The following is a 144,179-nucleotide window of genomic DNA, read 5'->3' as shown; positions in this document are numbered from 1 at the left end:
CCAGGAGCTTTTCCTGGTAAGGTCATGTAGTCAGGAAACGTGGCCATAATCCTAGTCATACAATATGCAGATTCAGTCTTTCACAGAACATGATTTAAAATGTCACCCATAAAACTTGAATTAATGGAGGTGGATGCGGGAGCGTGCTTATTGAACGAGGTATGTTTCACTCCACTCCTAACTGAGGGCCAGTGAACGTATTTGATTTTATCCGGTCACATCCTATCTAGGGTAACAGGGGTGCAATTAGATGCTTTGGCCACTGCAGTGAAGAAGCTCCAAATCGCCAACGTCCTTAACTTAGGCTTTTTGACAGCCTCTATCTGATCATCTGCAAATGGGACATCAGGCTTGCAGTGTTCTGTGAGTTCCAACTTCTGCTGTTGTCCTTTCTCCAGGGGTATCTGCAGGCTTATCGTCTTTAAAAGGACATTTCAAAATTGTTCATCTTCATATTCATTATCTCCAGCACCACCCCAACATCAACATATGTGAAAATTGCACGTTTTCTGGTAAAAGGGGAAGATAAGTGTTTCCAATGACAACATCAACAAATTAGTAGGCAATTAGTAGGCAATACCTACTCATAATTGGTTAAAATCACACGATGCAGACCGAAGAGGTAATTGGAAATCTTCCTCTTATCTTTTTTACCACAAAACATAGAAACGTGCCATTTTCACATATGTTGATGTTGGGGTGGTGCTGGTGATGATGAAAATTAAGTTCTTCTTTAAAGGAAAGTCATTGAGTACACTTCCTTCTGATCTCTTCCCTCACTACTTTTACAAAACTGAGCCAGCGTTCCGTGCCAAACTACCATGTTGGAATCTGAACAAGAAGACCCTGCTCCTCTGATAGGCATCTACATCATTCCTTAATGGAGCTGACGATTTATCTATATCTGTGAGATGGAGCCAACCATGCCGTCGTGTAGATCTGTGAGATGGTTCATCCCCGCTGCAAAATGCCACATGTCCCTGAACACCTTTTTCAGGGTCAGCTGGATGATGCAGGCTGATGATGATTTCTCAGGCTGGACTTCGATCTTATTGAAGGATGCCACTTCTCTCTTGTGTGGAACTGTGAATACCGGCCAATCCATGTTGGTGTTTGGGAACCCCATGTTGGTGTTTGGGAACTCTGGGGCCTTGGTTGGCTTCTGAAATTGGCTCTGTTATGAAGAGTTCAGGATTTTGTTTTTATTGGCTAGAAATAGCACTTGGGTTGTCTGTCAGTAAAGGATGAAGATAGATACAGTGGCTTGCAAAAGTATTCACCCCCTTGGCATTTTTTCTATTTTGTTGCCTTACAACCTGGAATTAAAATTGATTTTTTTGGGGGGGTTTGTATCATTTCATTTACACAACATGCCTACCACTTTGAAGATGCTAAATATTTTGTCTTGTGAAACAAACAAGAAATAAGACCAAAAAAAACTGAAAACTTGAGCGTGCATAACTATTCACCCCCCCAAAGTCAATACTTTGTAAAGGCACCTTTTGCGGCAATTACAGCTGCAAGTATCTTGGGGTATGTCTCTATAAGCTTGGAACATCTAGCCACTGGGATTTGTGCCCATTCTTCAAGGCAAAATTGCTCCAGCTCCTTCAAGTTGGATGGGTTCTGCTGGTGTACAGCAATATTTAAATCATGTTTGGATTGAGGTCTGGGCTTTGACTAGGCCATTCCAAGACATTTAAATGTTTCCTCTTAAACCACTCGAGTGTTGCTTTAGCAGTATGCTTAGGGTCATTGTCCTGCTGGAAGGTGAACCTCTGTCCCAGTCTCAAATCTCTGGAAGACTGAAACAGGTTTCCCTCAAGAATTTCCCTGTATTTAACACCATCTATCATTCCCTCAATTCTGACCAGTTTCCCAGTCCCTGCCGATGAAAAACATGGTGTTCTCGGGGTGATGAGAGGTGTTGGGTTTGCGCCAGACATTACGTTTTCCTTGACGGTCAAAAAGCTAAATATTAGTCTTATCTGACCAGAGTATCTTCTTCCATATGTTTTGGGAGTCTCCCACATGCCTTTTGGCAAACACCAAAAACAATTCTTGAACAATGGCTTTTTTTCTGGCCACGCTCTGTGGAGTGTATGGCTTAAAGTGGTCCTATGGACAGATACTCCCATCTTTGCTGTGGAGCTTTGCAGCTCCTTAATGGGTATCTTTGGTCTCTTTGTTGCCTTTCTGATTAGTTTTGGTGGGCGGCCCTCTCTTGGCAGGTTTCTTGTGGTGCCATATTCTTTCCATTTTTTAATAATGGATTTAATGGTGCTTCGTGGGATGTTCAAAGTTTCAGATATTTTTTTATAACCCAACCCTGATCTGTACTTCTCCACAACTTTGTCCCTAACCTGTTTGGAGAGCTCCTTGGTCTTCATGGTGCCCCTTGCTTGGTGGTGTTGCAGACTCTGGGGCCATTCAGAACAGGCGTATATATACTGAGATCATGTGACAGATCATGTGACACTTAGATTGCACACAGATGGACTTTATTTAACTAATTATGTGACTTCTGAAGGTAATTGGTTGCACCAGATCTTATTTAGGGGCTTCATAGCAAAGGGGGTGAAAACATATGCATACACCACTATTCCGTTGTTTGTTTGTTTCATTTCACTTCACTTCACCAATTTGGACTGTTTTGTTTAGGTCCATTTCATGAAATCCAAATAAAAATCAATTTAAATGACAGGTTGTAATGCAACAAAATAGGAAAAACGCATGAACACCTTTGCAGGCACTGTACTAAAGGCATTGCTCTATTTATCTGTTCCTGAACACGTTCCACTATTTCTATGGCTACACATTGTGAACATTTATTGTAACCATAGAAAAATTATAATTGTAATTATATGATTGTTACAAGTGGGTTATGACCCTTCTTTGTGAGGTGTACATTAGGCCACACATTTTTTGCTGTTAAATCATGCCAGTATGTAAACTTGCCTTTGTGGTGCAAAAATCGTTGTAAGATCATTCTTATGGTTTAGGTTATTTTGTTGTTTCCATAAGTAAGAAAAACTAAAATCAAGGTCCATAAAGTTTATTTCCACTGTGTCTATCTGTACAATAACCCTATAAAAAAGTGTTACATCCAGCCTAGCTAGTTCTTCCTCTTTTCCACTCAAGGATTTTCGGGTTCCTCCATTTCTCCTACCCCCCCCCCCCCCCCCTTCTGTCTCTCTGGATGCTGTCACTGTTCTCTGACTGGCTGTTGTGACAGAGCCGTCTCTTGATTTGGCAGCCTCTGCTAAAGCTGAGTTTAATTACTCCTTTTCAGCTGCACGACACACACACACACACACACACAGCATGCCACATTGTTCTCACAGTAATTGTCAAAAAATGCACAGTGATTGAAGTCTCCATCAACCGTGCTACCTGACAAACGGCGAAGCATCTTACGTCTCGTAGACAAAGAAGACCCACAGATTTGTCATGGTTTTTCACAAGTTTTTTTTCATCAATCCTTTGAAAACATTAGGGGATATGTAGATGTGTGTGTTGGCCTGCCAGTGTTTGACAGGCAGCACGGATCGAATAGCCAATTAAAGAGGAGGAGTTACAGTACACGATTATTGACTGAGTTTGGATGAAGGGTCCATTCTATGACAAAGATGCTCAAGCAATGGCTCATGTAGAAAATAGTTATTCAGATAGAATATGTTTGTTATTTACTATAGACCTAAAATAATTTTATTTATAATATTCCTAAAATCAAAACAATGACTATATTCCTAAAATCAAAACAATGACTATATTCCTAAAATGCTAAATAATGAAATAACTGAATTGAAAGTTCCGTGAAATATTTCCTTTCCTATTCCTTTGTTACCTGTGATTAATGGAACTGTGACTGTCAGATAAGAGATGTCTTTGTGAGAACGAACAAAGCAAATTTGATTGTTGACACTATTGCAACTAAGATGGATCGGAGCTAGTAAGACCTATGACCTATGACAGATGAGACAAAAAGAAAGAAATTCTGTTTCAACTAAATTCTCTTTTTCCATTGGAGTTTGGTACTCTGTTGCACCTGTAGAAGTTTGTTGAATGGGTGTGGACTACTTTTGAACTGATGCTCCATTTCCTCCTTTCTCTCCTCTCCCTCCCAGGCACCTTGCCCTATGACATAAAGATAGTGATTGCGGGGAACCATGAGTTGACCTTTGACCAGGAGTTCATGGCTGACCTGATCAAGCAGGACTTCTACTACTTCCCGTCGGCCTCCAAGCTGAAACCAGAGAACTACGAGAACGTCCAGTCCCTGCTCACCAACTGTATCTACCTGCAGGACTCAGAGGTCACCGTACGAGGCTTCCGTATCTACGGCTCCCCCTGGTGGGTGACTCTGTAACTGCAGTATACCTGATAGTTGACAACACTCCTACTACTTGATCTATTTCTATCTATCAATCTTCTCTCACAACCATTTTGTCCTTCCTCTCCACTTACTTTCCTGTCAGTCATTCACTCACCCTCCCCTCCACACACTTCCTCCCATGCTCTTTTTTTCATTGGCTACCTCTAGCTATGGTTCCTTCTTCTCTTTCTCACTGCCTCCCTCCCTCTCTCCCTCTCTCCTCTCCTGTTCTCTCTCTCCCTGGTCAGCTCCTGTGTGTGTGTGGTGCTGGATTACCAATGCCCCATAATGCAGTATGTGTTTTTGGTGAGGGGCACCAGAGGCAGTGTGCAGGCACTGGGATGGGTGTGGGGACCCCTGTGCTAGGTAATTGGTTTGCTGAGATAGTGGGGTCCCTTGAGTTAGAGGAATAGCCGCTATGGAGAGATGCCTCAAGTGTGTTGAGAGGCCGAGAAGGCGGAGAGAGAGGAAGGAGGGATGGGGGGAGAGAGGGAGAGAACTGAAGACAGAGGAGGTGAGAGTAAGAATGGTGCACACAGCTTCAATTCAGTAACACCGGCCGGGCTTGGCTGGTGCAGTAGGCTTGCTACAGAAGGCAGATTAAATAATATGTGTGTGTGTGTGTGTGTGTGTGTGTGTGTGTGTGTGTGTGTGTGTGTGTGTGTGTGTGTGTGTGTGTGTGTTGCAGCAGCCCGAGGCTCTGTTCCTCCAGCACAGAGGGACTCCAGCTGGAGGCGCCGTGTGTTCCCCTCTCCACACTGTCTGCTCCCTCTATCTCTCTACCTCTCCTCATCCCTCTCTCTCTCCCTCAATCCACCTGTCTGTCTGTGCGCTCCACATGTCGCTGGCTCGGCAGTGGGAGCACGGGGGAACACGGGGGAACGAGGATGTCTCTGTCTCTCTCTAATCTCTGTCAGGAGCAGTGGGACAGCGCCTGCTTTACCCGCTCCAGTCCCGTCTCCATGGCGATGCCAGACTGGGACTGCTTTATGGCCCTTGATCGACCTGTACTGTAGCCTCGGTGTGGTGGGAGGAAAGAAGCCTCTCTGCCTGTCTGCCTGTGTCTCCTGCCCTGATGAGTCATCTGCCCTGAATGAACTGTAACCGCACAGTCGTTCTCCCCTCTGCTCCAGTCGTTCTACCCTCTGCTCCAGTCGTTCTCCCCTCTGCTCCAGTCGTTCTCCCCTCTGCTCCAGTCGTTCTCCCCTCTGCTCCTGTCGTTCTCTGCTCCTGTCGTTCTCCCCTCTGCTCCTGTCGTTCTCCTCTCTGTTCCAGTCGTTCTCCCCTCTGCTCCAGTCGTTCTCCCCTCTGCTCCAGTCGTTCTCCCCTCTGCTCCTGTCGTTCTCTGCTCCTGTCGTTCTCCCCTCTGTTCCTGTCGTTCTCCTCTCTGCTCCTGTCGTTCTCCCCTCTGCTCCTGTCGTTCTCCCCTCTGCTCCTGTCGTTCTCTGCTCCTGTCGTTCTCCCCTCTGCTCCAGTCGTTCTCCCCTCTGCTCCTGTCGTTCTCTGCTCCTGTCGTTCTCCCCTCTGCTCCTGTCGTTCTCCCCTCTGCTCCAGTCGTTCTCCCCTCTGCTCCTGTCGTTCTCTGCTCCTGTCGTTCTCCCCTCTGCTCCTGTCGTTCTCCTCTCTGTTCCAGTCGTTCTCCCCTCTGCTCCAGTCGTTCTCCCCTCTGCTCCTGTCGTTCTCTGCTCCTGTCATTCTCCCCTCTGCTCCTGTCGTTCTCTGCTCCTGTCGTTCTCCCCTCTGCTCCAGTCGTTCTCCCCTCTGCTCCTGTCGTTCTCTGCTCCTGTCGTTCTCCCCTCTGCTCCTGTCGTTCTCCTCTCTGTTCCAGTCGTTCTCCCCTCTGCTCCAGTCATTCTCCCCTCTGCTCCAGTCATTCTCCCCTCTGCTCCCCTCACCCTCCCTCCATCTCCCTTCTTCCCCTTATCTTTCCCTGTCTCATTTCCTCCATTCTTCTCCCTCAATCCCCTCAGCAATCACTATTCCACAAAGCCCTGCTCCAAGCCCATATCTCTCCTTCTTCCCATCCCTCCATCCATATTTACTTCTGTTCTGTCATTCTTCAATCACTCGTTCTTTCTTCTATCGCTCCATCCATCCCTCTCTCCTCATGGGGGTCTGATTGCATGTGGCTCGCAGCATGGGGCTTTTTTGTCCGTCCCATGTCTCTGTCACAGACACACACACACACACACACACACAGCTCCACAATCCCTATCCCTACCCCCCAGTCTCCAGCCAAAATTAGATCCGAACATAGCATGCTGCATCCTACCCAAATCCTAACAATTTGTCATTCTCTGAAATGTGGAATCAAAAGGACAGCATGGGGGAGCAGTTGTGTGTGTGTGTGTGTGTGTGTGTGTGTGTGTGTGTCCTGTTCTGACGGTAATGCAAGTTTATAAGTCATTTGTCATGGGCGTATCGCAAAGCCACCCCGCGTCTCGGAGCTAAAGGGACATGGAGGCAGAATGGAAGGTGTGTGTGTGTGTCTATGATGGAGGTAGAACAGAAGAGCCCCGAACCACAGTCTAACAGTAGTGTGGGAGGCATGGGAATTAGCCACAGTGGTCGTCTTTTCAAAGCCCAAACGAGGCAGAGCCGCTACATACAGCACAAGCACAGAAACACAGCGGAACGATGGAGAAGGAGGAGAAAGTGGAACGAGTGAGGGGAGTTTTAATGTAGACCTGCTCAACTGTGTTTGGGATTTTATTCATTTCTTTTTTTGAGTGTGTCTGAGAGGGCAGAGGTGGCAGCATTAGTGTAGTCTACAGCTGTGTGTGCGTGTGTGTGTCAGAATGTATGAGGTCTCGGGAACACATGTTTTGCTTTACACGGGGGAGAGAGAGCTCCTCGCTTCACTGCAGACTTCCAATGTAGCTAATCACATGGCTAATTAAGGAGATCACAACACTGTGGTGCGTGTGTGCATGTGTGTGTGTTCGTGTGTGTGTGTGTGTGTGTTCGTGTGTGCATGTGTGTGTGTTCGTGTGTGCATGTGTGTGTGTTCGTGTGTGTGTGCCCTGCTGGTATAGCCAAGAAGTGAACTATAAATGATGTAGCCTATTTAAATGATTAGCAGAGACTGCGTGGGCCTGATTAATTTCATCGTAAACCAGTCCCTTAAACGATGAATTGAATTGTGATTCAGTGGTAATCTCCACACAGCAATGATTCAATTCATCGTAAACCAGTCCCTTAAACAATGAATTGATTTGGGATTCAGTGGTAATCTCCACACCGATGATTAAATTCAACACAACTGTGTCGCCCTCACCTTGATCATGGACTGACCAATGAATGATCGGCCTTGTAGCTAAACATGTCATTTTAAACATGTTCTTTCTACAGCTTTAGTTCCACGTAGATCCTCCGAGTATTTCACTCTCTCTTCACTGGTTTTCTCAAAGGAGCTTTGCGCTTCTTTTGGACTCGGCAGGGAGGTTGGAACACCAATGAGAGAGAGATATAGCAGGGAGATAGGAATGTTATTACAGAGAGGAGATAGTAAACGGGAGAGGGTGTAGAAAGAAGGTAAGAGAATGGTGTAAAGAAAGAGATGTAGAGATTGAGAGGCAGGAATGGCGAAAGGAGCGCGGGAAAGGGGGAGAGGTGGAGAAGAGGGGGGTGGAGAGAGTAACAGAGGCCTTATAGCGGCCCTCTCTGTGGAGTTAACTCTAAGTGTTCATAATGACCGTCTCTGAGGACGGCAGACACAGACACACACACACACATCTGAAGAGCGACGGGAGAGAGAGAGGGGGAGGACAGAGGAGAGAAATCAGGAGCTGTTTCTTGATGGGGGAGTGGTGGGATGAGGAGAGGAGAGACTTAAAAAAATAAATAAAAAATAAACAGGAGAAATATATCTGCTCCCCACTGCTCTCCGAACGGAATAATTAAGCATGGAGATGCAAAAGACTCCTTAATTAGATTTTTTAATTATTTAGGATTTCACTTCTTTCTATAGTGGCCCAATTAAGAAAGCTCATCAGAAAAACTAAAGAGATGAAGAGAGTCTTCTCCTCTTCCTCCCCCTCTTCCTCCCCCTCTGCTGTCTTTGATTCATGGTGAGGGACAGAATACCTGCTCCCACTGTTTTGAAAACTTCTCTGATGAAGGAGGGATGGCAAGAAGGAGAGATCTCTTTGCGCTCTGTTTTTAATGAACAGGTGTTGTGATGTAGACTGAGAGGAGGGGTGGAGAGTGGCGGGGGAGAAAGAGGGAGAGAGGGACAGAATACTCCGAGGGGTTGTTAATAGCAGGACTCTAATGATCATGTAGAAATGATGAAGGTAATTTGACCTCTTTGGAAATAGTATATGAGTTCTAGCTGTTACTGTTGAACAGCTCTTACAGGATATAACGAGAGAGAGCGGGGGAGAGAGAGCAGGGGAGACTTGTCGTCCTGCCCTGTGGGAAACAGCTATCTAGCTACAGTAGTGTCTTGTGGTGGGTGTTCATTTTCTAGGACTGCTCACCAGAGGCCTTGCTAAATGAACATCTGATGTGCTCAGAGACTGTCCCAAAAACCCTGGAGCCCTGTGCTCTACCCATCCTTCTCTCTCCCCTCCTCTTTTCTTCTTTCTCTCTTGTTCGTCCACATCGCCTGTTTCCAGTGGTTGAGGTGTATTCCCCAAGTGGGACAGTGCGGTAGCCTGTGATGAACACTGAGTAGCAATAAACGGCCACTTAAGGTTTGGAGGGGAAAAGGGAGAGAAAAACTACCTTCTTCAGCACTTGTAGATTCTCTTTGTTATTTAATCTCTTTCCTCTATTCTCGTTCTCTTTCTCTAAGTGCTGTCAGTCTCTGTCCCTGCCGGTGAGTAAACACACTTATGGTGAGGCGTTAAGAAGGGAGGGAGAGAGAGAATGAACGAGGGAGGAGAGGAGGAGAAGGCGTTTAGTGTGTCTTTTTCCTGTAGGGATTTCTCTTTAAATTACCTGTTAAATGGCCTCAAGAGGAAGGCATGTGTTTGTGTGTGTGTGTGTGTGTGTGTGTGTATGTGTGTGTGTCTGTGTGTGTGGTGCTGTAGGCCATCCTCTTTGGTTACACACAAATGCTTCCCCTCCAAGGCATGTGAGCTTCATAATACATTTGAATTAAAGTGATTATGTCTGTATGTTCTCCCTCTTCTCCTCACTGTTTCTTGCACACACACACAGATATAGTGTTGTTCTCAGCGTATAGTTTCTCCCTTGCGGTCTCAGTCGGGTCAGGCAGTGAGCAGTCACTGGTCAGTGTCCTTGTTGACCACAATTCGACCACATAGTCAGAACCAGTCTGGAGGAACAGGAATGCTTGTCCAAAAAGGCATCAGGGGTGTGAGTGGGGTTGTATGATGCTGTGAGTGTTTGTGTGTGTGGGGTGATTTCTTCCCCCTTAGGGTGTCTCTGTCCTCTATATCAGACCCTTCTGCTGTGCTGGCACGCGTGCTGCCATGATGCCCAGCACTGGTTCAGAACAGGGGTCCCTCTTCACCCCCACCTGCCATATTTTCACCCCACCCTCCACCATCCCATCAACCTCCATCTTTGGCGAATCAGTGTGTTTCCCTATGCACAGGAGACTGGTGGATGGGAGGGAGGGAGGGAGCAACAGTAGAAGGCCCTCCTTTTTATTTTCCTTTCTTTCCTGTTCTTCTCCCTCCCTCTGTCCAACGGAGAACTTTAAAATAATTTGTGTCTCGTGGGTTTTTACACATTCTAATTTCCAACTAAATGGGACATCTGTTTGAGAAAGGGAAGATTTGCCACGGTTGCCAAGGCAACTATCACTCTGAAGGAGTTGGAAAAAAGAAGTCCAACAGCTTTTCTGGACAGAATTAGACTGTAGTGGATGTAGCTAACGCACATTATCCCTCCAAGACAAACACAGCTTAGACACATGCTAGTTCCTCTGTCTTTCTCTCTCTGTCACTCGCCCTCTTTCTCTCTCGCTCTTTCCCTCCTCCCCTCACTTTTTGCCTCATCCCCCTTTTTCTCTCCCCCTCTCTCCCTATCTCTTCTCCCCGCTCCCTCCCTATCCCCCCCCCCCTCTCTGCAGAATCATAAGAAGAAAAAGATACGCGTCACATTGAGATCTGCCACCAATTAAAAAGGAAAGCCCCTCCCCCATCTCTCCACTCTTTCCCCCGTCTCCCCCACTGCCGTCTCAACTGTCTCTCCTCCTCTGTGATGCCACCTCTTCCTCCATGGTAATTGGTCATTATTTAGAACAGGAAGGGACAAATGTGCTTCCCTAGCACTTCTAAATGCTATTTAAATGGGAATTTATTATGTTCTACGCTAACAGGGTTAGCGCCTAGTGCCACGGCTGTTATTAGGGAAATGTGGAAATGAGACAAGCAGGCAGGCGGCAGTCTAGGCTCAACCATGGGAATCAAAATACGACAAAGACCTGTTGTGACACTCTACAAAGGTGTGTTTGGAATGGAGTCAGACTAGACCGTGGATGATGGGCGTATGGGGAGTTATGGACACAGGAGAACGTCTAGGAGGGCTAGTGTCAGGTATAAGAGGCTAGAGATGTCCGATCTTTTACTCAACCTGCAGCTTACTTCAAAGTGGTTAGTGTGCATTGGACCTTATGACCATGTTGACCCATATCAGTGTTAACCAAATGGGAGGTCAACTCATGGCTTTAACATCATGAGTGCCGGCTTGAAACAAGATCCCTACTTTAAGCATTAGGCGGGTCAACGCACAGACAAATCTTTAAGGGGAACCTTGCTGCCATATTTGGGTGTATTCTGTTCCTCACTCTGCCCCCTCTTTCTTTCTTGCCCCCCCCCCCCCCCCCCAAAGCCTGCAGGGTTTGGACCCCTCTCTCCATTGCCGCTCCAGGCACCTCCATATGACACAGCTCTCACCCACCTGCTCTCATCACACACACACACACAAACACACTGGGCTGCTGCAGCTTTCCTCCACCTTCTGCAACAAGGAAGGTTTACACGATGTTGGAAGCAGGCGCTGCCTACACCCCTACCTCTCCACACACACATTGAACACACACACACACACACGTACTTCCACAGAGAGACTCACTTCCTCATCCCCTTAGTCTTTCTTTGTCTTCCAATCTTCCTGTCTCTGTCTGTTTGTCCGTCGGCCTCTCATTTCTCCCCCCATGCTTCTCTTCTTCTCTCATTCTCTCCTTCCTTTCTCTCTTTCACACTTTTCTGTCAAGTGTATCCACTTTGCGAGAAGACGTAGGTGGCGACATGTGGACGTCCACATGAATCCCCCCCCCCACCCTAGCGGCAACGTTAGTGCAATGTTAGTGTAACGTGTCTCTGTGCATCCTGTGAGATCAGCATCCGACGGGAGCTCATTATCGCTGGGCATGAAGTCGTCTGTCAGGACCCAGCAGATTTGTCATCTCTCAGTACCTCGCACTACCCATCCAGGGATAGGGGGAGGAGAGGGAGAGGGAGAGAGGAGGGGGGTCTTTGATCGGGGTAGTTGGCTACAGAATCTGGAGAAACTCACAGAGCATTTCATGACCGTCGCAGGGTAACTATTCCTGACAGTGCATGTCATAGGGATCCATGACAGATGTGTCATAGTGTGACTACGCGTCTTAATATTGGAACCTTGTGAGGACAAGGTGACATAATTGTGTTTACTGCATATTGCTTGAGATTGTATCGGCAACTGTGTTGTAACTTATAAATTCATGGTAAAATACTTATTTTGAAAAAGGGCAGTAAATTGCTGAAACATTGTCAATAGAAGCGTTCTTTCCTCCTCGTTCTCTCGGGTTAATACGGTAAGAAATGCTTTTAGCCTGATTTAGTTTCAGAGCTTCACTTTCTGTTTTATGGTGCGATGTAAAACACCAGAAATATTAGTGATAATACGATAGTGAACGACCCAGATGTCATATTCTGCCGTGTAGCCCGAAGTTCCTGCAAAGTCCTGTGTATGTTTAACTACTAGTAGTCTTTCCTAAGTCCCACTTTATTGCATGTCACTGATGTAGATTTGACGTGTGGGCAGATGTACAATTATGAAGCGTAAGCTATAGCACAGGTATAGGAGAGACATGTGTGAGAGGCTCAGTCCCTGATCAAACACGGTTTCCTCTGAGATTCGGAGATTCTGACTGGGCTAGTTTCTGCTGATCTGTACTTTTCTGTTTCTAAAAAAAAAAGTTTTTTAGGGGGGGGAGAGGCACGGCGGAGAGGAACGGAGGAGAGGGGGAGAGAGGCATGGCGGAGAGGGGGGGAGCGGCACGGAGGAGAGGGGGGGAGAGGCACGGAGGCGAGGGGGGAGAGGCACGGCGGAGAGGGGGGAGAGGCACGGAGGAGGGGGGGAGAGGCACGGAGGAGAGGGAAGCGAGGATGGACAGGGATGCGTTTGTCTTTTCTGACATCCAACTTGATTACAGAGGAAGAGCAGCAAGCAGGAGGGAGAGGAAGAGTGACAGAGGAAGAGAGGAGAGCAGGAACAAGAGACACATCTATTCATCTGTCACTAACCTTACGCATCAGTCCCTCTGTTGCCCTCTCTCTCTCTCTCTCTGTGTCTGTCTCTCATTTCTCTTTCTTTAGCTATCTGGTGGTATATCTGTATCACTCTTTTTTCCCATTTCTAATTATTCCTTCTTTTTTTTGTCTTTGTCTATCCGTCTCTCCTTCTCCCTACAGTATATCATATATTTCTTTTCCCCCTATTTTTTCCTCTCCTAATTCCCTCCACCCCTCATCGTTCCCCTTTAGAGGAAGTCTGCCTGCGTTTTATTAAATGTGGGAATCATCAGTCTATAGGGAGACTGAGACCTGCCAGGTGTGTGTGTGTGTGTGTGTGTGTGTGTGTGTGTGTGTGTGTGTGTGTGTGTGTGTGTGTGTGTGTGTGTGTGTGTGTGTGTGTGTGTGTGTGTGTGTGTGTGTGTGTGTGTGTGTGCGTGCGTGCGTGCGTGCGTGCGTGCGTGCGTGCGTGCATGTGAGTGAGTGAGTGAGTGGGCGAGAGTGTTTGTGCATGCGAGTGTGTGAAAGCGTGTTTGTGCATGCTAGTGTGTGAGATCGTGTGTGCATGCGAGTGTGTGTGCATGTGAGTATGTGATCGACACGGGGCGGTGGGAACAATGTTTCAGCATTTCACCAAACAAGCAGAATTAATGACAGTGGAGGAGTAGATATGAGAGAGAGAGAGGTGGGAGCTCTGGGATTTATGGGGGGGGGGTAGTGGTTGGTTTAGACAGCAGCTGCGCTTCATTGATGGGGCTCGCTGTGGGAATGGATGAAACCAGCTTGATTTGACAAAGAAATTTAGATTTTTGAGAGGAAATGTACAGGCAGCTTCACATCTGTATAATATTGTTGTGTGCTGCTGCTAGTTTAATAAAGATGAGTTTTTTATTGACAGAATATATGCTCTCCTTTGAGAAAACCCTATAAGAACACATGTCTGGCTTTAAACCTAACATTGAAGGTGGTGAGGGTTCTTGGGTTGTGTGCTGGTGCTGCTGATGAGTGTGAAGCTGTGAATGAGCACAGCTGTGAGGCTGACTGCTACTGGTCCAGAGAACCAGGCCTTTCAGACTTCACACAAGACAAGTGTCTCTGTACCCATCACTGTTTTGTTGATGAGGCTTGGTGTGTGTGTGTGTGTGTGTGTGTGTGTGTGTGGGGGGGGGGGGGGATCTCCCTGCACTCTGTCACAGATGGGCTCTGCGACGCCACGTATGTCTGCTCCAGTTTCACCAGAATGGTTGGACACTCTGAGACTACTGCTGTACAGGGGTGTGTCTGTGTATAACAAAATGTGTATATCAGCTCAGAGGGGGTTGTGCAGGTGTGTGTCAGTGTGTGTGTGTTCGTCAGCCCCGGGGCTAGACATTGACTGGTGTAGCTCAGTGACTGTACTGTGTTTAGTGGATGAGAGCTCTGTGGTAGTCCGTCACCTAATCCTCCACCCACCCAGTGCTTAGACCCCCTACTGCGCTCACCGCTCGCCTGCAATTAAGCCATTACAGAGACACACACACAGGCGCTGAGAGGAGGAAAGATGGGAGGAGAGACAGACTACAAAACAACATTGCTTGATTTCCCGTGTGTCAACATTTACTGATAAAGTTTCCCTGTTTCGGTGTCTTTTGTGTGTTCATATTTCTTTCTAAAATTTTTGCGTGTGTGTGTCAGCGTGTCAGCCCGCTTCCTCCTGACCCTGCTGGGTGTTACATACGTCATGCTGAGGGCCAATATGTCCCCAATCTGCCTCTCCACAGAGAGAGGGGAAGTGGGGATGGGGGCAGGTAGAGGTAAAGAGGTGGAGAGGTGAGATTAGACAGGAAGAGAGGGAGGGAGAGAGTGGGTGCTCACTAGAAGACAGAAATATAGAAGGAGGAATAGATGGGTTGAGTTATGGTACACGGATAGATACAATGAAGATGGAGAATGACAGATTAAGTAAGGACCTGGGGAAATGAAGAAAGATGGTGACGGGAAGAACAGGAGGGTACGGGGGTGTTGAAGTAAGGACTGTTCTGTAGCTCACACAGGGAAAGGGGGATACCTAGTTAGTTGTACAACCGAATGCATTCAACCGAAATGTGTCTTCCGCATTTAACCCAACCCCTCTGAATCAGAGAGGTGCGGGGGTCTGCCTTAATCGACATCATCGGTGCCCGGGGAGCAGTTGTTGGGGGTTAACTGCCTTGCTCAAGGCCAGAACGGCTGATTCGAACCAGCGACCTTTCGGTTACTGCAGGCTGGGCCCTGTCACATTTCTTATCCTCCTGACTGTCAGAGTCAGATATACAGTACTCTGCCTTTCAGCCTTCTCTCTCCCTCCTTCCCCATCTTTTCCCTCTATCCCACTCCCTTTCTTTCCCTCTCTCCCCCTCTCTCTCTGCATCAGTGTCGGTGTCCGTCCCTTTCCCTATCCCTCTCCTTCCCCTTTTCTCTCCCTCCGTCTCAGTAGTCCTGCTGTGAGGATCGATCTTGCCGGGTGGACTGGCTTGTGTGTGTGTGTCGTGATTAAACATCAAAGTCTGTACATTAACCATTGTGTGTGGGAGGGAGAACAGTGTGCGCTGAGAAAGGTTTAGAGTTGGGATTAATAATGGAAAAGAGAAAGAAACGTATTTCTCTGTAACATGAAATAGCGTCTTCTTGGAGTCAAACTCTCTCCTGCTTCTCCCATGTACCAGCGCGGGCTATGTGTCTGCAAATTAACTTATAACTGTCCTATTGAAAGATTTGAATCCTATTGTGTGTGATAGAGAGAATGGGACAGAAGCAGTGTTGATGCTACTTCTTCAACTGACTCATTTTAAAATGGCTCCTCATTGGCTCATGGAGTAGACTTAAACAAAGAGGACAATGGGAGATATCAGACAGTCAGAGGACATAGAGTACCTAGCAGTATTTACTAGTATCTAATACTGACAGAGAGAAGTTCCCTCAGAGTAGAATGTATTGTTTGTGTGTAATTACCCAGTAATAGGAAGCAGTGTTAACAGTCAGTAGCCTGAGTTTGAACTAGCCCACCTAGCCTCCAGGCTAGTGAATGAGTAAATGAGAACAGGAAGGCTGCTAAAAGCATCTCTAAGCAGCTCTGTTGACCTCTATCTGAGCAGTGGCGTCCCAACGGACCTCTCCCACCCCAGAACACTTTTAATTGAAACAGGCTCTTAACGAGGTTACGGGGGGGGGGGTACGGAGACACACGTCAAGTGGTGCGGGGAGGCAGGGGGTTTAATAAGAAAAACTCAGCTCTTAGGAGTGACAAGTGACAGCAACCCCCTTTAGTATTACCCAGATGTGAGCATACATACATGCGTACACATGCACACACATACAGTACACGCACATACACACAGTCTAATATGAGCACACAAGCAGAGAGTGTGTGTGTGTGTGCGTGTGTTTTCCTCCCCTTCCTTCCAGGCTGTTAATAGGGTCGTTAAGTCGACAGTAGCTCTTAATTAACTCAAGCTGAGGTGATGATGGTGGGGTGTGACTGCATCCACTCTGATTCTCTGAGAAATAACAAACTTGAAATGAACACACACACACACACACACTCCTATAGCATACACACATTCATTAGCTGTCTCTCTGGTTGCGCCTCCCTCATCTATTCCGTCTTCCTATTCTGCTTCTCTTCATACTGTCTTGTCAAAAGATATATAGAGAGAACCCAGACTTGTTCTATACTGTATAGATACCACTCTCTTCTGTGTTTTCTCTCTGTTTTTCTTCACCTCCCTTTTTCTACCGCTCTCTTTTCCCATCTCACAACATCACTAAAGCAATCTCTCTCATTCTCTCTTTCGTCTTTTGTCTCTCTTTCTCTATTTCTCACCAAGCCTGTTCCTCTCTAGACCTCAGGATAAGTCTGGAATTGATTTAGATTTAAAATTCCTCTTCTGGCGTGCTGTTTTTCTTCCTAACGACTGTGAAGTTAACCAAAGTGTGTGTGTGTGGTTAACGCCTCGCGCCCCTCAGCACTGCCTGATTCGTTAATCATTCATGGGCTTTCTCCAATGATATCATTAAGCTTCTGAATGGAGAAACACACACACACACACATACACACACTGAAATAGTTACACGCACACATTACTGAGAGTGAGACTGATCCCTTATTTGTTTTCAAACCTTCTATAATATTACCCTGTTAAGTAAAGTGGTGTTTTGGGTTAACCTGACTCAACCTCTCTCTCTCTCTCTCTCTCTCTCTCTCTCTCTCTCTCTCTCTCTGTCTCTCTCTCTCTCTCTGTCAGTCTCTCTCTCTCTGTCAGTCTCTCTCTCTCTCTCTCTCTGTCAGTCTCTCTCTCTCTCTCTCTGTCAGTCTCTCTGTCTCTCTCTCTCTCTCTCTGTCAGTCTCTCTCTCTCTCTCTCTCTCTGTCAGTCTCTCTCTCTCTCTCTCTCTCTCTCTCTGTCAGTCTCTCTCTCTCTCTCTCTGTCAGTCTCTCTCTCTCTCTCTCTCTCTCTCTCTCTCTCTCTCTCTCATTCTCTCTCTCTCTCTCTCTCTCTCTCTCTCTCTCTCTCTCTCTCTGTCAGTCTCTCTCTCTCTCTCTCTCTCTCTCTCTCTCTCTCTGTCTCTCTCTCTCTCTCTCTCTCTCTCTCTCTCTCTCTCTCTCTGTCAGTCTCTCTCTCTGTCAGTCTCTCTCTCTCTCTCTCTCTCTCTCCTTCTCTCTCTCTCTCTCTCTCTCTCTCTCTCTCTCTCTCTCTCTCTCTCTCTCTTCTCTCTCTCTCTCTCTCTCTCTCTCTCTCTCTCTGTCAGTCTCTCTCTCTCTCTCTCTCTCTCGCTTTAGAAAAGGGGGAAAAGAATCACATCAAATGAAAGTGATTTTTACGCCGTTGTTTTTTTCCCAGCGTGCTTTGCTTTGCCCCTAGACGACGCCTAGGGATCCAGCGCTCTAACTCAAACATCTGTTTCCTTCTTTTTCATATCCGTAACAAATAACAAACCTATCTTTAATATGCTGAGCACGTCCCCAATTCTCCTCCCTAACTGCACCAAAAAACGCTAGTTTATTTCTAATCCCTTTCCTGGTCAAATCCTATTCATATCGTGGAGATGTTATCCATAGTATTATGTTCTTTTAGTTTTCGTGTTTAGACTGCAATCAGAAGAATCAGGGTTTTTCCTGGAGTGAAGTTGCACTCTCACAGTTAAATCAGTGTATCTTCCTTTTGCTACTGGGATAAGGATGTGTGACATGTTACACTGCTGAGATGTGACATTTTATATGGTCCATGTGCTTATAAAATAATACAGTCAGGTGCACCTTCAGAGTCAGATGAACTCGTGGATACCATTTTTATGTCTCTGCATCCAGTATGAAGGAAGTTGATGGTAGTATCATGATCCAATGCTAACTAGCGTTAGCGCAACGCCTGGAAGTCTATAGGTATCTGCTAGCCGGCTAGATACTTTATAGCATGTGATTTTGGCCCTAGTGGTAGAAAATCCCAGACTTTTAACTTGAGATGAGCTGGAAGTAGGAACAGAACAAATAAATGCAAGTATTTACATAATGTACAAACTCACTCTTTTCTCTCTCATTCCCTTCATCTCTATCTCATTCCATCTCCATGTCTCTCTCAATAGCCCCTTAATTATTTCTCATCTCCCCTTTTCCCTTTCTACCCCCCTTCTCTATCTCTCTGTCTCTCTCTCTTTCTCTTTTTATCGAACCCTCTTAGGGAAATTACAGTCCAATTGCGATTACCAGAGAAAAGTGTTTTTCCTCTTCATCTCTCCATTCAGATATGAAGAGGGGATAGATGGGTTGTGTCTCAAATGCCACTCTATTCTCAATATAGCTCTGGTCAAAAGTAGTGCACTAGGGAATATGGTGCCATTTGGAACCCAGAGGAGACTGGCAGCTCATCTCATTTTAATTGAGACATCCATGTTAAGACGGACATGAATATTTAACCGGCCCAATTAATATGCTAAGGCCAATTTAAATGTTTTAAAATTCACTGTGTAAATTATTGAAATTGCGTTCACTGGGAACTTCAGATGTTTCATAAAGTGTTTAGGCTCTGATGTCCCGAAGTGATGGAATTTTAATGGAGTAGATTCAAGCTGAAATGGGACACCGTTTCCCATGATGCATCTCTCACTCTGTCTCCTTAACCTCTCAGGCAATGACCCCAGGGTTGGGACCATCACCAAATGTATCCTGCTGTATTATACCACTAGGTCTCTTTAATCAAGTGTGTGTGTACATGTGTGTGTGTGTGCCCCCCCCACACGCACACTCGCTTGCATACGTACACAAACGGGCAGGAAATGATAAAACAGCCTCCATCTGACGTTCCACTGAAGCGCCAAGCGACGGACGGCGTGGCGCCGATAAAAGTTGGCTTTTCCAGTGACTGCCCTCTGCAAATTAACAAAAGCCGGCGGTAAGAGAGCTAATGGCGGCGTCATCGTGGTTACACACGCGTGGCTTGCCTTATGGTACAGAGGAAGATGGATCTGAGAACTCATTGTTAGTGACATGTTAATTTCTCCACCGTCACTCACCCACCAGAGGCGTCCGCTATCAAAGTGAAGGGACACGGACCCAGCCGCCAAGTCCCTCTCTTCCTCTCTCCTCTTTTCCTCTCTTCTCTTTTCCCTTCCCGTCCTGGAAGGCTCCAATGCCGACTGTTGAATCAAGCGGACTTTAATGTTTAATGTTGGGGTTTTATATCCTAGCGCTTTCTGCCTGCTCCTCTACGGTTCTGTCTAATTTATACTATTGCACTTTGTACGTGGCAGCAGTGGTGTTTGATTAAAGTTTGGAGGGAGTTGATTTGATTTGTCAGAGCAGATGATTGAGGTTCAGAGATTAAGTGCCATTTTGGCTATCACACTTAATCTGTCCCCCCGCAGGGTTCTCCCTTATTAGAGATGATGATCTGATGGGTGATTTTGTTGACAGTGATATGATATACTGTATTAATCTCTCTCTCTCTTTCTCTCTCTTTCTCTGAGCCAGGCAGCCATGGTACTATGGCTGGGGGTTCAACCTGCCAAGAGGTCAGGCTCTGCTGGACAAGTGGAACCAGATCCCCGACTCCACCGACATACTGGTCACACACTGCCCCCCACTGGGTGAGGGAGACATTACACCTGGGGGACACAATCATGAGACATCATCGCACACACGTTACAAACACACGCACATTCACACACGCACATGTGCGCACACTCAGTGCTTTGATAGACTGTCAAATCAGTAATACTTTCTGAATAATCTGTCATTTATTCCTGTTATCATCCTCGTGTAAATATCTACCCACACTTACATACACATTTGCATAACACACGCACACTTTCACAGCTCATCTCCCGCTGCAGCTGGGAGATGCTCAGACGAGTGTGTGTGATTGATTTCTGTGGCTGCTGCGTGGCGTCTCGCCTCTAAACACACGGAGTTATTTTCCGTTCAGTTTAGCCAAGTGTCTCCAGCTCCCCTCTCCTCATAAGCCACCGGCATATGGAGCAGCTACAGCAGGCCACTAATGCCTATTAGAGGGAGAGACAAAGAGAAGGATAGAGAGGAGGGGGAGAAAGAGGTGGGGAAGAAGGAGAGACAGGTCGAGAGAGAGGAGGCTGGGGAGGAGAAGGAGAGATAGGGAGGTGGAGAAGAGAGAGATAGAGAGACAGAGGGAAAGAATGGACAGAGAACTACAGAGAGACCGTTGGTCTAGAGAAAGAGGAAGAGAAGGATACAACAGAAAGCGAGGGGCTAGACGTAAAGTGACCGAGTAGAAAGAGTGAGAGGCGCGGTTCGTTCGCACTGCGGCAAAACCCGTCGTCTTTTATGTGGCGCGATAAAGCGATGGAACGGGGATGGAGGAAAGGAGGAATATGGCCTTTTTTTATCTAACGATGAGGAGGAAGATACATAGGAGGAACAAATCTGTATGAAAGCTGTTTACTCACCAGCTGCCTTAAAACAAGCAGAGAATTAGTCGAGTGTCCAGAAATGGAGACAGAGCCATTACTCTTCACATCACAAAAGTCTCCACGGACTTGTAAAGTAGCCCAAAGTGATTTGAGTTTTTTTTGTTGCTGAATTACATTTACTTATTTCGAGCTTTTCACTAGATTTCAAAGCACTTTGTGTCACCCCACTCACCACCAATGTGTGCATGGCACGAGAAAGACCAGTCCTGATAGTGTTTCTATAGACTCAGCGGTATGCTTCCTATAGAAGTGACACTAAATCAGTCTCTCTCTCTCTCTCTCTCTCTCTCTCACCCGTGTCACACTGTGTGTAGGGTTCCTGGACTGGGTTCCTAAGAAGATGCAGCGGGTGGGCTGTATGGAGCTGCTCAACACTGTCCAGAGGAGAGTACAACCCAAGCTGCACGTGTTCGGACACATCCACGAAGGTACATACACACTTTCATTCTGTATGAATGAGGTTTCTCATACTGCTACACAAGCCTACATATTTAAATCAGATTATCGATCTTGTAGCACAAGGTCTTTGGAGTGCGTCATTATGACTTGTTTATGGATTCTTGCCACGAGGCTGTATTTGATTCTATGAAAGGCATACATTATGCCTGGAAGTGGTACTGCAGCGTCTCATCCAGGCCAGGGGGGACTGGGAGGCCTTCTCTCCAGGCTGAGTGATTCTTTTTTTGGGGTTAGCAGGTCAGCGTGGGTCCCCCGGAGCACCATAGCCCCTTCGGAGAGGACCAGATTAGTAACTAGATCAGATTCACACAGGGAGGAACAGGCCGGATTTAGCCCTGCGTGTGGATCTGTGCGACTGAGATAGATTGGGAGCAAGGAAGAAGGGAGAGAAAAGGAATTGTAGCTTTTGTCATTTGTCACACGTTCTTTATATCAGACCGGTTCATTCTGAGTGATTGAAAAAGGCCAAAAAATATCTCACCTGTAAAAAATTTCCTACATGTCAAACGAGATGCAGTTGTCAGTGTTAGATGTGGATAGTTATGTCAATAAAGGGAAATGTAGAGAGTGTAAAGAAGTCAATGAATAAATGAGTGTTACTGTCAGTCTGTCTTTCTCTCCCTCTCTAACAGTCGTCTCCCCTCCTCTCCTCTACTTCCTCCAGGTTATGGTATGATGACAGACGGCACCACCACGTTCGTCAACGCCTCGGCCTGCACCGTCAACTTCCAGCCCATGAACCCGCCCATCGTCTTCGACCTGCCCAATCCCACCAGGACCACATGACTAGAGAAGCCCCGCCCTGCTGAGCCCCCCTCCAATCAGGAGACAAGTGGTGGGAAAGCAGATAGGTGAGGGTGGTGGACAGGTGTGGTGGAGTACTGTATATAGTCAAGGCTCTAACGGATGCTGTGTGTGTGTGCGTGTGGGTGTGTGTGGCACAACACACACAAGCCCAAGTCTCTTACAGACGAGGTGTTGCCTCACTTGGCAAATCCATCAATGTTCTTTTATATACTGTCATTCCTTTATTTCAACAAAAGAAAAGTAAGGCAAAAGACAGACCCCAGATGCCTCATTTCTCATATGGACATGTCAGCATTAGTCTGTGAATCTTCTGTTGCACTTCTACTGCACTGACAATCTGACCTGGCTGTCAGATAGAGAAGAGGACAGGGGGAACAGTGTCTCCTGTGTCACTGTTTGGACTCACAGTCTTTCTCTCAGAAGAAGACACTGGATAACTCTCATTCTTTCTTGTTCCTCATAGAGGACTCTGTTAAGCCACCAGTGGAAGTTGCTCAGTGGCGACATTGTGACAGTGTGGTCCACCCTTCATTTGAGACCTTCCCTGAGGAGTGATTGAACACTTACCAGTAGGGTTTCAGAACATTAACCCAATGTCCATGTTCGACTTTGTGGAGCTGTTTGCCAGCACAGAAAGGATACCCCTGTCAGTGATATCACACTTCCTGCACTGCAGATTACAACACTGCTTTCCCCTCATCCCTTTTTCTCTTGATCCCTCTTTTCCTCTGCCCCTCTAGTTTCACTCTCTCTCTCTCTCTCTCTCTCTCTCTCTCTCTCTCTCTCTCTCTCTCTCTCTCTCTCTCTCTCTCTCAGGCCTTGGGCATGGTGGTTTGTGTGTGTGTGTGTGTGTGTGTGTGTGTGTGTGTGTGTGTGTGTGTATGTGTGTGTGTGTGTGTGTGAGAGAGATCAAAGTGTGTGTGTGAGGGCAGCGGGAGGTCTCTGCCACAGGCTGTGTGTGAGTATAAGTGTCAAACGTGTTGACACCACTCCCCTGGGTCTCATTACAACTCTCAGTAAGCCTCTTAACCAGGGGAGAGGGATCTCTTCTCTTCCTCTTTTCCCTTGTTTTTCCCCCTCTCTCCTTCTTCCCCCCTCCATCCCTCGTTGCATGTGTAATCAGCTCACCCTCTCATCCCTGGCTCATGTGCCGTGATCCTGACAAGTTTATTCCGAGGTCACCGGCTGGGAAGTCTGCACGATTTTGATTCCTGGTACGGATTACTGGAAATACGTAATAGCCAACGGAGCGGATTGGCAAATGTGTTAGCTCCCGACCCTGTACAGAAACAGCGGTGTCTGGAATGTTCTCGCTGCTCCATGGTGCCCTTTCTGGGAGAGATGTATCATGGGAATGAACTTTGAACTCTTAGTGGACCAATGGATGACGATGAGGTGTAGGCCTAATGTACCGTAACTGGTCAAGAAGTCGGAACTGTACATCTACATCACCTGTCATTGTAAAAACATGTTAGCAATCAAGGATTACTTCAAATGTTGTTAAATATGTGTGTGTGTGTTGTTTAAAAAAAGAGCCAGTGCAGAAACAATGTTTACATTTTATTCTAAGTTCAGTTCTTTCTTGAATGGGCTAATAAATGCTTATTAATGTATAATAATAGCTGCACTATGTTACACTCTAAAAAATGCTGGGTTGTTTGGTTGACTCAACTCACGAGTTGTTTTCTTTAAAAACTTCAGGGTTATTGATGCTGGGTTATTGAGTTATGACCCAGCGGGTCAGATCAGAAGACAGGAGGCGTAGTTTAGTAGCGGCGTGGCTTTCAGATAGTTATTTTTAACCACCCATGAAAGTAAATGTCATTCCTATTCATCTGTTCAGTTGCATAGTTATGACATATTAAGGTCAAACATTTAAAAAAATGTAGCTTTAATGACTCTTACAGAAGTGTATATGTTCCCTAAAACCTATATAAATCCCATTGTTGGGATACAATAAGGTGGTATACCTTATAATAAGTAATAAAGAATCTTAATATTACAGACGAATGTGTGAAAAGCATGTTATCGACATTTTAATTTGCAGTATGTAAATTTAAGATGATGAACAGGAGTGACATTTAGTCTCACGGGTGGCCAATAAGATCTTGCTTAAAGCCACTTCCCTAATAAACCACTCCTCCTGAAAATAACCTAAGGATTACGTTAAATAAGACCCAGCTTCTAGTTCAACCCAGCATGAGAGTAAAAAATACCCAACTGATGGTTACATTAACCCATGTTTGGATAATCCCAACTACCCAATATGTTGGGTCATTCATGCAACCCAACTAGCTGGGTCAAAATAACCCAACATGCGTTCTGTCCACTATTTAACCAACGCTAAATTGGGTTGTTTTTAGCCTAGCAATTTTTAGAGTGCACGGGGTTACCCACACCTTGTGTAGCTATTATTAACGCGTTCATGTTGTCAAGCAGTTGTCTGCGTAAAAAAGGGTAATATTTTTATTTCGAAAGCACTTGTGAATGAGCGTCCTTCCTCTGCTCGTCTGGAAGCGTTTGGTTGGCTAGCTGAGCTCAAAGTGTGGTTATCATAACATGACAACATCCCTGTTTGTTCTCTCTCTGCTCTCATTAGACATTATATATGAACATCCCCTCTGGCTACGTTTTATTCCCAGGGTCACTGGGCTTTCACTGCTGTTCTGCACATTGTGCTAGCTGGGCTATGTCTTAATGGGGCAGATTAGTGGGCTGTTGTAGGAATAGGTTAGAGTGTTTACAGATAAGTGCGTGTGAATACTGTATGTGGGTGTGTACCTGTGTGCGATTGTGTGCGTGTGGATAGAGCCAGGGGGTAAGCATCCTGGGAACATGCTTAAGCGGGGGGGGGGGGGGGGGGGGGGGGGAGTCAATGTCTGTATCATCGTACTTTCTTTTAAAGATTTCTGCGGGGGGAAATGTCTGTTTGTTTTTCGCCATTTCTTACTATTCTCTTTCAACCATAACTTTGAAATGTCTCACTTTTTATGCACTGTGCCTCAATAGCTGTATTCTGTATTTCCTGTTTTCTTTGAAAACTCAACATTTTTGCCGTTGTATTTCTCGTTCGTTCCTTGGGGCATGCTGTTCTGAATCTAATAACTTTTGATGACAATCTGCTTGTATTGTATATCATTGTTACCATTGTTTGGGATATACTAACTATTGTTTTTTTTTTAATTGCTTTAATGATGTACAATATTTTTTCATGTGAAAAGAGAAAAAAGTCCAACCATTTTAGAATGGTATTGTATAATGTGTTGCCCCTGGAGACAACTCTGTAAATGTAAAAGACCTTTCTTAAAACTACCTGCTTCTGGTTTTCTGAGAGATTATCTACACACATTGAATTAAACCTTATCTGTGACCAATGGATCATCCCTCCTTTTCTTCCCCAAACTCTTTCTTTATGTAAGTTTTCCTTTTTCCTGGTGATTATTATATATTTTTTTCAACTTGGCTCTTTTGCACCAATCAAACGTATCTGTGTCTCATATCAATTATGTGGGCCGGGACCAGAGGTAATTTCCAGTGTCTCAACCTGGGTTCTTCATGTCTCATTTGATAGCTTGGTTCTTCCACACCTCTGCACATTCTAATGAGAACCCTCGTTCAAATAATTACAGCAGTAATCCCGGAGGAGATGGGGTAATTTATTTGCGGATGGTTTTTCGCTTTACACCATTAATACAGTACCTTTCATATGGACTCCCATCTCCTCTCTCTCTTTATTTTCCTTCTATCCATCCCTCCCTCTCTCTCTTTGTCTATCTTTCCATGGTCTTACACTCCATCTCCATTGCCCCCTTCCGTTTCTCGCTCTCTCTCCATCTTTCTGTAGATTATTTAAATAATGATCTCTCTCTTTCTCTCTCTCTGGGTTCTGTCTTGCAACGGTGATGCCGTCTATCTCATGAATGACAAATGCCCTCTCCTTCTCCTTGTCATCCATTTCGTTTCCCGTTAGATGAGAACAAAGACAGTCCCCTGCGTGTAGCAGCATCCGTACATCATCCAAAAGCACTTTATTTGGTTGGGTTTGGTTTGGAAAGCAATCAGTATCATAAAGTCATACAGCAGAGATAAATCTGTATGCTAGAGGGAGAAAAAGCTGTAGATATGCCAGGGGAAGATTTTGGGAGAAAACCCTCAACAATATATATTTTTGGTAATACATCACTTTATATGTTTTAATTTATATGACATGATTTTGTAATAATTCTGTGTATCCCTCCTTCACTCAGTGGTGCAGTAACATTATAGCGATCAATATGGACGGATTTATCAGTGATCACTAGCTAAATCTTCACAGGAGCTAGAGGGCAGAGGTTTAGGAAGCCCCGTAGGAAGTCATTGTAGGAGAACTTCCCTGTAGTGTTTTTGTCAAAGAAAGAGGTGAGGTGGAAGAATTCCTCCTCGGATAGGTTCATTCTGAACTGCCTAAGCACCTGTAGAAATACACAATCAGGATTATCTGCTGTGTGTGTGTCTGTGATTGTGTGACATGTTATTAGTCAACAGCTTTTTAAATAACAGTAGATTGTTGGACTATACCTTTCTGAATTCCTTCATGGAGATTTTGCCACTGCGGGTGTGGTCAAAGGTAACAAAGTTTTGCCTCATGGAGCGCCAGAACTCCTGGACCGGGTCATAGAGCCTCAGCATGGCTTCCACACACTGTCTACTGAAAACACCCACACTCATCTGGACCGCAAGGGAACCACAACCAGACCGCATCAGGACCAGAGAATACAGAGCAGAGTTAACAAACACCCAAAGACCATTGCATGGAGGTAATCATTCCAATCATCGCTATTTTGTACACATTAAATGATGAGTTTAACTCAGCAAAGTAGCAGTCTTTATGAACTTGTTCTGAAAGACCGTTCCAGCATTAAGAACACAAGGGGTCTCTGGTTGCCTGGCTACCCAGACTCCTTGCTCTGGCCAAACACTACACCACGCCCATGGACGTTAGTTTCCTCTCCGCAATGAGTCTGGATCTGAGTACCTCCCCGACTATTCACCGAATGCAAACACATTCTGGGCTTTCTGATTGGAACGCACATGGGTAGAGTTTGATTGGTTAGAGAAGATCCTCGTCACCACAAACAACTTGAATGATGGCAGTCTCAGAGTAAAGTATGTGGCGGACGACAGAGCAGCAGCAGAATCATTCAGCAGAGTCGTCAGGCTAGGTCTCTGATTTATCACACAGATGGTTGGTTTGGTTAGTAGATAATGAGGGTTATAATTGTGAACCAAAGCCAGTACGAGAGGGGGTTTGGATGGTTTGCAGCTCGCAGGTTGCCAGACAAGCTCTCACCCACTCACTCTGGTGAGGCTTGGGGCCCTGCTTAATGCTAATGTTTAGTAGCCCATTGGGCGGGGATCTTCTCCAACCTGGCCACCCGCGTGTCATTTTTATAAGCTTTTATTAACATACCTCATTGTGCCAAAAGCACACAAATCACCAAACTTGACAAATATGGTTGTCAAGGAGACAGCAGAGAGCCCGAGGGTGGGAGAGGTCCCCACTGAGCGTACACAATCTGGAAACCCACCACCACCGCCCCCTGGTTTTACTTTACATAGCCACTCCCCGGACACCGTCCCCAGAAAAAGTGACAGTTAATGAGCCAACAACGGACCAGAGAGAGAGAAAAGAGTAGTATGACAAAAGAGGTATATAAAATATCTGTTTTCTCTCTCTCCCCAAATACTAATTTACCACAGTTCCTGCAGTAAAACATGTATGTTCATACAGCACCGTGTTGACAGTAAGTTAAACTGGGGTGTACAATACCGGTGTAGTAGGGAGAGGTAGATAAACAGGGGTGTACAGTACCGGTGTAGTAGGGAGAGGTAGTTAAACTGGGGTGTACAATAACGGTGTAGTAGGGAGAGGTAGTTAAACAGGGGTGTACAATACCGGTGTAGTGGGGAGAGGTAGTTAAACAGGGGTGTACAGTACCGGTGTAGTAGGGAGAGGTAGTTAAACAGGGGTGTACAATATCGGTGTAGTGGGGAGAGGTAGTTAAACAGGGGTGTACAGTACCGGTGTAGTAGGGAGAGGTAGTTAAACAGGGGTGTACAATACCGGTGTAGTAGGGATAGGTAGTTAAACTGGGGTGTACAATAACGGTGTAGTAGGGAGAGGTAGTTAAACAGGGATAAACAGTACCGGTGTAGTAGGGAGAGGTAGTTAAACTGGGGTGTACAATAACGGTGTAGTAGGGAGAGGTAGTTAAACAGGGATAAACAGTACCGGTGTAGTAGGGAGAGGTAGTTAAACAGGGGTGTACAGTACCGGTGTAGTGGGGAGAGGTAGTTAAACAGGGGTGTACAATAACGGTGTAGTAGGGAGAGGTAGTTAAACTGGGGTGTACAATACCGGTGTAGTGGGGAGAGGTAGTTAAACAGGGGTGTACAGTACCGGTGTAGTAGGGAGAGGTAGTTAAACAGGGGTGTACAATACCGGTGTAGTAGGGATAGGTAGTTAAACTGGGGTGTACAATAACGGTGTAGTAGGGAGAGGTAGTTAAACAGGGGTGTACAGTACCGGTGTAGTAGGGAGAGGTAGTTAAACAGGGGTGTACAATACCGGTGTAGTAGGGATAGGTAGTTAAACTGGGGTGTACAATAACGGTGTAGTAGGGAGAGGTAGTTAAACAGGGGTGTACAGTACCGGTGTAGTAGGGATAGGTAGTTAAACTGGGGTGTACAATAACGGTGTAGTAGGGAGAGGTAGTTAAACTGGGGGTGTACAATACCGGTGTAGTGGGGAGAGGTAGTTAAACAAGGGTGTACAGTACCGGTGTAGTAGGGAGAGGTAGTTAAACAGGGGTAAACAGTACCGGTGTAGTAGGGAGAGGTAGTTAAACAGGGGTGTACAGTACCGGTGTAGTAGGGATAGGTAGTTAAACAGGGATAAACAGTACCGGTGTAGTAGGGAGAGGTAGTTAAACAGGGGTGTACAGTACCGGTGTAGTAGGGATAGGTAGTTAAACAGGGATAAACAGTACCGGTGTAGTAGGGAGAGGTAGTTAAACAGGGATAAACAGTACCGGTGTAGTAGGGAGAGGTAGTTAAACAGGGATAAACAGTACCGGTGTAGTAGGGAGAGGTAGTTAAACAGGGGTGTACAGTACCGGTGTAGTAGGGATAGGTAGTTAAACAGGGATAAACAGTACCGGTGTAGTAGGGAGAGGTAGTTAAACAGGGGTGTACAGTACCGGTGTAGTAGGGATAGGTAGTTAAACAGGGATAAACAGTACCGGTGTAGTAGGGAGAGGTAGTTAAACAGGGATAAACAGTACCGGTGTAGTAGGGAGAGGTAGTTAAACAGGGATAAACAGTACCGGTGTAGTAGGGAGAGGTAGTTAAACAGGGATAAACAGTACCGGTGTAGTAGGGAGAGGTAGTTAAACTGGGGTGTACAGTACCGGTGTAGTAGGGAGAGGTAGTTAAACTGGGGTGTACAATAACGGTGTAGTAGGGAGAGGTAGTTAAACAGGGATAAACAGTACCGGTGTAGTAGGGAGAGGTAGTTAAACAGGGGTGTACAGTACCGGTGTAGTAGGGAGAGGTAGTTAAACAGGGATAAACAGTACCGGTGTAGTAGGGAGAGGTAGTTAAACAGGGGTGTACAGTACCGGTGTAGTGGGGAGAGGTAGTTAAACAGGGGTGTACAATACCGGTGTAGTAGGGAGAGGTAGTTAAACAGGGATAAACAGTACCGGTGTAGTGGGGAGAGGTAGTTAAACAGGGGTGTACAGTACCGGTGTAGTGGGGAGAGGTAGTTAAACAGGGGTGTACAATACCGGTGTAGTAGGGAGAGGTAGTTTGGGCCGCTCAAAGGGCTGTCTGACCGCTGGCGGTTCGGCTACCTGCCTAGTGGACTATCAAATACAAAGATGGTGATAGGTATGTAAACTGATAAGCATCATGTATAGAGAGATCCTGTACCTTTGAGCGTTGGAGGTTGCGGCCTGTAGTCTTTGGCCTCTGTAGAGCTAGTGGGGAAGATGACATATCTATGGGGCCAGGGGATGGTGGTGATGCGGATTTCAGGGGACAGATGTCCTCTGGGTCTGTGGTCTTGTCCCTTATCGCAACAGCTCCCCTGGCGTGCTTCAGGAACTCCCTGTACTCCAGATCCCCCAGCACATTCACTGGCAGCTTCTCCCACACCCTCTCGAACGTAAGTAGGAGTAGGTGTGGCTGACCAGACGAGAGCATGTCTGAGCTTACGCAAGTAGAAAGGACCTTCCTCAGTCTTAATACATATTAAAAAGCACAGTTAATTTGTTACAATTTAAATAGTTTATTACTGTAAGTAGCTAAAACAAATTGACGTTAACTGTATATGTTGTTGATATTTTACAGTGTAAGAGGCCTTCACAATGAGAGCCAGGGAAGAAGAGGGATAGAGTGTCGGGAGAGGCCTAACCTTGTGGAGTATATCCATCGATGCAGTGACCAGTTCCCATATCCTACCAGCAGCTCTCCCAGGACAGAGCCACTCCAGACTCTCGGCTGGATCTGGGGATCCACAGGGCCTAGGGGGGTGCTCACACCCCTTCCCTGTCCTGTGGTCAAACGCCTTCAGGAAGTTCACATAATGCAACTTCCTGTCCTCACTGTCCATTGGAACCTAGAGGAGGCAGAAGTGTCATCAACATCAGTTCAACATCAATTCAACAGTACTCAACATCAGTTCAACAGTACTCAACATCAGTTCAACAGTACTCAACATCAGTTCAACAGTACTCAACATCAGTTCAACAGTACTCAACATCAGTTCAACATCAGTTCAACAGTACTCAACATCAGTTCAACATCAGTTCAACAGTACTCAACATCAGTTTAGCAGTACTTAACATCAGTTCAACATCAGTTCAACAGTACTCAACATCAGTTTAGCAGTACTTAACATCAGTTCAACATCAGTTCAACAGTACTCAACACCAGTTCAACATCAATTCAACATCAGTTCAACAGTACTCAACATCAGTTCAACATCAGTTCAACAGTACTCAACATCAGTTCAACATCAGTTCAACAGAACTCAACATCAGTTCAACATCAGTTCAACACTACTCAACATCAGTTTAGCAGTACTTAACATCAGTTCAACATCAGTTCAACACTACTCAACATCAGTTCAACAGTACTCAACATCAGTTCAACATCAGTTCAACACTACTCAACATCAGTTCAACAGTACTCAACATCAGTTCAACATCAGTTCAACAGTACTCAACATCAGTTCAACATCAGTTCAACAGAACTCAACATCAGTTCAACATCAGTTTAGCAGTACTTAACATCAGTTCAACATCAGTTCAACAGTACTTAACATCAGTTCAACATCAGTTTAGCAGTACTTAACATCAGTTCAACATCAGTTCAACAGTACTCAACACCAGTTCAACATCAATTCAACATCAGTTCAACAGTACTCAACATCAGTTCAACATCAGTTCAACAGTACTCTGATTGAGAACCATATTTAGGTAGCCTGTTCCCACCTATGTTTGTGGGTAGTTGTTTTCTGTCTTGTATTCTGTACCAGACAGAACTGTTTCGGTTTCGTTCATTCTCTTTTGTTGTTTTTTTTTGTCATTCAGTGTTCAGTTTATTTAATTAAGATGAACACGTACCACGCTGCACCTTGGTCCTCACCTTCTTCCACCAACGGCCGTTACAGAACTACCCACCACCAAAGGACCAAGCAGCGTGGAGAAGAGGACTGGACATGGGAACAGGCGGAGGCAGCAGGAGAAGGGAACCGGAGATACGAGGGAACACGGCTGGCAAGAAGCCCGAGAGGCAACCCCTAAAAAATGTGGGAGGAGCACACGGGGAGGGGAGTATGGCAGAGTCAGGTTGGAGACCTGAGCCCATTCCCCGTGCTTACCGTGGCGATCATGGGACTGGTCAGGCCCCGGGCTATGGGGTGAAATTGGAGGTGAGCAAAGGAAGCGAAGCCGAGACTGTGAAGGAGTTGATGGGGAGATTGGAGGAGAGAGCAATGAGAGAGCAGCTGTGTTGGTGCATGAGGCACGACATCTGCCCGACGGAGCGTGTCGGCGATTTGATGTCACCTGAGTCAGCTCTCCATACTCGTCCTGAAGTACGTGCTAGCCATCTGGTGAAGACTGTGCCAGCCCCACGCACCAGGCCTCCTGTGCACCTCCCTAGCCCTGCACGTCCTGTGCCAGCTCGGTGCTACAGCTCTCCAATACGTGCTCTGGCCCGGTGCGCTACATTCCAGCTCCCCGTATCGGCCGGGCTAGAGTGGGCATCGAGCCAGGAAGGATGATGCCGGCTCAGCGCATCTGGTCTCCAGTGCGTCTCCTCGGCCCGGGTTATACGGCACCAGACCTACGCACGGTGTCCTCGGTTCGCCAGCACAGCCCAGCATTCTATGTTTTCATTCTATGTTTTGTTCCGTGTGTTGTATTTCTATGTGTTTGGCCTGGTATGCTTCCCAATCAGAGGCAGCTGTCAATCGTTGATTGAGAACCATACTTAGGTAGCCTGTTCCCACCTGTGTTTGTGGGTAGTTGTTTTCTGTCTTTGTATTCTGTACCAGACAGAACTGTTTCGTTCATTCTCTTTTGTTGTTTTTTGTCATTCAGTGTTCAGTTTATTTAATTAAGATGAACACGTACCACGCTGCACCTTGGTCATCACCTTCACATAACAATTTGTGTGCTATTATTTTGTTAAAATAACATTGGCAAAAAATGAGATACAAGATTTTTCCAGGACGACGACGAAGATAGATTTATTATAACCCAGTCTGACCATTATTAAGGTGTCTTAGCTATATGAAGGAAGGGAGAGGTTTTTACAATGAGTGAGTTATTTATGTATGTAGGTGGTGGGTGAGCTGGTGTCTGTGTAGGGCACAGTTGTATCTCTGGAGCAGACTCTGTAGGTCCTCCACCCTGACTAGGCCCTCTCTCTTCTTATCCAGATGGTTCAGAGCACTGCTCAACCCCTCACAGTTACCCTGCCCCACACGCCTAGATGGTCAAATAAACAGCACACACAGAGTTATTATTGATCAGTTCTTTGGCCAAAGCTCAGACGAATGCTTAACTCTAGAAGCGTATTCCATTGAATTAAATTAGTAATTGCACTAATTAATTTAGTTAATCACTCTCCACTCACTCAACGTAGCCCCTGCAGGGAGACCATGTATGGGGGTGGTGTCTGCATCCTTCCTCGCATGTCCCACCTCCTTTGGATCCACGCCCAGCTCTCTAGGAACGCAGCGCAGGCGAGGTAGCCACGCCCTTTTCCATCATACCTGTCAGTGGAACAGTGTTTGGACAAATCACAGCTCCACGTTGATATTGTTGAATGATTTACTGGCCCACAGTTCCTCTAACTCATCAGGACTGATGGGGAGGTCGTAGGTAAAGAAGAGACTCCTGAGGTCCTTCTTGAAGACCAAACCCTGACCATCTTCATCAAAGCGACAAATCACCCGGAGGAGGTAAGATTATCCATAATGGGGTTCCTCTCACATGTTGACATACACATTATCCTCTTTGAGACTTGAGCTTCAGGGTAGAGGTACGAGTTAAACCAGATTGACCTTTGACATAGCAGTCCATCTTTGGCGGGGCGTTGGACACCAGGTGGTCATGCAGTTGGTCTGGCCTGTTTGAACCGCATCAAGAACACACACAGAAACATCTCCGCTACATTTACATATGAATCCCGTCTAACCTCACGCACACACTTCCCACAAGACCCTACTCACCCATTGGCTGGCTTGAATTTCTGCCTGCGGATCTTGCCGCTGGATTGAACGAGGGTGAAAAACTCTGGGTAGTTGAGGTTGGATCCAGGCTGCAGGCCCAGCAGCTGCAGCAGGCGCTGGTACTCCCTCTCCTTGGTGACTAGGCCCAGACTGTCATACAGCTCTCTGAAGTCATGCCTGTCCACCACGCTGTCACAGTTCTGATCCATCACACGGAACGCTGACAGGATGTCCTGATTGGACAGAGAAGATGATGATGGCATGGTGATTGGTTGTGTATATTGAGTACACTTAGGTTGGAGTCATTAAAACTAATTTTTCAACCGCTCCACAAATTTCTTGTTAACAAACTATAGTTTTGGCAAGTCGGTTAGGACATCTACTTTGTGCATGACACAAGTAATTTTTCCAACAATTGTTTACAGACAGATTATTTCATGTATAATTCACTGTATCATTCACTCTTTACCTACACTAAGATGACTATGCCTTTAAACAGCTTGGAAAATTCCAGAAAATTATGTCATGGCTTTAGAAGTTTCTGATAGGCTAATTGACATCATCTGAGTCAAATGGAGGTGTACCTGTGGATGTATTTCAAGGCATACCTTCAAACTCAGTGCCTCTTTGCTTGACATCATGGGAATATCAAAATAAATAATCCAAGACCTCTGAAAAACAATTGTAGACCTCCACAAATCTGGTTCATCCTTGGGAGCAATTTCCAAAGGCCTGAAGGTATCACGTTCATCTGTACTAACAATAGTATGCAAGTAGAAACACCATGGGACCACGCAGCCGTCATACCGCTCAGGAAGGAGATGCGTTCTGTCTCCTAGAGAAGAATGTACTTTGGTGCGAAAGGTGCAAATCAATCCCGGAACAACAGAAAAGGACCTTGTGAAGATGCTGGAGGAAACGGGTACAAAAGTATCTATATCCACAGTAAAACGAGTCCTATATCGACATAACCTGAAAGGCTGCTCAGCAAGGAAGAAGCCACTGCTCAAAATCCGCCATAAAAAGCCAGACTACGGTTTGCAACTGCACATGGGGACAAAGATCTTACTTTTTGGAGAAAAGTCCTCTGGTCTGATGAAACAAAAATAGAACTGTTTGGCCATAATGACCATCGTAATGTTTGGAGGAAAAAGGGGGAGGCTTGCAACCTGAAGAACACCATCCCAACCGTGAAGCACGGGGGTGGCAGCATAATGTTGTGGGGGTGCTTTGCTGCAGGAGGGACTGGTGCAAGTCACAAAATAGATGGCATCATGAGGTAGGAAAAGTATCTGGATATATTGAAGCAACATCTCAAGACATCTGTCAGGAAGTTAAAGCTTGGACGCAAATGGGTCTTCCAAATGGACAATGACCCCAAGCATACTTCCAAAGTTGTGGCAAAATGGTTTAAGGACAACAAAGTCAAGGTATTGGAGTGTCCATCACAAAGCCCTGACCTCAATCCTATAGAACATTTGTGGGCAGAACTGAAAAAGCGCATGCGAACAAGGAGGCCTACAAACCTGACTCAGTTACACCTGCTCTGTCAGGAGGAATGGGACAAAATTCACCCAACTTATTGTGGGCAGCTTGTGGAAGGCTACCTGAAAAGTTTGACCCAAGTTAAACAATTTAAAGGCAATGCTACCAAATACTAATTGAGTGTATGTAAATTTCTGACCCACTGGGAATGTGATGAAAGAAATAAAAGCTAAAATAAATAATTCTCTCCACTATTATTCTGACATTTCACATTCTTAAAATAAAGTGGTGACCCTAACTGACCTAAGACAGGTAATTTTTACTAGGTTTAAATGTCAGGAATTGTGAAAAACTGAGTTTAAATGTATTTGGCTGAGGTGTATGTAAACTTCTGACTTCAAATGTATGTATTGAACATGTATATTATTTTGCTAAATATTTTCTTCTTTGGTATTGTATTATGCATTCTTCTTCAACTGACTTTGCAGCGCTGCAGATATAACATAGAAAGGAAAATCATCTGTGAGGGGTTAGTAGCCCAACCCCTCGTCGTCTAGTATCCTGTCAGTACTAGGTGTTTGTGTGTGCAGTATAGAATGTGTATATTGATCAAAACAATTGATCCCAGAGGTAATGGAGTGTGGTGTTGTGCCGTGGGCGTGGGCGGTTCCTCTCCCCCTCCCCCGAGGCTTGGTCCCGCTCTCTGGCCTGGTTCTCTATTAAATAACACAATTAAACTGTGATTTGATTGGATGAAAGGGTTGGTGCAGTCAGACGTGATTTGCCTGTGATTTATATATATATTTACACGCTAGGAAGTTGGAATAATACTGTAATATTGTGAAGATTATGATAATGACCTTTAGTGTAAGGGCCTGTTTTGGTAAGATGGAGTTTTGGCCTGCCTGGTGATGGAGTTTTGGCCTGCCTAGTAAATTAGTTAATAGGCAAATTAAAAGATTGTTTTCAGATTTCCCCTCCCCACTCCCAGAGTTTTTGCTTGAGAAATTGCTATTTGCTAAGAAACTGCACTGAAAAAAGTATAAAGGCAGTTTTACTGAGTTACAGTTTAATACAAGGAAATCTGTCAATTTAAATCAATTCATTAGTGTCACGTGTGCTCACTCTCCGGCCTCGAGTTCACCAGGCTGCTCGTTATTGTCACGTGTGCTCACTCTCCGGCCTCGAGTTCACCAGGCTGCTCATTATAGCGCACACCTGTCACCATCGTTACGCGCACCTGAGTGTCGTCAGACTCACCTGGACTCCATCACTTCCCTGAATACCTTCCCTATATATGTCACTCCCTTTGGTTCCTTCCCCAGGTGTCATTGTTTCTGTTTCAGGTCTGTGCATTGTTAGAGGTTCTTGTTTTGTGTTATGGACTGTTTATTTTATTAAAACACTCACTCCAGGAACTTGCTTCCCGACTCTCAGCGCACATTGTTACATTTAGGCCCTAATCTATGGATTTCAGACACCTTTAAAAAATAAAAAGTAGCAGCGTGAATCAGAAAACCAGTCAGTATCTTGTGTGACCACCATGTGTTTCATGCAGCGCGACATCTCCTTTGCATAGAGTTGATTAGGCTGTTGATTGTGGCCTGTGGAATGCTGTCCCACTCCTCTTCAATGGCTGTGCGACGTTGCTGGATTTTGGTGGGTCCTGGAACATGCTGTCGCGTCGATCCAGAGCATCCCAAACATGATCAATGGGTGATATGTTTGGTGAGCATGCTGGCCAATCCATTTTCAGCTTCCAGGAATTGTGTACAGATCCTTGCGACATAGGTCATTATCATGCGGCTGATGAATGGCACAACAATGGGCCTCATGATCTCCTCACGGTATCTCTGTGCATTCAAATTGCCATTGATAAAATGCATTTCAGTTTGTTGTACGTAACTTATTCCTGTCCATACCATAACCCCACCGCCATCATGGGGCACTCTGTTCACAATGTTGACATTAGCAAACCTCTCGCTCGCATGATGCCATCTGCCCGGTACAGTTTAAACTCTTCATCCATGAAGAGTACACTTCTCCGGCGTGCCAGTGGCCATCAAAGGTGAGCATTTGCCCACTGAATTTGGTTACTGCAGTCAGGTCAAGACCCTGGTGAGGATGACAAGCATGCAGGTGAGCTTCCCTGACATGGTTTGTGCAGTTTGTGCAAAAATCCTTCGGTTGTGAAAACCCACAGTTTCATCAGCTGTCCGGGTGGCTGGTCTCAGACGATCGTGCAGGTGAAGAAGCCGAATGTGGAGGTCCTGGGCTGGCATGGTCACACGTGGTCTGCGGTTGTGAGGCCAGTTGAATATACTGCCAAATTCTCTAAAATCACATTAGTAGCGGCTTATGGTAGATAAATTAAGATCCAATTCTCTGGCAACATTTCTGGTGGACATTCCTCTAGTCAACATGACAAATGCACCCTCCCTCAAAACGTGTGATGTCTGTGGCATTGTGCTGTGTGACAAAACTGCACATTTTAGAGTGGCCTTTTATTGTCCCCAGAACAAGGTTTACCTGTGTAATGCTGTTTAATCAGCTTCTGATGTGCCACCTGTCAGGTGGATGGATTATCTTGGCAAAGGAGAAATTCTCACTAACAGGGACGTAAACAAATTTGTGCACTTTTTAGAGAAATGAGCTTTTTGTGTGTATGGAACATTTCTGGGATCATGGGACCAACACTTTACATGTTGCGTTTTTATATTTTTGTTCAGTATATTTTTGTTTCTTTTTAACAATTTTAACTGAAAACAATCACAGTTAAGTACTTAATTGTTACCCAGAAATGATTTGATATTGAGATAAAAAACAGCTGCATTGGATCTTTACATTTTCCACTTTAAAGGGGCGATCCGGAGTAGAAACAAAAGTTCCCTGCCACTGTTTCGGTCAAAAGCTGAGCGAAGGAGCTGAAGAAATGTAACCACTCTCAAATGTACAGACAAAGCTATGGATGCAAGGACTGACCATAATGTACATGATGTAAAACTTATAATTGTAACCATGTTTTGAAGCTATACAGTTTGTTTACATTTGCTTTGTTTACAAACATTGGAGTAAAACAAGCTTAGATTTTGGGTTGTGATGGGGTGTGGCAGTTGACCTAAGCTCATGAGGCATTCATCGCTAAAAGTCTAAGCTGTTTTGGGGGTTACTCAAAATATGCAATTGTTTTAGGATGGTCATACCATGGATCCTTTTGCTATTTGATTTAGAATTTTAGGACCCCTTCAGGTATGAAAGAAATGATGTACACAATTATTTTATGAAATATTAAGTTTGGCCTTTACTACTATACCCCATTAAAAACACAATCAATAACACATTCATAAATGGAAAAAAGAACAGTCAAACAAGAAATAATAAGAAATAAGGTTTTGAAGTGTCAGTCATATATCCTCGAGATAAGAAGAAAGCTCAGGACATTTTTGGACACATATTTAACCTCTTATTTTTGTTGGCACAAAACTACTTCCATACTTCTATTTGTTTGTATGGGTTACCTTCAGACAAGTCAAAACGGAGAACTCCTTCGTGTTCGTGAGAGTCTTCCCTTTCTGTAAAGTTGTCATAATAGATTTTTGGGATGTCTTATGGTCTGACAAACACCTCTGGAGCTTGGCCACCTTCCACCGTAGATGCGGAAGGCTGACATAGGCGGCTGCGGTGGATTGAGATCCAGCCCAAGCAAAGAACCTGATATCTCTAGCTTAAATTTACGGATATTGATTGGGATTTTTTTATATTGTGTTACTTGAGTGTAATAAGTTATATTCTTCAATAATCAAGGGGTACATATCATTTATTTATAAGTTGGAAAAATGGATGCATCAACAGCAGATTGCCCCTTTAATGTCATCCCTATCGTTAGTTTATTGACTTCCAAGAATTCAACTTGGCATGTCAAATGTTAATGTTCCCAGTTGCAAAAGGAAAAAAGGAAGAATGTCAGGCACAAAATGAATAACGGAGTCTATCCTCTTATATTTATTGATAAGTTTAAAGGATTCATTTCAGTTTTGTTGGCTTTTTGTGTAAAATATGCAATTGCATGTTATTTACTGGTTGTTGTAATGGAATCTCAGGGTCTGAAATTACATCAACAAATTAGAATTTTGTTATAGTTTCCACTCAGATAAGGCATTTGTGTTTTTTTCACACAGAAAAAGAACCCCTCACAACTGCCAATGTCGGTAGTCCTTTAACTGCCTGACCCATTTTACATCTAAATAGGATCTGGGTACTTTTTTCTCTCCAAATCCTTTAAAACACAAATGTTGCACTTTGTAAACATGGCTAAGTTTAGGTCCTGATTCTGTTTAATGTAAAAAAATATATATATATATTAAATCAAATTAGAGTGGTGCCCTGCTGCTTCCATTCTGCTTCCAAAGCTCATAATTACCCCAAACAGTCAGCAATAAGAGGGATTCTGCTTCTCTCTCCTCTCCTCTGTACTAATGAGAGATGGAGAGCTTCTCTAAAACTCTATTTATAATCCCAATGAGCTCTCCAATGATTCATGTGCTAACAGAGACATCATTCTACAGGAGGCAGGGGGGGTAGCCTTTGATCGCCGTGGGTGGGGTGCTGGTTGGGGAGGGGCTGAGGATTTCTGAGGGGTTTTCAAGTGGAATGACCCTCTCTTTAACTCCCCTTGCTAGGACACTAATTTAGAGAACAGTCTGAGTCTCTTGACCATGGCAGGTTAAGAGTCACACTCGACTCGTACCACCATACCTAGCCAGGAAAGCCGAACAGAAATTCTTTCCGTCTTTGAAACCAAGCGATAGGTTGAGCTTGCTTACTGTCACGACTTCTGTTGAAGTCGGTTCCTCTCCATGTTCGGGCGGCGTTCGGCGTCACCGGTCGTCCACCTTTCATTTTCCATTTGTTTTGTCTTGTTTTCCCACACACCTGGTTTACATTCCCTCATTACTTGACGTGTATATAACCCTCTGTTCCCCCCATTTCTGTGTGTGGAATTGTTTGTTGTAAAGTGTATGTGCACTTCAGACTGGTTTGTGACGGGTTATTTCAACCCATATTTTGTTGTTCTGGGTGCCGTTGGTTTTGCCTCATTAAACTGCTCCGGTTGTTACCCAGTTCTCCTTTCCTGCGCCTGACTTCCCTGCAGCCAGTTACACACTTCTTACAACTACATTTGGTCAAGGTGCATGTCTTATACCAAGGTGTCGGAAAATATACTGCACAATGACTGTATGGTGATATAATCTTCATAAAAAGAAACTGTGGATCACATAAAGGACCACTAAGGTCAAGGCCCTGAGATCTTGACAGTTTTCTACTTCTTATTTAGTTCCAAGCAGAGCTCAAGTACAGCAGGGGTCAAGTAGCGGTCCAGTATACATGACTGTCTTGACCTTCTGACCTTCTTTAGATCTCTCAACGACAGCATTCCGTCTGAGCTACTGGCCGTTGCCCGGATATGGTCGTCGAGGGTAACGTGTCTGTGGACCAGCCTCTCTTTGAGCGTCCTGAACATAATGTTCTCCACTGTACGAACCCTTGGACCCCCCACAGTGGTGCTGGGGGAACGCACTGGCCTGTTGTTCACCAAGGCATTCTGGGATTGGGAGTTCAGTCTGTTGGTGGCAGAAATGTAGTACATATTGCAAGGAACAAAAAACACTTCCTCTCTAACGCCTCTATTACTTAACTTTACCATTTGTTATTATGGACCCCTTGTCTCTGTCTGATCACCTTTCTCTCCCTCTCTTTCTCTCCATCTGTCACTTTCTCCCTTCTATCTCTCTCTGCCTCTGTTCTCCGTACCTGTCAGAGCCCTTGTGGGGGTAGTGTATAGTTCCTGTCTGTGTCTCTCCTGTAGGCAGGCCCAGGGCCTTGAGGAACTGTCTGTACCTGACCCTGCATGACCCTGGGTCTAAACCGGCCTCACACAGCCAGGAGTACACAGGACACCAACACAACATATCACCTCTCGAGCCGGCTATGCTCTGAAAGAATAACAAGGTAATGAATTGTGTTAACATTTTTAAAAGGATGTTTCGATTTTTAATATGTCATCTTCAAAATGTATGGAATTTCAATTTTATATATATATTTTTAAATAAACCGATAGAGTTGTGGATCCATCAGTTCAAATTGTAATCAGTATTTTTTTAATGTTTTTATAATTTTTGGAGGACGTAAAGTCCTGTTGAAGTGTGTGTGTGTGAGAGGGGCAGGCCATAACATTGTATGATCCTTCTCAGGTCTTCATGGCGAACAGAGCCTGTCTGTCGAGGATCACAGTCCCCTAAAACCTCCAGCATGGGACCTATCTGTTCACTCAGCTTATCAGGCAGCAAGCCCTTCACCTGCAGACACACACACCTCAATACACACCCCAATACACGCCCCAATACACACCTCAACACCCCCCCCCCAATACACACATCAAAACACACCCCCAATACACACCTCAACACCCCCCCCCCCCCCCCAATACACACCATAATACACACCACACTACACACCATAATACACACCACAATAGACACCTCAATTCACACCATAATATACACCACACTACACACCTCAACACACACCCCAATACACACCATAATACACACCACAATAGAGACCTCAATACACACAACACAACAGAGAGGAACTGTATATGTCTATGTTTCATTACTCTATTTAGTAAAATGGGTGAAAACAGAAGAAAAAAAATTCTGTGCCATGTTGTGTTTTGCAGTTTTCTTTTACGGTAGTCCATGTGTCTGCTGCCGGGGGTGCCTTTTCAATCCACTGTGGATACTGAGTCTCATTCAACTCCCTCTGCTCCTCCTTAGTCAACAGACACACACAAGAACACGTGCCAACACATCAACAAACACACACACACACTGAACGTCCTGTACCTGAGCCACATCCTCCATGATCTCCTCCTTCCATCCTCCAGTAGGGGTGTGTAGTGTCTCCCTCCCCGGGGGGGCAGAGTGCACCTTCCTGGGGTTGAGCAGCTTCAGGCTGGGCCGGGTGATGACCCCAGTGTGCTCTGGGTCCAGCAGGATCAGGAGCTCTCTGACCTGGGCTGGGGACAGACGGGGCCTGTGGGCCCCTCAGGTTATACTGGAGGACTTCCAAAGCCTGACCAAGGTTTGCCGTGGTGATCCTTCCTATCCTACACGGTAGAGACATGAGCCCTTTTTGAGCTCTCTTCCTCATTTAGGATATAGGTGTAGGAGTTGCCTTTACATTTGTGCTTGAAGCCACAGTTTTGAATAGTGTAAAATAGTTAGGTAACATTAGTTGCTATTCGTTGGTGTTGAAAAGTGATCTTCATACATTAGCAGCCAGAGGCTTGTGTAAAAGTGTTGTTTTACCATTAGCCAGCCAGCCGTCTGTTGCCCTTGTGTCATTTTTAACAGTAGTACCTTTATATTGGTTGGTGAATCACACAGACACACTGTGCATCAGCGTACGTCCTCCCAGCCTAACACAACTTCTCCCCAGAGTCTGTCTAAAACACATGCAGGCTGGCTTCCAACCTGCCTGTCTGGAAAAGCAAATCATTGGCGGGCGGTGTGTGTTTGATCTAGTACCCACAGAATTGATTATTAAAACAGTTGATGGGGGAGGGATTTTGTTCTTTCTTTAGTGCCATAAAAGGAGGAGTTTCTGACGGATATGTTTTGATTTCATATCTGGGATAGGCTTCACACACGCTCAAACTTGGACACCAATGATTGTTTCCTGTATAGCTGTAGCCCATCAACATCAAACATCGCTGTGAATTAATCTAAGATATATTCTCCACTAAAGTTTAGTGTCACTATCACGTTTCATACGGCTGATGTGGACTGATTTGAACATCTCGGGATAGAACTTGAGGCATGATGATGTTGATGTCGGACATGGTTGTCAAGGGAACATATGGTGACTGAGTGAGTAACTAGTGGCCATATGTAACTCCGTGTCTGGACATCAATAGCGGCTGCTAATGGTCTGCCTATCTGTAATCTGCTGAAGTAATGTGTTTATCCAAATCTTTTACGCTGTGCTCCTGTCCCTTGTTTCCACTCCTTAGTGAGGACTTGTCTCTTACCCTGTCCAACTGTTTTGAAGGCTCTCTTCAGTATTATTTAGAACTATACTGAAAGCAGTGAAGGATTGGAACAAATGAAGTGGAAGTGCATCCCTGCGAGACTCAGGCACCGCTCCTGGGGGATGGGGAGTGGAGTGGGAATTTCAAATACTCTCTCGTGGACAGACTACGTAAACACAATCGAGCATCTGACCAAATAATGTTCTGGGTTAACCGAGATTCAAATGTGAAAGTCACCAGCAGGTAATTGGTAACAGGCTCTGGAAGGCGCTGAGGCTCATGGGAAACAGGAAGCTGCTGAGCATGGCCCTCCGGTCTTCCTGTGACACCAGTCCAGAGTGGGTGACATCAAACGCTTGCAGTGCTCGTCACACCACCCGTACAGCTCACACACAACAACCACACACACACACACACACACACACTTTACGTTGGGGAGTAAACACACAACACTAATGACAGGAAGTGACTCAACGCTGTGGTTGCCGTGGGGATCACCCCCATATGATGTGCAGTACTACACTGCTGCTGCCTTCCCACAAATTAGTCATGATTAACACACTAACTCAGGAGCAGATTTTTCTGGGCAAACATTTTAATGAGAAGTGTTCCCTCTGTCGCGACGCATACTAGCACGCCACTTAGAGCCAATTTCCCCTCTCTGTCTCATCTAAGAGGATAATGCACGGAACAGGGCCAGATGGTGACATACAAACAGAATCAATAAAACACACACAACTGCGCACACATACACAAGCAGGAGCGTACAAACACATGCATGCATGCACGCACACAAACGCACACACTGTCTTAGCTTAAACCAATCGGGATAGATGGTATCCTCCCAATCATATCATGTGATGCTTTCACTTTTCAACAGTGACCTTGATAAGATCTTTTAGCAGTTGGCCAAATGTTTAGCTAGTGGATAATCTCTGTTTGTTGGACAATTGTCTCCACTGAGTTGGCCACAATACATTATCATGGCGCCATCAAAGTTGACTATTCTACCTTTTTTTCAGCAAGAGCGTCTGCAGCTTGTCTTGGGTCAAGCCTTGGATCTCCTGTGTATCTCCTGTTGCATTCTGGGACGCTGCTCTGTTCCTTTGTTTTGTCATGTTTGGAGGACTAATTCCTTGCCAGCCCAACGCTGTTAAACACACAATGTTGTCAGTCATGTCCAAGACATATTGAAGTGTTCGGCTGTAGCTTAACGGTTGAAACTCTGTGTATATTTGTCTGCGGGTCTGTGTGTCTTAACAGCTATTTAAGTGCCTTATGAACTGATTGTAGTCATTTGAGTTATTATGCCCTCTTATCATACAATAAGACTCCTACGTTACCTAGCTTTGGAGGCTCCGGGACAAACTTCCTGTACTTGATAGATTCCAGGCCCAGCTTCTCCAGGAACACTTTGTAGGACATTGTTGCCATGTCGTTAGGGCTGTGGTGGGTCCACAGTCTGCAGTGGAGAGGAGATGAAATCATAGTCCGTTTTATTGGGAAAGTAAACTGAAGATCAGAATAGGAAATGAGAGATAGAGGGGCAACACTCACGTGAGATATGTGCTGAAAATAAACAGAGCGAGAGAGAGGGTGAGGAAAAGACGGAGATAGAGATAGTGTGTGTGTGTGAGCGAGAGAGAGGGTGAGGAAAAGACGGAGATAGAGATAGTGTGTGTGTGTGTGTGAGCGAGAGAGAGAGAGAGAGGGTGAGGAAAAGACGGAGATAGAGATAGTGTGTGTGAGTGAGTGCGTGAGAGAGAGGGACAGAGAGAGGGTGAGGAAAAGATGGAGATAGAGATAGTGTGTGTGTGAGAGAGAGAGAGGGACAGAAAGAAAGCTGGAGGAATAAAAAAAAATGTAAAGGAGAGAGGGTGAGACAAAGTGAGAGAGAGCTTCCTGAGTACTGAAACCAATTAAAGCCATGTTAAATGAACCTGTCACACAGAATCCTCTAGAGCCACATCACTAAAAGCTGGGTGACGTTTCTGGAGTGGATTTGACTGCAGGGCCCAAAGTTTTAAAAGTCAATTAGCTCTCTCGCAATGAAAAGACAAAGGACTGACCACAAAGTTAGCATTAGTTATCATGTCCTATCTAAAAGATTACTTCTGACCGTAGGGAGTACAGGAAATAGTTGGATCCATCATCCATGATGGGTGTGTGTGCATGCTTGTATGTATTGGACCCTCTCTCCCACCTCTGGTAGTCTCTCTGTGTTAAGGGGAAGCAGTAGTTCTCCAGTATCCTGCGCAGCTCGTGTTGCTGGACATGTCCGTCTTGGGTTGTAGTCGAACAGACGAAAGGCCCGGATTACATTCTTCAGGTTGCTCCCAATCTGTAGAGTTTCAAAATCATAAAAACAACTCAGAAGTGTTTGTGTGAACTCCTAAACTCTGTCAGCGGCTCTCTGACTTTCATCAGCACAAGCAGTGGTATTGACCCCTCTTATTCAGAAGCCTTGATCTGCTGATGCAGAGCGGAGCAGAGTGTGCTCTGTTCCCCAAAGCACTGTGTTGGGGTGAGAGGGGAGGGTGTAAACACAAGTACTGCAGTCTTCTGAGAGACAGTGAGGGAGCAGAGGGGAAGGGGAGGGATGTTAGAGGGATGAGGGCTGAGTCAGAGAGATTACAGAAGGTTTGGGTTTGGAGGCTAGATACAAACTGATTTAAGTCAGACTTATTTTGTGATTGTTAATGGGGGGTAGTTGGAGTGCTATTTTTGGGTAAATGGTTTCATGAGGGGTCATGGCAGATAGCTGGGTTTGAGTTTGGGGTACTTCTAGAGGGGTTGAGGGGGTACATTTCTGTTTGTAGGTAGCTATAGGTTACAGGTGGTAAGTGGTAACATTTGTGGGTTGTTATGCAGGTGATATATACATATATATTTTTTTTCTTTAAATTTAACCTTAACTAGGCAAGACAGTTAGGAACAAATTATTATTTACAATGACGGCCTAGGAACAGTCGGTTAACTGCCTTGTTCAGGGGCAGAACGACAGATTTTTAATAAGTACAGTATGCTGTACATATACTGTGTATATAGGATGACTAGCCATAAAGTATATGATGTCGGGTTAGCTATGGGGAGTGTTCTTTAGAGCCACTGTGTGATCACTCCTTCCTCCATCTTTCCTCGTTCTCCTCCACACCTCAGCCCGTAGCTCGGGGGCACCACGGCAACGATGGAGGAACAGGAACAGATAGATCCTAAATATACCCCCTTGACTCTTGGGTAATCAGAGTTTTTTTCTGTCGCCCAAAGAGTTCTCTGTCTAATTGCACTCTGATTAGCAGCACTGCCAAACGTGTCCCTGAAAGACAAGCAGGGGAGCCTCCCTCTCCCCACTGGGCTATCACACTGACATTGTCTATACGGCAGTGACGGCAGCACATAATACTGTCCCTCCAAATGGAGAAGGTTAGACTGACAGAAAACAAGCTGATAGGACACCCTCAGGGTCGTATTCATTAGGCACCAAATGGAAGAAAATGGACTGAAATAAGGAGGGACTACGTGAGCTTGTCCAATAAAAAACACTTATTTGGTTTTCGTTACGAAACGTTTTTAAATGTTTTCTGTTGGATTCCCTAACAAACCCCAACCACCTTAACTGACCTATAATGATAGAATCATACAGTACTTTAGTGTCTCATCATTTTGTGGATCATAATGAACAATACTGATTCAAAACTCGATTCCAAAGTCGTTTGAGTCCGCCTTTTGATTCTCTATCCTCTGTTGTTAACTTCCGAAACAATCTCCCACTGTTTGTAGAATCTAATAACTTCGACAACTATGAAAGCTTTCAGACAAGCATACCAATTACCCCTTGCATTAGGACCAGCTTTCATTCTCTTCTGCTGGAGTCAGGGGAAAGGAAACGCTAGCTATACCGTCGTGTCGTGTTTAAAAAAAGATCAAATGAAACGGAATTGAATAAAGACAGATATATATATATGATTCCCCCCTCCATCTCTCCATCCCTTCCCCCAAACAAAGTGGATTCTGCGCTAATTAGAAATGTGTTAAAATCACAAAGGAGAAAGAGAGAGGAGAGCTCACACTATTAATGAGCAGGGACACGGGGATATCATCACCCAATCTCCAGCGCTATCTCTCTATCGCTATCTCTCTATCTCCTCTCTCTGCACACATGGGCTACGGCTACTCCCCCTCTCCTCTCTCCTTTTATCTGTCTTTGTTTCTTCCGTTTCTATTCCCTCTCTCGCTTGCCCGCTCTCGCTAACTTTTTGCTTTCTCTTTCTCTGCTTTTCTCGGTCTCTCCTTCTCTTGCTCCGCCTCTGTGTCCCTTCCTCTCTCTTGTCTTTCTCGCCTCCCTCGCTTCCATCCCTTTCTTGCCCTCTCTCTCCCATCCCTCTACCTCCATATCTCTCCTCTGTCTAACTCTCCCTCCATCCCTTCACCCTCTTCCATCCAAACCTCTCCCTCTCTCCCATCCCTTCCTCCCTCTCTCCCTTGTCTCCCATCGCTGTCCCAGCCAGTGCCAGTTCTCCATTAGGCAGCTGTGTTCAGGTTGGCATGGCTCGGGGCCTGGCATGGTGCCACAGCGAGAGTGTCTTAGCGCCCCTCGCCACCCGCCCGCCCGGCCGGCCCTGAGCTCGTTAATTAATGAAAGCTCTGTTGTTTTTGTTTACCGGCCTGTTATATGTTAATCCACCAGGATATCTGTGTGTGTGTGTGTGTGTCCTTGTGAGCTGGTTAGAATGAGATGGATAACACAGCCACAGATCTAGTCACTGAAAGGGGCGTTTGGGGATGGGCTACTGACTGTGACTGGCTACATATCATCTCTCTCTCTCTCTTTCCTTGTCTCTGTTTCTCCCTCTCTTTCTCATTTTCTCACTCTTTTTTTCTCAATTCCCCGTTTCTTACTTTGTCTCACCTCTGGTTATAGTCTATATTTTATACATAAAAAGTGTGAACAAATATTCACACACTACTACTGTGAGTCACTCTGGATAAGAGCGTCTGCTAAAAGACTAAAGTAAATGTATATTTCTCTATCTCAAACTGACAACGCCAGTGAAGCCACTGTAACTTGTCAATAATTACAGTGTCATAGGGTCAATTGTGTGGAGATGTGTGAGTCTAGGTCGGACTCTGAAGATGTCTTGTAAACAGTGTGTAGTGACAGGCCTAAATAGTGTTCCCTCTCCTCTTTCTGTCAACCAGAACTCCTCCACACGCAATCTAACCTTTCCTGTCACTATGAATTATGGGTAGGAGACAAGCAGAGGGATGCGGGTGGCTCTCTGAAGAGAGGGATGAAAGAGGAGACGGAGGGAGAGAGTCAGAAAGAAATGAAGGGAGATGGATCAGAAATAGAAGTTAAGAGGAGAAATCACAGTGACACAGAGGGGGGAAGAGGGAGAGAGGGAGAGAGAGAGAGAGAGGGAGAGAGAGGGGGGGAATAAATAGAAGAAAAGAGAGAGAGTAGATCAGAGAGAAGAGTGCTGCTACCTTTACGTGTGTCTGTCAGTTAAGGGGGTAATTCTTCTCTGGTTAGAGCATGTCAGTAGAGGTGGGGGATAGAGGGGGATTTGGGAAGGTAGAGAAACTAAGACTCAAAGCATACACCTCTGCTCAAGGTGACATAGCTAAACCTCTTTTCGATGCATTTGAAGTTAAGCACAAGGAAAGTTGGACGTACAAAAGTATTATTGATTGAATTAGAGGAAGGGAATGTGTGAGAAGTTCTGGAACAGCGAAGGACAGAGAGAGCCCACTCAGATCGACAGCGAGGTAAGCACAGCGAGAGAACCCGATGACGCCCGAAAGAGAGAGTGTTCCTCATTCAAAGGTCCTTGGATGGTTACTCCAGAGGTGAGCTAATGATCTCCCTCTGCACTTCTCCAAGGAGGTGGAGGTGGGAGATATCAGAGGAGGGAGGTAAGAGGGGGACTGCGGTCTACATGGAATATTGATAAGTTAGGCGCGTGTGCAGGGTAAACAGCTGTGAATGGTACTTCATCATATGTGTGTGTGTATCACTCATTACCAGCCACAGCTGTTCCTCTGAGACTCACCACGCTCTGCAGAGACGACTCATCAGAGAGTGACCAGAGACACACACACACACACACACACACACACACACACACACACACACACACACACACACACACACACACACACACACACAGGTAGAACCCTTTTGATTCAGGTCTCTCCAGAAATCTTTGATCGGGTTCAAGTCCGGGCTCTGGCTGGGCCACTCAAGGACATTCAGAGACTTGTCCCAAAGCCACTCCTGCGTTGTCTTGGCTGTGTGCTTAGGGTCATTGTCCTGTTGGAAGGTGAACCTTCGCCCCGGTCTGAGGTCCTGAGTGCTCTAGAGCAGGTTTTCATCAATCTGTCTGTACTTTGCTACGTTCATCTTTACCTCGATCCTGACTAGTCTCCCTGTACCTGCCGCTGAAAAACATCCCCACGGCATGATGCTACCACCACCATGATTTACCGAAGTGATAGTGCCAGGTTTCCTCCAGAAGTGACGCCTGGCAATCAGGCCAAAGAGTTCAATCTTGGTTTCATCAGACCAGAGAATTTTGTTTCTCATGGTCTGAGAGTCTTTAGATGCCTTTTGGCAAACTCCAAGCGGGCTGTCATGTGCCTTTTACTGAGGAGTGGCTTTCGTCTGGCCGCTCTACCATAAAGGCCTGATTGGTGAAGTTTTGCAGAGATGGTTTTCCTTCTGGAAGGTTCTACCGTCTCCACAGAATAACTTTAGAGCTCTGTCAGAGTGACCATCGGGTTCTTGGTCACCTCCCTGACCAAGGCCCTTCTGCCCCGATTGCTCGGTTTGGCTGGGCGGCCAGCTCTAGGAAGAGTCTTGGTGGTTCCAAACTTCTGTCATTTAATTGTGATGGAGGCCACTGTGTTCTTGGGGATCTTCAATGCTGCAGAGATGTTCTGGTACCCTTCCCCAGATCTGTGAATGGCCAGACAATGGGCCTCAGGATCTCATCACGGTATCTCTGTGCATTAAAATTGCCATTGATAAAATGTGTTTGTTCTTTGTAGCTTATGCCTGCTCATACCATAACCCCACCGCCATCATGGGACACTCTGTTCACAACATTGACATCAGCATGATGCCACGACACGATGCCATACACGTGGTCTGCGGTTGTGAGGCCGGTTGGACGTACTGTCAAAATTGCTAAAACGACGTCACCCTGACATTCAATTTTCTGGCAACAGCTCTGATGGACATTTCTGCAGTCAGCATGCCAATTGCACGCTCACTCAACAGTTGTTGCATTGTGTTGTGTGACAAGACTGCACGTTTTAGAGTGGCCTTTTATTGCCCCCAGCACAAGGTTCACCTGTGTAATGATCATGCTGTTTAATTAGGAAAATTTCGGGGATCTTTTATTTCATCTCATGAAACATGGGACCAACACTTTACATGTTGCGTTTTATATTTTTGTTCAGTGTAGTATGGCTCCTACATGCTGAACATTCTTCTGGATTCATTATTATATTGACATGACTGCCCCACAAAAACATCTAGATCTCAACTTCACAGATGAATCACTTCACCGCCCACATAGACATGTCATTTGGTCATGTTTGTCACCTCCCTTTTATGTAGAACGGTGTCTATCTTCTCCAGGCTTGTGTTGAAACAACGAGAGAGACAGACAGACAGACAGATAGATAGATGCAGGTGACAGTGTAATGTTGATCACGATCACATTCATCATAATCATGATAATAATGCTGACATTTAAATACGAACAGAAAGAAAAAAGTATATATTTTTCTCTAAAACTTTTTCAGACAATTCCAGACTTTAGCCCACAACAACCCAAGTGAAGAGTAATCAAGTCTCCATGGCGTCAGACGGTAAGAGCAGGGTTCTGCCTGTGTAGCGTCAGGTGGGTTGAGCTGTAATTCTGGGGCTGGGTGGTCGGGGAATAGGTGGTGTTCAGAACGGGTCACACCTGGGGAATCAGCACACTGCGTTTATCCTGACCCCAACAGTGGAACAGTATCTCTCTTAAGTAAGCCATAAAGCAGCACACACACACACACACACACACACACACACACACACACACACACACACACACACACACACACACACACACACACACACACACACACACACACACACACACACACACACACACACACACACACAGATAGCAAGGGAGATACGCACGCAAGCACACACACTCACACATACATGGATAGGTAGAGATACACACACACACACACACACACACCTATTTTGGTGGCTCATAATCAAAGTCTAGTCTCTGACGCCCTGCCCTACATCCTACCACGGTGTAATCCAGTGCTTCTGCTCCCTACAGAGCTCTATGGCATTGAGTCTTATTATAGATGCCACACTGTCTAATTATCACTGCTATCAGCAGGCACCGAGCGGAACGCCTAGCTAGAACCACAGGAGAACTGCACCGCTCTGCATGCTCTATATACCTGGGAATGGGGCTGGAAAGACTGCTGTGTAGGTAAAGTGTTCAGTGTGAAGGTCAGACCCAGGTCGTTATGTTGTAGTGAATGTGCGGAGGAGTAGAGATAGGGAGTATAGAGTGGCACTTTCACCTTTCAGACATGACAGACTCACTCTGTTTCTTTCTTTTCTCTCTCTGTCCACCATCCATCCGCCTCTTATCTTCCCCTCCACTCCCCCTCTGTCCATCTCTTGTTTGTCTTTCTGCAAGTCGGTCTTATTTCTCTTTCTCTCCCTCTCTAGATTCTCTCTAGGACTTCCCTGTAGTTATTGGAGTAAGTGTTCTCTAACATGTGAGGCAACCACCGTCTGCTAAATAATTGATCACGATAAAAAATAATAAAATAAAGAGAAGGAAAACGCACCAAGCTCTCAATCTCTTCTCTGAAAGTGTTTGGGAAACAGATGAATGAGACAAAAAGGAAAGGAAAGAGAAAGAGGAGGGAGACAGAGGGAGAAAAAAAAGCCGCTTGTGGCATCTCCCTCCCTCAAGCACAAAGCGACTTCCACATCAAAATGTCACCAGCACAACAGCTGCTGCTGCTGCAATATAGTCCTTTAAAGTAAACTTTCAACAACTCCCCTCGAAAAACACCGTCTTTTTAATGAATAAGGAACAGAAAGACTGAGAGAAGGGGAGGGAGGGAGGGACACAAAGTGCTGATATTATGGGTGGAAATCTGTGTGGGAAAGACAGGCAGTCAAACTGTCAGGCGTGAGCGCTGAGACGGAACAAAGAGGAACAGTGGAGACAATTACATTGGCGCTGTGGAGTGACGAGAGGCATCGCACAGCAACACACCACGGATGGAGGGAGAAGGGATACACCGTATACATGATAAACAACTCTGCTGTAGGTGTATATCACTACCCATAACACCACTCTGGTACTGATCAATGATAAACAGGTGTGAATGAAGAACAAACAGTGGGAGGTATATGAACACAAAACGTAAACGCGCGAACAGCTACACTACGTCACTAAATATTGATCAATGTCCCCACTGCTTTCATAAACAATGCAAGGGAATGATCAATTAGATCAATGAGCAATGTGACCATTGCCATTACTACTATCAGTGATGCATCAAGAGAGTCACATTTCCCTAAGTGGTCCTCATGTACTGGACAAAAATATAAACGCAACATGCAACAATTTCATTGATTTTACTGAGTTACAGTTTATATGAGGAAATCAGTCAATTCAAATGAATTCATTATGGATTTCACATGACTGGGAATACAGATATGCATCTGCTGGTCACAGATACCTTTAAAAAATGGGCCTCACAATGGGCCTCGGGATCTCGTCACTGTGTTTTTGGGTATTCAAATTGACATCGATAAAATGCAGTTGTGTTCGTTGTCCATAGCTTATGCCTGCCCATACCATAACCCCACCGTCACCATGGGGCAATCTGTTCACAACGTTGACATTATCAAACCGCTCGCCCACACAATCCCATACATGTCTGCGGTTCTGAGGCCGGTTGGACGTACTGCCAAATTCTCTAAAATTACGTTGAAGGCGGCTTATGGTAGAGAAATTTACTTTACATTCTCTGGAAACAGCTCTGGTGGACATTCCTGCATTGTGTTGTGTGACAAAACTGCACATTTTAGAGTGCCTTTTATTGTCCCCAGCACAAGGTTCCCCTGTGTAATGATCATGCTGTTTAATCAGCTTCTTGATATGCCACACCTGTCAGGAGGATTGATCATCTTGGCAAAGGAGAAATGCTTACTAACAGGGATTTAAACAAATTTGTGCACAACATTTGAGAAAAATAGTATTTTTATGCGTATGGAAAATTTCTGGGATGTTTTATTTCAGCTCATGAAACATGGGAAACACTTTATATTTTTTTTCAGTGTAGTTCTGAAAACAGAAAAAGGCAGTGACACCCACACCAAACATCTCTGCACACACACTAAAAGTTATAAAGTAAGGCTTAGTAGGAAAAGTTTCAATAATTTCAGATACGGGAACGTGTCCCCTCTCCATGAGCCATAAAACCCTTTTTTTAACAGTACATGATAAGGGAGCACATCGCCTGTCATTATCAAGACTAACCTCATGTCTTATACTGTCATCTAGTGGCCAATATAGTCAATGACAAGGCAGCGGTGGCGATGTGGAGCCCGGAGCTAGACAATCAGCATTACTTTGGCAGACTATGCAAGAGCAGAACATAGGACACCTGTTGGGTGTACTACAAAGCAGGTTCAATGAGTTAGCCTGCTAACTTTGATAAACAACCAGAAATAATTATGGATTTTCTGGTTCTTTAAAAAAGCTAAACTTAGATATGTGTTTTTGGTTGTTGAGTCAATTAGACCATGCCAATTTCAAGCATATATATGTTTTTTAATTACAAGAGTCTATTCTACCTTTATCCAGGGTCCTAACTCTATAGTCTACTAATCTACCTTTTCCCAGAATATTTAGGCAAGTTAGCTGGCTAACTCATTGAACCTGTTTTGTAGTATACCCCACAGGTCACAGATCTGTTTGTGCTGTCTTGCCAAATCCTATTGTCATTGGTGCGGGGTGATGACCAGTCCTCGGGGCATGAGAGTCAGGTCCCCCAGACTGAGGTCGAGGGGCACCACAGGGGCTGTCTGTCTCATACCTTCTGCCTCCGGTGGAGCTGTGGGGACATGGGAGAGAGAAGGGTGGTAAATCAAAGGTGTGATGCATACGTTACTCTTCTGGTGTGTGTGTGTGTGTGTGTGTGTGTGTGTGTGTGTGTGTGTGTGTGTGTGTGTGTGTGTGTGTGTGTGTGTGTGTGTGTGTGTGTGTGTGTGTGTGTGTGTGTGTGTGTGTGTGTGTGTGTGTGTGAGACAGGTGAAATAGTTCATGAGAGCAGGGTGTTTGTTCTGTTCCTGCATCACATGAGTATTGTTTACAGTGTCTTGCTCTTCCCAACGCAAACACATCATAAATCAACTCTAGGCTACTATTCTATTTGAATTGTGTGTTTAGATATCAGGCACGCACCATGTAGAGGAGATGGTTGCCAACTTCTCTCAGTCAATCAAAGCAACAGCAATAGGAAACATTTTTCGTCGGGATGAGAGCAGAATTTAAACATAAAAGGCTATTATTATTTTACTTCAAATTAACCTTTTCATAATTAGCATAAACTTTGAAGACGCCCCAAGGTTAATCACAACATTTACATATTTGCCTACTGCTTAGATTATTAAAAGGGTAAATGTTTACTAAAATGTTTGTGTTGTTTTATGCAAATTATGTCACAAATGAATTTATGAATTTTCACTTGAATGGAAAGTACCGTTTGTAATTTAGACATATCTAAATTAGATTCTGTGATCTCTCCAATTTAAATGCTTGTTTCTTCTAAATGTTTTATTTGACTTTGCTTGATTAATTTAAAGCTGTAATTAAAAAAGCACCGATGAAAAGGGGCAGGAAGAAATGTAGCCTGCTACAATTAAATTAAAACTATTCCTTTGAAGTTAGTGCTAAAGTTTAGATTATTGCGAATTGTTGCAATATTATTTGTCCTTTTCATTGTATCATGTAGCACTAGGACAACTAATGTGGTTGCTGATTGAATGTTATAGTTACCCTCTTTCTTTATGTCATGTAGCTCTGGATCGATTGAAATTGTTGCTCTCTGAGTCTGACCTGAGTTTTCCCTCGGTTTCTTTGGAGAGCTTCGTAGAAGCGCAGGAGAACGCAGAGAACGCGTTGTGGTTGTCATAGAGATATATCGGCAGCGTTCTATAGTTCCAGACTCCTCCCGCTATTGTTTATGATTGGATAGAAGTTATGTCAGGAATTTCCATCATGCCTTTGCCTCTACTTCAAGCTAAATATTCTTCATCCAGATTAGTAGACCCTCACTCAACAGTAAACACATCCCATGTGATTAGTGATAAAGACTATGGTGATACTGTCGATGTCTAGAGTTGTTAGACCTAGTGTTAACTTGTAGCTTATTGAAGTAATAATACAAATAATAATCATATATTCAACTTCTATAGCGCTTTTCATTTAAAAAAATCATCTCAAAGCGCTTGAAAAAGCAAAACGATCAATAGTCAAATATAACAGCTACAGCATATGATAATAGTAGGTGTGGACTACGAGCTTCAACCAGAGGTGAGCGTTTTGAGTGTGCAACAGTTGAGAGGGAACCACATGGCTTGAGCAGAGGGAGGTTGTCAACGGAAGTACCAACATTTATACCTTGACTCAATTGCTAGCTAGTAATGCAAGTGCATTGAAGACATCACACACAACACAAATGTCCTGAAGACATAACTTTATTAATAAACCAGCAAGCAAGCATGTAAAGTACGATGCATTATGCCCAGGTTAGGACAACCCTACAGGCATATAAAAACCAAACAAAAGTGCACACCATTACCCTTGTAGAGATGGGCTGCAGCAGGATTGCCAATGGTCGTAAACAGAGAGAATGAGAGAAAAAGCTGACAAGAGAGTTTATTTCCCTTTTGGTTTATTGTCTATTCCACTTGCTTTGGCAATGTAAACACATGTATCTAAAGCCAATTGAATTGAATCGATAGAGAGATACAGACAGAGTGAGAGAAACAGAGAGAGAGAGAGAGAGAGAGAGAGAGAGATACAGAGTGAGAGAAACAGAGAGAGAAAGAATGAAAGAGGGATGTCCTAAAGCACAGAACTGAGCCTGTGGGAGGGGTTGAGGTTGTTACATCCACATCAATGAAGACATTCACAAGTGTCCAGCAGAGCAGAGGGGATGGGGGTTGGGGGGTCTACTGGTCTCTCTGGGGGCATTTACAGCAGGGAGGAGGGGGAGGCGGAGGAGGAGGAGAGAAAGAGATGCAAGCAATGGAAGAGAAAAGGGGCTACATGTACTTGGGGGAGAGCACACAGAGAATGCTGGTAACATGGAGGGATACTCTGTTGTTTCAGTGTGGTACAGTAACTCTATAGGTGGCTATGGGTCTGAGGACAGAGAAAGGCATCACTTTAGCAGCAGAAACAAACAGAACTGATATAAAAGGCAGTTGTGATGTGTCATTTTTGTGATTTTGCTCACACACGAGCATGTACACACACACACGCACACACACACATTCCCCATTCACCTCGGCAAGAAAGGCTGATACAAAAAGTCTAGTGCTGATTAAGCTAATGCCCATTGAAAGCCTTTTTGTAACAAACAAGCTATGTAATGTACTGAAAGTGAAAAACGTGTGCTAAAATGAAGGACTAGGTCAAATAGGAACTGACCTGGATACAGCTAAAACGGAACACTTGCTCTGTATCAAAGGGCCGTCATGGGGGGGTCTCTATACTTGACTCTGGGCTGGACTTATGATTCCCCACCATAGCATTCATACAGCGTTATACAGTATATCTAAAACGTGATTGTTTGATTGATTCATTGATTGATTGATTTATTGAGTGATGAAGAGAGGCAGAGGAGTGTACGGTGTTTAGGCAGCAGGAGGAGGAGTGTAAGTCCGTGTTCGTGTCGTTGTGGTCAGTCGATCCGGTCCTCACAGGCCGAAGTCAAAGGTCAGGTCAGACTTGCCCATCTTCTGTCTATACACCGTGTCAAACTTGTCGTTCATAGACACGGTGAAGATGTCCTGCCACAGTCCCACGCGACCTGACAGAAGAAAGAGTCACATGACCATACATCACTTCGGTTTTTAGCTATGAATGAGACGAATGACCAAGAGGAGTGGTCAGTAGTCGATATGAATGTTATCATTTTGAAATCTTCTTTATTGCATATTGTTCAGCTCGTAGGCTATCCATGCTTCCTTATGACTCCCAACCGTGTACAGTGAGGTCCATAAATCACCCTCCATAGAGATGAGAAAAAAGACTGTATAAAATAAATAATACAAATACGGAACTATATTGTACGCATATTTTTGTGTGGGAAATGATATTATTTTACACTAATACAATTGCTCAGAGAAAGAGATTTTGTTCAACAAGTTATATTGAGCAAAATAGCCCCATAACGTCAAAGATACAACAGCATATTTTACTGCAGGTAATCAAATCAAATCAAAAAAATAAAATGTCATTTGTCACACGCTTGGTAAACAACAGGTGTAGAATTGAAGTTAAATGCTTGCGGCCCTTCTCAACAATGCAGAGTGAAAATAGAAACAATAGTAGAAGATAATAACACATGGAATAGATCCACAATGAGTCACAATAACTTTGCTATATACACAGGGTACCAGTACCGGGTCGGTGTGCAGGGGTTCGAGGTAATGGAGGTAGATATGTACATACAGTGTATTCAGGAACTATTCAGACCCCTTCACTTTTTCCACATTTTGTTACGTTACAGCCTCATTCTAAAAAATAAATTGTCCTCCTCAATCCTCACACAATACCCCATAATGACAAAACAAAAACATGTTTTTAGAAATTGAGCTCAGCTGCATCCTGTTTCCATTGATCATCCTTGAGATGTTTCTACAACTTGATTGGTGTCCGGCTGTGGTAAATTCAATTGATTGCACATGATTTGTAAAGGCACACGCCCGTCTATATAAGGTCCCACAGTTGACAGTACATGTCAGAGCAGAAACCAAGCCATGATGTCCGCAGAGCTCAGAGACAGGATTGTGTCGAGGCACAGATCTGGGGGCATTGAAGGTCACCAAGAACACATTGGCCTTCATCATTCTTAAATGGAAGAAGTTTGGAACCACCAACTCTATCTAGAGCAGGCCGTCCAGCCAAACTGAGCAATCAGGGGAGACGGGCCTTGGTCAGGGAGGTGAAACAAGAACCCGATGGTCACTCTGACAGAGCTCTAGAGTTCCTCTGTAGAGATGGGAGAACCTTCAACCTTCTCTGCAGCGCCCCATCCAACCTGATAGAGCTTGAGATGATCTGCAGAGAAGAATGGGAGAAACTCCCCAAATATAGGTGTGCCAAGGTTGTAGCGTCATACCCAAGAAGACTCGAGGCTGTAATCACTGCCAAAGGTGCTTCAACACATTACTGAGTAAAGGGTCTGAATACTAATGTAAATATCATATTTCCGTTTTTGCTTTGTCATCATGGGGTATTGTGTGTAGATTGATGAGGGGGAAAAAACGATTTAATACAGTTTAGAATAAGGCTTTAACGTACGAAAATGTGGGAAAAGTTAAGGGGTCTGAATACTTCAATGGCCATCTCAGTCTACGGATTTGAACCCCATTGAAAACCTGTGGTTTGAATTGAAGAGGGCCGTCCATAAGCACAGATGAAGGATATCAAGGATCTGGAAAGATTCTGTATGGAGGAATGGTCTAAGATCACGCCAAATGTGTCCTCCAATCTCATAAAACATTTTAGAAAAAGGCTCAGGGCCGATAACCGCACAAGGTGAAGTATTGAAAGGTGTTGAAATCAGGGGTGCCAATCATTTTGACCCCTATCTTTTTGAGAGAAAAAAATATTAAACAAAATCTCTTTCTCTGAAAAATGCTATTACCATAAAATAATTTCCCCAATTTCTGGAGTATACCATATAAGTATTTGTATTATTTGTATTATTTATTTGATACAGTCTTTTTTGCTCATCTGTCAAGAGTGCCAATCATTTTGGGCCTATGTACGTATGCCTATGTCTACAGACATGGACTCACCTGTCCTCCAGTAGTGTGTATAGGAATGTGTGTTTATGGCCCTATTAGCTCAGAGCTGTGTGTTAGACCAGCACCAGGTCAGAGGCTAGGGTCCATGCACTACAAGAAACAGAATATGGAGAAAACAAGACAAATCTGACAACAAATCATAAGAAAAAACAACATAACAAAAATCTACAACAATCAACATGAAAAATGGAATCATAATTATAATTAAAATGACATTCACAAATCATAATGCAAGAAAAAGTACAACAAATGTGAATGGATTTCCAAACTGAACAGTAAGGTTCAACTCCTTGTGCCAGAAATCACTGAGCTGTAATTACTATATTTAACCACAGGGTGGCATTGCAGAGCAAAAATAGGAGTGTATGGAAATGCCCTTAATGAATGGTCCAGTGAGATATTCCCTGTTCCTTTGAAGGTTTATGTTACTGCTGGGGTATGTACATCTGATTCATGATCTGTGGTTTGCGACAATAAAGCTCTAGTTACTCTCTACCCCTAACAGACCCAGGATCAGCCTTCCGCAAACCAGTGCTAACCTTCACCCATTATGAGCCAAACAACTAAACTGGCCCTGGATCATTGCTTAAAGATATAGACTACACACAAACGCATATTATGTAACTGTACTACATAGCCTACATGCAAATCTGGTCTAGGTTGACTCATCCTCAGCCAGCCGATACATACACTCCCCCAGGGTTAGCACAGCTATAAAGCCATATGAACAAATTCGATATGCTTTGAAGAGTGTGCATCCGTATGCATACAGCAGTGGACACATACCAGGTTTCTGTATTTTGATGTACGGCTGAGGCTCACACACTCCGTTCTGATATCCTCTTTCTTTGTCTCTCTCTGTCTGTCATTCCCTCTCTCCCTCTCTGTTCCCCCTCTTCTATCTGAGTAACACCATGTCATGCACTGCAAGCATGCTTGTGTCTAGGCTTGTGAGTGTCTAATAGTAGCCTAAACAATGTATATGATACGAGCAGCAAAGCCATGAATGGGGCTAGAGGGAGTCTGGTCACATCAGTTTAGCAAATACAGTACACAAAGTACAGTGTGTGTGTGTGTGTGTGTGTGTGTGTGTGTGTGTCTGTCTGTGTAAAGGTTGGAGTTGACATACAGTACACATGTTAGGTTACTGTCCCTCTCGGCACACAGCCTTCACCCCTTCCATTCACTTTACGGCACAAAGCACGCAATGCTTCAGTAACCTTACAGATCTCTTTACTTATTCAACTCTGTCGTTGGGAGATATTCGGAAATCTCTTCTTTAGTGACTGACTAACCCTCACTTCCGTTTCCTTTCCTCCTTATCCTCCTTCCCTCTATCCCTCTCTTTCTCTTCCTCGCTCTCTACCTCTGTCCTTCCCTATCTCTCTCCCACTCCCCTATATCTCTTGCTCCCTCTTTCTCCCTCCCTCCCTCCCTTCCTTCTCTCTCTACCACCTCTATTTCTCTACCTCCATCTCTCTCCCCCATCCCTCCCCCCTCGCTCCCTCCTGCAGATGGAGAGGGTCTCACCCCTGCAGATGGAGAGGGCCTCTGAGTTGCAGCACTGCTCTATGAGCTGGTTGCAGCTCTCCACCATGGTCTCCAGCTGGGCCTTGTCACACGAGACACCCAGGAACCTTGCCAGCTTCCCCACCAACGTCCCCAGGTCCTGGAGAGAGAGAGGGGAGAGAGAGACAGAAATTCAAATAAAATAGTAACTATATTTAGTCTCCTCCAAAATTATTGGCATTTTACATGCATGTTACCTCATGTTTACACCCCAGTGAAACAGGAAGCCATGGAAGGCCACAATACAGTTCCTTAAAGAGGTAATCAGCAGTTGCTACATCCATTCTTGGACTTCTGAATTCATTATACAGTGAGGCAAAAAAGTATTTAGTCAGCCACCAATTGTGCAAGTTCTCCCACTTAAAAAGATGAGAGAGGCCTGTAATTTTCATCATAGGTACACATCAACTATGACAGACAAAATTAAAGAAAAAAATCCAGAAAATCACATTGTAGGATTTTTAATGAATTTATTCGCAAATGATGGTGGAAAATAAGTATTTGGTCAATAACAAAAGTTTATCTCAATACTTTGTTATATACCCTTTGTTGGAAATGACAGAGGTCAAATGTTTTCTGAAAGTCTTCACAAGGTTTTCACACACTGTTGCTGGTATTTTGGCCCATTACTCCATGCAGATCTCCTTAGAGCAGTGATGTTTTGGGGCTGTTGCTGGGCAACACGGACTTTCAACTCCCTCCAAAGATTTTCTATGGGGTTGAGATCTGGAGACTGGCTAGGCCACTCCAGGACCTTGAAATGCTTCTTACGAAGCCACTCCTTCGTTGCCCGGGCGGTGTGTTTGGGATCATTGTCATGCTGAAAGACCCAGCCACGTTTCATCTTCAATGCCCTTGTTGATGGAAGGAGGTTTTCACTCAAAATCTCACGATACATGGCCCCATTCATTCTTTCCTTTACACAGATCAGTCGTCCTGGTCCCTTTGCAGAAAAACAGCCCCAAAGCATGATGTTTCCACCCCCATGCTTCACAGTAGGTATGGTGTTCTTTGGATGCAACTCAGCATTCTTTGTCCTCAAAACACGACGAGTTGAGTTTTTACCAAAAAGTTATATTTTGGTTTCATCTGACCATATGACATTCTCCCAATCTTCTTCTGGATCATCCAAATGCTCTCTAGCAAACTTCAGACGGGCCTGGACATGTACTGGCTTAAGCAGGGGGACACATCTGGCACTGCAGGATTTGAGTCCCTGGCGGCGTAGTGTGTTACTGATGGTAGGCTTTGTTACTTTGGTCCCAGCTCTCTGCAGGTCATTCACTAGGTCCCCCCGTGTGGTTCTGGGATTTTTGCCCATCGTTCTTGTGATCATTTTGACCCCACGGGGTGAGATCTTGCGTGGAGCCCCAGATCGAGGGAGATTATCAGTGGTCTTGTATGTCTTCTATTTCCTAATAATTGCTCCCACAGTTGATTTCTTCAAACCAAGCTGCTTACCTATTGCAGATTCAGTCTTCCCAGCCTGGTGCAGGTCTACCATTTTGTTTCTGGTGTCCTTTGACAGCTCTTTGGTCTTGGCCATAGTGGAGTTTGTAGTGTGACTGTTTGAGGTTGTGGACAGGTCTCTTTTATACTTATAACAAGTTCAAACAGGTGCCATTAATACAGATAACGAGTGGAGGACAGAGGAGCCTCTTAAAGAAGAAGTTACAGGTCTGTGAGAGCCAGAAATCTTGCTTGTTTGTAGGTGACCAAATACTTATTTTCCACCATAATTTGCAAATGAATTCATAACAAATCCTACAATGTGATTTTCTGGATTTTTTTTCTCATTTGGTCTGTCATAGTTGAAGTGTACCTATGATGAAAATTACAGGCCTCTCTCATCTTTTTAAGTGGGAGAACTTGCACAATTGGTGGCTGACTAAATACTTTTTTGCTCCACTGTATGTACCCATTGATTATTGAAGAATATAACTTAGAAATGCCTCATGGGCTTAGTTCAACTGCCGTATTCCATCAGACACCAATATATAAACTTGTTTTACTTTTTTTGTAAACAAATACATCTTTAACAAACACTATATTGCCCCAAAACATGATTAAAAATATAATGTTGATACCATGGACCGTCTTCCTTGCATCCATAGCCTTGTCTATGAATTTCAGAGTGGTGACATTTCTCCAGCCCCATCCCTCAGCTTTTTACCAAAATCAGGGGTGGGGAGACGGCTTTGTTATTGTTTCTACTGCTGATTGCGCTTTAAGCTTAACTAAATTTAAAAAGTTGAATGTTAATGTAGATTAATAAAAATAAAATATATATTTAGGGGGGCCAATCATTTTGACAACTACGTATTTATTTGAGAAATTACTTGTTAAACAAAATCTATTTCTCTGAGCAATATAAAATAATACATTTTTTTGGAGTACACCATATAGCTCAGTATTTGTATTTATTTTATACAGTCTTTTTTGCTCATCTTTATCAAGAGTGCCAATCATTTATGAGGTGACTGTACCAAATGATCTCTTCTTATCACTCCGAAATGACCTATGAGCTAGAATTTGATAGTGTCTTCTTAAAAGGCGGGTTGCAGTACATTCTATTCCACACACAACGCAGTCACACCACTGTCACACCACTGTGACAAGGGCTGCATTTATAGGGGGAGTGAGGTAAGTTGAGCCAAAGGGGTATGGTTTTCTTGTTTCTAGGAAACCATACGCAAAATGTATCATTTTACAAAATATGCTGAACAAAAATATAAGACATTATCGCTGGGATATGAGTTAACAGTGGTAAGAAGTACAACATGTTTGTTAGGTGATAAGTCTGTGTTAAAATATGCTGAACAGAAATATAAGACATTATCGCTGGGATATGAGTTAACAGTGGTAAGAAGTACAACATGTTTGTTAGGTGATAAGTCTGTGTTAAAATATGCTTCAAATGATTAAAAGACTAAAAGTGATTATGTTGAATTTTGTTTGGAAAATAAATATAGACATGGTTATAAAACAGTAGTGGTAATATTTAATTCAGTACAGACATTTGTAGGCGTCTTAACATACCCTGTTCTGCTTGTCCATCTTACCCTGGGGTATGAGGTAAATTGAGCCAAGAGACCCCTTTTTTTGGACAAGCTATGTTTTCAAAACTGTAATGTTTACAAGTATTCTGATTATTTCCAGGGATACACAACATCCTGGAATCTAATGTAAAAAAATCTTTGTTAGAAAGAATACTATATTTCTCCCTTGACGGAGTGATGCTGAATGTAAAAAGCGGCTCAACTTACTCCACTCTCCCCTACATCTCAGACAGAGTGGGGGTTGAACTCTGACTCCGAACATCTGGTTATGTCATCTAGACACGTGTACGGATCCTTCTATGCGTTATCTAGCGGTTATACATTGGAGTTTCATTGCCTTGCTATAAAGAGGCTGAATGTCTGTCTGCCTATGTGGACGGTTATAAACTTTGACCACAGTTCCTTTTTTCTTTCTATAGAAATCCTTATATAACACACTTGCTCAGCAAATACCCTTGATACACATGTTACTGTTTATCTCAGTTGCGCACAAGCCATTTTTGGATCTGTGCTGTAACGTGTCTACAGCAGAAAAGCAATGATCAAACGCTCAAATACCTTTACAGAACTGATCATGTTCTTGCCTTAGTTACTGACTTGCAGTTCTTAGACCAACTTTTGTCATCAGTGAACACAAAAGCCACTGTTAAGTTTTGTTCATGGAATATAATCATTGTTTTCGTCAGAAGAGAAACGTGTGCAATTGTTTTTCACTGTTTCCGGCAGTCAGTAAATACTACTGCACAAAACGCTTCCGGCTGGTGTACCCCGGGGTTTTGTTGTGTACCCGTGCTTTGTGGCAGCCGGTACATTGTACTTGGTTGTATGTACTTTGTGCTGCCTCACTTGTTCTTTGGGCATTTGTTTTTGTGACGCGGTTACGTCCTGTTTTAATCATTGCCTGAGTAAAGTGCTTTGTCCACTCATCTCTGCTCTCCTGCGCCTGACTTCCATGCACCAGCTACACCCACCCATTGACACAATCAGCCCATCAGTGTCATACCATGTACAATATAATAACAGTGTATGGAAAGATCGAGGAAATGGGGACTGTCTAATTGTTACAATATTGTTGACATGCAGAGATGCAGAGCATGAAGTTGGGTTACCCATAAGTCATCATCTTCCACATTGTGAACTTTGAAAGAGCTTTGCTATGGTGATGATTGAGGCCTGTACATTCATAGTTGTGTTCCTCCATTGTATTCACCTTTTGTATTTGCATTTATTAATTACATTTTTTACCCTTTTTTTCCTCCCCCATTTTGTGATATCCAATTGGTAGTTACAGTCTTGTCTCATCTCATAGCTGCAACTCTCCTACGGCTCGGGAGAGGCGAAGGTCAAGAGCTGCGCGCCCTTTTTAAACACGACCCTGCCAAGCTGCACTGCTCGAATAACCCGGAAGCCAGCCCCACCAATGTGTCGGAGGAAACTTGCGGATAGTGTTTCTGCGCACCAATGGAAAGTCTATATAGCAATGAGCAAACTAGCCTTTGTATTGAATACATGGAACTGCATTGTGATAATACCGATGAATGTGCTTATTTCTTCTATTTTTTTTTAATCAGGAATAATATTTGTGTATGAAATTGTTTGGTGTAATATGCATAAAAGGAGAGTAATAGCCCATAATTCTGCACCTTTGGATAGTTGTACTTCCTTTTTAGTGACTGTAAAGAAAACGTATTGATCTACTTGGATTTAACTTTTTTTTTTTTTTAACTTTCTGTTTTGTCTGCTGGGACTCAATAGATAAGTATGGTAACGTTTATCTTTTTGCAGGCAGTCGTGTTCTTTTTCAATCAATCTGGAATGTTGACGGTATAATGTCATTTTGATGGATGTATTTATGTTTTGAGGAGGCAACTACATTTCCTAAAACGCATTCACTCTTTTGCAAAAGGCCACAGAGTTATCTCTCTTTTTAACTCTATTTGGGAAGTCGACAACAATGTAAAAAAAAAAATGCTTGTATGCGATTGAGAGAAACTGTAACCTGTTTGCTTTCTAAGAAAGGTGAGCTACTTGCCCCCAACAGTGTCAATGCTGTAACTATGTTGTAACACTGATAGTCACTTTGAGTGATAGTGAATAAGATCACGTCTTGGAAGGCTTGCTAGTGTATATACTGTATAAATGTTCGTGTTTGCAAATGATTCCTAATAAGAACGTGCTGTGTTTCTGGGCAGGTGTTGTGTGTGTGTGTGTGTGTGTGTGTGTGTGTGTGTGTGTGTGTGTGTGTGTGTGTGTGTGTGTGTGTGTGTGTGTGTGTGTGTGTGTGTGTGTGTGTGTGTGTGTGTGTGTGTCAGTGCAATGCAGCCCTGCAGGGACCTTTGGAACAGCAAACACTATTGATTTGGCCCCCTTCTGCCCCAGTGAGAGTACAGTTACAGTTATGTTCCATAGACCGGATCTCTGGTTGCCACGTAGCTCTGAGGGTGGTACGATTATCATAGGGGTTAGGTGGTATGGGTAAAGTTAGAGTGACATTGGTTTGGGATAGGATAGAGCAGGACCACCCAAAGCAGGGCCAAACTTGGCTTGTTAGAGGCTTCCAGAATGATCTTGTGGTGGGTTTTAGCGGCTGACTACTCACTCTAGGATAGAGGCTGGGGGTTCTGGTAAGGTTTGGTGTTAGTTAGATATATGGTAGACAGTAGATATAGATGAGTGATGGAGGGAGAGAGCGAGAGCTAGGGAGGAAAGCGTTTGTTTTTACAGTGCCTTGCGAAAGTATTCGGCCCCCTTGAACTTTGCGACCTTTTGCCACATTTCAGGCTTCAAACATAAAGATATAAAACTGTATTTTTTTGTGAAGAATCAACAACAAGTGGGACACAATCATGAAGTGGAACGACATTTATTGGATATTTCAAACCTTTTTTAACAAATCAAAAACTGAAAAATTGGGCGTGCAAAATTATTCAGCCCCTTTATTTTCAGTGCAGCAAACTCTCTTCAGAAGTTCAGTGAGGATCTCTGAATGATCCAATGTTGACCTAAATGACTAATGATGATAAATACAATCCACCTGTGTGTAATCAAGTCTCCGTATAAATGCACCTGCACTGTGATAGTCTCAGAGGTCCGTTAAAAGCGCAGAGAGCATCATGAAGAACAAGGAACACACCAGGCAGGTTCGAGATACTGTTGTGAAGAAGTTTAAAGCCGGATTTGGATACAAAAAGATTTCCCAAGCTTTAAACATCCCAAGGAGCACTGTGCAAGCGATAATATTGAAATGGAAGGAGTATCAGACCACTGCAAATCTACCAAGACCTGGCCGTCCCTCTAAACTTTCAGCTCATACAAGGAGAAGACTGATCAGAGATGCAGCCAAGAGGCCCATGATCACTCTGGATGAACTGCAGAGATCTACAGCTGAGGTGGGAGACTCTGTCCATAAGACAACAATCAGTCGTATCTTGCACAAATCTGGCCTTTATGGAAGAGTGGCAAGAAGAAAGCCATTTCTTAAAGATATCCATAAAAAGTGTCATTTAAAGTTTGCCACAAGCCACCTGGGAGACACACCAAACATGTGGAAGAAGGTGCTCTGGTCAGATGAAACCAAAATTGAACTTTTTGGCAACAATGCAAAACGTTATGTTTGGCGTAAAAGCAACACAGCTGAACACACCATCCCCACTGTCAAACATGGTGGTGGCAGCATCATGGTTTGGGCCTGCTTTTCTTTAGCAGGGACTGGGAAGATGGTTAAAATTGATGGGAAGATGGATGGAGCCAAATACAGGACCATTCTGGAAGAAAACCTGATGGAGTCTGCAAAAGACCTGAGACTGGGACGGAGATTTGTCTTCCAACAAGACAATGATCCAAAACATAAAGCAAAATCTACAATGGAATGGTTCAAAAATAAACATATCCAGGTGTTAGAATGGCCAAGTCAAAGTCCAGACCTGAATCCAATCGAGAATCTGTGGAAAGAACTGAAAACTGCTGTTCACAAATGCTCTCCATCCAACCTCACTGAGCTCGAGCTGTTTTGCAAGGAGGAATGGTAAAAAAATTCAGTCTCTCGATGTGCAAAACTGATAGAGACATACCCCAAGCGACTTACAGCTGTAATCGCAGCAAAAGGTGGCGCTACAAAGTATTAACTTAAGGGGGCTGAATAATTTTGCACGCCCAATTTTTCAGTTTTTGATTTGTTAAAAAAGTTTGAAATATCCAATAAATGTCGTTCCACTTCATGATTGTGTCCCACTTGTTGTTGATTCTTCACAAAAAAAGACAGTTTTATATCTTTATGTTTGAAGCCTGAAATGTGGCAAAAGGTCGCAAAGTTCAAGGGGGCCGAATACTTTCGCAAGGCACTCACTGTACCTTGTATATGTCTTCATATTTCAGGAAGAGGACGTTTGAGTCCATGCGATGCTCCCAGAACTCCTGCACGTGCTCAAACCAGGAACCATATCCCACTATGAGACAGAGAGAAAAAAGAAGGGGAGAGATATATAGGTGGACAGAGTTTAGTGAGTTTCCCCAGGTGACTAGGCTTTCTCTTCCCTCGTCACACAACCTGGTCTGATCAGTTACTTATTACCTAAATAATCATTAAGAAAAGTAGTCCAGTGTAGACACCCCCTGCACACCTGGGCGGGGGAACGGTGAACGCTGACACTCACGCTTGTCGTTCATGAAGCGTCTGCAGAACTCCTGGAAGGTTCCGCGGTAGCTCATGGTTCTGAGGGAGCGGTGGAACTGGTAGTAAGACACCACAAGATCTTTAGGGTTCCTCGCCATGTAGATCACCTACAGGAGAACCACATAGACAATTAGGATTGAACACATGGAAACATTATACAAACCAATTGAAGTGTACTCTAACCTTGGACTCTCCATTGTGCATGGCTGTAGGCAGGAAGCGGTAGGGCAGGTGGCTTTTGATCAGACGAGGAGACGTCAATTCCTGGGAAAATATAGGAAACGTCATCATAACATTGGGAATAGAGACGGTATAAAACAAGGAGCAGAAAAACACCTAATCCATTTCTTGCTTTGCATCACCACATGGTGCTACATGTGGTGTGCTGAGTGTTTTGGTTAACTGTACCTGTCTGTTTTACAAGGAAGTGATTCAGGATCAGGAAGTAATAATACTCAGTGCTGTAGGCCTACCTGTATAATGTCTAGGCCAGGCTGAGGGTACTCCAGGACAGTAGTAATACTCAGTGCTGTAGGCCTACCGGTATAATGTCTAGGCCAGGCTGAGGGTACTCCAGGACAGTAGTAATACTCAGTGCTGTAGGCCTACCTGTATGATGTCTAGGCCAGGCTGAGGGTACTCCAGGACAGTAGTAATACTCAGTGCTGTAGGCCTACCTGTATGATGTCTAGGCCAGGCTGAGGGTACTCCAGGACAGTAGTAATACTCAGTGCTGTAGGCCTACCTGTATGATGTCTAGGCCAGGCTGAGGGTACTCCAGGACAGTGGTAATACTCAGTGCTGTAGGTCTACCTGTATAATGTCTAGGCCAAGCTGAGGGTACTCCAGGACAGTAGTAATACTCAGTGCTGTAGGCCTACCTGTATGATGCCTAGGCCAGGCTGAGGGTACTCCAGGACAGTAGTAATACTCAGTGCTGTAGGCCTACCTGTATGATGTCTAGGCCAGGCTGAGGGTACTCCAGGACAGTAGTAATACTCAGTGCTGTAGGCCTACCTGTATGATGTCTAGGCCAGGCTGAGGGTACTCCAGGACAGTAGTAATACTCAGTGCTGTAGGCCTACCTGTATAATGTCTAGGCCAGTCTGAGGGTACTCCAGAACAGTAGTAATACTCAGTGCTGTAGGCCTACCTGTATGATGTCTAGGCCAGGCTGAGGGTACTCCAGGACAGTAGTAATACTCAGTGCTGTAGGCCTACCTGTATGATGTCTAGGCCAGGCTGAGGGTACTCCAGAACAGTAGTAATACTCAGTGCTGTAGGCCTACCTGTATGATGTCTAGGCCAGGCTGAGGGTACTCCAGAACAGGAAGCTGCTCATCAATGTTCATCAGACCAATCTCATCTGGTTCCGCTCCCTGACTCACCAGATACACAACTTCCTGAAGGAGACTGGTACCTGAGAGAGCGAGAGAGAGAGAGGGAGAGAGGGAGAGAGGGAGGGGGGGGGGGGGGGGGGGGGGGGGGGTTAGGAGAGGATCTTCACGGAACAAAAATATAAATGCAACATGCAACAATTTCAACGATTTTACTGAGCTATAGTTCATATAAGGAAATGTGTTAATTGAAATAAAGGCCATCATCTATTTATTTCACATGACTGGGAATACAGATATGCATCTGTTGGTCACAGATACCTTATAAAAAGGTAGGGGCGTGGATCAGAAAACCAGTCAGTATCTGGTGTGACCACCATTTTCCTCATGCAGCGCAACACATCTCCATCCCATATAGTTGATCAGGCTGTGGATTGTGGCCTGTGGAATGTTGTCCCACTCCTCTTCAATGGCTGTGTGAAGTTGCTGGATATTGGCGGGAACTGGAACACGCTGTCATACACGTCGATCTAGAGCATCCCAAACATGCTCAATGGGTAACATGTCTGGTGAGTATGCAGGCCATTGACGAACTGGGACATTTACAGCTTCCAGGAATTGTGTACATATCCTTGCGACATGGGCCATGCATTATCATGCTGAAACATGAGGTGATGGGGACGGATGAATGGCACAACCCCACCGACGCCATGGGGCACTCTGTTCACAATCAGCAAACCTCTTGCCCACACAACGCTATACGTGGTCTGCAGTTGTGCGGACGGTTTGACGTACTGCCAAATTCTCTAAAACTATGTTGTAGGCAGCTTATTGTAGAGAAATTAACATTAAATTCAACAGCTCTGGTGGACATTCCTGCAGTCAGCATGCCAATTGCACGCTCCCTCAAAACTTGAGACATCTGTTGCATTGTGCTGTGTGACAAATCAGCTTATTGATATGCCACACCTGTCAGGCGGATGGATTATCTTGGCAAAGGAGAAATGCTCACTATAGGGATGTAAACAAATTGCTCCACAAAATTTGAGAGAAATTTGCTTTTTGTGTGTATGTATATGTATGTATGTATGGGGATATTTTATTTCAACTCATGAAACATGGGACCAACACTAAACATGTTGTGTTTATATTTTTGTGCAGTATAGTTTTATACCGAATTCTGCAATGCTAGTTTGGCTATTTTAGCTAACCTTAGCTAGGTAGGTAGCTAACCTAGCACCAAAGCTAGCACAGTATCTGGATCTTTTCTTTTTCCACTGCAGTTTCAGGTGAGCAGCACTCAGTGAGTCCGTGTTAAACCTTGTGAAAAAGTAGCTAGTGCTCCTAATGGAAGTACCAATGCCAAAGACAAGAAAAGGACATACCATTTTTTTTGCAGAGAATTGTAAAAGAATGAATGGCTACATAGCTAGCTAGCTCACTACACTACAATTCATAATGGACTGGTAATATGTAGTCCGTTAGCTAGCTACACATATTTTGCCAGACAGTAAATAAATTACTTAGCTAATAAATCAGAATCTAATTCATGTTAATAAGTTATCCCCATCATTGTTCAGGTCAGCCATTTTTGTCATATAATGGTATTTGGTCAAATTATTATTGCACGGTTCAAAGACAGGCAATAGAGAGTGAGAGAGAGAGCACCACCCATGTTGTGGCAGGGAGAGGATGAACAGGTCATCAGGTGAGTACTTGGAATTTGTGTTATAAGGCAGTCTGGTCAAGCACTTTGACCAGCAATTTACATTGCACACAGATTGGAACTATCAGTTCAACTCCTCATCTTTGCTGACTAAGTCCGACGGCTAAAACAAAGCAGTTGTTGCCTAGATTCTGATTTCATATTGTTATCATGGCAGGGGACAGAGACAGTCAGTGGAGAGAGCGAGAGAGAGAGAGAGCATTGCCCATGTTGAGGCAGGGAGAGGACAAATAGGTCATCAGGTGAGAATTTGGAGTGTAGTGGTGAAGAAACAATGGTGAACACACAAATTAAATATTTAAATGTAGTCCTATAAGACATGCTTTGTAGATGTATTATTGTTTAAGTTTATTCATATTTCGGCAATAGAAAGGCCCAACTATTTTGGCAATAGAAAGTAAGACACTGTTTGTCATGTTTGTTGAAGGGGACTGAGCCACAATTCAGGGACCAGTTGAGCACAGATGACAGGGGCAGAGCCACCGAACAAATAGAAGTTATCAACATCAGCACCAGCACAAAGTCAAACCAACCACATCCCAAGTTTATTGTAATCCAGAAGTGAGCTGACATAGTTTTGTCATTTCAAGCTAAGTGGTTTCAAGATTCCCCCTGGCTGCATTACAGTGCCTCTTTAAAGTTATTTTTTAATAAGAGGTCATGCTTTGGCAAAAACTCAGACCCTGCCTTTTATTGTCCCCAGCACAAGGTGCACCTGTGTAATGATCATGCTGTTTAATCAGCTTCTTGATATGCCACACATGTCAGGTGGATGGATTACCTTGGCAAAGAAGAAATGCTCGCTAACAGGGATGTAAACAAATTGGAGCAAGAAATTTGATAGAAATATGCTTTTTGTGTGTATGGAACTTTTCTGGGATATTTTATTTCACCTCATGAAACATGGGACCAACACTTAACATGTTGTGTTTATATTTTTGTGCAGTATAGTTTTACACTGAATGCTGCAATGCTAGTTTGGCAATTTTAGCTAACCTTAGCTAGCACCAGGCTTTAGAAATTGGAAGAAGACTATTGAGAAGTTTTCAGCTCATGCTAAAAGAGTTCACAAAAATCAAACCCTGTGGACTCACAGTTATCTACTGCTTTAGCCAGACAAGAAGAGGAAGCAGGACATTGTCTACTGAAAATTGTAGGTTCAGTGACGTTCTTCGCAAGACAGGGTGAGGCCTTAACCTTTTGTGACTAGGGGGCAGTATTTTCATTTTTGGAAAAATAACGTTCCCGTAGTAAACGGGATAAAAATTGTAGGTTCAGTGACGTTCTTCGCAAGACAGGGTGAGGCCTTAAGAGGTCATGAGGAAGAACATGAAAATCTTTAGGAATTTTTAAAAGGCAGAAGACGACAAAGTCCTTCAGAGCTGGTTAAAGAGGCACAACCATGATTACACTAGCCCTAAGATACAGAATGATATTCTTAACTTAATGAGAAATTACATAATTTGAATAGCCAAAATCATCTGATCTCTCCCCTTCCCCCCAACAACACAAAGTTAAGCCCCCCAGTATTGACTGTCCACTTGGGCAGTGCAATAAGCATTTTTCTATGGCTGGCCATGCTTTCCACCTGGCTACCCCTACCCCGGTCAACTGCCCGGCACCCCCATAGCAACTCGCCCAAGCATCCTCCATTTCTCCTTCACCCAAATTCAGTTAACTGATGTTCTGAAAGAGCTGCAAAATCTGGACCTCTACAAATTAGCCGGGCTAGACAATCTCGACCCCTCTTTCTAAAAATATCTGCCGAAATCGTTACAACACCTGTTACTAGCCTGTTCAACCACTCTTTCGTATCGTCTGCGATTCCCAAAGATTAGAAAGCTGTCGCGATCATCCCCCTCTTCAAAGGGGAAGACACTCTAGACCCAAACTGCTACAGACCTATATCTATCCTACCCTGCCTTTCTAAGGTATTCGAAAGCCAAGTTAACAAACAGATTACCGACCATTTTGAATCCCACTGCACCTTCTCCGCTAAGCAATCTGGTTTCAGAGCTGGTCATGGGTGCACCTCAGCCACACTCAAGGTCCTAAACAATATCATAACTGCCATTGATAAGAGACATTACTGTGCAGCCGTATTCATCGACTTACTACTTCTCTGATAGAGTTCAGTGTGTCAAATCTGTTGTCTGGACCTCTGGCAGTCTCTATTGGGGATGCCACAGGGTTCAATTCTCGGGCCGACTCTCTTCTCTGTATACATCAATGATGTTGCTCTTGCTGCTGGTGATTCTCGGATCCACCTCTACGCAGACGACACCATTCTGTATACTTTTGGCCCTTCTTTGGACACTGTGTTAACTAACCTCCAGACGAGCTTCAATGCCATTACAACTCTCCTTCCGTTGCCTCCAACTGCTCTTAAATTCAAGCAAAACTAAATGCATGCTCTTCAACCGATCGCTGCCCGCACCTGCCCGCCCGTCCAGCATCACTACTCTGGACAGTTCTGACTTACAATATTTGGACAACTACAAATACCTAGGTGTCTGGTTAGACTGTAAACTCTCCTTCGAGACTCACATTAAGCATCTCCAATCCAAAATTAAATCTAGAATTGGCTTCCTATTTTGCACAAAGCCTCCTTCACTCATGCTGCCAAACATACCCTCGTAAAACGGACTATCCTACTGATACTCGACTTCGGCGATGTCATTTACAAAATAGCCTCCAACACTACTCAACAAATGGATGCAGTCTATCACAGTGCCATCCGTTTTGTCACCAACGCCTCATATACTACCCACCATTGCGACCTGTACGCTCTCGTTGGCTGGCCCTGGCTTGGCCCTCGCACTGGTCACCATAGCAGCACCCACCCGTAGCACTCGCTCCAGCAGGTATATTTCACTAGTCACCCCCAAAGCCAATTCCTACTTTGGTTGCCTTTCCTTCCAGTTCTCTGCTGCCAATGACTGGAACGAACGTCAAAAATCACTGAAGCTGGAGACTCATATCTCCCTCACTAGCTTTAAGCACCAGCTGTCAGAGCAGCTCACAGATCACTGCACCTGTACATAGCCCACCTGTAAATAGCCCATCCAACTACCTCATTCACATACTGTATTTATTTATTTATCTTTCTCATTTGCACCCCAGTATCTCGACTTGCGCATTCATCTTCTGCACATCATTCACTCCAATGTTTAATTGGTATATTGTAATTACTTCGCCACTATGGCCTATAACTCCCTTATCTTACCTTATTTGCATACACGGTATATAGACTTTTTTCTACTGTATTGACTTTATGTTTGTTTATTCCATGTGTAACTCTGTGTTGTTGTATGTGTCGAACTGCTTTGCTTTATTCTTGGCCTGGCCGCAATTGTAAATGAGAACTTGTTCTCAACTAGCCTACCTGGTTAAAAAAAAAAGGTTAAATAAATAAACGGAGTGCGGTTCCCAGATTTTTCATATCGTCAAACCGTCCTTCTCTCATTCCATGATTTACGGTATAACCGGTTAGTACACAAGGGGGGCGGCAAAAACGTAAAAACATACCATTGGGCATCTGATACCAGAATTCTAACAGAATTTGCGAATTTCCAAGGAGGCTGCTAGCTAAATATGCAACGAGCACAAAAACAAAAAAATTGCAATATCAGGCAATCCAGCTCATAAAGGTATACAGTTGAAGTCAGAAGTTTACATACACTTAGGTTGGAGTCTTTAAAAATCGTTTTTCAACCACTCCACAAATTTCTTGTTAACAAACTCTCATTTTGGGAAGTTGGTTAGGACATCTACTTTGTGCATGACACAAGTCATGTTTCCAACAATTGCTTACAGACAGATTATTTCACTTATAATTCACTGTATAGCAATTCCAGTGGGTCAGAAGTTTACATACACTAGGTTGACTGTGCCTTTTAAAAGCTTGGAAAAATTCAGAAAATGATGTCATGGCTTTAGAAGATTCTGGCTAATTGACATCATTTGAGTCAATTGGAGGTGTTCCTGTAGATGTATTTCTCGGCCTACCTTCAAACTCAGTGCCTCTTTGCTTGACATCATGGGAAAATCAAAATAAATCAGTCAAGACTTCAGAAAAACATTGTAGACCTCCACAAGTCTGGTTCATTCTTGGGAGCAATTTCCAAACGCCTGAAGGTATCATGTTCATCTGTAAAAACAATAGTACGCAAGTATAAACACCATGGGACCACGTAGCTGTCATACCGCTCAGGAAGGAGACGTGTTCTGTCTCCTAAAGATGAATGTACTTTGGTGCAAAGAGTGCAAATCAATCCCAGAACAACAGCAAAGGACCTTGTGAAGATGCTGGAGGAAACAGGTACAAAAGTATCTATATCCACAGTAAAACGAGTCCTATATCGACATAACCTGAAAGGCCACTCATCAAGGAAGAAGCTACTGCTCCAAAACCGTCATAAAAAAGCCAGACTACGGTTTGCAACTGCACATGGGGACAAAGATCGTGCTTTTTGGAGAAATGTCCTCTGGTCTGATGAAACAAAAATAGAACTGTTTGGCCATAATGACCATCATTATGTTTGGAGGAAAAAGGAGGAGGCTTGCAAGCCGAAGAGCACCATCCCAACCGTGAAGCACGGGGGTGTCAGCATCATGTTGTGGGGGTGCTTTGCTGCAGGAGGGACTGGTGCACTTCACAAAATAGATGGCATCATGAGGTAGGAAAATTATACGGATATATTGAAGCAACATCTCAAGACATCAGTCAGGAACTTCTTTGAGCTGAGATCCCGCTAACGGGATCGATATGACAACAGCCAGTGAAAGTGCAGGGCGCCAAATTCAAAACAACAGAAATCCCATAATTAAAATTCCTCAAACATTCAAGTAATTTACACCATTTTAAAGATACACTTCTTGTTAATCCCACATAGTGTCTGATTTCAAAAAGGCTTTACAGCGAAAGCAAACCAAATGATTTTGTTAGGTCAGAGCCAAGTCACAGAAAAACACAGCCATTTTTTCCAGCCAAAGAGAGGAGTCACAAAAAGCAGAAATATAGATCAAATGAATCACTAACCTTTGATGATCTTCATCAGATGACACTCATAGGACTTCATGTTACACAATACATGTATGTTTTGTTCGATAAAGTTCATATTTATATAAAAAAATCTCAGTTTACATTGGCGTGTTACGTTCTGTAGTTCCAAAACATCCAGTGATTTTGCAGAGAGCCACGTCAATTTACAGAAATACTCATAATAAACATTGATAAAAGATACAACTACTATGCACGGAATTACAGATACACTTCTCCTTAATGCAACCGCTGTGTCAGATTTCAAAAAAACTTTACGGAAAAAGCACACCATGCTATAATCTGAGTACGGCGCTCAGAGACCAAAACAACCTAAACAATATCCGCCATGTTGTGTAGTCAAGAGAAGTCAGAAATAGCATTATAAATATTCACTTACCTTTGATGATCTTCATCAGAATGCACTCCCAGGAATCCCAGTTCCACAATAAATGTTTGTTTGACCCAAGTTAAACAATTTAAAGGCTACCAAATACTAATTGAATGTATGTAAACTTCTGACCCACTGAGAATGTGATGAAAGAAATGAAAGCTAAAATAAATCATTCTCTCTACTATTATTCTGACCTTTCACATTCTTAAAATAAAGTGGTGATCCTAAATTACCTAAAACAGGGATTTTACTAGGATTAAATGTCAGGAATTGTGAAAAACTGAGTTTAAATATATTTGGCTAAGGTGTATGTAAACTTCCAACTTCAACTGTATCGGTAGAAGATACTCAATGTTATTTTTGGTGCATTTGAACATTTACAAGCGAATGTGAACGAGAGACATTGTACAAATGAACAAAGTTTTGATGCATGTTTGTCTGATCTGAAGCAGCATGTATACAAGCTGTGTCTGTCTGGGGTCGCCTGCTCTACTCAGAGAAGAAGGGGGGGAAGCAGACAGCAAAAGACAGCAGTGGCAGCTGTCCAGATAACTCACCCAAAGGGCTTTAACTTCTCAAATATGGCAGAAGGCTTACACAGTATGATGCCTCATCACCTTATTAATTCATTAACTTAATTAGATAACTAGCCAGGTAAACTTAAGAGGTCGCTTTAACACAGAATTCTTACTTTTTCACAGCAGGAAGAAAAGATAAAACACGTAAGATATCTCTTGCTGTGTTTTATATATTCACAAATCTAAAATGCTTCTCTTTGTAATTTCTGCTCGGAGTCAGACAAATGTTGTGCTTCAGTTACACTTCTCAGCGAGAATGAGAATTCATAAATGGGCATTCTATCACTCGACAGCGCTCTGCCTGAGGTGTAGCTTTTTTCTCAGGTACTTTTCTCTGCACCTTTCTCAGGTAAAACTCAAGATGAATCAAAACATTAGGAAGTGTAGATGGCTACATCATATCTATGATAAACATTAGAAATGATGGCCATGCATCGTTTTTGCAAAAAATATCTTGCTTTTTCATTGTAAACTCATTTACTTGTGTGGCTGCCAGCCAAATAGTGGCTCACTTCTGCAGTCATCTGATGAATATTAAGCTATTTTCTGTTGAATGTACTGCGCTAATGTATTTTCTGTGAAGGAAAACTATAGTTGCATGTCCCTGGTCCCTGATCACTCTGTTGAAGCAAAATAAAACACTGTTGACTTTGAATATAAAACGCGACCCCTGTCAATTCACAGCTGGACTTACCTGCTCCTGCTTTCTCCCATTGTGCTATTTACAAACAAACACATGACTGGCTCAACCATTCTGGAGAACTATGAGAAGCTTCAAAATGTAAAATAATGTGACAGGTGAAATGAAGAACGTGATCTGCTTTATCTCCTAATGCATTGCAGAAGTTAGATAGCAGGTATTTACTTAAAAAGTTGCTACAAATGGTATTGACTATATTGAAAAGCAACCCAGTTTCTATTTCCAAATACCCCGGTATATAGTATATACGGTATACTGCCCAAGCCTACTGTCCACCTGTGTACAATGTCTTTACCAACTACATATTTTACCAGGACTTGGAAAATGATCATTTATTTTCACCGAAAGCATTGTGGACATTGGGGAATTGTGTATCTCCCGCTCTTCTCTTTGATGGGCCTGAGCCTATTGCAACATGGACATGATTGAGGAAGATTCGTGGCTAGGTGCGCTTGCACGTGGAAGGACTGTGCTCTCCCTCAATAGCTCCTGTATGCTGCCTCTATCTAGTCTTAACTTTCCGATAGTTCACGTTCCACTCTCCAAACCCTATAAATGGCATGTTATTTATTTATCTATATTTTTATTGAACCTTTATTTAACTAGGAAAGTCAGATAAGAACAAATTCCTATTTACAATGATGGCCTACCCAGGACAAACCAGGACAACTCTGGGCCAGTTGTGCGCCGCCCTATGGGACTCCCAATCATGGACGGAAATGATACAGCCTGGAATTGAACCAGGGACTGTAGTGACGCCTCTTGCACTGAGATGCAGTGCCTTAGACTAATGCGTCACTCTGGATCGAAATTTACAGAATGGTTACCTGGAGGAAAATGGGGTAGGGTCATGCTTTTTAATTTCAGTCAAAGGGAGGGTTTAGTCCAAGGGTGGGTCATGTAATTTGTAACTGATGAAATTTCAATATTTCTGTGTTTTAGAATTAGTTACATGTTGGGCTATGTATCGATGTGTGCCCAATGCTGCCCTTCATCTCTGATTCTCCACTGGGCAGGCAACATCATATTTAGTGTGGTCTCAATAAAATGATCCATAGCCTATAGGCTATGAAGTGCATGCTCTGAGAAGCACAGAGCATAGTTATATTTCTAAGATACACTATATATTCAAAAGTATGTGGACACCCCTTCAAATTAGTGGATTCGGCTATTTCAGCCACAAGCGTTGCTGACAGGTGTATAAAACTGAGCAAACAGCCATGCAATCTCCATAGACAAACATTGGCAGTAGAATGGCCTTACTGAAGAGCTCAGTGACTTTCAAAGTGGCACCATAGGATGCCACCTTTCCAACAAGTCAGTTTATCAAATTTCTGCCCTGCCAGACCTGCCCTGGTCAACTGTGAGTGCTGCTATTGTGAAGTAGAAAAGTAGAAAGGCACAACAACGGCTCAGCCGTGAAGTGGTAGGCCACACAAGTTCACAGAACAGGACAGCTGAGTGCTGAAGCGTGTAAAACTCGTCTGTCCTCGGTTGCTACACTCACTATCGAGTTCCAAACCGCCTCCTTCCCAGAAGAATGGAGACTGTTGTAGCAGCAAAGGGGGGACCAACTCCATATTAATGCCCATGATTTTGGAATGAGATGGTCGATAAGCAGGTGTTCACATACTTTCGGGCCTGCAGAATATGTAAAATGGCGTAGAATTGCATGAAATGTTTATAAAAGGTTATTTTTATGCGATGAAAGATTCATGCAATGCTTTTACTATAAAGGAGATCTCTCCGTCCCTACTCTTGTCCACGGTGGTCTGCGAACCCAAAACCTTCTGGCCTGCAGCTATGCGCTATCAAAATTCCTGTGTTGCCATTTTATGCTTACAAGACGAAGGACAGTTTCTAAAACTGCATATCTAAGACCCTGGTCTGTCCAAGAAGTGAGGGTAAACGGTAGACACACAACCAAGCCGCACTGCTTCTTAACACAGCGCACATCCAACCCGGAAGCCAGCCGCACCAATGCGCCAGAGGAAACACTGTGCACCTGGCCACCTTGGTTAGCGCACACTGCGCCCAGCCCGCCACAGGAGTCGCTGGTGCGCGATGAGACAAGGACACCCCTACCGACCAAGTCCTCCCTAACCCGGCCAATTGTGCGTCGCCACACGGACCTCCCGGTCGCGGCCGGTTACGACAGAGCCTGGGCGGGAACCCAGACTCTGATGGCACAGCTGGCGCTGCAGTACAGCGCCCTTAACCACTGCGCCACCCGGGAGGCCCTATCCACTTTGTTTTGATTCTTATTTTGGGTACAGGGGAGGGTCCGTTTTTTTCCCAAGCATTCAGGGAGGGTTTAGGTCATATATTTAGCTGGAGGGAGGGCCAGACATTTGTGTTTCAGAGGTTTGATTCTATCCATGTAACCCTTATTATAAATAACATTCACTGCCTTACAGTGCTACTATTGTGGGGAACAACATCACTGATCACTGACTGACAGCCTGCATCTGTTTCTAGGCCTAGGGAGCATAGCAACCCAGACTGCTCCCACCTCTCTTCTTCTCTCCTTCTCTCTCCTGCAATTATAATTTACTCCTGAGGATGCAGATATAGGCACTGCTGGAATCCTGTGTGGACAGATAAGTTAAAGGAACTATTGCTCTATATGTCTATGAAAGATTTTACTCCCACAATGAACTCGAGGGAATACGGATATTTACGTCCACCTAGTCACGTGACCTGGAGTACCCACCCGCGCCGTGAGTTCTGCTCCAGCACAGGTTGTCAACACACAAGTGCGTCACACTCAAGCACCGCGTAGCCCGGTCCGCACCAACACAGCAATGCGCAAAGCAAGCTGGTTGAGACAGGAAGAGACGGATGTAAACAGTAACCCGAGGCCTAAAAATTCAATACATTGTCTGTGTATCCTCGGATAACAGACAGCGAATTGATGCGAAGTGCGCAGGCGTTAAACGTAACTCGAAGGTACCCATGATAAGTTATTTAGCCTGCTGCAGGCTATGTTTGGAGAGAGGTAAACATTTACGACTTTCCTAATAGGCCAGTGAAACTCAGCACACAATGCAATAATAAACTCACAAGGACTCAACTGGAGACATTTGCGTTTATTACACACGACACAATAAGACGAAAGAAATGTTAAGCAACTATAGACCTACACCTAAGACCCTGCATTTTCAAGCCTACAGCATGCTGCATCTAGTGAGGGTACTGCACTAACGTATTGCATAGCATCAACACATGCCAATATTGTTTACCTGACTTGGGATACGTGACAATCCATATGTCGCTACTTCTGAGGGAGAAGTTGGCGATCTCCTCCATCTTTCCTCTGCAGAAGGGTGGAAGTCGCACTCCATCAAACTCGAAGTATTTGCTCTCAAACTCAATCGGGGTGCTTGGCGTGTCTGCCTCGCTCTCGGCCATCCTCAAAACGGGCACTAAACAAAAATGTATTTGCAATCAATTTTGAAAGCTATAATATCTCGAGTGCGAGTCGAGATATATGGTTGTGATAGTCCGCGAGCGAAGTACGCATTGACCTTCAGCCAATCACGTCGTAGCAAAGTGATGTAATGCGATGCGCTCATGTGAGGCGCGCGCCTCCTCTTCAGCATCAGCACCAGTTCGCTCTTGCGGAGCACGCGCGTGCTCACTAGTCTCTGTAGCCGGAAGAGGAATGCTTTCAAGCATAGGCTACATGAAGAATTGAAGATGATGCCAATAGGCCTGCTGTCGTTCTTGGAATTAAAAATAAACAGATTAGGTTTTCCAATTATAGGTGAATTGCATTCTTTATTCGCCTATGGAATGGTCCATGTTTAATCCGAGTAGACTGCTGTATTCCAAGCCATCCGCGCATCAGTCTCCTGAATTTTGCAGCGTGAATACACAACACTTTACGGTATCGCGAGTTTTCAGGTAGAAAAACTGAGTGGGATGCACAGATAGAGACAATAGCTACAAATCATACCAAGCAAACAGTTTGAAGCACACTTATTCAAACATGACTTTGATATCACGAGTAGATTGAGGCTGCATAGGCTGCAGTAGCCTACCGGGGATGCTGTTTACCAAATGGTAAATTGTGAAAGCAAGATGACTTTGAAGTCAACGGTCGGCCATATTGGAACTCCTCAAAAGGAGCAGTCCTCGTAGGAATTAATGGAATTCTACAGTTATTTCAATGACATGTTTCAAGGACGACATTGCATGTATTTAAGTAATTTGTTGTTGAGTGGGGACAGTAAAATATAAATTTTCTAAACATTATACTTTAAGGAAACGTTGTATATATACAGTACCAGTCAAAAGTTTGGACACACCTACTCATGCAAGGGTTTTTATTTAATTGTACTATTTTCTACATTGTAGAATAATAGTGAAGACATCAAAACTATTAAATTACACTTATGGAATCATGTAGTAACCAAAAAAGTGTTTAACAAATCAAAATATATTTTATATTTGAGATTCTTCAAAGTAGCCACCCTTTGCCTTGATGACAGCTTTGCACACTTGGCATTCTCTCAACCAGCTTCAAACGGAATGCTTTTCCAACAGTCTTGAAAGAGTTCCCACATATACTGAGCACTTGTTGGCTGCTTTTCCTTCACTCTGCAGTCCAACTCATCCCAAACCATCTCAGTTGGGTTGAGGTTGGGGGATTGTGGAGGCCAGGTCTGATGCAGCACTCCATCACTCTCCTTCTTGGTCAATTAGCCCTTACACAGCCTGGATGTGTGTTGGGTAATTGTCCTGTTGTTGAAAAATGTTGAAAAATAAATGATAGTCCCACTAAGCGCAAACCAGATGGGATGGAGAACACAGACAGTGTCACAAGCAAAGAACCCCCACACCATCACACCTCCTTCTCCATGCTTCACGGTTTGAGCCACACATGCAGAGATCATCCAATCACCTACTCTGCGTCTCACAAAGACACGGCAGTTGGAAGCAAAAATCTCAAATTTGGACTCATCAGACCAAAGGACAGATTTCCACTGGTCTAATGTCCATTGCTTGTGTTTCTAGGCCAAGCAAGTCTCTTCTTATTATTTTCCTTTAGTAGTGGTTTCTATGCAGCAATTCGACCATGAAGGCCTAATTCACACAGTCTCCTCTGAACAGTTGATGTTGAGATGTGTCTGTTACTTGAACTCCGTGAAGCATTTATTTGGGCTGCAATTTCTGAGGCTGGTAACTTTTTCCTCTGCAGCAGAGGTACCTCTGGGTCTTCCTTTCCTGTGGCGGTCCTCATGACAGCCAGTTTCATCATAGCGCTTGATGGTTTTTGCAACTGCACTTGAAGAAACTTTCAAAGTTCTTGAAATGTTCTGCATTGACTGACCGTCATGTCTTAAAGTAATGATGGACTGTTGTTTCTCTTTGCTTCTTTTAACTATTCTTGCCAAAATATGGACTCAGTGTTTTACCAAATAGTGCCATCTTCTGTATACCACCCCTACCTTGTCACAACACAACTAATTGGCTCAAACACATTTAGAACAAGGCACACCGACCTCATGAAGCTGGTTGAGAGAATGCCAAGAGTGTGCAAAGCTGTCATCAAGGCAAAGGGAGGCTACTTTGAAGAATCTCAAATATAAAGATAATCCAAGATAATCCATCCACCTGACAGGTGTTGCATATCAAGAAGCTGATTAAACAGCATGCTCGTTACACAGGTGCACCTTGAGCTGGTGACAATAAAAGGCCACACTAAAATGTGAAGATTTGTCAAACAACATAATGCCACAGATATCTCAAGTGTTGAGGGAGTGTGCAATTGATACTGCAGGAAGGTCCACTAGAGCTGTTGCCAGATAATGAATGTTCATCTCTCTACTATAAGCCACCTCCAACATCATTTTAGAGAATTTGGCAGTTGGTTCCAACCAGCCTCACAACTGCAAACCTTGTGTAACCATGCCAACCCAGGACCTTCACATCTGGCTTCTTCACTTGCTGGATCGTCTGAGACCAGCCACCTGGTCAGCTGATGAAATTGAAAACTATTACTGTCTGTAATAAAGCCCTTTGTGGGGAAAATCTCATTCTGATTGGCTAGGCCTGGCTCCCCAGTGGGTGGGCCTATGCTTTCCCAGGCCCACCCATGGCTGTGGGCCTAATTTATTTATTTAAATTGACAGATTTCCTTATGTGAACTGTAACTCAGTAAAATCATTGAAATTGTTGCATGTTGCGTATATATTTTTGTTCAGTGAATATTTTTGCATGTTTAGCTCACATAATATAATTTAAAAGTATGCATTAAGGTGTCTGTAATAAAGGAAATGCGGCAAAAACATATGTAAATGTATATATTTCTTTCAGATACAAACATACACATACGAACAACAACTTACAGACGCACGCAAACAACGACTACATCACCTCTGCCCAGACCCGAAATGCTCACACCCCCATCCCTAGTGTCTGCATTATTGTTTGCGACATGGCCTTTGTACCAATTTGTTTTTCTCTGTTGCCCATGCTATTCCAATATTTCCATAATAAATCATTAGATTTTTCCATTGTGTTAATGGTCGCGGATTGATCGATTTCCAAGTTTTTAGTATACTTTTTCTCAAGATGAGTGATGAAGAAGAGAATTGTCCAGCCGATTGGGTATCTCACTACAGCCCATATGCCATGACTTGAAATATGCAGACAGATGGATTAAAAGTAAATTAACATTGTAATACGTCTGACAGCCAACTTTCTAGCTCCGCCCATAACTTTTGGACTTTACAGCATACAGCAGAAAACTATTGATATACTAGTGGCACACATCTGACAAAATGTTTACCATCCACCTCTACCAATACAACAAGACAATAGCATAGGGCAGGCTATAACGTTCTCTCACTTCACACCTTCACTTCCACTGAGCTAAACAGGGAAGGGGAGTTCATTTAGTGAAAAGAAGTATGAATGTTGGTAATGAAGGATTTCCTGCTTTTGAAATGTGGCCTTATTTTTACACTGTTGCCATATTAAATCTATTTTTCTTTTAGTCAAGAAGATAAGATGAGCCAGACCAACCAACCACCCCTTTTGAGGTGGATCAGAGGTGGCAATCTCCTCTTTACCAGGTGGATGTTCCACAATTTCATTGAAATTGCTGTGACCAACTGCTACATCATGTAGGAGGAACTCTGCCTATAAACAATATATTATTTTGGGCTTTCCCTGTGCAATATACATGAAGGTCAGAAGATGGAACCTAGTCCCACTAATGAGGGTGGGATCACTGGGGTTACCCTCAGTGACATTAGGAAGGGCTTTCACCTGTGGCATAACGTTTGAGGGACAGACATGAGAATTCTGTGTGATTGGGCTTTTTGTTCTGTTGAAAAACGGATGTGGTCAGTAGTCCAAAAAAAGTACACAGAACAAAAAAATTAATGCATCATGCAACAATTTCTAATTTTACAGTTCATATAAGGAAATCAGTCAAAAAATGTATTAAGCCCTAATCTGTGGATTTCACATGACTCGGAATACAGATATGCATCTGTTGGTCACAGATACCTTCAAATAAAAGGTAGGGGCATGAATCAGAAAACCAGTCAGTATCTTGTGTGACCACCATCTGCCTCATGCAACGTGACACATCTCCTTTGAGTAGTGTTGATTGTAGTCTGTCGAATGTTGTCCCACTCCTCTTCAACGGCTGTGCGAAGTTGCTGGATAATGGGTGACATGCCTGGTGAGTATGCAGACCATGGAAGAACAGGGACATTTTCAGCTTCCAGGAATTGCGTACAGATCCTTGCGACGTGGGGCCGTGCATTATCATGCTGAAACATAAGGTGATGGTGGCGGATGAATGACACGACAATGGGCTTCAGGATCTCGTCACTGTATCTCTGTGCATTCACAATTTCCATTGATAAAATTCTATTGTGTTTGTTGTGATGGGGGTCACCTTGGGGTCATGATAGGGGCTGCACCAAATGATTGATGTATTATGATTATTGATTATGCTTATGTTGTATTAATAGAAGGGGAAGGGCTATAAGACCCCTCCTCCACTACATTTATGGACCACAGATTAGCAATATATGCATTATAAGGTTTAATACTGTTCCACAGTATATTCTAGTCTCTGCCTTTTATAAGAAACAGTCTGAGAGATGTGTGAGCCATTGCAGTCAAAACAGGGTGTCTGTGGCTAAAATAGATACGTAGACACAGACCCCTGCAGGGGAGTAAATAGATAAGAGACAAGTCAGACACACCACTGTTAGCCACACAGGAATGGAAAATTACAGCTGAGCCCTTAGAAAACACTACAAGTTCGGGCAGCAGGGTAGCCTAGTGGTTAGAGCGTTGGACTAGTAATCAAACGCTTGCAAGTTCAAATCCCCAAGGTACAAATCTGTCCTACTGCCCCTGAACACTGTTCCTAGGCGGTCATTGAAAATAAGAAATTGTTCTTAAACTGACTTGCCTATTGGTCTCATGGGTAGAAAGTGTAGGCAGTTACATCACTAGGGGTTGACTGCAAGCATATTTTTCAGAACTTAACAACATTAATGCTGTGTTTCTGTTGTCAACTTCTGTCTGCACTTGCATTAATAAAGGTTTGATTGATCTACTTAAAAAATTAATTGTCTGATTGCTGATTTCACCAATAAGCCAATGATTAACAAGGAACAAGGAACCTACCCCAACAGTTGTCCTTAGCTTATACCATAACCCCACCACCACCATGGGGTACTCTGTTCACATATGTGGATCCGAGAGAGGAAGAGGCGAAGCAAAAGGGATTTGCATTGCCCCCCCTCCCCCCTTTAAAATGTTTTATTGCACTGGGTCTATGCACACTCACTGGACTCTACCCAGACACACACACACTACACTGACACTCCAACACACACATACACACATACACACAAAACAAACACATTCATATTGACTCCACACACACACACACTCACACATAGACACACGTTCACACTCTTCACATACGCTGCTGCTACTCTGTTTATTATCTATCCCGACTGCCTGGTCACTTTTACCCCTACTTACATGTACACATTACCTCTTACCTCAACTACCTCAACTACCTCGTACTCCTGCACATTGGCTCGCTAACAGTTGGTACTCCTTGTATATTGCCTCATTATTGTTATTTTATTGTTATTTTTATTATTTTATCCCTTTTTTTATTTAGGAAATGTGTCTTACTTTTTAACTCTTGCTGGGAAAGGGCTCGTAAATTAACATTTCATGGCAAAGTCTTTATACATGTTGTGTTCAGTGCGTGTGACAAATAACATTTGATTTGATAACTAGGCCCCAAATCTTTGTATACGTTTTTTTCGCTCACCAAGCCAGGAGTTTTTGCATGGAGGTCAATGAGAGCGTTGAATTTGGTCAACAACCAAAGATTACAGATCATTTTCTGTGTGAGGCTTATTTGTAGTGATGGAAAACAGAGGCTTTCTTACGCTTCGAACACACCGACAGAGTTTTTGCGCAAGATTGCACGCAGCATCATCTGGATATGTGTGCAACAAAAGTTCAACATTCTCCTTCTGCTACCATTTCTGTCAAACCGTCTACGCATACACACCAAACGCACTGCAACTGCCTCTGCAACGATATGCACACATATCCATATGATGCTGTGTACCATTTCGTATTTTGCACAAGGACGCTGTAGGTGTTTTTGAAGCGTGAAAGTCACTGAGCTCTTCAGTAAGGCCATTCTACTTCCAATGTCTGTCTATGGAGATTGCATGGATGTGTGCTCGATTTTATACACCTGTCAGCCACAAGTGTGGCTGAAATAGCCAAAACCACACATTTGACGGTGTGTCCACATACACATACATGTATGTGTGTATATGTATATATATATATATATATATATATATATATATATATATATATATATATATATATATATATATATATATAGATGCACATTCATTTCCAATGGAAGATGTGTTTGCCTTGCAGCATTGCGTTACAGCGTTCTGTGTGGTGCATATGTTGGATTTATCGAATGCATGCATCAAAAGGTATGTGTAGATAGATGGCTTGACAGAAATAGTAGCAGAAGGTGAATGTTGAACTTTTGTTGCACACATATCCATATGATTCTGTGTACCATTTTGAGCCTGACACTGTAGATGTGATTGAGGTGTTAGATGCTTAACGATTTCGAGGCATGCCTTGGGGCTCCTGTATCAAAGGTAACGTCACTACTTGTTTGATCGAATATGAGTTTCGTAATGATTACGTTGTTACGAGTATACTGATATAAATAGGCTACGTAACATCCCGGCAACTTTGCGAAAAAATACTTTATATCGGAGTTGTGCCTGTTGTTCACACGCTTTCTGCTCTCTCATTAGCAAGAATGGTCCGACCTGATCTTGCCCCGCTTAATTTCCCTACCTGAAAACACGCGATACCGTATAGTGTTGTGTATTCACGCACAAATTCAGGAGGAACCTGAAGCGCGGGTGGCTTGACTTGGTTTTGCGAGTCTCGGCTCAATTGACCGCATATGATCATATGGCTACTCAAATCGGTTAATAAGGTTCGACATGTCACAGTAATAGCAGGCAGGTTAAACAAATATACAGATTAGAATATAACATACATTAATTAATTGACTGCACCTCTCTTTCATTTATTTCCAATTCAGAGTGTGAGGCGTGGCTCCTCCTAAAATAAGACTATGCCTCTTTATAAAGATTGGCCAGACCTGCCCTGTTCTAGAACCGGGTAGTTCAGCGCTCCGGCGATTCTCAATTGATGCATGTCCGTGTCTTCGTACATTGCACAAGAAGAGTAGACTGGCTAGTGTGCGCTAGTTTGAGCCGTCCTCTATTCCAATATCTTTCGGAACTGTTGTTGACATTCAACAGTGAAAAAAGTTAACATTTTGGAGTGATTATAAAGAGCTTATTTACCCAAACGTGTAGGTCCTCGTTAAAGACTGTCCACCAGGGATGTTCGACCTAACGAAGGAATGGAATCTGTCATTTGCCGGCTGCGGGTTCCTGGGGATCTATCACATCGGAGTGGCCAGCTGCCTGTCGGAACAAGCGCCTTACCTTATCAAAGGAGCCGCCAAGATCTACGGGGCTTCAGCCGGTTCCCTCTCTGCCTCGATGCTCGCCAGCCAGGCATCCATAGGTAGGCTACAGTACCCTACTGTACGCTGGCCCTTGATTTGACCAGTTCCTGTCATCAGTTGATTGCCTGGAGGGGGACTTTTACACACAAGGGGTAGTCCTCCCTTTCATGTGTTTAGGGCAACTTCAGATTAGCAGTCAAATTAATTTTCAAGAACAATAATTTATGGTCTTAACACATGGGGTGAAATGACTAACAATGCTGGAAGCTTTGCTCCTATGTAATAGATAGGTGATTATACTGGTGTTATAGGTTGAATTTAGAATTTTAAAATAGGCTACATTTTTCTCATGTTATAAACTGCAAATGATTTATAATTGAGCCAAAATACCTGCCTGTGTAGAAATATGGTAGTCTACCACTCATTGATCATATCACCACTGATAAATGGTCAGTTAAAGGACTATTGACCTATTGGTCCTCTGGATCAGAGGCCTTCCAATGGTAGTGATGGATCTCGCTGACTAGGGGCACACACACAATCGCGATTAAGAGTAAATATAACCTTGCATCACATAGAACTGACTTAGAGAGTAGTTCTTAGCCGAGTGTCTGTGCGATACCTGGCCTTTTCCACTTTCTCTTTATTTTGAACCCAATAACCTTATAGTCAAGAGACGAAGGTAGTAGCCTGCCAGGTTTCTTGGAATCAGTCCATACCTGTCCCAGTTGTATCATGTTTAAATGAGAGAGAGTGTTAAAAGAGGGTGAGAGATTGAAAGAAAGTGTGGAAGAGTAATAGAGGGAGACATTTCGCTACACCTGCAATAACATCTGCTAAACACGTGTACGCGACCAGTGAAAAAATAAATATGTATTTGACTTATAGAGTGAACAGTCAATATAGGAGTCATGAACCTCTTACCGCGGTGTGCTTCAACAGGGGTCCGCAGAGAGCGTTTCTTGGTAGTCTTAAACAAATCTACTTTGAGACAAGAGTATACACCTCACACACGGTTATGGGCTTAAATTGAAGAATACACCTGTACCATGTATGATATAGAGATGAAATGTATTCCATTTTGAGCTTGCATTGAGTTTATATACAGCATATCACAGGAGACTGAAATATAACAAAACGCCTGGTTTGTTCATTGAGCTGTATACTGAGGTGACTATTCAAAGATGCTCAGCTGGTCAATATCCCTTTCCAGTGATTCTACAACATCTTGTCAACATGCGTCGGGATAACATTATACAGATATCTTATACCAATCTGACTGTATGTGCTTTTGTCCATACCAAAGCGTCAAAAACCTCTCCAAAATGTAAAATTGTGTAAAATCTTTCTGCAGCAATTTTATGGAGAAAAATTACATTTTTTGATGTAGACAATACTTTTTTTCATGTGTTCATGAATGTTTGTGTTTAGGCCCAGTGGCCAAAAAACTCTCCAAATACATTTACGGTTTTAGATAAAATATCTTACAGATATCTTCCAGGCCCTTTCTCACTCTCTCTCATCATGTTACAAGCTAACAGGCACAGACCATAAAAGCCTCAAGCTCGCTCAACTACACCTCCCCTTTTCCAGTTATGACCAGATAAGGATGTGGCTCCACTGAACTGACCAATCAGAGGTGAGGAGACTTGACAGGCAATGCACTATTGTGACCCCATCAACACCAACTTTTATATCACCGACAACAAGTACATCACCCCATGTAGTAGGGAGGGGTTAATTGCACAGGTCATGACAGTTGAGCTGTGTTGAACATGTAGCTGTACCGAACACAGGCCCACAGCCCATTTGAATTGTTTCAGCTTTACTCGATGGCGATGTTATACAGGAACTACAAATTCAGAGCAAAGGACAGGCAAGGGAAATACAGGTAGCCTGCCTTCATCTCACAGTAAAGGAGATGTACAGATACCAAAATATGTTTTTATGTGCATGCAAAGGGGAGCTCTGGTCAGGGACTCAGCTGCGGTGACTAGTGGTATTAATTTTTGTGTAATCCGGGGAGAGGTTGAATCACAGAGATTCCTGAAAGGTGAAATACAATAGTGTACATGTCTAGTATTTTTGGTCTTGGAATTAAAAAAAGCCCTGGATAGCCTAAAGACACTATAAACAGGGGCCCTTGTTGGGATCACAATTGCTTGGCAGCATGTTCAGCATTTATTCATAAAGCGAGTCAGTAGGTTATAACAATTGAATAAATGAGATATTCAAAATAGTGCTTGCATAGACTATAAAGCGCTAACTCAGCCAGCCAACAGTAACTGTGGTAGGTGAGAATGGAGGAGAGTGACTGGTGTGGATCAATTGATTCATCCAGGCGAGAGGTTTCATATGAGCAGGGGTTTGAACATCATTCCTGAAGTACAATGGATGGCGCAGACAGCTCTGCTTCTAGCTCCTAAGCAACTTTGCAAGTGTTTTGTTTTTTTTGCGTGTTATTTCTTACATTTTTAGCCCAGAACATTATTTTGTGTTATTACAATACATACAGCCAAAAATAACTTTTGGATATCAGAGAGGCGATTACGACCAGAAATGAAATAAAATGTTATTTGTCACATGTGCCGAATACAACCTTACCGTCAAATGCTTACTTACAAGCCCTTAACCAACAATGCACCAAGAAATAGAGTTAAGAAAATGTTTACTAAATAAACTAAAGTAAATAATAAAATAATAAGTAACACAATAAAATAACAATTCCGAGGCTATATACAGGGGGTACCGGTACAGAGTCAAAGTGCGGGGGTACAGCAATGTGCGGGGGTACAGGTTAGTCAAGGTAATTTGTACATGTAGGTAGGGGTACAACATTCCCAAAATACGACTTTCCCAAAATACGACTTTCCTAAATTGTATCCTTTGTTCGTACCCCCCAGGACAATTGAACTTATCCCAGAGGCTGTTCCAAGACTCCGCCAGCGGAGAAGAGGAGTGTATTTCTAGTCTGACTCAGGATGCATGCACACCATCTACTGCCTCCAAGTATATTACTCGCTAATGTTCAGTCCCTGGACAATAAAGTAGATGAGCTCAGGGCGAGGATCTCCTTCAAGAGAGACATCAGGGACTGCAACATACTCTGTTTCACGGAATCATGGCTCTCTCTGGATATACTTTCCCCGTCCATACAGCCAGCTGGGTTCTCAGTACATCGCGCAGACAGGAATAAAGAACTCTCTGGGAGAAAGATAGGCGGTGGTGTATGTTTCATGATTAACTACTGATGTTGTGATTGTGATAACGTACAGGAACTCAAGTCCTTTGGTTCACCCGACCTAGAATACCTCACAATCAAATGCAGACCGTATTACCTCCAAAGAGTTTTTTTTTCTGTTATAGTCATAGCCGTGTATATTTCCCCTCAAGCCGATACCACGAAGGCCCTCAAGGAACTACACTGGACTTTGTGCAAAATGGAAACCACATATACTGAGGACACATTTATTGTAGCTGGGGATTTAACAATGCAACTTTGAGGAAAACGCTACCGAAGTTCCAACACATTGCGTGTAGTAAGTGCAGTTCAAAAACTCTCAACCATTGTTACTCTCCCTCCATTCGGCAAATCAGATCCATTCTGCTCCTCCCTTCCTATAGGCAGACACTCAAACAGGAAGTACCCATGCTAAGGTCTATTCAATGGTGGTCTGACCAATCGGAATCCATGCTTCAAGAGTGTTTTGATCACGAGAACTGGGATATGTTCCGGGTTGCCTCTGAGAATTACATTGACTTATCAATGGTCACAGTGACTGAGTTCATCAGGAAGTGTATAGGAGATGTTGTTCCCACTTATTAAAGCCTACCCAAACCAAAAACCGTGGATAGATGGCAGCATTTGAGCAAAACTGGAGTGGCCATCACAAAGCAATAGAACATTTGTGGGCAGAACTTAAAAGCATGTGCGAGCAAGGAGGCCTACAACCCTGAATCAGTTACACCTGCTCTGTCAGGAGGAATGGACCAAAATTCACCCAACTTATTGTGAGAAGCTTGTGGAAGGCTATCCGAAACATTTGACCCAAGTTAAACAATTTAAAGGCAATGCTACCAAATACTAATTGAGTGTATGTAAACTTCACTGGGAATGTGATGAAAGCGAATCAGAAATAAATCATTATCCTACTACTTTTCTGACATTCCACATTCTTAAAATAAAGTGGTGATCCTAACTAACCTAAGACAGGGAATGTTTACTAGGATTAAAGGTCAGGAATTGTGAAATACTGAGTTTAAATGTATTTGGCTAAGGTGTATGTAAACTTCCGCCTTCAACTGTAAAAAGAGTACCGGTACCGAGGTAGTTGAGGTGATTTAGGTGATATGTACATGTAGGTAGGGGTAAAAGTGGCTAGGCAATCAGAATAGATAATAAACAGTGTAGCAGCGTGTGAAAGTGTGTCTATGTGTGAGTGTTAGAGCAAATGTAGTGTGTTTGTGTGTGTGTGTGTGTGTGTGTGTGTGTGTGTGTGTGTGTGTGTGTGTGTGTGTGTGTGTGTGTGTGTGTGTGTGTGTGTGTGTGTATGTGTGTGTGTTTGTTTGTGTGTCACTGTAGTATGTGTGAGTGTGTGGGTGAGTCCAGTGAGTGTGCATAGAGCCACTGCAAGAGAGTCAGTGCAAAGAAGGGGGCCACTGCAAATAGGTGGCCATTTGATAAACTATTACACTACTTCATTAGTTTCTTATCACTAATAGATTTTCTTTACTAGAACTCTGTCTGTGAGCATAAAAGTCTTTAGATCCATTCCATCGAAGTGTAGATAACATGAACACACATAACTAGCTCAGGACAGGTGCAGGGCAGTAAATAAGTGAAACTGGTGGAGAAATATTTTTTTTGTGAGCTACAGATCACTGTCTAGTGCCCTTGAGAATCAATTTTCCTTTGAATAAAACAATTATCCAATTCATCCCAATGGAAGGCCCTAACACAACTAACAGACTGTCTCTCCGTCCCTCCCCTCCTCTAGCTAAGTGCTGTGAGGATGTGATCGAAACGGTCATGGATGCCCGGAAGCGTAACCTGGGTCCCCTCCACCCCTCCTTCAACCCGCTCAAGATCATCAGGTCGGGCCTGGAGCGCGACCTGCCCGCCAACGCTCACACACTCGCCTCCGGGAGGCTGTGTGTGTCACTCACTCGCGTGTCTGATGGACAAAACGTCATCGTGTCCGAGTTCAAGTCCAAGGAGGAGCTCATCCAGGTCAGTGTCCTCACTCAACCCACCTGGGCTGCTATTCACAAAACATATCCGAGTAGGAGTACTGATCTAGGATCGGTTTTGCCACTTAAATCATAATGGATTGGAGTTGGGACCTGATCGTAGATCAGCACTCCTACTATGAAACGTTGTGAATATGGGCCCTGAACACCCCCTGAGCACTTGAGAGTTTTTCCATATCCCATACATATCCCAGAAATATTTGTCCTTTCAGCTACTGGCTTTGCCATTGACTGTGTACATTAGTTGTATGGGTTGGACTGTGTAACATCTCTCTCTGGTGTGTCTACAGGCGCTGCTGTGTAGCTGTTTCATCCCCATATACTGTGGCCTGATCCCCCCATCCTTCCAAGGAGTGGTAAGTGCCCAAGGCCCTAATGCCTCAACTGCTTTCTTATGTTTCCTTGAACACAGTTTCCTTATTTTCTAAGAAAAATCAGCAAATGTTGGACTGAGTTTATTATGGTCTTTAAGATGCCTTTATTGCTCAGGTCATAGTCATAAGGAGGCTATAGGTTCAAGTGTTGCACAATGTTTCTGTTCGTGTGTATTTCTGTCTGTCTGTCTGTCGGTCTGTGTATGCACTCTGGTACTTGTCCATTTGTCAATATACCTTACCCTAGTAGCTAATCAGCCCGTGGACCATTTTCCTTGGCAGGTCAGTGGTGTATTTTATGTATATATATATATATATATATATATATATATATATATATATATATATATATATATATATATACATATATACACACTACATGACCAAAAGTACGTGGACACCTGCTCGTCATGGGCTTTAATTTGGAGTTGCCCCACCCCTGCTGCTATAACAGCCTCCACTTTTTTGGGAAGGCTTTCAACCGATGTTGGAACATTGCTGAGGGGACTTGCTTCCACTGATGTTGGGCGGTTAGGCCTGGCTCGCAGTCGGCGTTCCAATTCATCCCAAAGGTGTTTGATAGAGTTAAGGTCAGGGCTCTGTGCAGGCAAGTCAAGTTCTTCCACACCGATCTCTACAAACCATTTCCCTATGGACCTCACTTTGTAAACGGGGGCATTGTCATGCTGAAACAGGAATTAAGATTTCCCTCACTGGAACTAAGGTGCCTAGCCCAAACCATAAAAACAGCCTCAGACCATTATTCATCCTCCACCAAACTTTACAGTTGGCACTATACATTGAGGCAGGTAGTGTTCTCCTGGCATCTGCCAAAGACAAATTCGTCCTTCGGACTGCCAGATGGTGAAGCGTGATTTCCACTGCTCCAGAATCCAATGGCGGTGAGCTTTACAGCACTCCAACCAACGCTTGGTGTTGCGCAAGGTGAACTTAGGCTTGTGTGCGGATGCTCGGCCATGGAGCTTTTCATGAAGCTCCAGATGAACAGTTTTTGTGCCGACTTTGCTTCCAGAGGCAGTTTGGAACTCGGTGGTGTGTGTTGCAACCAAGGACAGACAATTTCTATGCACTACGTGCTTCAGCACTCGGCGGTCCCGTTCTGTGAGCTTGTGTGGCCTACCACTTCGCGGCTGAGCCGTTGGTTGCTCCTAGAATTTTCCACTTCCCAATAACAGCACATATAGTGTATTTCCGTTTGAGGATTATTTAGATAAAGCCTGGAATAAACGAAAAATGGGCCAACTATAATTAACTTGTAAAAATATGTTGCTTCTATGTGGTAAATGGCATGTGTGTTTATAGATTGTGTATAGGCTTGTCTCCCATATTAATATTCTCTTTGTGCCAGACTGGGTTGAAATTACTTCTGTTTCTTTTTTTTTCTGTATTTATTTATCTGTATATGTATGTATGTATGTATGCATGTATGCATGTGTATATGTACAGTGTGTATGTACAGTATGTATGTATGTATGTATGTATGTATGTATGTATGTATGTATGTATGTATGTATGCATGTGTATATGTATGTATGTATGTATGTATGTATGTATGTATGTATGTATGCATGTATGCATGTGTATATGTATGTATGCATGTGTATATGTATGTATGTATGTATGCATGTGTATATGTACAGTGTGTATGTACAGTATGTATGTATGTATCTATGTATGTATGTATGTATGTATGTATGTATGTATGCATGTGTATATGTATGTATGTATGTATGTATGTATGTATGTATGCATGTATGCATGTGTATATGTATGTATGTATGTATGTATGTATGTATGTATGTATGTATGTATGTATGCATGTATGCATGTGTATATGTACAGTGTGTATGTACAGTATGTATGTATGTATGTATGTATGTGTATATGTATGTATGTATGTATGCATGTGTATATGTATGTATGTATGTATGTATGTATGTATGTATGCATGTGTATATGTATGTATGTATGCATGTGTATATGTACAGTATGTATGTATGTATGTATATTATTTTACTGCTCTAGGGATGTAATTATTGCTTGGATAACCTTATTTACTATTATGTTTTGATTTTTACCGTACATTTCTTTTTCACTCTTTATGCGATACCCAATGCAGAGAACACAGGAAGAAGAGTTATCATTTAATTACCATAGTGAATTTTTGTAATGTTTGTTTATGTGTCAATTAATCCCATAAGGGATGGGTTGCCAATTGGCGATTTGACACAAAAATAACATTTCAGTAATTCATTCATACAGTTGACCGGTCAGCTCTGGCAGGGCAGACATTTGATGAACTGACTTGTTGGAAAGGTGGCGTCCTATGACGGTGCCATATTGAAAGTCACTGAGCTCGTCAGTAAGGCCATTCTAATTCCAATGTTTGTCTATGGAGATTGCATGGCGGTGTGCTCGATTTTATACACTTGTCACCAAGTAGCTGAAATAGCCAAATCCACAAATTCTAATGGGTGTCCACATACTTTTGTATATATAGTGTACTTCCAGACTGGCTTCTGGCTTCAGCAGATTTGGACCAGGAAGTCCAGGGTGGCTCCATTCTAAACTGAGTCACTAGGACATAGGAGCGCAGTCCTACAAAACATCAACTACCATATAGCACTGACCTATTTAGGTATTCTCTCTCTCGTACCATTCTGGCTCAGGGCCAAGTCTACACTGTGACTGAACACATTAACACACAGACCTGTCTAATATGCTGACCACACCGCCTGCGTTGCATGGGCTGCAAAATAAATGTACACATGCATGTTATTCAATCATTTCATCTAAACTGCTCGCACGCGTCAATGAGCGTCTGTGTAGCCAGGTTGGTTACCAACCGCCATGTAAAGCCCACAGAAGAAGACTGAAGGAGGAGAGATTACTAGAAACTAACTAGGCCTTCCCTTTTATCTGTGGATTAATGGTGGGAGTAGAGAACACACGATTATGTGGGACTCAAAATGGGTCCAAATTTTACAAAGATCCAGAAAAATAGATCTAGGTGCATTTCAGGTCAACTAACAACTCAATGTTTTTGCCAACCTCACTGCCAAATTGAGTCTTAATCTGGTTTTGGAACTGATATCCTTTTTTTCCCTCAGATGTTCTAAGTGTTTTACACTAGAAACATTTCAATTAATTCACAAATCTGTACTTGAAATGGAGCTGCATCGTGCAATTACATAAGACTGGCAAAGTTGATTAATTCTCCAAATAGTACTGTCGGTCTGTTTGGTCATGATTTGACAGTGAGGAGAAGCTGGTTTAGGGGAAATCTTCTGCTGACACGCCACACCTAATATGCCCTCATTCGATTTCAGTGACAACCGAGTTGGGTTAAGTGACATGTTATTTTTAGCAGAAGATAGGCGGAGGCAGTCAACCAATATTTATAATGTATTTTCCAAATACTATTATTTACTTCCTCTCTCCTCAAAATACCTAGGGGTATCTGTCAGTGCTTTAATGGCCTATGAGCTTGATCCATTTCTGTATCGAGCACAGGGCAATTGAAAGAGAGTGACCCGGCTCTACATATTTTACTGGTTTGTGACTCACTAACACACCTCCCCCGGTTAGAGGGAATAAAACAGCCCAGAGTCAACACACACAGGAACTTTAATCATACACAGGAGAAGATGTACATGGGTATGGTTCTGTAATGGACAGAAATAGAGAGGGAGTAAATATGCTATACAGGAGAAATATACTGTCCTGAATAGATATTTTCAGAGCACGATATAATGGGGTATGGGATTAAACAACAAGGACTGTACCTAACAATGACCTAATAACCATGTATTACATAGTAACACCAGATGAATGACTAGCGTGGCAATAGCACAGTAAAACTAATGACAAGGACTGTATGTTATACAAATAGTTGCACAGCAACACACAAGAGCAAGGACTCGTCATTGCATACAATATCAGTAGTAACATAATAATAACAGGAATGAGAACTACATGGAATACTGCTACTCTAGTACATACTACAATGACAACAGCGACATCAACTTACTTTGTAGTCACAAATCGTATGCACATCTGTTCACCCACACTCACAGACTGGAATAACATAGTTTAGGTACGAGCAATATTTACTCCCTTGGAGAGCGTGAGTAAGGCTGGCTAGCCAATCAGGGCCTGGAGAGACTGCAGGGCTAGAACGTGCAAAGATTTGAGACACATGGCTATTGTCTGATTGGCTGAAGCCATGAACTGGAGGAGATATTGATATCTCAGGTGAGGGGGACGAAGGGTGAGGATGGGTGAAATTCAGACAGCGCAGCTCCAGAAAGCAAATAAACAAATGCTTACACAAAACAGTGATATAGCGCCCTTGGTAGGGGGATTCTTTAACAGCTATATTGATTTGTCTTGCCTCTTAGAGAAGATTTATCTGACATTCATTCTAAGTTGGTAGCCTTTATACTGTACAAGAGATGTAGAACAGTCATCTCTGTCAGCCCTGAGACATCTTGACCACAGTATGCCCGGGGTCTTGTTCTGTGGAGAGGCTGTGGTCCTGATGTAAGTTGTGCATGGTTCCAAAAACACCCAAGTATTCTCACTTTCGCTTTCCCTCCTCCCTCTCTCCCCCCTCTTCTCTCTCCAGCGTTATGTGGATGGGGGGATCAGTGACAACCTTCCTCAGTCAGAGCTGAAGAACACCATCACCATCTCTCCGTTCTCAGGCGAAAGCGACATCTGTCCCCGGGACACCTCCTTCAACTTCCACGAGCTTCGTTTCACCAACACCTCCATCCGGTTGAACCTGAGCAACATGTACCGCCTCAGCAAGGCCCTGTTCCCCCCAGAACCCAAGGTACACACTTAGCACCTTTTCTTCTATCTAGAACCTAAACGGGTTCTTCGGCTGTCCACATAGGACTCTTTGAAGAAACCTTTTTAGTTCCAAGTAGAACCATTTTGGGTTCCATGTAGAACCCTTTCCACAGAGGGTTCGACCTGGAACCAAAAAGGGTTCTCCTATGAGGACAGCCGAAAAACCCTTTTGCAACCCATTTTTTTAAGAGTGTAGGACGCCCGCTATGACTGCTTACCAATGTGTTATTTATGTGTTATGAATGTGTTATGAAGTCCTTATGTAGGCCCTGTTGCCGAAGGTAGGATGGAGGATCAGGATGCTCCTTAGTCCCATTCATTAGATGGGTTGTTTATGACTGCTTGTAAATGCCTTATGTATGGGTTATGAATGTGTTATGAAATGTTTGGGTTACGGTGTGTAACTCCGGGTTCCCTGAAAGAGTCGAGGGAGGCATCTCACTATGGGACACGCCCTCTTCTGCGGGTCATTGGTTAAAGTTTTATTCAGTCATGCCTAACAGGCCAATCAGAGCTTTGTGGGTGTATGCATTGCATGTCTATATAACACCCTGCACTGCTCTGGTTTCCTCATTCTCAGAACTACCTCTTAGACAAGTGCAATCTGGTGAGATGTCTCCCTCATCTCCTACACTGAACTGGGGTTACATACTGTAACCGGTAATCGGTTCGACATCTCACTATGGGATACTTGCAAAATGCACCGATTGCCAATAGTCAGTATCCTGAGAAGCCCGTTTTGGTACATGGTAATGTACCTGATCCACCCTACTCAGCTCCAGCACCAAGGATTGTGTGCACCAGGGAAGGCGCAGTAACGTCCAGGTGAAATAACCTCACCAAGTTGTGAGGGGAAGCTCAACTATCCGCCACACAAATCACCAAGACGGAGATGCCTCTGAACAGTGGCAATTCCTATAGTGGAATGTGCCCGAACACCCAGGGGAGACTGCAATCCCTGACAACTGTATGCCTTGGTGATAGCCTCCACTACCCACTGGGAGATGCATTGTTTGGGCAAAGCCCTTCCCAGAGCAGGGTTGCTGAAGCAAACAAACAGTTAGTCACAACTCCGGAATGGCCTAGTACTGTCTATGTAGATGTGCAGTGTGCGCACCGGACACAACTTGTTAAGGCACTGCTGCTCTGGAAAAGAGAACAGCGGAGGGTGGAGGGGACAGAGGTCAGTGGCTTGACTATAATAAGTCATGGGAATGACCTTAGGAATGAATGCAGCGTGAGGCTGTATCATAACCTTGGAGTAGTCAGGGGCAAACTGAGTGCATAAAGGATGAACCGAGAGCGGATGAAGGTCGCTAACGCCTTGCCCTTGTCGAAAAATTCCTGTAGGAAGGAGAGAACGGCAGGGAAGGAACACTGAAAGGACACCAACTCTTGTCTCGAACACAACCTCTCAAATACCCTCCACCTCTTGTAGAAGGAGCTGTGGTGCTCTGAATTGTGGCAACCACGCTCGGAGGCAAGCCCGCCGAGTCTAAGTTGGACCTCTCACAGGTCAGGCTCAGAAATCCATCAGCTCAGGATGAGGGTGGAATATTTTGCCTTGCTCTTGGGATAGCAGATCCCTGAGCTGTGGGAGGCGCCATGGTTGCGCGTACAGGAGAGGTACAATCTCCGTCAGCCATGGCTTCCCGGGCAATGCAGAGCTATCAGGATGAGGGATAGACTGTTTGCTCTCACTCTGTTCAGAGTAGGGGGGGTCAGGCCCACTGGAGGGAAGGCATACAGAAGCACGTCTGGCCACTTGTGGGCCAGCGCGTTCACGCCTAGAAGAGCATTGTGATCTCTCATCACGAAGAACACGCAACAGGGCACATTGTCCTGCAATGCGAACAGATCGATGGCAACCCTGCCTTAACGCCCCGACACCTCTTTGATGACTTCAGGATGATGTCACCACTCCCCTGGTAGGGGGTTCCCCCACGACAGTAAATCTGCACTTCAGTTTAGTCTACATGGCATGTGTTTCTCCGAGAGACAACAGATGGTCGGTGCTCCAGAGCAAGACCTCTTTCGCTAGAGAGTGAAGTTGATAGGAGCATGTTACTTCTTGTCGGTTGATATATGCCAATGTAGATGTATTGTCTGAGCTGATCAGGACATGTTGGCCCTGTAAGAATGGACTGAAGTGCGTGAGGCCTAGTAACACAGCATAGAGCTTGAAAACATTGATATGGGCTGTACTCATAGAGTCTGGCCATATGCCGTTCACCGTACGCCCTTCGTGGACTGTCCCCATCCCTGTAGTGATGCCTCCTTTGTCACTTCTTTACGGTGAAGACTCTCCCAGTAGGGCAGCCCCGCGTCAAGAGGGATGGATCTTTCCAGTATTGAAGTGCCGATATACACTTTGCAGAGAGAAGCACGCACCTGTGCTGGTGGAGAGACGGGTCCAAGTGGAGTGAGGTCACCCATTGCTTGAAGTCTCATGAGGAGGAGACCAAGCAGAACTGCCACAATCATGGAGGCCATGAGCCCAAGAAGCTTCAGACACATCCATTACGTGACTGATGTTGCTGGGCAAAACACAGTGGCGAAAAGCCGTCGCTGTCTCCACGGTGAGGGCTGCTCAACAGGCTACAGAGTCTAGAGACAATCCCTAAAATATTTTCTGCTGGGTCGATAAGGCGTAAGCTTTTGGCACGATTTATCCTGAAGCCTAGAGCGAGCAGGAGTGACAATAGCTGGGCTATGTGCTCCGTTGCCTGCACCCGAGTGTCCATGCAGATCAACACGTCAGATCAACCAGTCATTCGAAATCTGTAGATTTTCAGATACTTGTTGAGGTGCTGCAAATCCAGGATCCCCTTTTTTTTGGGGGGGGGGGGGGGGATCAAGAAATAATGTCTGAATAAGCCCTGGTGAGCTTCCTCCCTCAGCACCACGTGTGTGGCTCCTTTGGCCAACAGAGACTGTTTCTCATCTCTAAGGATTCGGGCCGCTGTACTATTCCCATGAAAAGCGGGGGGGGCCCTGCGAATTGTAGTCTGTATCCCTGGTCTATAGTGCATGGGACCCAAGGGTAGACTGGACTCGTGCCCCACTGCTCTCTGTGAGATGTAAGGGAACCCGCCTGTCCCTTGGTGGGGATGAGGAGCCCTGTGGCAGTCACCCCACTTGGGGCAACTACACATGTGGGCAACCTGTCTTGTGGAAGAGACAGGGGCCCTGCCAGACCTGATGGCCGGACAATGACACCCTCAAGAAGTTGATTGTTTTGCATGGGAACATTCTGAACCATCACCCTCAGCTCGTGGGCCTGGATGTGATGGGAGCTCTTTATTTGAGAACTATACTTGGGGAAGAGTAGTGTTGACCCGCCCCAACGAGGGCTTATGGATCTTGATGGGAGCTCCTGTGCAACACCTATACCATGTGTAAATGAGCTTGTGTGACCTCACACAGGACTCCGAGGAGACTCTGGTCGCCAAGGTCAAAGGAACTCTGCTGGATCTTCGAGCCCCGCACCTAGCACTAGGTGTGCCACTTCTTCCCCTTCCCTCCAGGTGAAGCCGAGGTAGTCTCCGCTGCTCGTTGCTTGGAGTGACATCTGTGCTCTGAGGCACCGTGTTGCTGGTGAGCGTGCTGCTGGTGAGTGGACCGTGTCTGTCTGAAGAAACAGCACCGCTCGTGCTAGTCAAACAAACCAGAATTGCGGTTTAGCCCAGAGGTTGCTAGTGTCGTGGAGAATCGTTTCAAAATATAACACTTACAACAACTTGTGAATTCAATATAGGCTTTTAATACAAACATATCAGAAGCCTAGATGTTCCGCAGAACACACACTTTCCCAGGGCTCTGTATTTATACACACACAGCATATGAGTCCATTCCAAATGTTTATGAAGTTACTTCCCTCAGGTCATCTGCCACCATTATCTTTCAGTTCAGGCTTCCTGCTTGTTCATGCCCAATAACGCCTATATCCGCTCTTGATTAGATTATGATTAGATTATAATGGTGGCAGGACCCTTTCGTGTCCTATGAATGATATATGTACTATGTCTATAGTCCATCTGTTGGTCATTTGGCTGACACCCTCCTTTGTGTGTCCCTCTGACCTCGGTATGTCCAGCTGTCCTATGCACTCATGGCCTTGCTTTGGTTTCCTGTCCTCTACAATAGACAATTCACTTTACCCTAAGCATTTATGCATTTTATGGCTTTGGCCATTATGTCTGTTATTTCTTGGTTTCCTGTTTTTACCAGAATGGCAAATGCACTCTAAGTGTGTCCTCTTCCTCTTGTGGTCTAATGTGCACCTTTGCTCTACAGTATTATGTTTGTCCCTATATGTACCGTTTGCGCCCACACTAGCTAAAACACCAGTGGTGCCGTTAGCCCACTAACAAGCCAAGACACTCAAAAATTCAGCTAGCTAACCGCGAACAGTGGGAACTGATGGAGAGCTAGAAGTAGAAACATTTGTGGGAATCTGCTATTAGTGGGATGTTAAAGCAGTACAGCTAGCTAGCTAACAAAGCCAATTGTTTGTAAGCCAGGCAACATGTGTACTGTAGCTAGCAGATGACAAGAAGCTCTGCTGACAAGCTAACTGAGGTAACTTCAATCGGTAAAGTGAAGCTGAAGTTAGCTGAATTTCTGAAAATAGAAAATAAGGAACTCGATGCTCCGTGGTGGGGTGGTAACCCACACCGAAAAGAACAGTTATGTTGAGAGCTAGTTTTCGTAAGAAATCTGCTTAACGGGCTAGAAACCAGATAGTAACCAAATAGAAGAATAAGGAAACCAGAGCAGTGCAGGGTGTTATATAGACACGCGGGGGTGTACACCCACATAGCTCTGATTGGCCTGTAGGCGTGATTGAATAAGGTTTCAACCAAATAAGGGCATGTTTCATAGTGAGATGTTGAACCAAGTTGACTGAAAGAAAAACTTATTTAGGTACCCATGAAATAGTAGTTTTCCATGGTTCTAAACATTCTATTTACTTTTCTATAGGAGAGTCTAGTGGTCTGGTATGGGTGACTGGACACCTTATAACTTGACCCCTGACCTCCCACTATCCTATTTCCTAATTGTATAACCCCAACTTCCCCCTACCCTGTCTCCTCTTCGGACTCTGCCTCCTACCTTCACTACCCATACAGTACTTCCTATCTAAACATTAACCTGCCCTGTCCCTCCCAAACTCCACAGTGATCAGGACTGGCAGGACATTATTGGCTTCTGTTATTGTTGATACATTCCCTGTGTTCCTCATTCTCCTTCACTGTCTGGAAAATGACATGGGAGTCAACTTTTAGCGCAAGGTGAACTTATCCCTCTTTGAGGTTGATCTGTGTCTCTTAGTTTAGTTTTCGCTGTGTTATTATTGTTGCTGCAATCCAAGATCTGCCACCATCTTTTGCCTTCATGGAATGTTGTGTTTTCTGGAGTTGTAGGATTATGTCATCCCTGTGGCCACAAATCCCACTGACAGAGTCATGTGCAGGGGCCCTACTTAGAATAAGGAACTGTGTTTTTTTTTTTGACTCAGGCGCCTTTACATTTGACATGACCTTTACATTACATGCACACACATTCACACAAACTAAACCCTTCATTTTCCCTCACATGTACTAGTGTTTAACCAACTCTGACTAACTTCACACACACACAGGCTGTGTACGAATGCCCATACTTTAATCAAATAAAATGTAATTTGTCACATACACATGGTTAGCAGATGTTAATGCGAGTGTAGCGAAGTGCTTGTGCTTCTAGTTCCGACAGTGCGGTAATATCGAACAAGTAATCTAACAATTCCTCAACAACTACCTAATATACAGGGATCTAAAGGGATGGAATAAGAATATGTACATATAAATATATGGATGAGCGATGGCCGAGCGGCATAGGCAAGATGCAATAGATGGTATAAGATACAGTATATACATATGAGATGAGTAATGTTAGATATGTAAACATTATTAAAGTGGCATTGTTTAAAGTGACTAGTGATCCCATTTATTAAAGTGGTCAATGATTTGAGTCTCTATGCAGGCAGCAGCCTCTCTGAGTTAGTGATTGCTATTTAGCAGTCTGATGACCTTGAGATAGAAGCTGTTTTTCAGTCTCTCGGTCCCAGTTATGATGCACATGTACTGACCTCACCTTCTGGATGGTAGTGGGGTGAACAGGCAGTGGCTCGGGTGGTTGTTGTCCTTGATGATCTTTTTGGCCTTCCTGTGACATCGGGTGCTATAGATGTCCTGGAGGGCAGGCGGTTTGCCCCCGGTGATGCGCTGTGCAGACCGCACTACCCTCTGGAGAGCCTTGTAGTTGAGGGCGGTGCAGTTGCCTTTCCGGGCAGTGATACAGCCTGACAGGAGGTTCTCAATTATGCATCTGTAAAAGTTTGTCCGGGTTTTAGGTGACAAGCCACATTTCTTCAACCTCCTGAGGTTGAAGAGGCTCTGTTGCTCCTTCTTCACCACACTGTCTGTGTGGGTGGACCATTTCAGTTTGTCTGTGATGTGTACGCTGAGGAACTTAAAACTTTCCAGCTTCTCTACTACTGTCCCTTTGATGTGGATAGGAGGGTGCTCCCTCTGCTGTTTCCTGAAGTCCATCATCTCCTTTGTTTTGTTGATGTTGAGTGAGAGGTTGTTTTCCTGACACCACACTCCGAGTGCCCTCACCTCCTCCCTGTAGGCTGTCTTGTCGTTATTGGTAATCAAGCCCACTATTGTTGTGTCGTCTGCAAACTTGATGATTGAGTTGGAGGTGTGAATGGCCATGCAGTCATGGGTGAAAAGGGAGTACAGGAGGGGGCTGAGCAGGCACCCTTGTGGGGCCCCAGTGTGAGGGTCAGTGAAGTGGAGATGTTGTTTCCTACCTTCACCACCTGGCATCGTCTGTGGACCTGCTGGGGCGGTATGCAAACTGAAGTGGGTCTAGGGTGGCAGGTAAGGTGGAGGTGATATGATCCTTGACTAGTCTCTCAAAGCACTTCATGATGACAGAAGGGAGTGCTACGGGGTGGTAGTCATCTAGTTCAGTTATCTTTGATATCTTGGCTACAGGAACAATCGTGGCCATCTTGAAGCATGTGGGAACTGCAGACTGAGATAGGGAGCGATTGAATATGTCCATAAACACACCAGCCAGCTGGTCTGCGCATGCTCTGAGGAAGCGGCTATGGATGCCGTGCGGGCCAGCAGCCTTGCAAGGGTTAACATGAATTTTGGCCCATTGCTCCTGACAGAGCTGGTGTAATTGAGTAAGGTTTGTAGGCCTCCTTGCTCACACACGCCTTTTCAGTTCTGCCCACAAATTGTCTATAGGATTGAGGTCAGGGCTTTGTGATGGCCACTCCAATACCTCGACTTTGTTGTTCTTAAGCCATTTAGCCACAACTTTGGAAATATGCTTGGGGTCATTGTCCATTTGGAAGACCCATTTGCGACCAAGCTTTAACTTCCTGACTGATGTCTTGAGATGTTGCTTCAATATATCTACTTAATGTTCCTTCCTCATGATGCCATCTATTTAGTGAAGTGTACCAGTCCCTCCTGCAGTAAAGCACCTCCACAACACGATGCTGCCACCCCCTTGCTTCACAGTGGAGACGGTGTTCTTCGGTTTGCAAGCCTCTCCTTTTTTCCCCCAAACATAGCAATGGTCATTATTGCCAAACAGTTCTATTTTTGTTTCATCAGACCAGAGGACATTTCTCCAAAAAGTATCAGCAATAACATGATTGCTAATCAGTAAGTGAAATTGTAATAGTTATAACACATGACATGATGAATGTGTCTGAGCCGTTGCCCTGTATTTTGTGTGGTTATATATCGGTTGTTATATGATTAACAAAATCTCGGCCTTATGGGTATCCTCTGTCTCTTTTATATGAGCAGTATATTTATTCAATTTACCTCTTGCTTATGATCCCCTACCTCAATGGGTACGATCTATGTGTTTTCTTTGACAGGTCATGGCAGAGATATGTCAGAGTGGCTACAAGGACGCCCTTCGCTTTCTTGAGGAGAACCGTGAGTATTACCATGTTGCCTTTGACAGTAATAGTGGGCTGTGCTAAGATCATAAGCTACTGTGACATATACGCAGTGAGCATCAATGATGTCAATTGTACAGGGTTCAAAATGAAGTGTAAAGTAAACCAGCACTAATTTCCATTTCCATTATGGTAAACCAACACTTATTTATGGTGTAATATTTGTATAGACGGATTGGCTGACAACATCAGTAAAATGTGTGCGCATCGATGGTGCGAGAAGCCGTGCTTTGTTATGATTCTGAACAGTCAGATAGCTAGCAACAATGACAAGAAGCTGTCGTGTGGGGACTCGTAGGTGGCTTGTTTCATCTAGTTTAATCTTGATTACCATTTCTTGTTTTTAGGTGTTTTAACTGATTTCATGTCAATGCTACTATGGCTAGCTAGCTAACCAACAACTGTAACAATGTATTTGAGAGACAACAGATGCTCATTGTGCAAATGTATTTATGGTTTCAATAAACATTGAGACAAAAACAATCTAAGCCAACCCTGTTTGTTTTGCCCCATAGTTGCCACGCACCGTTTTTTGTGCTAAACAAACAACTAATCTATGTTGTATTACAAACATTATTAATGTATCGTTTATGTTGTCAGATCTGCTAAAGCTGGAGTGTCCGACTGCCGGCCCCAACCTATCAGAAGCCACCTGCTGCTGCAAGCCCGTCGCCATGGAAACCACTGAGAACGGGATGTTCTGGCGGCTACGCCTCCTGAGGAAGCAACACTGGTGTTTGGATGAGCATATTGTTGACAACCTGCCAACCCAAATCAAGAAAGGTACATAGGAGGTCATCCTAGACCAGGGATGGGCAACTTGCGTCCCGCGCCATTTTGTAGGCCTACGTATCAATTTCCCCCAAAAAAATTGTATATATATACCGTTCAAAAGTTTGGGGTCACTTAGAAATGTCCTTGTTTTTGAAAGAAAAGAAACAGATTATTTTTTTAAATGGAATATCTTCATAGGCATACAGAAGCCCATTATCAGCAACCATCACTCCTGTGTTCCAATGGCACGTTGTGTTAGCTAATCCAAGTTTATCATTTTGAAAGGCTAATTGATCATTAGAAAACCCTTTTGCAATTATGTTAGCACAGCTGAAAACTGTTGTCTCGATTAAAGAAGCATTAAAACCGGACTTCTTGAAACTAGTTCAGTATCTGGAGCTTCAGCATTTGTGGGTTCAATTACAGGCTCAAAATGGCCAGAAACAAAGAACTTTCTTCTGTAACTCTTTAGTCTATTATTGTTCTGAGAAATGAAGGTTTTTCCATGTGAGAAATTGCCAAGAAACAGAAGATCTCGTACAACGCTGTGTACTACTCCCTTCACAGAACAGCACAAACTGGCACTAACCAGAATAGAAAGAGGAGTGGGAGTCCCTGGTGCACAACTGAGCAAGAGGACAAGTACATAAGTGTTTAGTTTGATAAACAGACACATCTGGCAGCTTCATTAAATAGTACCAGCAAAACACCAGTCTCAACGTCAACAGTAAAGGGACGACTCCGAGATGCTGGCCTTCTAGGCAGAGTTCCTCCGTCCATTGTCTGTGTTCTTTTGCCCATCTTAATCGTTTCTTTTTATTGGCCAGTCTGAGATATGGCTTTTTCTTTGCATCTCTGCCTAGAAGGCCAGCATCCCAGAGTCGCCTCTTCACTGTTGACGTTGAGACTGGTGTTTTGCAGGTACTATTTAATTCAGGCGGATGAATTACCTGACGCATGACAAAAAGTCACCACCAGGCTGATGGATACATGAAATGGTGGTACAATTTAATAAATGCAGACATGGTGTGCGCTACGTCATCATGACCAGTCTTTTAGCCGCAAAAAGTCAGTTTAATGGAAACACATCTCTGGTGGGAAAATGCGCATATTGTTTTATGCAGATTTTAGAATATTCACATGAAAATCTGTCACAGATTAGATGGAAACTTAGCTACTGGCAGTCACTCAATTAGCCCATGTCAGCAATTCTTGGGGGGGGATTGATAAATTCTAGTTTAGCCAGCTATCTAAACTTGCAGTAATCATGATCATCGTCGAATTACCGATCAGGGAGCCTCCATTGATTTTGTTAGTCACTCAGATATAAAAACTTTAAAAACTGCAAAATCTTCTCTCCGCCCCATGGAAAAATGTGTAGAATTGTAGCAAACGTGGTTTAAAACTGCAACATTTTCTCTACGCCCCATGGCAGAATGTGTAGTTTTGCAGGAACTTAGCTCTTAAAATGCTATTTTCCCCCTCCTTTGTCAAGAGGGGGGATGCTTAAATGTTTCACTTGCAAGGTGGGAGGCCCCCCCCCAATTAAAAAAAAACTTACGGCCACCTAAAGGCTAGGGCTGTCTCTGACTGCATGTGTGGGCATGGATGTATGTATGCAGACCTGCAAGTTCAGATTTTTTTGTGGCCACCACGGCCCCACCCCCATCAAAGTTGCCCATCCCTGACCTAGACTTTCCAATATTTTCTGCTCAAAGCTGTTAAAAGCTGTTGTTACCTAGTTATAACATTGTGTTGTCACTATGCTATTGTCAGTGACATGTGATTGATTATGTGTCACTGAAAGTGATCTGAGGCTGTGCCCGTATCAGCGAAGTGTGACATATTGTGTCTCTATGACTGTAGTGTTCTGTGAGGCGTGCCAGCAGAAGCCTGGTCTGTATGCTCAGGTGTCTGAGATGCTGCTGGTCAGAGTGGCCTCCTACATGCTCCTGCCCTGCACACTACCTGTGGTATCAGCCTACTCAGTGGGCAAGAGGTAAGACGACATTGTATACCACTACTAGTGCTACCTTCCACAAACTAACAAGCCCTCAAAGGCAACAGTAACGCAAATAAATCATCTTCTAAAAAGCCCAGTAATAGCCTTTAGCATAACTAGCCTTTAGCATACAGCAGCCTCATTAGCCCACCACAACAACCAAATAACTACCCTCTGTTCTATTGGCGAACGTGCAATCACTGGAAAATAAACTGAATGAGCTCTGTTGGAGACTATCCTATCAACGTGATCTGAAGAACTGTAATATCCTATATCTCTCAGTTGTGGCCGAACAAGGACATGGTAAATTAAATCTAGCTGGACAGAACGGTGGCATCGGAGACGCTCAGAGTTCTCCCTCGCCCTCCATTTGGCAATTCTCACCATAACTCTATCCTCCTGTTTCGTGCTTACAAGCAAAAACTCAAACAGGAAGTACCAGTGAAGCGCAAAATATTGAAGTGGTCCAATGAGGCGGATGCTACGCTGCAGCACTTTTTCGCTAGCACAGACTGGAATATGTTCCAGGACTGTGGAGCAGGTCGAGAGCTTCAAGTGCCTCAGTGTCCACATCACTAAGGAATTATCATGGTCCACATCACACCAACAGAGTCGCGAAGAGGACACGACAATGCCTCTTCCCCCTCAGGAGGCTGAAAAGATTTGTCATGGGCACTCAGATCCTCTAAAAATGATAAAGCTGCACCTTGGAGAGCATCTTGACTGGTTGCATCACTGCTTGGTGTGGCAGCTGCTTAACATCCGACCGCAAGGTGTTACAGAGGGTAGTGCGTAAGTCCCAGTACACCACTGGGGCCAAGCATCCTGCCATCCAGGACCTCTATACCAGGCAGTCAGAGGAAGGCCCTAAAAATTGTGGTACCGATGCACCATGTCTGGAACCAACAGGACCCTGGACAGCTTCCACCCCTAAGCTATAAGACTGCTAAATAGTTAGTTTAATAATTAATCAATAGCTACCTGGAATATCTTCCTTGACCCTTTTCGTACTAATCCCTTTTGATTTATCACATATGCTGCTGTTACCGTTTAATCTATCCCGTTGTCTAGTAATTCTATCCCTACCTATATGTACATATCTACCTCAATTACCTCGTACCCCTGCACATCAACTTGGTACTGGTTCCCTGTGTATATAGTGTATATAGCCAAGTTGTCGTTTACTCATTGTGTATTTGAAATCGATTTTCTGTCACATACACATGGTTTGCAGATGTTAATGCGATTGTAGCGAAATGTTGTTGTTATTTTTATATTATTTGTCTTTTTTATCTCTGCATTGTTGAAAGCATGTGACAAATACAATTTAATAGGTTGAGGTTTCTTACTAAACCCAATCAATTTGAACGCACTGCACAGGGCCGCCACCTAGTGGACATTGTCACAAAATAGGCAAGTCAATCCACCACGGGAATTGTTGAGAACTGCACCCCCTACTGCTACATGACAGTACTTTGACTCTCTGTTGTCCCTCTCCTGTACTCCAGGATTGTGGAGTGGATCCCAGAGGTGCCTGCAGACATGCGTTGGTTAGCTGGGGTGGCTGGGGATGTGGCTGGGAGCTTGTACAGACAGGCCTGGAGAGGAGCGCCAGCTGACATAACCAGGTGAGAGACATGGAGTTACTACTACTGGGTTATATTATGTATGGATGGATGGAGTCTACTTGTAGATTTGCATGTCTGTCATAAAGTATGAATAAAGTCTAATGGCCTTGTGTGTTTTTATTTTTTGCAGTGATGGTTCCCTGAGGAATTGCATGAGCCTGCCCCCACCCATGGAAAGTGACGGACAAAGGGAGAGAGAATGTCACCTGTCCGGGTTCGCTCGCTCTGCTCTCAACTTCCAAAGCCAATACTGGAACATCCCCGCAGCCGCCTCTTCCCACTGCTCCACCAGCCCCCACACGCCCAGCCCCTCCCCACGACAGATTTGCTTCAGTGTTCATTTTGGCACTCTTTTTTAGATTCATTCTAGTCTGTCATTTTGACTAAAATATCATTAAATCTTAGTCACATTTTTGTGATTTGAATAATGATTTAGTCATTGTTAAAATGACGAAAAGAGAGACGTTTTAGTCAACTAAATGCCCTTTCATTTTAGTTATATTTTAGTCCACATCACATTTGTATTGCCTCATTAGCCACAAACCACGTTTCCATCCAGAGTTTTTATGGGAGTAGTCATATCAAAGATTTTTATAACTAACCCAAGATGGACCATAACTACTGAGATGTTAGGCTATTCAATAAATACATGTTCAATCCGACATCTACAAGCAGGACTGCATGATTCCACATACAGTATTTTGATGTGCAACCGAATCCAGCGATTGTCATGAATTGTGAGTTGACGATAGGGTATTGTTGTTATATTTTACTGTTCAAATAGGGCTCCAGAATGTTATTTTTTTTGTTTGTTCAATAGGGATGAATTTGCCTAAATCTTTATGTGCACTAATATCATAGGCTAAATTATTTTGGGATTTATACACCGCATGATACAGTGAAAACTCAAACACATTAGCTAGATCACTAACACAAAATATAATACCCGCTGCTAGTAGTCATGTATTAATCTAAAAGTAAAGTTTTTTTTTTTTTTTTTTTTACAATTGTAGCACTGCTAACCTACAGACATACAATGCGTCAATGCGCAACTGCGCATTTCATGGACTTCGTATCTGAAAGCCATGTCTAATATTTTGATTGTAAAATAGTTGCTATTGAGACAATATTAAGAGATGACAAATATAAAGTATACTCACAGAAAGCTGAGAACAACATTTGCTTCTAAATCTATGAATTTCCCGCAATTGAATTTTCAAATGTTACAGTGAAATGTTATACAATCAAGAAGCTTTTTTTCACACTCCCGGAGTGCACATCGTGGCTTGTTCATCACAGCAGCAGGCTTCAGCAGAACAGGTCAAGTGGCTGGGCAGACACTTTAATTAATGGAATCATGAGGATAATGCACTTTACTGTTTGACCAAATCAAAACCAAAACGCCATTAAATGGTTGCAATCGAGAGCCTTTACCCTTGAAATACTGTAGCTATATTGTAAGCAAAGTTGTGTCATAAGTAGTGGTCTGATACTGTAGGTTGCAAGAAAACTACAAGGTAGAATTATCAATTGGTTATTAGCCTATCTGAGCGTCAGAGGAGACTGGTGGCGGGAGGAGCTATAGGAGGACGGGCCTTTTTGTCATGGCTGGAATGGAGTTAAAACATATCAAACATATGGAGACCACATGTGCCAGCTCAAGTTCCCTCCCACGGGGCCTGTCTATAGTGCATAGGAACTGAAAAGTGGTTTAGGATTGGCAAGATGGTAATGTGATCGAATAGCTTTGGAATCCAGAACTGTTGCTATAGACACACTAATGACTCAATCATGTCTTTTGATCACTCCACCATCCATATTTCATTTTATTGTACCACATTGGAAAATAATTTACCAGCTCACCACCAAAGTTAATTCTTTTTTTGGATTTACACATTTTATAAATCACTGTCTAGTTTTACCAGATAACGTGCTGTCACTACCCAAGTACAGTACCTACCTACCTGTGCTCAGTCAAATGTAGCATGCATTCCTCATTCCAGGCGGACTGTTGATATGACTTGAGGTTGACTTTTTGCCTGCACCACAGACTCCGCTAATACAGAAGCTGTGCTGTGCTGTGTTATTTATTTTGTATTAGACAGGACCCTTGCACTAAACAGTGAACTACTGTGATGAGCTGTGATGTCAAGACATTTAAAATCACAATATTCTTGAAAGTTCCCTTCAGAACTTCTCTTAATGTTGACATTTGCTTTTGCACAATAACTTTAGGTGCATAGGATTCACAATGTTAATGGCATAATCAAATGTCATATTTAAATTATCACACTGCCCCATTTATAGTAGGGTACATACTGTACTTATATTTGTAATGTGTGTAACACTGTGAAAACCTCTGCCTACTTGTGCCTAGGATGGCAGGTAGCCTAGTGGTTAGAGCATTGGGCCAATAAAGGAAAGGTTGCTGGTTCAAATACTTGAGCAACCAAAGTGAAAAACCTGTTGATGTTCCCATGAGCAAGGCACTTAAGCCTAATTTACTCCAGGAGGTGCCATACTACTATGGCTAACCCTGTAAAACTGCACCTGTATGTGACAATAAACCATTTAAAAATATATACTTTATTGTTGTTATTTCATTAAGGCCCTTATCTTCATAACATAAAACAAAACACATTTTTTATGATGTGACCTTCTGTGTTTAAATATACTGTAACTGTTAAAATCCTATTGTGGTGCCTCATCATTATGGAAACTGTATAATAAGTAGGGGAGAGTGGGATAAGTTGAGCCAAAGTGGTAAATTGATCTTTGTTTATTATACACAGAATGAATAATTTGACCAAATATTTCAGAAGAGTCCACCATTTCATGGAGTCTGAAGGAAGAAACCATGTGGAAAAAGTGGTAAGCTAGTTAGGTAAAAAAAATAAATATATTAATTAATTAATTTGTGTTCGAGATTTCATGATGCTTGTATCTAAACCAACATATACGTAGATCATTTTAAGGTTGTTTTATACATCAGTTGGGGTCTCAATAATCTTCAATATGAGATCCTAAACCTAGCATGAAAGTGCATCCTTGTAGCTGTGTGGGCTAATATAGTGAAGATGTTTGCCTTGGGGTAAGGTGAGCCAATGACCATGGGGTAAGTTGAGACAATGACCATGGGGTAAGTTGAGACAATGACCATGGGGTAAGTTGAGACAATGGTTGAGGAAATGGCAAGTTGAGCAAATGTAAGTGTTTTCTTCCCAGGCTTAAATGCTAGGCATTATTGCTGGGATATGAGGTAACAGCAGGGCCTGGCCTATGTTAAAAGTGTTTAACAAAGTACAACGTGTTTGTAACACGGAACCCAAACTGTCTGCGCGCGTGCGCCATCGTGCTCTATCGTGCATACATTTACTTTGCCCCGCCACACCAAACGCGATCACGACATGCAGGTTAAAATATCAAAATAAACTCTGAACAAATGACATTAATTTGGGGACAGGTCGAAAAGCATTAAACATGTCTGGCAATTTAGCTAGCTAGCTTGCTCTTGCTAGCTAACGTTAATTTGTCCTATTTAGCTAGCTTGCTGTTGCTAGCTAATTTGTCCTGGGATAAAAAAAATTGTTTTGTTATTTTACCTGAAATGCACAAGGACCTCTACTCCGACAATTAATCCACACATAAAACAGCCAACCGAATCGTTTCTAGTCATCTCTCCTCCTTCCAGGCTTTTTCATTTTTGAACTTATATGGTGATCACATATAAACTTTTATTGTATTACCACGACAACCGGCAACAAAGTTTGTCTTTCAATCACCCACGTGGGTATAACCAATGAGGAGATGGGTACCTGCTTCTATAAACCAATGGTGAGATGACTTTCAGCGCGATCGGCTACTGACCATTGCAAAACAGTGTGTTTTAATCAGTTATTTGGTGACTTCAATATTTTTAGTATAGTTTTATCTAAAAAGGATAACTTTTTAATTGTTAACTATTTTTATTTTTATGAAATTTACTGAGTAGGATGGTCCTCTCCTCCCTCTGAGGATCCTCCACTGATACACCTAAGACCCTGCATTCTCAAGTCTACAGCATGCTGCATCTCAGGGTAGTGAGGGTACTGCACTAATATATTGCATAGCATCAACACATGCTAATATTGTTAACCTGATTTGGGATATGTGACAATCCATATGTCGCTACATCTGAGGGAGAAGTAGGCCTATTTGGTCACAAACTCTATCGGGGTGGTTTGCATGTCTGCCTCGCTCTCGGCCATCCTCAAAACGGGCACCAAAAGAAAATGTCTTTGTAATCAATTCAAAGGCTATAATTAGATTTGATTTTAGAGCGATAGTATGGCTTGGCTAGGACGTGATAGTGCACGAGCGAAGAACGCCTTGACCTTCAGGCTTCAGCCAATCACATCGTTGCAAATTGATGTAATTGGATGCACTCATGTGATGCGTGCACCCCCTCCTCAGCATCAGCACCAGTTCGCTGTGGCGGGGTATGCGCGTGCTCACTAGTCTCTGTAGCCGGAAGAGGAACGCCTTCAAGCATACATGAAGCATTCAAGATGATACAGGTAGGCCTGTTGTTCTTGGAAGATCAAATCAACAGATTAGGTTTTTCAATATACGTGAATGGTATCATGAGCCAATGGAATGCTCCGGTTGTTAGCCTGAATGGCTCAAATCTGTTAATAATGAAGTTCGACTTGTCACACAAATAGCAGGCAGGTGAAATAAATATAGATTTGAACAGAATATATTGGAATAGAATAGACACGAATAGAATGCATCACTCTCATGTGTTACCGATGCATAATGTGGGGGCGTGGCTCCACCTAAAATAAGACTCAGCCTCCTTATTCCGATTGGCCAGACCAGCCCTGTTCTAGAACCGGGAAGTTATGGAAAGTCAGCGCTCCGGCGATTCTCAATACATCTCTTTGTATTGTCTCTTTGTACGTTACACAAGAGGAGTAGACTGAGTAGTGTGTGCTAGTTTGAGCCGTCCTCTTTCGGAACTGTTGTTGACATTCAGTAATGAAGGGAACTTGTCAATGACTCCAAGGGTAAACATTTTGGAGTGATTATTACAAGCGCATTACCAAAACTTCTAGGTCCTCGCCAAGGACTGTCCACCCGGTATGTTCGACCTAACGAAGGAATGGAATCTGTCGTTCGCCGGCTGCGGGTTCCTGGGGATTTATCACATCGGAGTGGCCAGCTGCCTGTTGGAACAAGCGCCCTACCTTATCAAAGGTGCCACCAAGATTTACGGGGCTTCGGCCGGTGCCCTAACCGCCTCGGTGCTCGCCAGCCAGGCATCCATAGGTAGGTATACTATACCCTACACTGGCCACTTGAGTTCACCACAGCCTGTCATCAGTGGAATGCCTGGATGGGGACTTTCACGCAAAAGAGGCAGACTGGTAGCCTAGGCCTCTCCTTCATGTGTTTAGGCAACTTTAGATTAGCAACTAAATTACCTTTAAATAAGAATCACTTGTGGCCTTGATACATGGGGTAAAAATATTTAAACAATCCTTAAAACTTTGCTCTTATGTAATAGATAGGTGGTTATACTGGGGCTCCTTTGTAGCTCAGTATAGAGCATGGCGCTTGTAATGCCAGGGTAGTGGGTTCAATTCCCAGGTCAACACGGACATAAAATGTATTCACACATGACTGTAAGTCTCTTTGGATAAAAGCATCTGCTAAATGACATGTATTATGTAATAAACTACAAATTATGCGTAATTACATAATTACATGGTCAGAGACAAATGCCTGCCTGTGTATAAGTATGGTAGCCTACCATTGTTAAATGCCATCTGAGTCAGTTAAAGGACCTTTGGCCGTTTGGTCCTCTGGATCAGAGGCCTCCCAATGGTACTGATTGATCTTGCTGACTAAGGGAAAACCCAATCACGATTAAGAGCAAATATGCCCCTGTGTGACATAGAACGTGACATGGAAAGCACTTAGGTGAGTCTCTGTGTGATACCATGTCTCTTTCACTTTCTTTTATACCTGATAACCTTATGGTGAAGAGACAAAGGACTGGGGGACTGTAAGTGTTCCAATTGTGTCTTGTCTAAATGAGAGAGAGAGAGAGACAGAGAGAGAGAGAGAGAGAGAGAATGCTATTTGGCCCTAAACAGAGAGTACACAGTGGCAGAATACCTGACCACTGTGACTGACCCAAACTTAAGGAAAGCTTTGACTATGTACAGACTCATTGAGCATTACCTTGCTATTGAGAAAGGCCATCGTAGGCAGACATGGCTCTCAAGAGAAGACAGGCTATGTGCACACTGCCCACAAAATGAGGTGGAAACTGAGCTGCACTTCCTAACCTCCTGCCCAATGTATGACCACATTAGAGACACATATTTCCCTCAGATTACACAGATCCACAAAGAATTCGAAAACAAACCCAATTTTGATAAACTCCCATATCTACTGGGTGAAATCCCACAGTGTGCCATCACAGCAGCAAGATTTGTGACCTGTTGCCACAAGAAAAGGGCAACCAGTGAAGAACAAACACCATTGTAAATACAACCCTTATTTATGCTTATTTATTTTCCCTTATGTACTTTAACCATTTGTACATTGTTACAAAACTGTAAGTATATACATAATATGACATTTGTAATGTCTTTATTGTTTTGAAACTTCTGTATGTGTAATGTTTACTGTTCCTTTTTATTGTTTATTTCACTTTTGTATATTATCTACCTCACTTACTTTAGCAATGTTAACACATGTTTCCCATGTCAATAAAGCCCCTTGAATTGAGAGAGAGACTTACTGAGTGAACAGTCAACAAAGGGGTCATTAAGAGTCAAAGGAAAGCACTGGATTGTTGTGAAAATTGCTAGAAGAAAGATATAGGTTACCGTTCATGACCTCAGTTTTTATAGGGTTACATTTTTCACTGTCACGCAGTGACTCCCAGGTGTTCCGCTGATAAGACTACCTCGGTATGTTTCTAATCACCTGATCTTCTTTACTAGAACTCTGTCTGTGAGCATAAAACACTTCAGATCGATTCCATCCAAGTGTAGATCAGATGAACACACATAACTAGCTCAGTACAGTTGCAGGGCAGTAAATAAGGGAAACCAGTGGATATTTATTTTTTTGTGAGCTTCGGATCACTGTTTAAATCAAATCAAATCAAATGTATTTATATCGCCCTTCGTACATCAGCTGATATCTCAAAAGTGCTGTACAGAAACCCAGCCTAAAACCCCAAACAGCAAGCAATGCAGGTGTAGAAGCACGGGGGCTAGGAAAAACTCCCTAGAAAGGCCAAAACCTAGGAAGAAACCTAGAGAGGAACCAGGCTATGTGGGGTGGCCAGTCCTCTTCTGGCTGTGCCGGGTGGAGATTATAACAGAACATGGCCAAGATGTTCAAATGATCATAAATGACCAGCATGGTCCAATAATAATAAGGCAGAACAGTTGAAACTGGAGCAGCAGCACGGCCAGGTGGACTGGGGACAGCAAGGAGTCATCATGTCAGGTAGTCCTGGGGCATGGTCCTAGGGCTCAGGTCCTCCGAGAGAGAGAAAGAAAGAGAGAAAGAGAGAATTAGAGAGAGCACATTTAAATTCACACAGGACACCGAATAGGACAGGAGTAGTACTCCAGATATAGCAAACTGACCCTAGCCCCCCAACACAAAAACTACTGCAGCATAAATACTGGAGGCTGAGACAGGAGGGGTCAGGAGACACTGTGGCCCCATCCGAGGACACCCCCGGATAGGGCCAAACAGGAAGGATATAATCCCACCCACTTTGCCAAAGCACAGCCCCCACACCACTAGAGGGATATCTTCAACCACCAACTTACCATCCTTAGACAAGGCCGAGTATAGCCCACAAAGATCTCCGCCACGTCACAACCCAAGGGGGTGGGCGCCAACCCAGACAGGAAGATCACATCAGTGACTCAACCCACTCAGGTGACGCACCCCTCCCAGGGACGGTATGAAAGAGCCCCAGTAAGCCAGTGACTCAGCCCCTGTAATAGGGTTAGAGGCAGAGAATCCCAGTGGAAAGAGGGGAACCAGCCAGGCAGAGACAGCAAGGGCGGTTCGTTGCTCCAGAGCCTTTCCGTTCACCTTCCCACTCCTGGGCCAGACTACACTCAATCATATGACCCACTGAAGAGCTGAGTCTTCAGTAAAGACTTAAAGGTTGAGACCGAGTTTGCGTCTCTTACATGGGTAGGCAGACCGTTCCATAAAAATGGAGCTCTATAGGAGAAAGCCCTGCCTCCAGCTGTTTGCTTAGAAATTCTAGGGACAATTAGGAGGCCTGCGTCTTGTGACCGTAGCGTTAGTTCCGTTGAGAATCAATCTTCCTTTGAATAGAAAACATTGTCCAATTCCTCACAATGGAAGGCCCTAACACAACTGACAGACTGTCCCTCCTTGCCTCCCTTCCTCTAGCTAAGTGCTGTGAGGATGTGATCGAGACTGCCAAGGAGGCCCGGAAACATAACCTGGGTCCCCTCCACCCCTCCTTCAACCTGGTCAAGGTCATCAGGTCGGGCCTGGAGCGCGACCTGCCCGCCGATGCACACACACTCGCCTCCGGGAGGCTGTGTGTGTCACTCACTCGCGTGTCTGATGGACAAAACGTCCTCGTGTCCGAGTTCAAGTCCAAGGAGGAGCTCATCCAGGTCAGTGTCCTCACTCAACCCACCTGGGCTGCTATTCACAAAACATATCCGAGTAGGAGTACTGATCTAGGATCGGTTTTGCCACTTGAGACCTGATCGTAGATCAGTACTCCTACAATGAAACACATTGTGAATATGGGCCTGATGGGAGTTTTTCCATATCCCACATTTATCCCAGACATATTTGTCCTTTCAGCTCCTGGCCTTGCCATTGACTGTTTACATTAGTTGTATTGGTTGGACTGTGTAACATCTCTCTCTGGTGTGTCTACAGGCGCTGCTGTGTAGCTGTTTCATCCCCATATACTGTGGCCTGATCCCCCCATCCTTCCAAGGAGTGGTAAGTGCCCAAGGCCCTAATGCCTCAACTGCTTTTTTACATTTCCTTGAACTTGGTTTCCTTAATTTCTAAGAAAAATCAGCAAATGGTGGACTGAGTTTATTATGGTCTTTAAGATGCCTTTATTGCTCAGGTCATAGTCATAAGGAGTCTGTCTGTCTGTCTGTCTGTCTGTCTGTCTGTCTTTGCATACACATTCTTGTACTTTTTTATTTGTCGATCTACCTTACCCTAGTAGCTAATCAGCCCGAGAACCATTTCCCTTGGCAGGCCAGTGGTGTTTTATATACTTCTAGACTGGCTTCTGGCCTCAGCAGATTGGGACCAGAGTCCAGGGTGGCTCCATTCTAAACTGAGTCACTAGGACATAGGAGCACAGTCCTCCAAAACATCAACTACCATATAGCACTGACCAATTTATGCAGCTTTTTCTCTAGTATATTTCACTGCTATCTGCTCTTGTTATTCTTGAGGGCATATAGCTGCTCTCTGGGCATGTCTCTGGCTCAGTGCCAAAGTATACATCCATAGAACATAGGCAGAACACACTAGATTGTCCAATAAATATAGGCTATAGTTAGTGTGTCCTATAGTCGGGTGAGTCAGGTTCACAGATAGCTATTTAGATATCCTGTTTAAACTCCTCCACCCCCGTCCAGTCTCTCTCTCTCTCTGGTTGTCTGCTGTATATTGTGTACCATTCTGTCTCGGGGGAAGAACGGGCTCAGAGCCAAGTTTACATTGTGACTTAACACATTAACACTCATACCTGTCGTATGCCCCATCTCTCTATTTAGACTTATGTCCCATGTCTCTATATAGATGTATTCCCCATCGCTCTATATGTCCCATCTCTCTATACAGATGTATGTCCCATCTCTCTATATAGATGTATGCCCCATCTCTCTATATAGATGTATGTCCCATCTCTCTATATAGATGCATGTCCCATCTCTCTATATAGATGTATGTCCCATCTCTCTATATATATGTATGTCCCATCTCTCTATATAGATGTATGTCCCATCTCTCTATATAGATGTATGCCCCATCTCTCTATATAGATGTATGTCCCATCTCTCTATATAGATGTATGTCCCATCTCTCTATATAGATGTATGTCCCATCTCTCTATATAGATGTGTCCCATCTCTCTATATAGATGTATTCCCCATCTCTCTATATAGATGTATGTCCCATCTCTCTATATATATATGTATGTCCCATCTCTCTATATAGATGTGTCCCATCTCTCTATATAGATGTATTCCCCATCTCTCTATATAGATGTATGTCCCATCTCTCTATATGGATGTATGTCCCATCTCTCTATATAGATGTATGCCTTATCTCTCTATATAGATGTATGTCCCATCTCTCTATATAGATGTATGTCCCATCTCTCTATATATATGTATGTCCCATCTCTCTATATAGATGTATGCCTTATCTCTCTATATAGATGTATGTCCCATCTCTCTATATAGATGTATGTCCCATCTCTCTATATAGATGTATGTCCTATACTAGGCCTATTGCGACAAGTAGGTCATGAACAGTCATGAATGGGACATTGTCTTTCAGTCATTAATTAATTTTGAAAAGCATATCTGAGTGCATGAGTTTGAACCCTTTGCCAGTTGACTGAGCATGTACTTTTTCAGAATGCTGTACATACTATTTATTTAAAAGTTTCTTGTGAAGGTGATGCGGTTTCATTTGAACTAGATTTCATCACTGGACTACATTCTCGTAACAGTTGGTTTTGACACTCTGATAAAGGAAATATAGTACATTCTTTGCCCTCAGCCCTGAACTCTTTGCCAACCTCACTGCCAAATTGAGTCTTGATCATGTGTCACGATCGTTTAGAGATGGATCGGACCAAGGTGCAGCGTGGTAAGCGTACATGTTAATTTATTTAAATGACACCGAAAAAAACAACAAAATACAAAACCCAACGTAACTCTACATGCCATGCAGAAAGCAACTACACACAAACAAGATCCCACAATCTAAGGTGGGAAAAAGGGCTGCCTAAGTATGATCCCCAATCAGAGACAATGATAAACAGCTGCCTCTGATTGGGAACCATACTAGGCCAACAAGGAAATAGAAACATACATTTGCCCACCCAAGTCACACCCTGACCTAATCAAATAGAGAATAAAAAAGGCTCTCTAAGGTCAGCTGTGGAACTGGCACATCATGCTTTGGAACTGGCACTGATATCCCTTTTCCCCCTCAGATGTTCTAAGCCTTTTACACTGGAAAATTATGAATTCATTTTGAAATGTTAGAGGGTAGCATCTGAACTTGAAATAGAGCTGCATCGGGTAATTACATAAGACTGGTGTAAAAATGTATTAATTCTCCAAATAGTGATGTCAGATTGTTTGGTCATGAGTTGGCATTGTGGAGAAGCTGGCTAAGGGGAAATCTTGTACTGACATGCCTAATATGCCCTCAAGAGGGGAATGTTTCCTTGAATATGTCGTATCGTGTCATATTAGATTTCAGTGATAACCAAATTGGGTTATAAGTGACATATTTTTTAGCAGAAGATAAGCGGAGGAAGTCAACAACAAATATTTTAAGTATATAGAGATGTAGAACAGTCATCTCTGTCAGCCCTGAGACATCTTGACCACAGTATGCCCGGGGTCTTGTTCTGTGGAGAGGCTGTGGTCCTGATGTAAGTTGTGCATGGTTCCAAAAACACCCAAGTATTCTCACTTTCGCTCTCCCTCCTCCCTCTCTCCCCCCTCTTCTCTCTCCAGCGTTATGTGGATGGGGGGATCAGTGACAACCTTCCTCAGTCAGAGCTGAAGAACACCATCACCATCTCTCCGTTCTCAGGCGAAAGCGACATCTGTCCCCGGGACACCTCCTTCAACATCCACGAGCTTCGTTTCACGAACACCTCCATCCAGATTAACCTGGGCAATATGTACCGCCTCAGCAAAGCCCTGTTTCCCCCAGAACCCAAGGTAGGGCGACCGCTATGACTGCTTACCGATGCGTTATGCATGGCCCTGGGAAGAGGTTTGAAGTTCTTTATGTAGGCCCTGCCCTGTCCCCGAAGGTAGGATGGAGGATCAGGATGCCCTTTAGTCCCATTCATCAGATGGGTTGTTCATGACTACTTGTAAATAAATGCCTTATGTATTGGTTATGTGTTGTGAAATCCTTATTTAGGTACCCTTGAAACATTCTATACATTTCTGTAGGAGAGCGTAGTAGTCTGGTATGGGAGACTGGACCCCTGACCTCCCACTGTCCTATTCCCTGATTGTAAACTCCAACTCCCCCATTTCACCCCCTACCCTATCTCCTCTCTGGACTCTGCCTCCTACCCTTACCCCCCATACTTCCTATCTGAACTTTGCCCTCCCCGGTCCCTCCCTAACTCCACAGTGATCAATACTGGCATGACATTATTGGCTTTTGTCCTTGTTGAATTGCATTTCCTGTATTGCACATTCTTCTTCACTGTCTGGATAATAACATGGGAGTCAACTTTTAGTGTAAGTTGAACTTTGCCCTCTTTGAGGTTGATCTGTGTCTCTTGGTTCAGTTTTTGCTGTGTTATCATTGTTGCTGCAATCCAAGATCTGACACTGTCTTTTCCCTCCATGTGTGTCTGGAATGTTGTGTTTTCTGGAATTTGAGGATTATGCCGAATCCCACTGACAGAGCCATGTGCAGAGGCCCTACTTCGAAAAAGAAGTGTGTGTTTCTCTTGACTCTGCCCACCTTTGACATAGTGTTTAAACATAACATGCACAGACACACACAAAGAACACTCCACCCTACCTTTTCCCTCATGTGTCATAGTGTTTAACCCACCCTGACTAAATTCACACCTACTGTAGGTCGTGACACTGTGACGTTAGCTATCCACATACCTCTCTCCCTGTTGCTTTGTTGTTGTAGGAACACAGAATAAGGAGTAGCCAGAGAACAGGGAGAACTCTGCCACGTTGACCTTTAACCCTTAGTCAAACACTTCCTGGATTGTTGTCCATCCACAAATACAGGAGCCTGTTGCACAGGAGGGTTCTGGCTGATATAAGTCATTCCCCTCTGTTTTATGTGGTTATATACAGCTGTACTTGTGTAATACGGTTGTTAACTGTCAGCAATAACATGATTGCTAATCAGTCAGTGGAAGTGATAGTTATAAGTAATCACATAATGTGAGATCATGCTCTGTATCGTGTGTGGGTGGGTATATCTGAGTCCTGATGATCCTGTGATATGATTATTTATTCAATCTATCTCTTGCATATGATCCCCTACCTCAATAGGTATGATCTATGTGTTTTCTTTGACAGGTCATGGCAGAGATATGTCAGAGTGGCTACAAGGACGCCCTTCGCTTTCTTGAGGAGAACCGTGAGTATTACCATGTTGCCTTTGACAGTAATAGTGGGCTGTGCTAAGATCATAAGCTACTGTGATATACAGTACATGCAGTGAGCATCAATGATGTACTGGGTTCAACATGAAGTATGGAGTAAACCTGCACTTATTTATGGGGTAATATTTTTTATGTTGTGTCGCAAAGATGATGAATTATATTGTTTATGATGTCAGATCTGCTGAAGCTGGAGTGTCCGACTGCCGGCCCCAACCCATCAGAAGCCATACACACCTGCTGCTGCAAGCCCATCGCCATGGAAACCACTAAGGACTGGATGCTCCGGCGGCTCCGCCTCCTAAGGAAGCGGCACTGGTGGCTGGACGAGCAGATTGTTGACAACCTGCCTACCCAAATTAAAAAAGGTAGATAGGAAGTTAACCTAGACTCTGATCTTTTCTGCTCAAAGCTGTTAGAAACTGTTGTTATCTAGTTATAACACTGACATTAACATTGTGTTGTCACTATGCTATCACTGAAAGTGATCTGAGGCTGTGCCCGTATCAGCGAAGTGTGACATATTGTGTCTCTATGACTGTAGTGTTCTGTGAGGCGTGCCAGCAGAAGCCTGGTCTGTATGCTCAGGTGTCTGAGATGCTGCCGGTCAGAGTGGCCTCCTACATGCTCCTGCCCTGCACACTACCTGTGGTATCAGCCTACTCAGTGGGCAAGAGGTAACACGACATCCAACACCACCAGTGCCACCTAACACAAACTAACAAGACCTCAATGAACTCAATATGATCACAATAGCTCAAACAGCAACCAAGGATGACAACACTAATACTAACAAATCAGCTACTAAACCCTGAACTAGCCTTTAGCATAACTAGCCTTTAACATACAGCAGCCAATACCTTCAAACTAGCCCTGACAGCAACCACTGACAACAAAGTAGTCTTTAAAGCAGTCATTAGCCCACCACATCAACAAAAATAACACTGTGAATGCAAACAAACTAGGAACACAAACAGTTTTCCTACTAAACACAATCCATTTGAATGTGCTGCACACGCCACCTAGTGGGCAAGTCAATCCACCACAGGAATACTTGAGAACTGGCCCCCACAGTGGTACATCACAGTACATCGACTTGCTGTGTTGTCCCTCTCCTGTGCTCCAGGATTGTGGAGTGGATCCCAGAGGTGCCTGCAGACATGCGTTGGCTAGCTGGGGTGGCTGGGGATGTGGCTGGGAGCTTGTACAGACAGGCCTGGAGAGGAGCACCAGTAGACATAACCAGGTGAGAGACATGGAGTTACTACTACTGGGTTATATTATGTATGGATGGATGGAGTCTACTTGTAGATTTGGGTGTCTGTCATACAGTATGACCTTGTGTGTTTTTATTTTTGCAGTGATGGCTCCCTGAGGAATTGCATGAGCCTGCCCCCACCCATGGAAAGTGACGGACAAAGGGAGAGAAACGGTCACCTCGCCGGGTTCGCTCTCTCTGCTCTTGACCTCCAAAGTCAATACTGGAACATCCCCACCGTCCCCTCTCCCCGCCGCCCCACCAGCCCCCTCATTCCCAGCCCCTCCCCACGACAGATCTGCTTCTTTGTTGGCTCGCAGGACGAGACTGACTGACAGTCCCATCCACCAATGAGAGGACACTGTGACTATAAAAAAAATATATGATAGGACAGTCCAGCTCAAGATCCCTCCCACAGGGCCTGTCTATAGGCTATAGGAACTGTGAAGGGTGGTTTGGGATGGACAAAATATGGTAATGTTATCGAATAGCTTTGGAATCCAGAACTGTTGCTATAGACACACTAATGACTCAATCATGTCTTTTGATCACTCCACCATCCATATTTCATTCTATTGTACCACATTGGAAAACAATTTACCAGCTCACCACCAAAGACCTCTGCAAGTTAATTCTTTTTTGGAATGACACATTTTATAACTAACAATGTCTAGTTTTTCCAGATAACTTGTTGTCAATACAACTTTACCTACCTACCTACCTACCTAGAGGAGGCTGGTGGAAGGAGCTATAGGATGACCTGCTCATTGTAATGGCTGGAACGATATCAAACACATCAAACATATGGAAACCATGTTTCACTTCGTTCCATTAATTCCATTCCAGCCAATATAATGAGCCTGAGGTCATATAGCTCCTCCCACCAGCCTCCTTTGCTACCTACCTACAGACAGTACACAAGAGGTTGGGAGCACCTTAATTGGGGGGACGGACTCGTGGTAATGGCTGGAGCGGAATTAGTGGAAGGGTATGAAATACATCACATGGTTTCCATGTATTTGGTGCCATTCCATTATTATGAGCTGTCCTTCCCTCAGCAGCCTCCTTTGCAACAGTACCCACCTACCTGTGTTCAGTTAAATGTAGAATTCATTCCTAACGGACTGTTGACTTGAGTTGACGTTGACTTCCTTGACTATGAGCTGTGTGTTTTCCTGACTACTATTAGACAGGACCCTTGAACTATTATGAACTATTTTGATGAGCTGTTAAGTCAAGAAAATTGAGTTACAAAACCATGGTGCATCTGCAAAAATCATTCTGAGGACTAAGATGTCCAGTTTTTGTGAAAGTTTCTTATTTTAAATACATTTGACATTTTTGCCAGATTTTTGAATTTTTTTTACAGCAAATTCTCTTTACGAAAACCCATTCGGGTTAAATTCTCGGGTCATTTTATTTAAAAAAAAATCTTTAGAAATACAAATGTATATAAATAAAACACAAAATATGTTGTTTGTCCATACATCATACAAATTGTATACTAGTTAAGGTTTACATTAAACTATACTATTTATAATTAAAGTTCAAGTAATAGACACATCTCAACATCAACTGTTCAGAGGAGAATGCATGAGTCAGGCCTTCATGGTCGAATTGCGGAAAAGAAACCACTACTAAAGGACACCAATAAGAAGAAACTTGATTGGGCCAAGAAACACGAGCAATGGACATTAGACCAGTGTAAATCTGTCCTTTGATCGGATGAGTCCAAATTTGAGATTTTTGGTTCCAACTGCTGTATCTTTATGAAACGCAGAGTGGCTGAACAGATGATCTCTGCATGTGGGGTTCCCACCATGAAGCATGGAGGAGGAGGTGTGATGGTGCATTGCTAGTGACACTGTCAGTGTTTTATTTAGAATTCAAAGCACACTTAACCAGCAATGCTACCACAGCATTTTGCAGCGATACGCCATCCCATCTGGTTTGCTCTTAGTGGGACTATCATTTGTTTTTCAACAGGACAATGACCCAAAACACACCTCCAGGCTGTGTAAGGGCTATTTGACCAGTAAGGAGAGTGATGGAGTGGTGCATCAGATGAACTGGCCTCCACAATCACACGACCTCAACTCAAATGAGATAGTTTGGGATGAGATGGACTGCAGATTGAAGGAAAAGCAGCCAAGTGCTCAGCATCTGTGGGACCTCCTTCAAGACTGTTGGAAAAGCCTTCCAGGTGACTACCTCATGAGGCTGGTTGAGAGAATGCCTAGAGTTTGCAAAGCTGTCATCAAGGCAAAGGTTGGCTACTTTGAAGAATCTAAAATATTTAATATATTTTGATTTGTTTAACACTTTTTTGCTTACCACATGATTCCATGTCTTATTTCATAGTTTTGATGTCTTCACTATTATTCTACAATGTAGAAAATAGTAGAAATAAAGAAAAAAACCTTATGAGTAGGTGTGTCCAAACTTTTGACTGGTACTGTATGTGTAACACTGAAAACCTTGGACTACTTTGTTCCTTTACTCTTGTTATGTGGTGGGAAATTGTCTTAGAAATATGACATTTACAAGAACTTGTGAATTCAATAAGGGCCTTTAATACAAGGGTATCAGAGGCCGTGCTGGTCCGCGGCACAACAAGATTGGTGCGTTGGAATGGACAACTCCCTATTACATCACAAAATTCAGGCTTCATCTAATTTATCTCTACAGAAACTACATCGAGATCAAAGACCCCCCCCACACACACACACAAAATGCAATTTAAATAATTGAACAGACGTAGGTTAATTAGTTGTTTAATAAACAAAAAAGAATGGACATTTCGGTTATTTGCTCAGCACTAACGAAAACGTTTACCATTTAAGAACCAAACAGAGCCAATGAAACAAAAAGGGAGGAACCTACTTAAATTTGTCTAATAACAAACTCTTGTTTATGTTGTAAAATATTTTTAGTTTGGAGTAAACGTTTTGCAACACTCTAAACGTTTTGCAAAATAATCAGAGTAATGAATACACCCCAGTTGGTACCGTCTGGTCCTGTTGTTGTTCATTCCATAGAGATAGATAGAGGACTCTAGTGCCCAAACGGCTATGTCAGCATGGGCAGCGGCATCGAGGACTTCCACCATTCCTTAACCCTATGGATTAAGAGATGATCACATAATTCCCTCCAGGTCACCAGGAGGGATAAACCAATGAATTATACTTGTGAGGAAACATTCCATAACTGCAGGTGGAAGTGAATCGTCAACCTTGGCTTTATAGAGCAACCTGTTCAAACAACATACTCTAGGTGGCAGTGTATGCTTTCCAACTCATAGAAGTAGTAGAAGGAAATGGACTATCACTGCAGTGGTGCAAAGTACTTAAGTAAAAATACTTTAAAGTACTACTTAAATCATTTTTGGGGGTATATAAAAGTACTTTACTTTTTACATTTTTGACCATTTTTACTTTTACTTCACTATATTCCTAAAGACAATAATGTACTTTCTACTCCATACATTTTCCCTGACACCCAAAAGTACTAGTTACAAGATGAATGCTTAGCAGGATAGGAAAATGGACAAATTCACACACTTATCAAGAGAACACGTGGCTGATCTGGCAGACTCACTAAATACAAATGCATCGTTTGTAAATGGTGTCTGAGTGTTGGAGTGTTACCTTGGCTATCCATACATTTTAATAACAAGAAAATGGTGCCGTCTACATTGCTTATTATAAGGAATTTGAAATTATTTATACTTTTATTTTTGATACTTAAGTATATTTCAGGAATTATATTTACGTTTGATACTTAAGTATATTTCAGCAATTATATTTACTTTTGATGCTTAAGTATACAGTGCCTTGCGAAAGTATTCGGCCCCCTTGAACTTTGCGACCTTTTGCCACATTTCAGGCTTCAAACATAAAGATATAAAACTGTATTTTTTTTGAAGAATCAACAACAAGTGGGACACAATCATGAAGTGGAACGACATTTATTGGATATTTCAAACTTTTTTAACAAATCAAAAACTGAAAAATTGGGCGTGCAAAATTATTCAGCCCCTTTACTTTCAGTGCAGCAAACTCTCTCCAGAAGTTCAGTGAGGATCTCTGAATGATCCATTGTTGACCTAAATGACTAATGATGATAAATACAATCCACCTGTGTGTAATCAAGTCTCCGTATAAATGCACCTGCACTGTGATAGTCTCAGAGGTCCGTTAAAAGCGCAGAGAGCATCATGAAGAACAAGGAACACACCAGGCAGGTCCGAGATACTGTTGTGAAGAAGTTTAAAGCCGGATTTGGATACAAAAATATTTCCTAAGCTTTAAACATCCCAAGGAGCACTGTGCAAGCGATAATATTGAAATGGAAGGAGTATCAGACCACTGCAAATCTACCAAGACCTGGCTGTCCCTCTAAACTTTCAGCTCATACAAGGAGAAGACTGATCAGAGATGCAGCCAAGAGGCCCATGATCACTCTGGATGAACTGCAGAGATCTACAGCTGAGGTGGGAGACTCTGTCTATAGGACAACAATCAGTCGTATATTGCACAAATCTGGCCTTTATGGAAGAGTGGCAAGAAGAAAGCCATTTCTTAAAGATATCCATAAAAAGTGTTGTTTAAAGTTTGCCACAAGCCACCTGGGAGACACACCAAACATGTGGAAGAAGGTGCTCTGGTCAGATGAAACCAAAATTGAACTTTTTAGCAACAATGCAAAACGTTATGTTTGGCGTAAAAGCAACACAGCTGAACACACCATCACCCCTGTCAAACATGGTGGTGACAGCATCATGGTTTGGGCCTGCTTTTCTTCAGCCAAATACAGGACCATTCTGGAAGAAAACCTGATGGAGTCTGCAAAAGACCTGAGACTGGGATGGAGATTTGTCTTCCAACAAGACAATGATTCAAAACATAAAGCAAAATCTACAATGGAATTGTTCAAAAATAAACATATCCAGGTGTTAGAATGGCCAAGTCAAAGTCCAGACCTGAATCCAATCGAGAATCTGTGGAAAGAACTGAAAACTACTGTTCACAAATGCTCTCCATCCAACCTCACTGAGCTCGAGCTGTTTTGCAAGGAGGAATGGGAAAAAATGTCAGTCTCTCGATGTGCAAAACTGATAGAGACATACCCCAAGCGACTTACAGCTGTAATCGCAGAAAAAGGTGGCGCTACAAAGTATTAACTTAAGGGGGCTGAATAATTTTGCACGCCCAATTTTTCAGTTTTTGATTTGTTAAAAAAGTTTGAAATATTCAATAAATGTCGTTCCACTTCATGATTGTGTCCCACTTGTTGTTGATTCTTCACAAAGAAATACAGTTTTATATCTTTATGTTTGAAGCCTGAAATGTGGCAAAAGGTCGCAAAGTTCAAGGGGGCCGAATACTTTCGCAAGGCACTGTATTTAGAACCAAATACTTTTAGTTTTTTACTCAAGTATTTTACTGGGTGACTTTCACTTTTACTTGAGTAACTTTCTATTAACCTATCTTTACTTTTTCTAAAGTATGAAAATTGGGTACTTTTTCCACCACGGTCAAAATGGAGATGGCCTCAATGACGCTCATGGTCTAGTTACCACAACCACAAAGTCCTAATCCCCACCTATTTCTACAATTTATCTTCTTAAAATGTGATTTTAAACCTATACCTAAACCCTAACCTTAACCACACTGCCAAAATAATGCCTAACCCTAACCTTAAATTAAGATGTTTACAATATGCTTACAATATTGCCAATTTTTACTTTGTGGCTGTGCTAGAGGAAACTGCTGCCCATGCTCTAACACAGGAATTCCCAAACTTCACCCTTCCCCCCATGATATTTGAGTGACAAAAGAATTACAACACCATCTATATGCAAAAAAAAAACTACAATGGCAAGAAAAAGAATGTGAACCCTTTGGAATTACCTGGATTTCTGTATAAATTGGTCATAACATTTGATCTGATCATCATCTAAGTCACAATCCAATTGGTAGTTACAGTCTTGTCTCAACACCCGTACGGACTCGAGTGAGGCGAAGGTCGAGAGCCATGAGAAACCAAGCCTCACTGCTTCTTGACACAACGTCCGCTTAATCCGGAAGCCAGCCGCACCAATGTTTCGAAGGAAACGCAGCACCTGGCGACTGTGTCAGTGTGCATTGCACCCGGCCTGCCACAGGAGTTACTAGTGTGCGATGCGACAAGAACAAACCCTCCCTTAACCCGGACGATGCTGGTCGCAGCCGGCTGCAACAGAGCCTGGACTCGAACCAGGATCTCTAGTGGCACAGCGTTAGACCACTGCGCCACTCGGGAGGCCCCCTAATTGATGTTTCTAAAATATGTGTATAAACCCTGGATGACAGACAGGGGGCATGTTGAACCCACAGCACAGCCTTGATACTCCTCCATGTAAAATAATGTTTTTGGAAGCCATAGGAATGCATTTATTAATATCTACATTTGTTTATTCTATTACATACACCTTGATGCACACTTTTAATTTATATTATGTGAGCTAAACATAATCTTAAACGGCACGACCTCTACTGGAGCTAGGCTAGTTAATTAGTTCCGGCTCAGTATCAGATCCAATGCCTGTCTGAGTGAATGGTTTGCATGTTTAACAGTTGTTTTTAATGCAATTTCAAGGTAATCATTCTGTGCATGTAGTTTGGATTCAATTGGGTTTTATTGTTATCTGGCTAGTGTTGTGGAAGAATCAGAATTTGTTGGTAACATATGTAAGATGTTTTATATTCATCATATGTTTGTAAGTTACTTCTCATCAGAATGGTATTTTTGTATAATACTGTGGCGAGGTTGCAGTTATCTGTTCTATGTCAAGACTAAGTTGCATGGGCCGCAGAGAGGGGAGAGGTCAAAGCATCATCATGTGTAAACATATCTTTTGCTCCACTGTGTCTGTGCTAGTCACTCCTTATTTTTCCCATTGGGGAAAGGAGGATGGCAGTGTCTGGAATCATTCTATCCTCTCCGTGAGCTTGTCCAGGATTGGTTGTATTTAGAGTTGGTTGTATCTAAATGACAATTTGATATATGCCTGTTGATATGGAGGATTGGTTTATGGTTCTGGGGTTTGAGTAAGGAGACAAAGCTGAACGATGAATTATGCCGATGCTGTCTTATCCTGTGTGTGTCTTTGCTATAAAGGACCTAATTTGAAATGTGGAAGGGGCTCTCAGAGAATTCATTGTTAGACACACTGAATTGTCTGAGAGTCACCGGATTGTGATAGAGCTGATATAATTAAAGATGGACTTTGATAACTAACTCTGACTTGTGTGTGGTTTGCTCCCATGATTTGGTAAATAGAGGAAATTTCCACGACACTAGCCTACCTAAATCTGCCCTTGCTCTTCAGATCTAGGGGTTCGATGCAGGAGAAGTGTTTGGCATCATGCAGGTAGAACAGGATGATGTAGAGAGAAAGAAGGCACATACTCTCTCTTTCACGCACTCTTTCTTTATCTCACTCTCTAACCCCCCCCCCCCCCCCCCACCGCTTCTGTGTGTGTCCAGTCAGCAGAGGAAAAGGTGCCCGTCTGGTACATCATGGATGAGTTTGGCTCCCAGGTGCTGCACTCTGACCAGGCTAGCTGTTACATGGCCCCCTTCTTCTACACACAGGGCCAGCTGGCCTACACTCAATCAATCAATCAATCAATCAGTCAAATGTATTTATAAAGCCCTTCTTACATCAGCTGATGTCACAAAGTGTTGTGCAGAAACCCAGCCTAAAACCCCAAACAGCAAGCAATGCAGGTGTAGAAGCACGGTGGCTAGGAAAAACTCCCTAGAAAGGCCAGAACCTAGGAATAAACCTAGAGAGGATCCAGGCCATGAGGGGTGGCCAGTCCTCTTCTGGCAGTGCCGGGTGGAGATTATAACAGAACATGGCCAAGATGTTCAAATGTTCATAGATGACCAGCAAGGTCAAATAATGATAATCACAGTTGTTGTCGAGAGTGCAACAGTGCACCACCTCAGGAGTAAATGTCAGTTGGCTTTTGTGGTGGAATATTGCCTCAGAAAAATAACACTCTTACAAGAACTTGTGAATTCAATATAGACTTTAATACAAAGTAGCAAAGCCGTGCTGATCCGCGGAACAACCAACCTTCCTGAGCACTGGCTCTGCTTTTATACACATACAGCATATGGGTACATCCCATATGTAAATGAAGTTACTCCCCTTAGTCCTTCTGCCACCATTATCTTTTAGTCTGAGTTCTTTGCTTGTTCACGCCCAAGAACGCCCACATCTGCTTCAGGCTAGATTATAATGGTGGAGGGACCCCTAATGTCATACAACAACAAAAAATACATTTATTGTATACTTATGTTTCACATCTTGGTCATTTTGCTACCATCCTCCTTTCTCTGTTCTCCTAACCTTCGTATGTCCAGATGTAACAAGTGTAATTATGGCCTTGGCTAATGTGCTCATGAATTATGCCCTTGGCATGTTATCTTACTCAGAAATGGCAAATGCACTAGGTGATACCATTTCTCCATCTGGCCAATGCAATTATTGTCCTTATTACTTCCTGTTAATGTAATTATTGTTATTATGTTTCCTCAGCATAACAGCTGCACCTAGTTACATTACATTAACTTCCACACTTTTCAAAGCCGATCATTCAGAGTATCTCTACCACTCCTGCTGTCTCTAGAGAGTTGAAAACAGCAGGTCTGGGACAGATAACATGTCCGGTGAACAGGTCAGGGTTCCATAGCCGCAGGCAAAACAGTTGAAACTGGAGCAGCAGCACGGCCAGGTGGACTGGGGACAGCAAGGAGTCATCAGGTCAGGTTGTCCTGAGGCATGGTCCTAGGGCTCAGATCCCCCGAGAGAGACAAAGAGAGAAAGTGTCGTGGAAAATCGGTTCAAATATGACACTTGCAAGAACTTGTGAAATCAAATAGGCTTTTAATACAAAGTATAGCAAGCCGGAGTGGTCCGCGGAACACACACCGCTTCCCAGAGCCCCGGCTCCTGTATTTATACACATATAGCATATGGGTCCAACCCATATGCAAATAAACATACTTCCCCTAATTCTTCTGCCACCATTATCTTTTTAGTTCAGGCTTCCTGCTTGTTCACGCCCAATAACGCCCATATCCGCTTTCAGTTAGATTATAATGGTGGCAAGACCCTTGCTTTGTCCTAAAGATAATATACGTCCCTCTATTCTATAGGCCTATGCTTTGGCCCTGTATTTAGCTCAATGTGTTCTTTTGTATGTGTGTTCTTATCTAGAATCAGCAGACTATGTGTCTCCTCTATCTTTAGTGTGTCCAGTTGTCCTAGGCGCTCATGGCCTTACTCTGGCCTCCTGTCCTATACAATAGACAAAGCATTTTACCAGAATAGCAAATGCACTCTAAGTGTATCTTTCTCTTGTGTTACAGTATTATGTTCCTCACTATATGTACATCTTTCTCCCACAAAAGACAGAGAGAAGAAGAGAGAAAGAGAGAGAGAATTAGAGAGAGCATACTTAAATTCACACAGAACACATAGACACTCATGGACATGTGCATATATACACACACATATTCACAGTGTAGGGTTCTGACTCTTAATGAATACAGTGACCAAAATGACAAAATCACTTCAAGATTTTATAAATCACCAGCCGTGAAGATTTGAACACGAGTAGCATACAAACTTTAACACACATAGATCTCAATCACCACTTAATCTACATTAGAGAGAGGGGAATTTCCTCAACCTGTAGAATCCATGCAATAGTAATCATAATACATCTCAATGACAGAAGAAAACTATACTGAACAAAAATATAAACTCAACGTGCAACAATTTCAAAGATTTTACTGTGTTAACGTTCATACAAGGAAATCAATCAACTGAAATACATTCATTAATCAATGGATTTCACATGACTGGGAACTCAGATATGCATCTGTTGTTCAGATACCGTCAAAAGAAAAAGGTTTGTGAATGGACCAGAAAACCAGTCAGTATCTGGTGTGACCACAATTTGCCTCATGCAGCGCGACACATCTCCATCGCATAGAGTTGATCAGGCTATTGATTGTGGCTTGTGGAATGTTGTCCCATTCCTCTTCAATGGCTGTGCGAAGTTGCTTGATATTGGCGGGACCTGGAACACGCTGTTGTACACGTTGGTCCAGAGCATCCCAAACATGCTCAATGGGTGACATAAAAAATAACATGGCTAGAAACATTGAACATAAAATGGCTATATATAGGGAGTACCAGTACTGAGTTGATGTGCAGGGGTAGGAGGTTGTTATGGGTGTAAGATGGCACAGTGATGCCATCTGTTGGTAAATGTTCATTACTGCAACTCTTGTGTTCTACCGGGGTGCTTGAGATACCCGGAGGTGTTGTCATGTACTGAACAAGACTGGTTACTCGCATCAATGCCTCTGTCTCGTCATTTAACATTCAAACATGGTGTCAGAGTCGGATAACTAACCATGCTTTCCGCAAATTAGAGTCACCTGCTCTGGTTTACAAACAAATGCTTATTTGTGTAAAATGTCGCCCGGAATTGGCCTTAAGCTAGAGTGAGTTTGCTAGTTAGCTTCAGTGTTGTTAGCACCGGTTAGACATGGCAGCGAACATTCCCCCTCCCGCAGTTATGAAGCTCAGCGGGGATTGGAGCACGAACTGGGATACGTTTAGAGGTGAATGGGAGGACTATGCGCTAGCAACGGGACTTCTGGAAAAGGAAGATGAGGTAGTGGCTGCCACTTTGAGGACTATAATGGGAACTGAATGCCGACACGTATACAAACACAACCTGAGCCGAACATCAGCACAGCAAGGTAACGCTATAGCTATTCTTGATGCTCTTGAACATTACTTTACGCCAGCAAAGAACGTCATCTACGAGCGTTATGTTTTCGGTCGTTGCAAACAGGAGGACGGGGAGTCCATTGACAGCTTTGTCACTAGGTTAAGGGAAAAGGCAGCTACATGTGACTATGGTGCTTTAAGAGATGAACTGATCAGAGATACGATTGTGCTTGGCATAACGGATGAGGGCACCCGCAGACGTTTGCTGAGAGAACGTGACCTGACGCTGGCCTTGGCAGTGGAGACATGCCGTGCAGCAGAGCTTACTGATATACGGATGAGGTCCATGGAGCTAGAAAGGCAACATACGGACAATGTCAATGCTACATTCAGGCAGCCAGTAAAGAAATTCCCCTTTGCCACAGCTAATGCTAATACTACAGCCAACTCTGCAGTAGACAACACCAATACATGCCGATATTGTGGCATTTCTCATGGACGAAGAAAAGAACACTGCCCAGCCTATGGAAAAATATGCAAATCCTGTGGTACAGCTAATCACTTCGCAAGGGTCTGCATGAAAAGCAAGCGAAAGGAGGGTAAAGTGCACTCCATGGAAATAAACACAGATGAAGGGAACGACAGCACAGAGGATGTATATGCTAGCGAGTGCATAGGGGCAGTGAGGGCAAAAGGACAAAAGTGGTTTGTCACTCTGCTACTTAATAATAAACCACAGCAATGCCAGCTAGATTCAGGGGCCACATGCAACGTTATGAGCCTTAAAGACAAAAGGAGGCTCGCGCCCAGAGACAAACTCACACAGAGTAGCACCAAGCTGAAACTGTATTCAGGCCAGTTCATGACCTCTTTAGGCCTGTTTGTGACAGAGTGTGTTTTACGTGGCCAGAAATACACCCTTGAGTTTGAAATAGTTGAGGCTAGTCAACAGCCATTACTGTCAGGATCTACATGCGAGCGCCTTGGACTTATTAACTTCACCATCCCAGCTGATCTTAACATTATAGACAAAGTCCAGGCTGGGCCCCTGAGCAAGGAGACACTCCTAAGCAAGTACCATGATGTCTTCAACGCACCGGTCGAGTCAGTTCCTGGGGAAGTCCACTTTGAGTTGGACGCAGCAATCCAGCCTGTCCAGTGTGCACCCCGCAATGTACCAGTGGCCATGAAAGCAGCTACGAAGGCTCAGCTGGACAAATACGAAGCAGATGGCCACATCATATCCGTCACCGAGCCTACGGACTGGATAAGTAATATGGTTATCGTCAAGAAACCAAACAAGCTACAGATATGCATTGATCCTAAACACCTCAACCGGGCTCTGCGACGTTCACATTACATTATGCCCACGTTGGAGGATGTTCTTTACAAGCTCCCAAAGGCCAGAGTCTTCACGCTCGTGGATGCCAGAGATGCCTTTCTGCAGTGCAAGCTCGACGAGCCCAGCAGCTACATGACCACCTTTTGGACACCCTGGGGCAGGAAGAGGTGGTTGAAGCTTCCGTTTGGTGTCTCCGTGGCTCCAGAGGTGTATCAGCGGAAACAGCATGAGCTGTTGATGGGACTCAGTGGCGTGGAACCCATAGCAGATGACATTCTTGTAGTGGGCTGTGGGGACAGTGATGAGGAGGCAGAATGTGACCATGACGCCAAGCTGCTGGCCCTGATGGTCAGATGCAGACAGGTCAAGCTAAGGCTAAGCATAAAAAAGCTTCAGTTTAAAGTGCCAGAGGTCCGCTTTCATGGGCACATCTTGTCCTCCACCGGATTGAAGGCGGATCCTGAAAAAGTGAAGGCTGTCTTGGAAATGCCCCACCCATCTGACGTGAAGGGAGTGCAGCGCTTCGTTGGATTCGTCACCTACCTAGCCAAGTTCTTACCGCGGCTCTCTGAAGTGTGTGAGCCACTAAGGAGGCTCATGGACAAGGACACCATCTGGCATTGGCTCCCAAAACATGACGCAGCAGTGAGGGAAATAAAACAACTGGTCACCCAGACACCTGTACTGCGATACTACAATGTGTCAAAACCTGTCACGATTCAGAGTGACTCAAGTCAGTATGGACTTGGCTGTTGCCTCATGCAGGAGGGCCAGCCTGTGGCATTCGCCTCTAGGGCACTCACCCCAACAGAGCAGAACTATGCCCAGATAGAGAAGGAGTGCCTCAGCATTGTGTTTGCATGCCAACGCTTCCACCACTACCTGTACGGGCGCAACAATATTACCGCAGAGACAGATCACAAGCCCCTTATTGCTATATTCAGCAAGCCTCTCCTGAATGCCCCAAAACGACTGCAGAGCATGCTACTGGCCCTACAAAACTACAACCTCAAGGTGGTGTATAAGCCAGGGCCAGAGATGTATGTGAGTGACACGCTCAGCAGGGCTACTGCATCAGGCACTCACACACGCTCCATGCATGAACAACATGCAGTGTGCAGCTTACAAACAGAGCAAGTGGATGTTGAACACATCAACCAGGCTGACTACCTTAATGTTACGGACCAGCGCCTTATACAAATCAGACAGCACACAGACAGGGACGGGCAACTCCAGGCATTGAGGTCTGTGATTCTGATGGGCTGGCCCGACTGCAGGGAAGAAACTGCTTTAGCCGTCAGAGAATATTGGCCAGTCAAAGAGGAGCTCAGTGTTCAAAACGGAGTAATATTCAAGAGTCAGAGAGTCGTTATTCCCCGGTCTCTGCGCCCTGAGATGTTGGTGCGTGTGCACTCAAGTCACATAGGAGGTGAGGCCTGTTACAGACAAGCACGTGACACACTGTATTGGCCAGGAATGCAGAGTGAAATCAAAGACTATGTCAGTAAATGCACAATCTGCAATGAATATGCCATTGAGCAACAGAGAGAGACGATGATGTCCCACGAGCTACCGATGCGCCCCTGGCAGATAGTAAGTCTAGATCTCTTCCAGCACAGTGGCAAAGACTTTCTGCTGGTAGTCGATCATTACTCAGACTTTTGGGAGATCGACCTCCTCCCCGACCTCTCAGCAGAGACAACGATCAAACGCTGCAAGGCTCAGTTTGCCCGCTATGGCCAGCCAGATAGGGTAATTTCAGACAATGGACCCGAATTCTCCGGAGTTGAGTTCCGAAAATTTGCTGCAGGATGGGAATTCGAGCACGTCACTTCATCACCACGACACCCAAAAGCTAATGGGAAGGCAGAGTCCGCAGTAAAAATCGCAAAGAACCTCTGCAAAAAGGCTCTGCGAGAGGGCAAAGATGCCTGGAAAGCAATCCTGCAGTGGCGCAATACCCCGACAGAAGGCATGGACAGCAGCCCGGCACAGCGCCTCATGGCACGGCGCTTAAAAGCAGCTCTGCCAGTAGCCAGCACTCTCCTGGAGCCATGTGTGGTGACAGACGTGCTGGTGAAGCTACGTCACAGAAGACAGGTCTCCAAGTTCATCTACGACAAATCAGCAAAAGACTTACCTGAGCTCAGGGTGGGTGAAACGGTGCGAATGAAGCCACTACCAGGGGACCGGACAGGCCTCTGGAGACTCGGATCCTGTGTACAGAAAGTGGCACCACGCTCTTACTTGGTCGAAGTGAATGGATCACTGTAGCGTCGTAACAGGGTTGACCTTCGGATTGCTGAGCCAGCACCTACTCAGAACCCTGATGGTCAAAGGGGTCGCATGACAAAAGACAGAACCCCAGCAAGTCACATGGGGCCTGAGGCACTGGGCGAAGAGCCAGGGGATCACAGGTCGGCCGCTCCCTCGCCCATCAATTCTCCCCTTAGACATTCAGGTGACACGCCTGTGCGGGAACCCGCAGTCCTCGCAGACAAGCCTCCTGTCTTTTCACGATGCGGGCGTCTGTCCCAGCCACCAAAAATACTTAATCTGTAGGTTTCCCATCAGGAATTGTTGACAGAGATAAAAGTGAAGAGAATATCAAAATGTGTTGTTGTTCTGGAAAAAAATAAATAAATAAATAAAATACTAAACTGTTCATGTTGGAAATTGCTACTAGGTTTGTTTTGTTAGTGAATTGACACCTCCTGTCCTATTTTATTAAAGGGAAGATGTTATGGGTGTAAGATGGCACAGTGATGCCATCTGTTGGTAAATGTTCATTACTGCAACTCTTGTGTTTTACCGGGGTGCTTGAGATACCCGGAGGTGTTGTCATGTACTGAACAAGACTGGTTACTCGCATCAATGCCTCTGTCTCGTCATTTAACATTCAAACAGAGGTGATTGATCTAGCTATGTACTGTACATATACAGTTGAAGTTGTAAGTTTACATATACAGTGCCTTGCGAAAGTATTCGGCCCCCTTGAACTTTGCAACCTTTTGCCACATTTCAGGCTTCAAACATAAAGATATAAAACTGTATTTTTTTGTGAAGAATCAACAACAAGTGGGACACAATCATGAAGTGGAACGACATTTATTGGATATTTCAAACTTTTTTAACCTGTTGCGACGACCAAACCCGGATCCGGGATTCTATTTATAGACCTAAGCTCATTACCATAACGCAACGTTAACTATTCATGAAAATTGCAAATGAAATGAAATAAATATGCTAGCTCTCAAGCTTAGCCTTTTGTTAACAACACTGTCATCTCAGATTTTCAAAATATGCTTTTCAACCATAGGAAAACAATCATTTGTGTAACAGTAGCTAGCTAGCGTAGCATTTAGCGTTAGCATTAGCGTTAGCATTTAGCAGGCAACTATCACAAAAACAAGTAAAGCCTTCAAATAAAATAACTTACCTTTGAAGAACTTCTGATGTTTTCAATGAGGAGACTCTCAGTTAGATAGCAGATGTTCAGTTTTTCCAAAAAGATTCTTTGTGTATTAGAAATAGCTCCGTTTTGTACATCACATTTGGCTACCAAAAAAAAAAAAAAAAAAAAAAAAAAAACGAAAATTCAGCCCTCAAAACGCGAACTTTTTTCCAAATTAACTCCATAATATCGACTGAAACATGGCAAACGTGGTTTAGAATCAATCCTCAAGGTGTTTTTCCACATATCTCTTCAATGATATATCCTTCGTGGAAGCCTGGTTTCTCCTTGCTCTCAAATGGAAAAATAATTGCACCTGGCTTTAAGCTCCAATTTCGACGCAGGGACACCAGGCGGACACTTGGAAAATGTAGTCTCTTATGGTCAATCTTCAAATGATATGCCTACAAATACGTCACAATGCTGCTAACACTTTGGGGGAACGACAGAAAGTGTAGGCTCATTCCTTGCGCAATCACAGCCATATAAGGAGACAATGGAAAACAGAGCTTCAGAAATTCTGCTCATTTCCTGGTTGACGCATCATCTTGGTTTCGCCTGTAGAATGAGTTCTGGGGCACTTACAGACAATATCTTTGCAGATTCTGAAACTTCAGAGTGTTTTCTTTCAAAAACTGTCAAGAATATGCATAGTCGAGCATCTTTTCGTGACAAAATATCGCGCTTAAAACGGGAACATTTTTTATCCAAAAATGAAATAGCGCCCCTAGAGATCAAAGAGGTTAACAAATCAAAAACTGAAAAATTGGGCGTGCAAAATTATTCAGCCCCCTTAAGTTAATACTTTGTAGCGCCACCTTTTGCTGCGATTACAGCTGTAAGTCGCTTGGGGTATGTCTCTATCAGTTTTGCACATCGAGAGACTGACATTTTTTCCCATTCCTCCTTGCAAAACAGCTCGAGCTCAGTGAGGTTGGATGGAGAGCATTTGTGAACAGCAGTTTTCAGTTCTTTCCACAGATTCTCGATTGGATTCAGGTCTGGACTTTGACTTGGCCATTCTAACACCTGGATATGTTTATTTTTGAACCATTCCATTGTAGATTTTGCTTTATGTTTTGGATCATTGTCTTGTTGGAAGACAAATCTCCGTCCCAGTCTCAGGTCTTTTGCAGACTCCCTCAGGTTTTCTTCCAGAATGGTCCTGTATTTGGCTCCATCCATCT

At 43.8% G+C, this 144,179-nt stretch overlaps 4 protein-coding genes across 7 annotated transcripts in view; 3 read left to right on the top strand and 1 right to left on the bottom strand.

The window, feature by feature from the left end:
* LOC139379338 (metallophosphoesterase domain-containing protein 1-like) overlaps window positions 1-22,582 on the top strand; it is a 31,823-nt gene extending 9,241 nt beyond the window's left edge. Inside the window, exons 3-6 of the mRNA XM_071122143.1 lie at window positions 4,128-4,353; window positions 19,830-19,945; window positions 21,118-21,231; window positions 21,927-22,582. Coding sequence (XP_070978244.1) covers window positions 4,128-4,353; window positions 19,830-19,945; window positions 21,118-21,231; window positions 21,927-22,048 — 578 coding nt within the window. The 3' untranslated portion in view covers window positions 22,049-22,582. The remainder of the gene's footprint in view (window positions 1-4,127; window positions 4,354-19,829; window positions 19,946-21,117; window positions 21,232-21,926) is intronic.
* A 33,641-nt stretch (window positions 22,583-56,223) lies between these two features.
* LOC139378666 (sulfotransferase 4A1-like) lies at window positions 56,224-82,258 on the bottom strand. Of its 3 annotated transcripts, XR_011628316.1 has the most exons (8): window positions 81,903-82,258; window positions 70,174-70,304; window positions 69,068-69,148; window positions 68,865-68,991; window positions 68,563-68,657; window positions 61,115-61,253; window positions 59,576-59,674; window positions 57,497-57,579 (listed from the first exon to the last, which is right to left on the bottom strand). XR_011628316.1 is itself a non-coding variant. In XM_071121049.1 (7 exons), exons 1-7 carry the CDS (start codon window positions 82,069-82,071, stop codon window positions 57,467-57,469), a joined length of 855 nt encoding a protein of 284 aa, XP_070977150.1. In that variant the 5' UTR covers window positions 82,072-82,258; the 3' UTR covers window positions 56,224-57,466. The 3 variants fall into 3 exon arrangements, 2 of the variants coding, with proteins under 2 accessions (XP_070977150.1, XP_070977151.1); XM_071121049.1 differs by lacking the exon at window positions 59,576-59,674 and having other exon boundaries at window positions 56,224-57,579; XM_071121050.1 differs by lacking the exon at window positions 57,497-57,579 and having other exon boundaries at window positions 59,488-59,674.
* Window positions 82,259-89,369: 7,111 nt separating this feature from the next.
* On the top strand, window positions 89,370-115,276 carry LOC139378664 (patatin-like phospholipase domain-containing protein 2). 2 transcript variants are annotated; one of them, XR_011628315.1, is made up of 10 exons: window positions 89,370-89,808; window positions 94,747-94,979; window positions 95,290-95,355; window positions 100,022-100,231; window positions 108,209-108,269; window positions 108,893-109,075; window positions 110,933-111,065; window positions 112,577-112,696; window positions 112,827-113,744; window positions 114,147-115,276. XR_011628315.1 is itself a non-coding variant. In XM_071121048.1 (9 exons), exons 1-9 carry the CDS (start codon window positions 89,622-89,624, stop codon window positions 113,053-113,055), a joined length of 1,422 nt encoding a protein of 473 aa, XP_070977149.1. In that variant the 5' UTR covers window positions 89,395-89,621; the 3' UTR covers window positions 113,056-115,266. The 2 variants fall into 2 exon arrangements, 1 of the variants encoding a protein (XP_070977149.1); XM_071121048.1 differs by having other exon boundaries at window positions 89,395-89,808; window positions 112,827-115,266.
* Window positions 115,277-117,228: 1,952 nt separating this feature from the next.
* On the top strand, window positions 117,229-127,727 carry LOC139379337 (patatin-like phospholipase domain-containing protein 2). Its single transcript, XM_071122142.1, has 10 exons — window positions 117,229-117,252; window positions 117,793-118,006; window positions 121,142-121,374; window positions 121,649-121,714; window positions 124,495-124,704; window positions 126,052-126,112; window positions 126,314-126,502; window positions 126,679-126,811; window positions 127,261-127,380; window positions 127,496-127,727. The coding sequence occupies exons 1-10, from the start codon at window positions 117,244-117,246 to the stop codon at window positions 127,725-127,727; spliced, it is 1,467 nt and encodes a 488-aa protein (XP_070978243.1). The 5' UTR covers window positions 117,229-117,243.
* Window positions 127,728-144,179: the final 16,452 nt, after the last annotated feature.

This window comes from Oncorhynchus clarkii, chromosome 21 (assembly GCF_045791955.1).
Source record: "Oncorhynchus clarkii lewisi isolate Uvic-CL-2024 chromosome 21, UVic_Ocla_1.0, whole genome shotgun sequence".
NCBI classification, from domain to species: domain Eukaryota; kingdom Metazoa; phylum Chordata; class Actinopteri; order Salmoniformes; family Salmonidae; genus Oncorhynchus; species Oncorhynchus clarkii.
This window is presented reverse-complemented; position numbering and strand designations above follow the sequence as displayed.

Excerpts from the sequence above, each read along its gene's own strand:
- LOC139379337 (XM_071122142.1), top strand. Across the intron at positions 118,007-121,141 it reads CGCCAGCCAGGCATCCATAG|CTAAGTGCTGTGAGGATGTG; the intron begins GTAGGTATACTA and ends CCCTTCCTCTAG. Across the intron at positions 126,113-126,313 it reads TCGCTTTCTTGAGGAGAACC|ATCTGCTGAAGCTGGAGTGT; the intron begins GTGAGTATTACC and ends TTATGATGTCAG.
- LOC139378666 (XM_071121049.1), bottom strand. The coding sequence starts at position 82,071 with ATGGCCGAGAGCGAGGCAGACACGCCAAGCACCCCGATTGAGTTTGAG. Across the intron at positions 70,305-81,902 it reads TGTCACGTATCCCAAGTCAG|GTACCAGTCTCCTTCAGGAA; the intron begins GTAAACAATATT and ends TCGCTCTCTCAG. Across the intron at positions 69,149-70,173 it reads CTGGCCTAGACATCATACAG|GAATTGACGTCTCCTCGTCT; the intron begins GTAGGCCTACAG and ends ATATTTTCCCAG.
- LOC139378664 (XM_071121048.1), top strand. The coding sequence starts at position 89,622 with ATGTTCGACCTAACGAAGGAATGGAATCTGTCATTTGCCGGCTGCGGG. Across the intron at positions 89,809-94,746 it reads CGCCAGCCAGGCATCCATAG|CTAAGTGCTGTGAGGATGTG; the intron begins GTAGGCTACAGT and ends CCCCTCCTCTAG. Across the intron at positions 111,066-112,576 it reads GCCTACTCAGTGGGCAAGAG|GATTGTGGAGTGGATCCCAG; the intron begins GTAAGACGACAT and ends CCTGTACTCCAG.